The sequence below is a fragment of the Chanodichthys erythropterus genome, chromosome 12 (assembly GCF_024489055.1).
Source record: "Chanodichthys erythropterus isolate Z2021 chromosome 12, ASM2448905v1, whole genome shotgun sequence".
NCBI classification, from domain to species: domain Eukaryota; kingdom Metazoa; phylum Chordata; class Actinopteri; order Cypriniformes; family Xenocyprididae; genus Chanodichthys; species Chanodichthys erythropterus.
This window is the reverse complement of record NC_090232.1, coordinates 42,679,624-42,820,054: the sequence shown is the minus strand read 5'-3', so window position 1 is coordinate 42,820,054 and position 140,431 is coordinate 42,679,624. Positions and strand designations below refer to the sequence as shown.

Below are 140,431 nucleotides of genomic sequence, written 5' to 3'. Positions count from 1 at the left end.
AGATGTGCTGCTGGTCTGTTGAATAGTTGAGCTGCAAGACAACGGCCTATCCTGTAGAGCAGGGGTTCTCAACCACTTTGTGAATTTAGAAAATGTTTTTCCTAATCTAATTTTTCTCCCAAAAAAGCTGATGGTAAAGAATATATAAACATTATTGTCATAAAGGAGATATTGTTTTTAGTTTATTTTATTTTTCATGAATTATTAAAGGGTCGTAACACCAGTGAAGATAAAACCAGACACAAATGATCATAAAAAATTGTTTAAACATCATGTAAAAATTCTTACTGTTGACCAGATATAATCAATAAATTATAACATAAAAAATCTTTTTTTTAAAATGAAAGTCTTCCACTGTCAGGGTTCTGTGTTTATGTTCCGTGTCACATGTTCTATTCTGTCCCTGCTGCAAGTAGGTTGCACCTCGACAGATAGTTAAACAGGATGAGGGATGAAGAAAAAGTCGAAACCAAAAGAGTTCTCTTTCAGTGTTTTACTTGAAATCTTCAGTTGCCAACATCGTATTTTGTGAAACTAAAATACAAACATAAAGCATATATTAAGTATCAAGTAAGAATAAATCTAACTTTTTAAGAGAGAAACAGAATTTAGCGCTAATATATGAAAGTGAGATATTAACAATCTTCTTTGATGAATGTTCAACAAATTATTTTAAATGCCATGAAATACTTCTTTTTTAACATAAATAAAAATCAATGAACAATTAAACTTACAGACGATGGCCTCTTTGGCATGAAATGACAAGAATATAGCCTTTATCAGAGAGACATCTGCTGCTGCATCACTGCTATAGTGAAGTGAAATCTAAGATGGCTGCCGTGACCTCTAACCTAAGTCACATGATATATCTTAGCCAATGAAATAAATCCAAAATTAAATGACTACTTAAATGGTCAGAACACTCCCCGTCTGGTTTTTTTTCAAAAGCCACTATTACCAATACAACAGTTCTACAAAATTTTACTCCTTCTGTGCTTCTGGTGACAGAAGAAAGATCACTTGGGACACAGGTCTCAGATAAGTTCTACAGTTTCCATCCTTGGTGACCTTAATTTCAATTTTCCTGACCTTATCATCACTGCTTGGGAATACTTTAGTGACAAGAGCTATTGGCCAGTCATTCCTCTTTACTTGAGTTTCCTTCATTAGGACTACATCTCCTTCCTTGATGTTAGCTCGGTTTGTATGCCATTTGCGACGACTCTGAAGACTGACCAAGTACTCACGTCGCCATCTTTCCCAGAAGGTGTCAGCAAGTTGTTGAACTTGCTTCCATTTTTGGCGGCAAAGATCCTTTTCAAAGTCTCCTGGAGGAGGAGAGAGTACACCAACTTTCTGAGTCAAAAGAGTAGCTGGAGTCAACAGAGCAGGTGAGTCTGGGTCACTTGAGATAGGTGCAAGGGGTCTTGCATTCATAATTGCAGAAACTTCTGCCAAGAATGTCGCCAGCATGTCATGAGTGAGATGAGAGTGACTGTTTTGAAGCAGCATGGAGTCTAATATGCGACGTGCAACTCCGATAAGTCGCTCCCAAGCTCCTCCCATATGGGATGCATGAGGGGGATTGAAGATCCAGCGACATCCTTCCTCATCCAAGTAGTTTTTAAAGCTAAGATCCTCTGCAAGCATTCCCAGCTCCTTACACGCACCCTTGAAATTTGTGCCACAGTCCGATCGGATTTGTTTCACCGGACCCCTTATGGCAAAGAAGCGTCGAAGGGCGTTGATAAAGGTGGAGGCATCAAGAGAATCGATTAACTCAAAGTGCACTGCTCGAATGGTCAAACAGGTAAAAATGAGTACCCATCTTTTGCTGTTTGCCAGACCACCTCGTGTGCGGCGAGAAGCAACCATCCAGGGCCCAAAGACGTCAAGGCCAACATAAGTGAAGGGTGGATCAGTGGCAAGTCGATCTGGAGGAAGATCTGCCATCTTCTGTTCAACAGGTCTTCCTCTAAGTTTCTTACAGATGATGCATTTATGAATCACACTATGAATGCGTTTCTTTGCCCCAATGATCCAGAATCCTGCATTCCTTATAGCGCCTTCTGTAAACAGGCGGCCTTGGTGTCTTACCCGTTCATGAAAATGTCTCGTGATCAGAAGGGCTATGTGACTTTTCCCAGGAATGATAATGGGATGTTTTTCTTTCTGTTCAATTGGAGCATGTTTGAGTCTACCACCTACTCTCAGAAGCCCATCCTGGTCAATGAAAGGGTTCAGAATTTTGAGTCCGCTCTTTTTTGGGATATCCTTCCCTACAGAAAGACAAGCAAACTCAACAGGGTAGCTCTCCCGTTGAACACATTGTACTATCACAACTTCTGCCTGTGAAAGTTCCTCTGTGAGTGTTTTGTCACAAATATGCCATTTTTTACAGGCACTAGCTACCTCAATTTTGGATCTGAATGAATGTATGATGTGGATTAAGTTGGAAATAGCTCGTAAGAGACTTTTCCAAGTTGAAAAGCACTCAAAGCGATGCGATCCAAGTGTAACAGAAAAGTCATGAGGTGTCAGATCTGTACAGTTAGAGCGCACTTCCACATCTGAATCAGGATCAATTAGATTGAATGTCTGATTGTCTTCATTATACTCTGACTCAGGATGAGAAAGAAAGGCAGGTCCAGAAATCCATGTGGAGTCTTTCAAATCTGAGGCAGGCACTGACCGTGTTGCATGATCAGCAGGGTTTTGACTTGTGGAAATGTAATGCCACTGCTCTGGCCTTGTAGATTTCCTAATCCGCTGAACTCTATTACTCACATATACGTAAAACCGCCTGGTTTGGTTATTAATGTACCCCAACACTACTTTACTGTCAGAATAGAATTCTACAGCAGTAGGGGTGATATCCAATTCATTTTGAATGAGTTCTGCCACTTCTACTGCCAGGACTGCTGCTCCTAGCTCCAGACGTGGTATGGTGTGAGCAGACAGCGGAGCCAGCTTAGCCTTACCAAGGACAAACCCTACATCACATGACCCATTGTCATCCATCACCCTTAGGTAGGCAGCTGCAGCAATTGCCTTTGTGGAAGCATCTGAGAAAACATGAATTTCTGTCCTTTGTGCCAAAGACAAAGTAATCTTTGAGTACACTCTGGACATCTCAAACTGAGCCAAATCCTGCAAAGAGTGTTTCCAAGCCTCCCATTCAGCTTCCCTGTCTGTTGGTAGAGGAGCATCCCAATCTTTTGTGTCAACTGTCAAATCACGAAGAAGAAACTTCCCCTGGATTGTAACAGGTGCTGCCAGCCCAAGAGGGTCAAAAATACTGTTGACAGTTGCTAAGACACCTCTACGTGTGAAAGGCTTCTCTTCTGTGTCAACACAGAAAGTGAAAGTGTCGGACTTAAGATTCCAGCTCAGACCAAGGCTCCTCTGAATAGGTGGTGTATCCTTTTCTAAATCCAGGTCCTTAAGGTCTTTCACATGATCCTCCACAGGAAAAGCATTCATTAGAGCAGGACTGTTAGATGTTATTTTATGAAGCCTCAGGTTGGAACTTGCTAACATCTCCTGAGTTCTTTTCAACAGATCAACTGCTTCCTCAACCGTGGGCACTGATTTCAGGCCATCATCCACATAAAAGTCACGCTCTACGAAGGCTCTTGCATCCTTCCCAAACTCAAGTTCTCCATGTTGAGCTGCACGATGAAGTCCATAGATTGCTACCGCGGGAGAGGGACTATTCCCAAAAACATGGACCTTCATTCTAAATTCTGTGACATCTTTGGAGGGGTCATTGTCCTCAAACCATAAGAAGCGGAGAAAGTTGCGATGATCTGCTCTCACCACAAAGCTATGGAACATCTGCTCAATGTCAGCAGTAAATGCTACTGCCTCTTTTCGAAAACGCAGTAAAACGCCCAGCAAGGAGTTATTCAGATCAGGTCCAGAGAGAAGCACTTGATTCAGCGAAAGACCTTTGTACTGGGCACTAGAGTCAAAAACGACTCTGATCTGTCCTGGTTTGCGAGGATGATAGACGCCGAATATAGGCAGGTACCACACTTCCTCATATTCCTTCACAGGTGGAGCTGGTTCTGCATGACCTGCATCAAAAATTCTTTGCATGAACGTGACAAAATGTTCCTGCATTTGAGGCTTCCTCTTCAGTGTCTGATGGAGTGACAGGAGACGTTTCATACTCTGGTCCCTATTGTTGGGCAGCCGTTGGCGTGGAATACGAAAAGGAAGAGGTGCCACCCAGCTGTTAGAGCTATCAATGAACATTTCCTTGTCCATGAGTTTAATGAATGCTCGATCTTCAATGGAAGGGGCTACCTTTTCATCATCTTGTGTCCGTTTGAAGATATTGTTACCCAACAAATACTCAGGACAAGTGGTTGGGTACAAATGACAGCCTTGTAAAGAGATGGCATGATCTTTGCTGCTAAGCTTCTCTTTCACCTGGATCTGATTAGGACATGGCTCACAAAGGCTTGGGCGTCCATTATGTAGTACGTTTGTGCGAAACACATCAACTGTGCTAGGCTTGTGTGCTGACCCCAAGCAGACATTTCCAACAATCACCCAACCAAAGTCGAGTTTTTGTGCATATGGTGCCTTGTTTGGACCATTGAGTTGTTTCCTTACTTTATGGACTTGGATGATGTCTCTCCCTAAGAGTAGCAATATTTGAGCACATGGATCGATCTCAGGTATTTCATGAGCGATAGACTTCAGGTGGGGCAACCGGTGTGCAATGGTGGGAGATGGAATCTCAGAGTGGTCATCAGGCATGTAATTACACTCAATAAGTGTTGGGAGTGAGACATGTACCTTTCCATCCATAGATACGGCTTGAAACCCAGTGGCTCTCCTTCCTGAAGTTTCTGTCACCCCAGCACAAGTTCGAAGAGTGTAAGGATGCTCTGTTCCTTTTACTTTAAATATGTCAAAAAACTCAGATCTTGCTAGAGATCTGTTACTTTGCTCATCGAGCACTGCGTACATCTTCACCATAGCCTCTGGAGAGCCTTCAGGATATACTCTTATCAGACATATTTTAGAGCATGATTTGGGTATTGGATTGTCTCCACAAATCTCTGTGCATTGTGAAGTGACATTAGCAGCAGGGCTTCTATCCTTCTCCCCGCCATTATCTGATGAGGGGTCTTTATTGGCCCATGGAGGAGGACCAGGATGAAGTGCAGACACATGCTTATCACTCTCACATTCATTGCATTTGATTACTGCTTTGCAGTTCTTTGCCAAGTGAACCGTGGAAGCACAGCACCTATAGCACACGCCATTTTCTCTAAGCAGTGTTTGCCTTTCTTCTAGAGTCTTTGCTCTGAACCCACGGCAACGTCTCAGAGGATGAGGTTTGTTTTTATGTATAGGACACTGCTTTTCTACGTCAATAGGTTCATTATTGGAACTTCTTGAGGGAGAAAATCCAGCTGACGATGCCACACCTGTCTTATGGGTAGACACAGCGATCCTTCTTTGTATTTGCTTTGGCTCTGCTTTAATCTGGTTTATACTGGATGCGCCAATACTAAAGCTTGGATCAGTTCGAGCACGTGCGTCCTGACAGACGAAGTCAATAAAAAAGGAAAATGGAGGGAAAGTAACTTTGTACTTCCTTTTGTACTCAGAACCTTGATAAATCCATTTTTCTTGCAGGTGATAAGGCAACTTCTCCACAATTGGGTTGACTCCTCTGGAGGTGTCAAGGTAAGAAAGTCCTGACAAGTAACCTTCAGCTTTAGCTGACTGAATTTCACATAGTAGATCTCCAAGCTCTTGTAATTTCAGAGGATCTTGTTTACTGAATTTTGGGAAATTCTCAATTTTGTCAAAAAGTGCTTTCTCAACCACTTCAGGGGATCCATACATCTCCTCTAGACGATCCCAAGCCATTTTAAGCCCAACATCAGGATGCTTTATATTCACTGTTCTAATGCGTCTCACAAATTCTGATGACTTACTGCCCAGCCACTTAATCAATAGATCCAACTGTTCGCTGGAATTGAGTTTGAGCCCGCTGGTAGAGTTTAAGAAAGAAGACTTCCAAGCCCAGTAGTTTTCTGGGTGGTCATCGAATTTTGTGAGCCCGGAACTAATAAGCTCACGACGAGCAAGAAATCTTGCTAGATCACTCATTTCAACTTCTCCTTGAAGAGGTGACTGGACAGGAGTGCTGGCATTGTAAGTCTGTGCAAGGGGCCAGTAATAAGTTGGGCTGCATGTGGTAGACTGAGGTCTTTCGATCTTGACAGCGTTAGGTTTCGGGACTGAATCACTGACCATATTAATACAGTCAGGCGGAGCACACCTTGGATAACTTTCTGATAGCTGTCTGTTTTCACATTCGTAGCGGTTTACGAATTTAGCATGTGGTGTAGCGAAACTTGTTTCCTCAGGAGGATCTACAATAGAGTGACTTGAATGTTGCTCCACATAATCACTGGTGCGTTGCACAGGGTCTATTTGAGGAGCGATCTGGGTGTCTGAACGGCAACTGCCTCCTTCCAAGCTCTCTACAGCCTCCTCCAATACTCTCGCTTCAGCCATAGCAGCAGCAGCCTCCTTTTCATGTTCTAATGCTGTAAGACTGCCTTCCATACAAACTTTCTCAACTTTAATTTCAGTTTCTTTCTTGACGTAATATGCACGAGTACGCTCCGCCTCAGCTCTAGCTCGTGCTTTAGCCGCAGCCATGCTAGCTGATGTCCTACTAGACCTTTTAGATGATGTTGTTGAACGTGTAACAACAGATCTTGTTTCCAATATATTCTCAGTCTCCAATTTTCTCTCACTCTCCATGTTGTGTGATGAATAAACAGTACCTTTATGATGTGGACTGGAACAATGCGGAAGAATGAGATATGAGAAGAAACTTTTCGTGAGAGCAGACTCTGTAGCCTTACTGAAAGGATTCCTTCTTTCCACTGAATTGAAGAGGTTACGTCTTTTCACTATTCTGTCCCTGCTGCAAGTAGGTTGCACCTCGACAGATAGTTAAACAGGATGAGGGATGAAGAAAAAGTCGAAACCAAAAGAGTTCTCTTTCAGTGTTTTACTTGAAATCTTCAGATGCCAACATCGTATTTTGTGAAACTAAAATACAAACATAAAGCATATATTAAGTATCAAGTAAGAATAAATCTAACTTTTTAAGAGAGAAACAGAATTTAGCGCTAATATATGAAAGTGAGATATTAACAATCTTCTTTGATGAATGTTCAACAAATTATTTTAAATGCCATGAAATACTTCTTTTTTAACATAAATAAAAATCAATGAACAATTAAACTTACAGACGATGGCCTCTTTGGCATGAAATGACAAGAATATAGCCTTTATCAGAGAGACATCTGCTGCTGCATCACTGCTATAGTGAAGTGAAATCTAAGATGGCTGCCGTGACCTCTAACCTAAGTCACATGATATATCTTAGCCAATGAAATAAATCCAAAATTAAATGACTACTTAAATGGTCAGAACATGTTCTTTGTTCTCAGTTTTCCTGGATTGAAGTCTTCCTTCCTGCATTCCTCCTCCTCCTCCTCACTGTGAGTGTTTATCCACCATGGCACCTGACATTCACGCAAACATTAACACTAGGGATGGGGCCGACACCAAGCTTGTGTACTTGTACTCGTAAAAATACCCCCGATACCAAAGGCCGATACCTATATTTGTCATTAATGTTAATAAAACAACAAAATATGTAAAAAATGTATACATGGTAATTAAACCTACTGTATCTGAAAAACACATTTATTTAATTTGTTTCTCTATAGTACAGTGGTGCTCAGAATTATTGGCACCCTTGGTAAATATGATCAAAGATGACTGTAAAAATAAATCTGCATTGTTTATCCTTTTGATCTTTAATTCATAAAATGAGTAAAATTCTAACCTTTCATTGTAGGAAAAGAATGTAAAGTGGGGGGAAAATCAAATTAAGAAATAAATGTTTATATCCAAAACTGTTACGGGTGGCTGGTAGAGAGATGAGGCAGATACGGATTTCCACGATAATAGAGACTTTACTTCAAACAATGGCAATGAACAACAGACAGACACCTTAACAAAACAGAGAACGGACCAGGAGTGCAGGGAGTGAGTGCATTATATAGGGAGTGCTAACAATAGAGTCCAGGTGCAGGTGATGAGTGATGATGAGGAACTGACGAGGGAAGTGAGTGCAGGTGTGGAGAACAGGAGGATTCTGGGAAATGGAGTCCAGGGAAACAAGGGATCTGTAACAGTACCTCCCCCTCCCGGTAGGCGCGTCCTCGCGCCGTAGATGTAACAACCGGGAGGGGGGCGGGCGCCCTGGAGACCTCAAACCGGAGCAGGGGAAGGAGTAAACTGGAGTGGAGGTCTCCAGGGCAGGTCCAAAAACCATGGCGGGTCAGGAGCCGTGGGCAGCCATGGCGGGTCAGGGGTTGAAGGCAGCCTTGGCGGGTCAGGAGCCGTGGGCAGCCATGGCGGGTCAGGAGCCGAAGGCAGCCATGGCGGGTCAGGTGCAGCGGGCAGCCATGGCGGGTCAGGTGCAGCGGGCAGACATGCAGCGGGCATACATGGCGGGTCAGGTGCAGCGGGCAGCCATGGCGGGTCAGGTGCAGCGGGCAGCCATGGCGGGTCAGGAGCCGAAGCCTTCGAGGCGTTGAGCCCAGGCGTCGCTGAAGGACTGGCGGGTGATGGCGGAACCGAAGGCTCCGCCGACCGAAGCGCAGCCGGGGCTCCAGAAGGCCGCAGTGCAAGCAGAAGGACAGCCAACAAAACGAACACCGGGGGAGTGAGGAGGCCAACTGAATCCGAGGGACGGAGTGACGGAGCGGAGACGGAGGAGTGAAGTCCAGAGGGGAGGGCAGGCTGATGAATGACCAAGGTGTGAGTGGAGGCAGGATGGAGACTGGTGAAGCTGGAGGACTGATGGGCAACGGTGGAGCAGAGGGAGGTTGGAGCCGGGGTGAAGGTAATCGCCCAGAGGTCCGAGGTGGAGATCTGGGCGAGGGGGCTTGAGGTGGAGGTGCAGTATAGACATGACTTGGAGGAGGCGGGAGAGGGAGGCAGGGAGGGAAAACAGTCCTTGGGCTGGAGAGTTCAATCACAGAGACCATACTAGGAGCGGCAGGCTCGGCGGCGGCGGCTGGAGCGGCAGGCTCGGCGGCGGCGGCTGGAGCTGAGGGCTCGGCGGCGGCGGCTGGAGCTGAGGGCTCGTAGGCGGCGGCTGGAGCTGAGGGCTCGTAGGCGTCGGAGACTGGAGAACTTTGCTCGGCGGCGGAGACTGGAGAACTTTGCTCGGCGGCGGAGACTGGAGAACTTTGCTCGGCGGCGGAGACTGGAGAACTTTGCTCGGCGGCGGAGACTGGAGAACTTTGCTCGGCGGCGGAGACTGGAGAACTTTGCTCGGCGGCGGAGACTGGAGAACTTTGCTCGGCGGCGGAGACTGGAGAACTTTGCTCGGCGGCGGAGACTGGAGAACTTTGCTCGGCGGCGGAGACTGGAGAACTTTGCTCGGCGGCGGAGACTGGAGAACTTTGCTCGGCGGCGGAGACTGGAGAACTTTGCTCGGCGGCGGAGACTGGAGAACTTTGCTCGGCGGCGGAGACTGGAGAACTTGGCTCGGAGGCGGAGACTGGAGAACTTGGCTCGGAGGCGGAGACTGGAGAACTTTGCTCGGCGGCGGAGACTGGAGAACTTGGCTCGGAGGAGACTGGAGAACTTGGCTCGGAGGAGACTGGAGAACTTGGCTCGGAGGAGACTGGAGAACTTGGCTCGGAGGAGACTGGAGAACTTGGCTCGGAGGAGACTGGAGAACTTGGCTCGGAGGAGACTGGAGAACTTGGCTCGGAGGAGACTGGAGAACTTGGCTCGGCGGAGACTGGGGTTGAGGGCCATTTCATCCCCTCAAATACAATTAAAATCCCCACAGGCACTGGAGCTGGCTCTGTGGGGACTGGAGCTGGCTCTGGAGATACTGGAGCGGGCTCTGGAGATACTGGAGCGGGCTCTGGAGATACTGGAGCGGGCTCTGGAGATACTGGAGCGGGCTCTGGAGATACTGGAGCGGGCTCTGGAGATACTGGAGCGGGCTCTGGAGATACTGGAGCGGGCTCTGGAGATACTGGAGCGGGCTCTGGAGATACTGGAGCGGGCTCTGGAGATACTGGAGCGGGCTCTGGAGATACTGGAGCGGGCTCTGGAGACATTGGGGCCGCTTTCTTCCTCCTCCTCCGCTTACTGGGCCCAGTAGCGGAATATGGGTCCAGCCTGGGGCAGGCAGGGAGTTCGCTGGAGCGGTATGCGGAGGAAGCCGGAGGTTGACTGACTGGCCCGGCCAACCGTGTTTCTGGATGGACCGGACGACAACACTGATCCTGAACCTCTTCTACTAAGAAATTGGAGCCATTCAACCACAAAATTAAATTGATAGTGTCGCTTAAGGAGAAACAAAAAACAGGTTCATCAAAACGGATAGTGTCGTCATCCAATCCATCCAAAAACAGGGAGATCAACTGAGCGTCGGGCCAGTTAGACAAGTAAGCAAGCTCAACGAACTCCTCCACATACCTCTCCAGCGAACGTCCTACCTGCAGGAGCCCGATAATGCGTTCGCTGGCTGTTAGGGTGAGAGGCGATGGAGGAGCTGGATCCAGGGAGCTGGGGAAAGTCTCCATTCTTTTTTTTCGTGGAAAATCCGGTCGGTTTTGGTCCGTTCTTCTGTTACGGGTGGCTGGTAGAGAGATGAGGCAGATACGGATTTCCACGATAATAGAGACTTTACTTCAAACAATGGCAATGAACAACAGACAGACACCTTAACAAAACAGAGAACGGACCAGGAGTGCAGGGAGTGAGTGCATTATATAGGGAGTGCTAACAATAGAGTCCAGGTGCAGGTGATGAGTGATGATGAGGAACTGACGAGGGAAGTGAGTGCAGGTGTGGAGAACAGGAGGATTCTGGGAAATGGAGTCCAGGGAAACAAGGGATCTGTAACAAAAACACGTTGGCAATTATTGGCACCTTTTTATTCAATAGTTTTTGCAACCTCCTTTTGCCAAGACAACAGCTCTGAGTCTTCACCTATAATGCCTGATGAGTTTGGAGAACATCTGACAAGAGATCAGAGATCATTCCTTCATGCAGAATCTCTCCAGAACCTTCAGATTCCAGCTCCATGTTGGTGCTTCTTCTCTTCAGTTCACTCCACTCATTTTCTTTAGGGTTCAGGTCAGGGGACTGAGATGGCCATGGCAGAAGCTTCATTTTGTGCTCAGTGACACATTTTTGTGTTGGTTTTGATGTTTGTTTTGGATCATTGTCCTGATGGAAGGATCCAACCATGGCTCATTATAGGATTTCTAGCAGAAGCGGTCAGGTTTTGATTTTTTATCTGTTGATATTTGGTAGAATCCATGATACCATGAATCTGAACAAGATGTCCAGGACTTCCAGCAGAAAAATAGGCCCACAACATTAAAGATCCAGCAGTATATTTAACCGTGGGCATGGGGTACTTTTTATCCATGTGTGCACCAAACCCATCTGGTGGGTTTGCTGCCAAAAAGCTCTTTTTGTAGTTTCATCTGACCATAGAAGCCGGTCCTGTTTGAAGTTCCAGTCTTGTCTGACAGCTGAATATGCTGGAGATTGTTTCTGGATGAGAGCAGAGGATTTTTCTTGAAAACTTCCTGAACAACTTGTGGGGATGTAGGTGCTTTTGATATATATATATATTTTTTTTTTTTTATCGCTTTCTTAGACTCAAGACTCAACTAATCTCTGCAATTCTCCAACTGTGATCCTTGGAGAGTCTTTGTCCACTCAAACTTTTCTCCTCACCGTGCATTAGGACGATTTAGACACACGTCCTCTTCCAGGCAGATTTGTAACATCTTCAGTTAATTGGAACTTCTTAATTAATTCCCTGTTGGTGGAAACGGGAATTTCCAATGCTTTAGCTATTTTCTTACAGCTACTTTCTGTTTTGTGAAGCTCAACAATCTTTTTCTGCACATCAGAACTATATTCTTTGGTTTTACTCATTGTGATGAATGATTAAGGGAATTTGGCCTTTGTGTTTCCTCATGTTTATACTCCTGTGGAACAGGAAGTCATGGCTGGACAATTTCATGTTTATGATCACCCTGGTGTGCTAAAAAATGTAAATATGAATGGGAATATACTTCAGAGATATTTTACTCATAAAAAATTCTAGGGGTGCCAATAATTATGGCCAACATGTTTTGGAGAAAATCATTTATTTCATAATTTGATTTTCCCCCCACTTTCAATTCTTTTCCTTCAATGAAAGGTTAGAATTTTACTCATTTTATGAATTAAAGATCAAAAGGATAAACAATGCAGATTTATTTTTACAATCATCTTTGATCATATTTACCAAGGGTGCCAATAATTCTGAGCACCACTGTATTTGTTGTATTGTTTGTAAATTTCTTTTTATATAACAACAATTATATATATTGGTAATTATGCTCTTTGAAGGTTATTGGACACTGTGCAATTTTTGTTCTTTAAGTTTGTGACAAGCACATAAAAATTATTACTTTATTCATTAGAGTAATAATAAAGAAGCTGTCCTACGTTCATTAGTCTCACTGTGTTGTGCTTGGAAAACTGCAACATCACCAAAAAAAAAAAAAAAAGAGAGAGAGAGAGAGAGAGAGAGAGAGAAATTAATAAATGTATAGGTATCGGTATAAAAAAGGTATTGGTACTCGTACTCTGTCCTTAAAAAATGGTATTGGTGCATCCTTAATTAACACCAATAACATATTTACAGTCTTTCTCAATCAATTTGACACATTTCTCCAAAATAATGTAACTGCTCTCAAAACAGTGATCTAAGCACTCTTTCTTACCTTAACCAAACAGTTCAACTTTACTGCAAAATAAAGCACTGCATTTTTTCTAGTATTATAAATACTAACATCACAACTACAGTCTACTGTAGTGTACTGTAACTGTTGTCTACTTATTTTAGAACATTTTCAGCTGTGGACGTACAAAAAACACGTTTATTGAAATGTTTTTCCAACAGGTTTTGTTATATGGGTTATTGACCAATAATGCTTCAAAAACTTTATTTTATAAATCTTTTCAAAATGATGAAATGCATATTTTTGAGTCATGAACAATGTGTTTAAACAAGTTTCAGTTGTTATTAGGGATGCACCGATACCACTTTTTTGGAGTACGAGTACGAGTACGAGTACTTGCATTTCAGTACTCGCCGATACTGATACAGAGTACTTAATTAAAAAACATGATTTCAATTTACAGGTAACAGCTTTAGTCATATAAATTTAACACAAAAAAAAAAACAAGGGACTAGTTTGGAATTAAGAACATTTATTTAAAATGAAAAGCATGTTGTATGCAAAATATTACAGAATAAATAATTATAAAAAAAATGTTTTAAAGTGACAGTGCAACTCAAGTATTTTTTTCAGTTTGTTGTAAACTCTGCTGCTTTGGACAACACAAGGGGCATTAATAAACATCTTTGCTATTTAGTGCACAATATTTCAATAAACTAACAACATCCACCAACATAGAACTGCGGCAGATAGTGCAACTGAGGTAGGTATTAACATCAAGTCTAAGACGACTCACTTAATGGAGCCTATTTAGAAAAAGTGAGTGGCAGGTTTTTTTTTAAGAAAAGTAGCTTTTCTGCATTATCAGCAGTCAGCCTGTTTCTGTTTTCATCTATAATGTGTGACACTGAGCTAAAAAGCCTTTCACTTTCCACACTGCTACATGGGGCTGAGAGGTATTTCTGGGCCATTTTAGCCAAAGTGGGGAACCTAATTTTGTTGACACCCCAGTACTTCAGAGGACTGTCTTCACGAGGGCTTGGGGCCTCTCCGAGGTATGTGTCGAGCTCAATGGCAGCACCTGCTGCCAGCGGCTGTGCTGCCTGGGGCTGCTCCTTAGCGATTTCTTCAAATACAGTGTCCAGACTGCTGCTAGTGCTGGCCTGGGCCTTGAACAGTTTAGCAGGAGGTTCTGCAGCTTCTGCCCGACTCTCCTCTGCCTCAGCTCTGGACATCATCTGCAGCTCCTGCTTCAGGTGCAGCTTGGCCTCCGGAGCATTGTTGGAGAAGAAGCGATCTTTATACCTGAACAAAATTCATGAATGTATTAATATGTGGAAAAATAGGACAGATTTTAGTTTCCCCTAAACCACTGTCATAAATGCCAGCCATTTGGCTTTCTGGTAGTAATAAGGGAAATATATTTCATATTATATATATTGCATACATTTGTATTTGTGTATTTTAGTTGTATTTTTTTTTTTTTTTGTATTGTGTATTCAGTACAAAAATGTAATATTATATTTCAGATGGAAATTAATCTTAAATTTAGTACTGTAGTTTATCATAATAGCACACAGACTTTACCTTGGGTCAAGTATGGTGGAGATGAAGTACAGTGGATTGGTCTCGACGTCACTGAAGCGCTTCTTGACAGCTTCCAGTAAGGTTGCTTTCATTGTCTTGACGCCGTGGTCCTCGTCTGTTTCTCTGTTTAGAAGTCTCACTAGCACAGTCACAGCCGGGATGACATCAGAGGCTAGTGCGTCGTAGCTGCTCACTTTTTTAGTTAGTTCCTCAAAGGGGGCGAGGATGGCAACAGTCTTCTCCATAAGGGTCCATTGGTGAGTGGTGAGATAGCCAGGGAGTTCATGCTCGGACACATACACCCCCAGCACTCGCTTTTGCTCAATGAGGGACTGGAGCATGTAATACGTGCTGTTCCAGCGTGTCTGTACGTCCTGCTGCAGTCTCTTTATTGGCTGGTTGAGCTGTCCCTGAATGTCCTCGAGGCGGGAGTAGGCTAAGGCGGAATGTTTAAAATGCCCAACTATTTTCCGCCCCACTGCTATAGCATCAGCTATGCTCCTCTGTGCTAATAAGCCCTCATGAACAGCCAGTTGGAGCGTGTGCGCGACACACGGCAGACTTGGGAGCCCTGCGTCATTCATGGCTTTAATCATGTTTTTGGCATTGTCACGAAGCACAACATGTACTGATGTTTTAGGTATACCCCATGTCTGGAGCATTTCCTCAAACACATGCGCTATAGCCTGGCTGGTGTGCGAGCCGCGAAATTGTTTCGCATGTAATATGGCTCGTTGCGGCGTGAAACTCTCGTCTATCCACTGGGAGGTTAGGCTAATTAGCGACACGGGGCTAACACTGCTTGTCCAAATATCCGTGGTGAAACTAAACGCAGAGGAGGCTTGCAGTAGGCTGTGGATATGTTTTTTCACAGAGTCGTGTAGTTTAGGCAGCTCTGTGTCAGTCATGTAGCGGCGGCTTGGGACATCATATCTGGGCTCCAAAACATGGAGGAGACGCAGGAATCCCACATTTTCTACCTCCGAGAGTGGCTGGTCACTCAATGCAATGTACTCGATAATTGCCTGTGTTATTTTCACAGCACGTGGATTGTCTCTGGACATTTTCTCTCGTCTTGCAAGAGTTTGCTGCAGCGTGGGTTGTGTTGGTTTAGAAGCGTGGGTAAACTCTTTGTACTCATTGTCATGTTGGGATTTTAGGTGCTTGATTAAATTACTTGTGTTAAATGCGCTACCTTTTGAGCCTCCTCTGGACAATTTCGCTGAGCACAATTTGCAGTCCGCCTTTGTTTTGTCGTCTTCATTCACTTTGAAATAGTTCCACACGGCTGACATGTTGTCTCGCCTCGCCTTCCCCGCTCTCTGAGCTGCAGCCGGGGCGGGGCCTGGGGGCGGGCACTCGGCGCCTTTGATTAACCCCTTACACGCCGCTCAAACATAGACATTTCTCAGACCGTGGTATCGGTCCCCGGTATCGGGGGACTTTTAACGAGTACGAGTACTTTAGAAAATGTGGTATCGAGGCCGATACCAGATACCGGTATCGGTGCATCCCTAGTTGTTATATAACATTTCAAAGTGTTTTGATTCAGTTTTTGACTTTTTTTGTCAGGTGGTACAACCATATATATTATATCATTGCACCACCTGACATGGAAAGTGTACCAACCTACCTATGCTTAAAATGAGCAGTTTTTATCAGGATTTGAGAGAGATCTACATGTTCCTTTCCTTCTCATTACACTCCTTCCTCTACCCACACAACCACCTTTACACTTACACCTCTTTACTTTACCTTTCTCTTGCATATTCTTATTCTTTTCTTGCTCTATGTACCCTTTTCTACTCTCCCTTACATTATGCATTGGTGGTAAACAGATATGAAAACGTTATCATTTTGGAGCCAGAGTTTTGTTTGTTGTGTTTGGACAAACTACATAAATGTTTTTGAATTGTAGCCAAAAAGCTGTGTTTTGTTTTTGTTGTTTTTTACAAATGCTAGGACACATTTCTCAATACTTAGGTCACTTTTTCCAAAACTCAGTTCTCCTAACCAACTTTCATCTTGGCACAGCAGTTCATTTCACATTCAAAATGCATCAAATCCAATAAAACACTTCATTCATGTCTCAAATCAACTCATTCTTCCAGAACACTTGCAAAAGTTTGCAAACACTTTGTCAGTCATAAAACACAGACCTAAAAAGCATCAGGTAGCATTATACAGTTTTCTTTTGTAAAATTTCTTAACAAATCAAGAATGACATTGCACATTCCCAAAGTTCTATATATCCTAATTATTGTTATTATGTAACTGATTATTTCCAGGAGCTCATTGCTTCTACCTTCAATTAAACTGCTAACAGTGATTGTAAATTAAATTGCCTAAATTATTACATTATTACTGCATTCTCTAAATTGTAATGTTGACATGCATTCTCTGTAAAGCTGCTTTGAAATGATATGTAGTGTGAAAAGAGCTATACAAAATGTGAATTGAATATAATTCACAGCGGTTTGTTACATGAACCATGTTTACACAACAGTACAAAGTTATTCCAAAAATTTCCCCCTTCGAATGGATGATAATGAAATTGAAAGACTAATGCTTGTGTAGGTGTTCAGTTTCATCTCACATTTGACTTTTTAGATCCAGAATATAATTCATTACAGTATTACAAATGGTTCTTTTTTTGTATTATGTTATTGTTTTGAACTTAAGTTCAACAGTTTTGAAAACAGTATGTAAGCATGTGCAAATTGGCCTGTAGGTAAACTGAGTTTTGGCTTTGTAATTTCTTGGCGTTGTAATTTGATGTCATTTGAAAGATGTAGTCACTGAATGCATTTTGTGCCAAAGCAATGATAAATGATCTACAGATTTCTGTTGTGCTCACAGAAAAAGTGACCCAAGTTGAGAAATGGGTCCTAGCGATTTATCAAAACAAAACCTATAACTTTGAGCATAGTGTTTTGAGAAAATTATTCACATGCTTTGAAGTTTGTGTGAAATAAATGAAAACATACAATCTGTTTAGCACCATTACAAAGTGTTCAGAACTCATTTGAGAAAAACTGTAAATAAAACAATATGATACAATACCTTTTTCAACAAGGAGGATAAATAACCATGTACAGTATGCGCACATTTGAAGCCTTTGACCTAAATATGTTTTCACAACTTTGTTTTTAAAGTAACACTGATAACAGCAATGACAATAATAATAATAATGATAATTTTTAAATGATTTATTATTTTGTTTTGCTTTTTGCATGTTTGTTGGACTTTGCATTAATGCTTTATCCTGTAAAAAATTATTTAAAAAATGTACAAACAAACAAATCAATGTAAATGCCATTTTTAGACATTTCAAACAATTAAGAAAATGTTCCGAACAGTACAGAAAAACTATTTCATATTATTTAATACATTGTTACGTTATAAAATGATGCAGTTCTATGGAGTTGTTTGTTTATTTGAAACTTGTTTTTCATGTCATGGTATTTGGAGAATGAACCACCTCGTAGCGAAGATCACATGTACCTGTTACTGTTCCAGGTTTGAACTGGAAACTGTAAACTTCCTGTTGCTCTTCTTTGAAACCTGTTAACACATATCCAAGGTGTCACAGCTGCATCAATCAAACAAAAGCCATGTGACAGAGATAAAAAAAGAATGTTATGCAAAAGGAAACAAATCTCTTGTTGAGACTGTCAATTAATTATGGGTCAGAGAATGTGGCTTTTACGCTAGTGTGGACAGTTTGCGCAGTTTGACGTGATGAGAACAGACTTTGGGTGTGTCATGCATAGTTTCATTTCTCTGTTTTTGAAAGCATTCAGCTAATCAGGACATTGAAGTTGTAATAATTGTTACTTTTCAGTATCTCAAAAATCTGATCAGGAAAAGAGCATGACTTTACTTTTGCAATCAAAAGGAAATTAAAACTTAACAAGGAACTACTTGAAATTAAAAATGATAAAACAAAAAATATCAGAAACAAATAGTACATTTCAGAACACATTCAGAACACTTCAGAACACAAAAAAGTTCTATATGGAATTTTATATGGTTCTTGACTCAATTAAAAAAAAAACTTTATGTGAAAAAGGTTATAAAAGGAGAAATAATGCTGTCATTTTTTCTAGTAATAAAGTATGTTCACTAGCTGTTCAATTCATACAAATTAATAATAAATAAAAAAAAAAACAATGACAACAATTAATTAAAACTATACCCTGCAAAAAATGAATGTGATTTTAATTGTAAAATACTGTAAAAACGCTACGGAAAAAATTGTAGTTTAACAGTACATTCCTGTAAAAACTGTAAAAGCTCTTACCACACATTTTATGTAACTTTCACAGAAAAATGCTTTTACAATTTCTAGAAGTAAATAAAAAGAACAAATCAATGTATAATTTAGTCAAAAACTGTAAACTGATATTCCCACAATTCCCTGTGTGACACTCCACATTTGAAAGTATTTTGTTTAAAAAAAATCATGTTTCTTAATAGTTGTTATCAGTTATGTACATTAAGGGATTTATGTTACGTCTTCTGCTGTTTATTGCATTATTTAAGTGTTGTATAAGTGTTAAGTGTTACCATGATCGAGTTATATATTCTTTATATTAGTATATACTTCAGCATGTGGAAAAGCTATTTGTGATGAACTTATTCTTCATGTTGCTCTCTTTTACCGCCTGCATTATTATGGTGGTTGTCAGTATATGTTAAAGGTACAAAACAGATTTTAGTAGTAGTGTGCATTGTTGAGTTTACTGGTTTACATTCAAATTTTCATGTTTGTAAATTACAGTTTTATACTGTAAAATTTACAGTTTGTTCTGTAAATTTTTTACAACCACAGCTGCTAAAATTATTTTGTAAAAACTATGGAATATTTCTGTTCAAAAGTTTGGGGTCAGTAAGATTTTTTTAATGATTTAAAAGAAGTATCTTCTGCTCACCAAGCCTGCATTTATTTGATTAAAAATACAAACAAAAACAGTAATATTGTGAAATATTATTCCAATTTAAAACAGCTGTTTTTTATGTCAATACAATACAATAAAGTGTAATTTATTCCTGTGATCAAAGCTGAATTTTCAGCATCATTACTCCAGTCTTCAGTGTCACATGATCCTTCAGAAATCATTCTAATATGATGATTTGATGCTCAAGAAACATTTATGATTATTATCAATGTTGAAAACAGTTATTTACATTTTTATTTCATGATGCTATGATGAATAGAAAGTTCAAAAGAACAGTGTATGCATGAAATGATTTTATTTTTATTTTTAATTTTTTTTACAAATTGTAAGGCAATGGCAATTCCAGTCCTTAATCTCTTTTTTATTTTAAAAGTGTCTTTAAGCACATGCTGGAAACTAGTGTGCTAGATCCAGTGTGGTTAAAACCTTGTTTACCACACCATGAATGCAAAAAACAAAGCATTCCAGTTATGCCAATGCGGAAATCATGCCAACATCAGTGACCAGTTCTTTGGGGCTCTCCAGTATTCAGGAAGCATGAAGAAGCATATCTCTTATCATATGTTCACACCCTAGTTTGCCATCTGGAAATAAGCTTCAGGCCAAAATTACCAGACTAACAAGATCTTTTTCCTCAAGCTATGAGACTCAGTAAATCTTGACAGCCAAACTGACAGCCCAACTCCACCCAGAAAATTCTCACACAACTGACTGTAATTAACACCCAGCCTTTGCACAGTTTTGGCTGATCTATACACACTTAGTCTTTGACTATACAGCAATAAACAGGGTTCAAGTAGTCTAGAAAATAGACAAAATTAAAAAGTAAAGTAGTAAAGTTTGAAGTAAGTTCCTATGTACACTACGCGTGAACTATACACAAAAATTCAGATACATATCTGTTTTCTTACAAATCAATATTTCCAAACAATGTTAGTTCACAAGACAGTATGTAAGCACAACTACAAGCCAAGTATACTTAGAATACTTAATTATACTTTTAAGTAGCCTATATCTCGATCAAAAGATTGAGTACAAGTATAGGCCAAATATAAATACACTATTCTGTCAGTGTTAGTCAAGTATACTTAAGTGTAATTTTAAGTATATTTCTGAGAAGTACATAAAAAGTAAACTGAAAGTATACTTTATTTTTTAGTTAAAAAGAAGTATAGTAGTAGCACACTTGAATAAACTTATTTTTCATAAGGGCTTGTTTAGTCTACAATGCTCAGTTTTTGTCTGTCACCATTTACGAAGTAGGCAAGTATATGAGCAATAGTGATTTAAAATCTGTTCATATTTTAGAAGTCACATTGTCTATTCCAGCTGTTACATTTGGATTCATTTAATTCAATGCAATTGCATGGGACAAAATGCCTGCTGACCATTGGTAACCAAGTACCGTCAAAGTCTTTGGTACCGTCAGCATGACAACAACCAGACGCTGTTGTCACATTTGTTACCATGACAGCAGCAGAATGCTCCACAACGCCATAAGTTGATGAACTGGTAATTCCCATATCATACGTAATGCACATTGTGTCATGTCTGCTCTGCGTAAATTAATACATCAGTTTGCAATGGAAACATAGTGCACAAGAACAAAAACAGTGTCATTTTATTTGATAGGACAATGTAGATTTGACAGGAAAATGGAGGAATGGATTCTGAACGTGACCAAAAAAAAAAAAAAAAAGTTTTCAGCAAATCGGCAAAACTCACATAGTAAACACCATAATTAAATTAATGACTGTGTTAATTAAGTTTCTGCACACCTGTATGTATCTTCAACACACCTTTTATGACAAATGTTAGAATTGTGATTAAATTGTTTGGTATTATGATGTGGCCCATGATGACAGCAATTGACCTCTATCTTATGAATGCAAAACTTTTTTTTTTTTTTTTTTGTGATATAGGATGCTATAACTTATGTTGTATGATGTTATGTTACAACTTACGGACCCACTTTATATTAAGTGGCCTTAACTATATACTTAAATTTAAATTAATAATTTGATACAATGCACTTATTGTGTACATACATGTTTTTACATTGTACTTATATTTTAAAAACACCTGCATGTTATTACATCTGTAATTAATTTCTGTAATTACAGTTATAATTACACTGTTGACCCATCCCTTAACCCTTACCCCTACCCATAAACCTACCCTTACCACCAAAGCTTTCCCTAACCTTACCCGTATCCACCTCAATATCTGAAAATGTGTTTTGCAATTCAATATGAACCCAATAAGTACATTGTACTTATTTTTTGATGTAAGTACATAGTAGTTAAGGCCACTTAATATAAAGTGGGACCCAATTTACAAGTATTCTTGCAGTATAAAACTACTAAACTAGTAGTTTACCAAGAGTATACTTTCATAAACTAAAAAATGTGCTGCAAGTATTAAATTAGACTACTAGAATACTTATGTTCACTTGTATTACAGTTGCAGTACAAACTAGTTGTGCACTTAGTTTACTACTGTTACACTTATAGTACACTTAAACGTATACTTTATACACTAAAAAGTGGGCAAATTGACCCTTTGCAAAGACCCGCCCCTCTTAGTTACTGTTGCTTTGTCTGACAAGCCATGGCTTTGTCACACCACACGCAGTGAAATCCTCTTTGCTCCGCAATGAATTAACTGACAACACGTTGACAGACAAGACAGAGCAGGTTACTTATGATATTAAACAAAGTCCCAGCTTTCAAAGTGTGTAATTTTTTTTAAAGAAATTTGAACAATAAAAAACAATTTTTGGCTCTTTAATGTGTCATGACAGATTGCTGTAGTGCTTCAGCACAAGCGGCTAAGCATGAACTTTTTCAAGTTCAAGTCCACTGAGGTTAATCTTCTAACTCCTGACAGCTTTGTCGGACTAAATGGCGGATCCGGCGTTATGATTAGTTAGATCGCTTGTCAATCAAACTCCCGGCGAAGGGTCAATTTAGTCCCAAGCATTAAAAACAGTACACTTACAAGTATACAACTAGTACATTGATATTAGAAGTAAGAAGTAAAAAAAGAACAAATCAAAAATATACTTAAAAATATACTTGAACATTACTGCAAGTATACTACTAATGAACTTGAAGTATACTTCTTTTTCGTAAGGGAGGTTGAAACTACAGACTTTCAATTCGTTCCAAACACAAACTCATGCAGAAAGTTGTGCCTTTTTGCATCTGAGCAGAAATTGATTAGAGTATTCTTTAATGGAATAGTTTTGTCTGTATTTAAATAATTCAAATTTTGAAAAAATAAAAACAAGACAAGCAACTGTTTCCGAAAATATAGATTACCACTGTATAACCTTTATTTCAACACACCATTTCATTTTAATATGGAGATGGGAACTAAGACATGATAGGACTTTTACTCACATTGTGCCAGGTTCTTAGTAGAGTGCTTTAGTGCCCGCCTACTTTTTCAGTGGCACTGGTTCTGGTATTTTTTTTTTCCATTAATGTCTTCCATAAAAAAAAGTCTTTGCTAAACCATTATAGGTCTAAGGTTACAAGACTGTGTACTTTATGGGATTGTAGTTCTTTCCATCACTAAAGCCGTAAAGCATTGTTAACGGCATAATCAAATTTAAAAACGATGGAGTAATATAAAACTACTCATCAAACGATGATTATATATATAAAAACATTTTTTAAAGTTTTTTTGCAAAATATGCATATATATATTAAAATATTTTAGAATTTTGACAGTGCATGGACTTGATTACATAATTCGCGGTGCACGTAAACTGCACACTCTCACACCCCAAACGTTCTTATCTAGTTACTTATTAAAGGTAGGGTAATTTATTTTATAAAAAATTTTGTTATACTGGTTGAATCTCTCTTCACATCGTGACAGCAATCAATAATAGATGTGGTCTAAATATATATATATTAAAAAAAAAGTATTATACTGTATCTCAGGACCAATCATTGCATCGTCCAGTCATTGCATTCATCCAAATGACATGCCTGTCATAACATATATATTTGCAGACATCCACGGTCCCTGCTCACGCAGACATAACACGTCATAAGGCTATGCAGAGTTGTAGACAGTCACAGAGTGCCACAAACAAACAGCAGCCGCCTTTTATAGCTTCTCCTGAACCAAAACAATGAGCCTATGCTGTGTTCACGCCATGTTGTAATTGTAACTGCGGGACAGCAACCCGTGACTTTCTGTTCTGAGCTGTTCATGTCCTCAGACTCGGATTTTTGTGTTTCTATGCCAACACTATCAACGCCGAAATGAATCTGCAGCAGTCAGGTGGTACAACTAGAGCTCTGTAAGTTGTTTACATTCATTATTATTGTAACGTTATGCGCTTTAAGACATGAGGTAATTTAACGGCACACACTCTGAAAGGAGGGTGGGATCGGGATCTTATGATTTTAAAGCTTTATTTTAAAAGTAAATAAATGAAATAAAAATAATATTTGTGTTTACAAAATGGGTGAGTGTAATTTAATTTGTAGAGTAAAGTGTCCAAGTATGGTGAAGTTAAGTTTACTATAGACCTATCCAGGTGAGATCTAGGACCTGCGCCTAGACACGATGACAACGCAGTCCTGAAGTGTCTGCAGAGATTGTGTCAACTAGATCATCCACTGTGAAGGCCTCATCGACACGACAGCCAGTGGCACAGATACTCAACAAACCATCCCATACTGGCGATATGAATACGCTCCTCAACTAGATGGAACTGGAATAAATACTTTGACTGTTGCAATCCCAATCAGACTTATGAAAGCTATCTGAATCATAATCATGCACTGTTTGCTGTTGGCCAGAAGAGAACTGGCCCCCTGACAGAGCCTGGTTTCTTCCAAGGTTTCTTTCTCCATTTTTATCACCTGTTTTCCACCTAATGGAGTTTGGGTTCCTTGTCGCCGTCGCCTTTGGCTTGCTTAGTTGATGATACTTGACATTTGATATCCAACAATGTTTTGATCTGCCTGCATTGACACCCTTGTATGCAAACTGTTTATTCCAGTGCTGATATATAGATAAATTAACTAAATTAATAACTATTGATTCTTACAATGAAATTAATCAATACTGAATTTACTTAAGCTGGACACCATTTTCTTTAAGAGCTGCTGTGCAGCCAACATTATATACCAGTTATCACTGTAAAGCTGCTTTGACACAATCTGCATTGTAAAAAGTGCTATGTAAATAAAGGTGACTTGACTTGACTACTACACTGTAAAAAATAATTGTTGGTTTAACTTAAAAAAAAGTAAGTTACCTGGTTGTTACCTTAAAATGTTGTGTTCATTGATATTAAAAATTGAGTTAATACAATGAAGGTGATTGATTTAATCAACAGAAACTCAAGATATTATGTTGTCTGAACCACATTAATTATTTAAGTTGATTTGACAAAAGAAAAAAATGTTGTGATGATAACTAACCATAATTAAATCATATTTTGTACAGTGTACCAAGGTAGCCTGGCAAAACTGGTCTCCACGTGAATGAAAGTATGTATATTGTTTGTCTGAGCATACCAACAAGCAACAGTGACTCAACCAATGATGTAAATTTGGGATGGGACTATCTTGTTGTTTGGCCAGTGTCACACGGGTGGTTTATACCTTGTTTACTGCTGCCAAAAACAAAACAAGTTCTCCAGAATTCTTGCTTCTCTTCATCTAAACTGAAACATCTCTCTCACTGTATGTTAGACACACTGAAACTTAAAATCAAGGTACAGCAGTGTGCTTACTAATATTTATAAAGTCTCTAATAAAGTCTCTAAATATAATTGTCACGCAGCAAATAACACAATCCAGTAGCGAATGCAACAGCAGTTTATTAATTCCACAGCAGAACAGAAAAGCAAGGCAAGATGGTTACATATAGAAGTGCAACACATAGAACTGGCTTTGGTGGCAAGGAGACTGCAAAAGGCTGGAATCCACTGTCAGATGAAAGGATAATCCAGAGACAAACAGACGGGAGAGATAATCCACACTCAAGAAACAAGAAACAAACACACAGGAACTGGAGACAAGAGAATATTGCTGGGAACAATGGAGACAAAACGTGAACACAAGAACGATCTGACAATGAACACAGAAAACACGAGACTACATATAGGGACAGATAACAGGCCGCACCTGTGAACTAATCAGCCAGCTTATCAGCGCAGTTAGTCGCTATGGCAATGCTGATAGATAGACTGACACTGACAGCACAACAATAACAGACAGCATGAACAGGTGAACCTTGACATTACCCCACCCTTTAAGAGTGCCTCCTGGCGCTCCCAGAGGGACCTACCAGGAGATTGTAACCATCGATAAGGGAGTGATCCACTATGTCTTTCGCAGGAGCCCAATTCCTCTCCTCCGGACCATAACCCTCTCAGTCCACCAAATACTGGAATCCGCGTCCCCTCCGCCTAGAGTCCAGCATACGACTGACCAAATAGACGGGCTCCCCATCTACGGTTCACGGTGATGGAGCAGGCGGATTAATGACAGAATGAAAAACGGGTTTTAATTTTGACACATGGAAGACGGGGTGGATTCTCCTGTATGCTGGAGGGAGTTTAAGGTGGTGTGTCACTAAGGACTAAGGATCTTGGTGACAGTAAACGGGCCAATGAATTTAGGAGCAAGTTTCTTACAAACAGAGCGGAGAGGAATATCAGAAGATGAAAGCCACACTTTTTGACCAACGACGTAGACAGGAGGCTTAGACCGGTGGTGATCGGCCTGGGCCTTGGTGCACAAGCCCACCCAGAGGAGAGCCTGTCTGGCCTTCCTCCGGGTGCGTTGGCACCTCTGGACAGGCGCGGGCAGAGGGAACTGCGACTTCAGATTCCAGATTCAGAAAAAATGGTGGCTGGTAACCTAAACTACACTCAAATGGTGACAGGCCTGTGGATGACACTGTAATGAGTTTTGCACGTACTCAACCCATAAGGATGATGCAGAGGAAGAGAAGCAGCTCGAGACTTACTGAACACTTCCTTCTGGTCAAGGTACTCGCTGGGCATGTTAGACAGGTGCATGACACTTCTTGCTCCAAGCCATGACCTTGTTCTGACACCAGTTTATGTGAGGGTTGTGGAGTGTGATCCACGGATGACCCAGAACCAAAGGAACCAAGGCAGAGTCAATTAAATAAAATTCAATTTCCTCAGTGTGGTTGCCTGACGTGATGAGACTCACCGATCCAGTGGAATGAGTAATAGATGACAGAGGTTGTCCACCCAGAGCGTTGACGGATTTTGGATGAATGAGTAGATCCACAGGTATCTTGAGTCTATGAGCCAAGTTAATGTCCATAAAATTACCCTCTGCTCCTGAGTCTACTAGGGCTTCACACTGGTGATGTTTCGCAGCCCATTGCAGTCTGACAGGGAGGAGAGTAGCAGCATGTGAGGATTTCTCAAAAGCAAGGCCACCAGTCAGTAACTTCATCTCAACTGACAGGGGTTTGACTTTTACGGGACACTTAACTGCAAAATGTCCTGCAGCTCCACAATAAAGACATAGTCCCGGTGTTCTGCGTCATTCCTTTTCCTCCCGGGACAGACGACCTCTACGCACCAGCATGGGCTCAGGATCGAAGGAGGGGCCGACTGTATCAATGGCGATGCTGGAAAGAACATCTTGTGCTCCCAATTAGCCAATTTGGGCCTGATTGGTATAGAAAGACGGTCCACTCCTATGAGTTATGATTGGGAGAAACTGCAATTTGCAATATGGTGGAATATGCCCCGTCTTCTAAGTAAAAGAGCCAGTCACTGATTGGTAAAGTTTTTGTGTCACTGCAGCTGCCATAGAAACCTGAGACTCACACTTGGAACTCGCCTACATGCTTTTTTAATGCTATTTGAGCATAAGAATGTTATTTAATTGTGAGTTTGCCCAGCAGTTTTTGAGATTTCAGGATTCCCCCATTCAAATTGATAGGATTTGGTCTTGGATGCCAGAAATAGCTGCCCGGAGATGTTGCAAATATGGCCACAGAGTGAACAGACTTTCTTTGAAATGGACTTTGATGTGACTAATCACTGAAAAAACATCTTTAAAAAGACGAGCTGGAATAATATCCAACTTAGAACCAGAACACTTCATAGTAGATATTTTATCAGCTAACTGAAGTGAAGAAACAGGTTGAAATTTAGACAGACAAATAATAGGTGGAAGTAAGTTGAAAGTGAAACCGTTCCGAAAAAACGGTTGAGTTTCTGATATCATTCATTTTTTGAGTGAAATATTTTAAAAATAATCTTCTCACAACTCTTAAGAAGGCTAGGATACTATATTCATAGTTGGGTTTAGAAACGAGTCAATTGTGTCAAACAGTGTATCCTATCTTTTTTTCCACTTTCGCTCCTCTTTTCGACACTCTCATCTGAGAGTGTGGGGGACATCATTTAACCACTGCTTGACAGCACCCTCATCCATATTCCTCATCCTGAGTCCTGCTATGTTATTTAACCCTTCAATAACACCCCAGTTTCTATGACAGTGTCAATAAAATCATTGTCTATAGGCCTAATGTGAGAAACACATTAAGATACAGTTTGCTCTGAGAATGCATGTGAAGTACAAAACCAAATATTATTCATATCCAAAATTCATCCATATCCATTCATAGACAAAGTGATGTGAACCATTAAAATTATAAAATTTTTAACTTTTTACTAATTTAACTGAGCTATCAGATTTTTTCTAAAATATCTTAATTTGTGTTCCGAAGATGAACAAAGGTCTTACGGGTGTGGAACGACACGAGGGTGAGTAATAAATGACAGAATTTTCATTTTTGTGTGAACTAACCCTTTAATGTAATGAAACAGCAAGAAGTTCTAACTCAGGCAGACAATGTCCAATCTGCCCCAAACTACGCGTTTGAGAAAAGTCCTGCCCTGAACACATCTACATTATATTGATTTATAGTAATGGCGCCACCCACTGGCAACATACTAAAATATGCAATTGAGTTCTAAACATGCTACAAACATTCTAAAACATACTAGCAACACTTAGCTAAGTGCCAAAGCATGCTATTAACGTCATGAAATGGGAAGTTGTAACTCAAGCATACAATGTCGAATCTGCCTCAAACTTCACATGTTAGATAAGTGCCTGAAGACATCTACATGCCAAAATTTAGTTATAATCATAGCGCCACCAGCTGGTAGCAGGAAGTGTGGTAAATACAAATGACTCACATAGTTCTCCTATATTTATATACTTAAATGCATATTGCCCACCATGCTCTGTTTTCCTAAAGCCACCGGGTATTGGTGCCATGTGAGGGCCCTTTCATCGTTTAATTTAACTGCTATAATCTTCCAGGCCTCAAATGTATATTAGACACAAAATGTACTGCCTTTGGATTTGATATTCATTTAAATTCACATTTATTTGTATAGCGCTTTTCAAAATACATATAGTTTCAAACCAGCTTTACAGGGAGTGCATGTCAACATTACAATTTAGAGTAATCTGTTATCAGAGTTGACTGTGTTTAAATTATGTAATTTTAGAAATGTACATATATCACATAGTTAGCTAACAATGTAATAATTTAGGCTATTTAATTTATAGTCACTATTAGCAAATTAATTTAAGGTAGAAAGAATGAGCTCATGGAAGTAATGAATACATGTTAACAGTAATTAGGATAAATAGCAATATTTGGAATGTGCAGTTGATCCAGAGTTTGCGTCATCTGAAGTCCTCACAGAAGTTGGCGCCGTCTCTTCACAGGTGTTGGTCATCTGGGCATCCCGAGATAAAACAGAAAAGCAAATGGAGAATAATTAGCATAGCTACTGTTCATAACATTAAGCAAAGATAGTCATGGGCAATTGATCTGATATGAGATGCATTATGTGAACGCTTGGCTAAATCTAGATTTAATCTAGATTTAAACTGAGAGATTTAGTCTGAGCCCCGAATATTATCAGGAAGACTATTCCAGAGTTTAGGAGCCAAATGTGAAAACACTCTCCCTCCTTTAGTGGACTTAGATATCCTAGGTATAACCAGAGTTTTTGTGATCTAAAAGAGTGTGATGGATTGTAAGATCGCTTAAACACACAGGAGCTAAATCATTTTAGGGCCTTATAGGTCAGTAGCAGTACTTTATAATCGATACGGAACATAATAGGTAACCAGTGTAGAAATTATAAAATTGGTGTTATATGATCATATTTTCTTGACCTGGTAAGAACTGTAGCAGCCGCATTTTGGACTTTGTAGCTTGTTCATTGAGGACGCAGGACAACCTGCTAGTAATGCATTACAGTAATCTAGTCTAGACGTCATGAATGCATGAACTAACTTTTCTGCATCAGAAGCAGATAACATGTTCTGTAGCTATTGTTACGTGTCGGTGTTGAAGAGATGAAGCGTTCACGGACTTCCACAATCTGACTGAGATGGCCATGGCAGAAGCTTCATTTTGTACTCAGTGACCCATTTTTGTGTTGGTTTTGATGTCTGTTTTGGATCATTGTCCTGATGGAAGGATCCAACCATGGCTCATTATAGGATTTCTAGCAGAAGCGGTCAGGTTTTGATTTTTTTATCTGTTGGTATTTGATAGAATCCATGATACCATATATCTGAACAAGATGTCCAGGACTTCCAGCAGAAAAATAGGTCCACAACATTAAAGATCCAGCAGTATATTTAACCGTGGGCATGGGGTACTTTTTATCCATGTGTGCACCAAACCCATCTGGTGGCTTTGCTGCCAAAAAGCTCTTTTTGTAGTTTCATCTGACCATAGAAGCTGGTCCCGTTTGAAGTTCCAGTCTTGTCTGACACCTGAATATGCTGGAGATTGTTTCTGGATGAGAGCAGAGGATTTTTCCTGAAAACCTCCTGAACAACTTGTGGGGATGTAGGTGCTGTTTGATATATTTTTTTTTTAGGCTTTCTTAGACTCAAGACTCAACTAATCTCTGCAATTCTCCAGCTGTGATCCTTAGAGAGTCTTTGTCCACTCAAACTTTTCTCCTCACCGTGCATTAGGACGATTTAGACACACATCCTCTTCCAGGCAGATTTGTAACATCTTTAGTTGATTGGAACTTCTTAATTATTTCCTTGATAGTGGAAATGGGTATTTTTTCAATGCTTTAGCTATTTTCTTACAGCTACTTTCTGTTTTGTGAAGCTCAACAATCTTTTGCTGCACATCAGAACTATATTCTTTGGTTTTACTCATTGTGATGAATGATTAAGGGAATTTGGCCTTTGTGTTTCCTCATGTTTATACTCCTGTGGAACAGGAAGTCATGGCTGGACAATTTAATGTTTATGATCACCCTGGTGTGCTAAAAAAAAAAAAAGTAAATATGAGGGAATATACTTCAGAGATATTTTTACTTTCAACTGTTTTCCTTCAATGAAAGGTTAGAATTTTGTGGATTTTTTGAATGAAAGATCAAAAGGATAAACAATGCAGATTTATTTTTACAGCCACCTTTGCTCATATTTACTAAGTGTACCAATATTTGTGGAGGGCACTGTATCTAAGAGTATTTTATGATCTATAGTGTCAAACGCAGCACTAACATCAAGTAACACTAGTTTTGAGATACAGTCTTAGTCAGAAGGTAGAAGTAAGTCATTTGTAATTTTAATGAGCAGTTTCTGTGCTATGATGGGGCCTGAATCCTGACTGAAATTTTTCATAGATAACATTTTTTTGCAAGAAGGAGCACAGTTGAGCTTGTTCACAGTTTAACTTTTTCTAGAATTTTAAAAACATAAATACAAGATTTGAAATGGGTCTGTAATTTGCTAATACATTTGGATCGATGGAGAGAGTTCGTGTTTTAAAGCAAAACAGACACTGGAATGTATAATTCTCTCTGCCATCTCTGATATAATCAGCATGGACTAAGATCATTTAACTGCGTGACGTAAATTATGTTATGACGCAATTTCACATGCTTCTGTAATTTTTTCGCATTAAATGCGTCAAATTATTTTAACGCATTAAGGATTTTGAATTACTTGCATACATTTTTGAATTACGTTGACAGCCCTAATATATAAATAAATAAATAAATAAATAAATATATATATATATATATATATATATATATATATATATATATATATATATATATATATATATATATATATATGTTAAGAGAATTTGGCTTACTTTGCTACCTGACTTACTATTATGACAGAAAATAGATTACAATTTTTTGACCATTCAAAATTAAGATTTAAAATAGTTTGTATACTAGAAGTTCAAGACATTTTGTACCAAACGGATACTACTGGTATCTTTTAGCTGCCATATTGAATATGGCTGTGAAATATTGACCCTAACCCCAATTGAGAATACTGCTTTAGTTAAATACAGATTTTAAAAGCAGCAAAGGTAAGCGAGAGATGTTGCTTTGGCTTATTGAGAAACAACCTATACTAAGTACAATGGATGAACAATATGGATGGCTGGCTTCTGAATATTTCTCTTTTGTGAGATATTGGGCTTATTTTGAAGAAATATGGGTGTGATATTGGTTTGCTAGAGTCTGTTATACTTTGTCACTGAGAGTCTTGGGAATGATGGTCGACAGGTCTCCTAAAACTGTTGGATTTGTTGGAGTTGGTAAGACCTTATTCGATTACTGTTTCGAAGAATATTTTAGAGCTTGCCTTTAAATATATTTAGATTGAAAGCTGATGAATGTGTAGGAAAATGTTGAAAACCCTGACAACTTAGCAGTTATGGTGAGGGTTAAAGTTGTACAGTAACTAGAGTAGTTCAGTTAGATTGCTGAAGGAGGAGCTATATTGTTAGTGCATCAAGGCAGCTGAACCGGTATGGATTTTAACTCAGACAGTGAAGCATGTGATAAATTTAGTGCACACTAATTAAAATAATCATATTTTGCATTGTGTGAGAGGAATTACGTACAAGCCGAGTATACCTTACAAGCCCCTCCCAACCCAGCTAACAGGGAACGTTCTCATAACATTTACTAACATTCTGTCAAGCTTCTCTGAAAGTTGAGAACAAACTTTCTTCCATTAATAGCACATTTGTTCTCAAAAGGTTAGCACAAAAATGTTGTTTATACATTATTTTCTCAGAACATCAATCTTGGAACATAGTTAAAACATTTAGAATGAAAACTAACTTCAAATTAATAATGTTGTGTTTTATGGCTAAAAAATGCTTAAGGTTGGATGCTAATTTGCAAAATCCCTTATTTCATGAACACCACTCAGTGGTCATTTGTGTCCATGGTACAGTGTTAAACTGAAGAAGTGTTGGAGTTTAACAGATAATTAAATGATGATTGAGCATTAGTGATGACTCTTAGGGAAAGAAAAACAAAAAGTCACCATTGGAGTAATCAGTGTTTCTTGTAGTTGGGCTCTTTACTCTTGTTTGTTTTGTTAGATTTTCTCTGGCTGCTTTGATATTGTGTTCATGAATGTTTACTGCATCAGAGGAAGACAGAATAACGTTAGATGATGTTGACTGTTAATTAATGTAATTAAAGTGAAGTGGTCTCTTTCACTGTTCATATCTGAAATCTAATCACTGATCAGAAGTATGTTTTTTTATTAATTTGTTCAAACATTGTGCTCCTGACCATGTGACTTTCTGAAAATCAGACTTTCTGAAAAATTAAAACATGTTAAAAGCAAAAAGTTAATAACTCTGGTGTTATAAGAACTTCTGTAGACAGATGACAGAAATCAGGTAAATCTGGTTAGTAATCCTGGTTAGTATCCTCTGCTGAGATCTTGAGAGATTTAATGTATTTTATCTTCAGTTGGTTTCATCTAAGGCTGTGGCTGAAAGTCAGTTGTAGTTTCTTGTTTTTGTTGTTTCTCTTTCCTTCAGTGATTCTGCTTATTAAAAGCAGGTGGGTGTTCAAATGTTTCAGGAACATCACACTATTAAATAATCTTCTATTAATATTAAGGAAGCTGGACATTTTTATGTTCTTGGAATGTTACAAACCAACGTTCCTATAATGTTGGGTTGTTGGTAAAAATTAGGTTGAAAGAATGTTTCAGGAATGTCCTACTAACCTTAAAAAATATAAAAACATAAGAAGGCGGGGCATGTTTAAGATAATTTTTAAACATCAGGGTGTCACCCCAACACAATTATCAGGTTAACTGACTCGTAACGTGTGGAATGTCTCATGACCTTACGGGAGTATGCCTGCCTTAATCTCCTAACTGAAACTCACATCAGTCCTATTCACTGTAATTTTACCGTTTGCTGTAACTTATCAGAAAATTTGTATTTGTACAGCTGACACTTTGAGATAAAAAAATCCAATTCAACTCACGTCACAAATGAAGATGTAAATAATGACAGAATTTTGATTTTTTGGGGGTGAACTATCCCTTTAACATAGACACAGACCCCCTGTTATATTAGCTGTAAGGCTGTTAGCTGTCAGTCACATATGATCTAACTAGTCTTAGATTCACAGGAGTGGTATTTAGAGTAATACTATGAAGATTATTCACTTGTAATTTTAACATTTGGGTGCAGCTGAGGTGGGGTGTTTATTTGTGTATGCCTCATCCTTACACCCATACAACTTGTTTGGCAATTCCCTCTGTGGCCTGATTAGCTGAAAATATTTGAGCATGTGTTTGCATGAAAGTGACACACCTGTGCCATCCAAGACATTATTGTTAATGGCAGCTCTTATCAACAATATGAAAAAAAAAACAAGTTTCCAGCTCTCCAAACTGATTGCTTATGTATGTCTACTTACAGCACAGTAACGTTAACCTAAAATAGAGTAATTGAGGATTTGGATTTGAACATTGAACAGTGTACAGTGCCATCTTTTCATGAAAGCAAAAAAGTTTGGACCATATAAACTTAATACATTTTTATTTGATTTGAATAAAATATGACATATTGCAATGTATATGCATAGAATATATAGACAAAAATAATTATAACCAAAGAGCTACAGAAAAAAACTTTGCATTAGGAAATACATGAGTAAAAAGACCCACTTATCCCTCTCAGAGACAGCATCAAAATACAGGAAATTCAAGCAATCATTAAATGCAATGTAATGAACAACAAATGCATTATCAAGCTTATCTATATATTTTCCTATAATATTATCTGAGAGTGTGCTACAATAGAACTAAATGTAATCAAATTCCATGTAATTAAAATTAAATTTGCTCTTTAATTTGTTACAGCATGTCTAGTTGTACTCTCATGATTGGTTGATGTACGGTTAAAGGATCTATAGGAAAAGCCTTAATATTTTTGACATAATAATGAGGCATGTTGCTTGAAGCAGACTGGATTCAATCTTTAATCCACTTGAAGAAACTGTAATAAAAGATATGCAAATTAGTTGAATCTCCGTATAGATGATTTATTAGATCTCAATCTTTTTTTGCAGTCATAGATAAAAGTAGAACAATTATAGATAAATACTAAAATGTTAGAACAATGAAAAAATGTTTTGTGTGTCATATTTCCATGATAGTAAAGTTATTGCAGACTATACATTTATGGAATAATAGAGTTTACCTGAACCATTGACTAAAACTGAATTAGGAATTATGTTCAGATCTTTGACATCTCCTGATGCTATTGCTGTCGAGAGGGTTTGTGCAACCACTTGACCGGATGGGACAGATTGACTGGAGTTGAAGAACATTTCTGTTTTTGTGATAACTGACCCTTGGCTGGAATATATAAATGTTGAAATGATTATGTAAGGTTTAAAAATTCAGTCTCTCACACAGTACACATAAAATGAGCAGCATTCCAATATGCTGTATTTACCTGAATCCTATGACATTCATTCTAAGGAAGTTTGTAAATTTCTTTTTGTAAACTCCTTCAAGCTGGAACAGAAACGATTACAGACATCAATTACAATAGAGTATGGTAATATATGATTGTTGGTTACATAATTGTCTCTTCTGTTAACTACGGGTTTAAAAATCAAGAAAAGTATCATTAGTATCATAGTGTGTTCTAATAAAGTAAATAGATTTGAACTCACCTGATCCTTGACAGACTTTGCCCTATTCTTGAACTCCACTGTGTTTGGATCACTGAGTGCACTTACAAATGTATCAGAAGAGCGAAACTCCAGAGTGGTTTTCGCTTCAGTAGTAGATGCTGTTGTAGGTGCAGATGTTGTAGTAGCTGTAGATGTTGTGGGTGCAGATGTTGTAGTAGCTGTAGATGTTGTAGGTGCAGATGTTGTAGTAGATGTAGATGTTGTGGGTGCAGATGTTGTAGTAGCTGTAGATGTTGTAGGTGCAGATGTTGTAGTAGCTGTAGATGTTGTAGGTGCAGATGTTGTAGTAGCTGTTGATGTTGTAGGTGCAGATGTTGTAGTAGCTGTAGATGTTGTAGGTGCAGATGTTGTAGTAGCTGTAGATGTTGTAGGTGCAGATGTTGTAGTAGCTGTAGATGTTGTAGGTTCAGATGTTGTAGTAGCTGTAGATGTTGTAGGTGCAGATGTTGTAGTAGATGTAGATGTTGTAGGTGCAGATGTTGTAGTAGATGTAGATGTTGTAGGTGCAGATGTTGTAGTAGCTGTAGATGTTGTAGGTGCAGATGTTGTAGTAGCTGTAGATGTTGTAGGTGCAGATGTTGTAGTAGCTGTAGATGTTGTAGGTGCAGATGTTGTAGTAGCTGTAGATGTTGTAGGTGCAGATGTTGTAGTAGATGTAGATGTTGTAGGTGCAGATGTTGTAGTAGCTGTAGATGTTGTAGGTGCAGATGTTGTAGTAGCTGTAGATGTTGTAGGTACAGATGTTGTAGTAGCTGTAGATGTTGTAGGTGCAGATGTTGTAGTAGCTGTAGATGTTGTAGGTGCAGATGTAGTAGCTGTAGATGTTGTAGGTGCAGATGTTGTAGTAGCTGTAGATGTTGTAGGTGCAGATGTTGTAGTAGCTGTAGATGTTGTAGGTGCAGATGTTGTAGTAGCTGTAGATGTTGTAGGTTCAGATGTTGTAGTAGCTGTAGATGTTGTAGGTGCAGATGTTGTAGTAGCTGTAGATGTTGTAGGTTCAGCTGGTATAGCTACTGTTGTGTTGTTTATTTCAGCTGCTGTAATTCCTGTGGTTGCTAAAAAGTTACATATTTTACATATAGGCTTATCACAGAATTATTTCATTTTTATAGATGTTAACACTGCATGATTAATCATTAGAAGATTGCAATCTCAATTCAAACACCCACACAATCTCAGCTATGTGAATCTTTGACAAGTACAATCACAACAAACATTCAAATCTGCGTTGGCGCTGCCGCCGACCCAAAGAGAACAGTTGTTCTGTATGTCTGAAACAGCTTCTCAAACAACCACATTCTTTTCAACCACACAGAATCATTATTTCTGTAACAATACAAGGAGTACTGAGATAAATGTTTTAGTTTGGATATAACAACTATGGAAGCCCTAAACTGCAACTTGAAAAAAATGAATTTAAGGTGGAGAAAAAATTGTCTTAAAAGTCTTAGAAGTCCTTAAAACATTTTTTTTTATTTTTTTTTTATCTCACCCTCACTTTTTATCTCTTAAAAAAAAATTATTTCTCTTTAATAACTTTCTCTCTCTTCTAAAGCATTTTTACTCTCTTTAACACACTACACCCCCCATCCCCCCCTCCTCCACAAATTTTTTTTTCATGATGTAGTAAAAACTGATGTGTTACAAAAAACATTAAATCACGTTTGAATATAATCTGCCACTTTGAATTGAAAGATTGAATTGATTACATTGCTACCTCAGTAAGTGAAGACAAGTGACTGTTAAAAAATGTATTTGCCATTGAATCATTATTCCAGAGATTCGTTCAAAAACACTGATTTAACCAGTAATGAAACAAGTGAAGTCTTTATGAGTCATTGAATCATGATTCATTCCAACCCATTTAAAAAAAAAATAAGCAGAAATTAACATTCTTTCACAACATCTATTAGATGATGTTTTTTGTTTTTTTTTGTTTAGTTGTCTTTTTTAAACTAAAAAAAATGTTGTAAATTACCTACCGAACAAAATGAATAAGATCAAAGCTTTTCTGTCCATCTTGGAAAGAGTCCTGTGGTGGAGATTAAAGTCTGTAAAGAAAGCAATATTTCACTGAAAAGTTAAGGTTTATAGTCTAAGTTTATATCTTAGATATCACAAAATTGAAATCAAATTCCAGATCATTATCATTTCCAAGCTGCATTATTTTTCTATCATGACTAGTTAATATATTAACATCAGTGTTTTAGAAAACAAACGAATGCCCCTGACTGGCATTTGGAAATCCTAAAGATAATGGCTTTTCTAATCAATATCAAGATTAAATAATTAAGTAGAAGTTTATTTATATAACTGCAGTTTTCTGAAGATACATTTCATACAAGATTTAGTAATTCATTTAGTTAATTTACTTTTTGGAATGTAATTTAATTTAATTTTGTAACACATTTTACCATATTATAAAATGGTTGGCATGCCATTAAATATAGTAATACTTTGATAATTAAATGTTGAGATATTTCTCGCAATTAAACTATAATACCAAATAATTATCACAAATATATTTAGAGATATAAAATGTCCTTACGAATCCTTGAGCAGATATTATAATATTCAGCACGTTGGTTGGTAATCCGCTGTAGTCTCAGTGGCTTTAAGTGGATCTACGAGATATTCTGCGCTCCAGTTTCCACTTCTCCTGAATCACCTGCAGCACTCCTGCCTCTTATATACCAAACAATAACGGCCTGATTGTTTCCTTCTTTGAAATGAACAAATAAGCTCAATGGAATGTCCCTTGGCAGAGGCTGTGATGACATGCTATGATTTTTTTTATTTTTTTTTTGAGCTGTCACATTTTTAATTTTATAACTGACTTTATGTTGTTCACATATGGGTATCTCATGGCTTTCATTCATTACATCATTTCAATAAAACATATTAACATTGTTTAAAATCTGTTTCAATTCTGAGGGATAGGAATAGTTTCATATAGTACTTGCATGGAGTTTGGTTTATGAATATCTCTGAATTTGTCAATTATTTTTAAGCATCAGTTTCCCATTGCTCAACAGTTAAACTCACAGTGCTGAGACAGTCTTATACAGCAGTACTGTATAATCTTGCTATATTTCATATGTAGCCATATTCATCTGCCTGTTGATAAATATAAATATAATCAGGGCTTGACATTAATGTTTTTGCTTACCAGCCATTGCCATACTTTCCAAAGTTACTAGCTACTCATCATTTTCACTGGCAATTTTGACATTGATACCATGGGGAAAAACTGCCATATAGATATTTTTAATATTTGGCAGCAGGTATATTAGGCTGCTGTCACTTTAAGACCTGACGCATGGATCCATTATACTATTATACACATGCGTTTTCTTTCGCAAATGTTTACATTCACTTAAAACATAACTGTTTAAGTGAATTCTCGACTGGCATTTTGACATTATTTTGTGTGTATTTGACTGTTTGAGCTCAATAAACAGTGAAAAATAACTCCATTTAGTACTGAGAGGTGGCTTTATGTGCATACACTTTTGGTGTGAGCACAAAATCTGTGGGAATGAGTAAAATGATGTGCAATACATGCAATCCCATGCCGAAATTCAGACCCAGTAACACCAACAATATTCATCTGGTGCAAATGAAATGAATGAGTGTGGGAAGGCAGGTTTGTGTGTCAGTTTGCTGTTTGAGAGATCTATTATGCGGAAAATGAGTATTGGAAGCATTTCCGATATATAATATCGTTATGTATCGAAAAATTATATATATATATATTTACTACACTACATTGCACTTAGTTTATTATTTCAGATGCCTTTTTAAAAGACTGCAAATTAAAAAATTATAAAATTCAACCCGCCAAAGTGGCTAGTAGCATTTGACGGGTTGGCGGGTGTTAATGTCAAGCCCTGTATATAATGCATGTGGATCTCAACAGAAATAAAATAAATTCAGAGCAACAATTGCACAGGCATTAAAAATGTTGTGATAAAGAAATCCACCCCTTATAAAATAGCTCTTTTTATTTGTAACAATGGATGTAGCTATTTCTTAAAAAGTACAACCCCATTTCCAAAAAAGTTGGGGCTTTTTGTAAAATGCAGTAAAACCTAGAATCTGTGATTTGCCATTTCTCAGGAACCTGTATTTAATTGACAAAAGCAGGCCTGGTTCCAGAATCAAATCAATGACGGTGCTTCTGAAATTACTGCACAGCACGCCATGATTTTCCTGCAGAATTGGGTTACTTTTTCACAGTTGCAGGTCTGTGGGTTGAAGCGACCACACTATTTATCACACAATTTTTAACCCTCGGAACGCAATTTTTACAGGGATACACCAAGGAACGTAATTGGGTTTTGGACTAGTTTTGAGAAGTGGATTTTCTGGATTTTCTGCCAATTGATGGTCAACCCTTTCTCAGAGACAAGAATCCTCCAAGTGACATATTTATTTCACACCTCATAATAATGGTCTTGGTCTTTTACAGCCATTTGTTGTTTATTGGAAAACCCCTGACTTGGCAAAAAACTACCTAGCCACAAGACTTTTTCAGATGCATTTGACCTATTATTTCTCACAGCTTCGTAATACTTTTGCTGCAGTTGTTTTCAGTTTCATCAATGTACAGTTAATGAAATAAATAAACTATTTCATCACATTGAGACATTTAAGATCATTTACTAATCATCACTTTTACCAATAATTGGAATAGAATTTCAAAAATATTTTGCAACTAATATTTTTCTATTAATCGAATAGTCTGCCTTTACATTGCTTTAATTCGTTTTACTAATTTAACATTATATTTCTGTCCTGTGCAGAGTGAATCCAGCATTTACATGTCACTTCTGAAACGTTCAGCATGCAATTGGCCATCGGTCCTCTTAGTAGCATCAAAAACAAGATTTTATTCAATGGATTATATAAAATACCTCAAAAGTGAGCAAAGACTGCTCCCTTTACAATCACTAAAATGCTGTTGCTTTGTCTATTCGTCATGATCTCACAAAGTTCTTACAATCATTGAAGCTGCCAACAATGCACAATAAATCTTACTTACCTTTTACTTACCTCTGATTGGCCATTGCATCCAAAAGAACAACAACTATGTCCGTGATTGGCCATGTTGCTCACCGCTGCAAAACACGTTGTAAATAGACGTTCTCCAGAGAGCAAACACAAATACGCACTGGAGCATTTACCAAATCTGTTTGAGGGTGTTTAGCACCCCCTATCACCCCCATAGAATTGGGCCTGGACAAAAGTAAAAAGAAAAGATTTCCAATGACCAAATTAATTGTATTTTGTAAAAATAAATAAGTTTTGATTTTTATAGCTGAAACACACTCCAAAAAAAAAAAAAAAAAATTTGGGACAGAGGCTAAATGAAAGTGTAAAGATTACAGAATATTTAATATTATATAAGTTATTTTGATATTGGTTTTGATATCGGATTCGATCATCGGATTGATAGGTGAGGGTACCATGTATAAAAGGAGCATTCACCAAAGGCTCAGTCTTTGCAAACAAAGATGGGTCTTGGCTCATCACTTTGTGCCAAATTTCATGAGAGAATTGACAAAAAATTAAAAAATCACATTTCTCAATGCAGGATTGCAGAGAATTTAGGTCTTTCACCATCTATATATTTTGTGCAAAGATTCAGGGAATGCAGAGAAATCTCAGTCTGTATAACCCAACAATGTTGAAGTTTGTTATTTGTTGATGTTTGTTGAGCCAGTGCATGGGAACAAGCTGTACCTCCCACTAATATCATCACTTTCAGAGCATTATTCCCCTTCTGGCTTTCTTCCCCTTGGATCCAAAACCTTTAACATTAGTTGCTGGTATTTGGACATTCAGATTGGTGCACTGGTATTATTACAATTACTGTCTTTTTTAAAACCACAAAAAGAATATCAAACTTGATGATCAGCATTTTTAATGTCTCAAAATCTTTTGATCAAATTCAACTTTCATGTTTCGTTCCACCACCAAACACATGTACAGGCTCAACCAACCAACCAGCAATATGACTGCAGATAGAGAAGATTAAATGACAAACCCCGGAGATATTCAGCAGACAATGGCGCTGTCTGCTGGCAAACTTGCACAATGCAGTTAGACTTGGAATCCAGAAAAACTGAAAGAGCAAATGTAGAAAAGGAAACAACCATTATTGTTGAACAATGAAACAATATTCACAATGAAACAAAACTTTTATACTGGTACAAAGTCAGAAGAGCTGACCCTCTAAGTCCCTATGATATTCTGGTTTATAGATATGGAAGGTATTTTGAAAGTCATTTGAGTTTCATTGGTTCTACTCTTTGGAACAACATGAGGGTGAGTAAATAGCTCCATTTAATATTTCCATTTTGGAGTGAACCGGTGGATACAGGCCCTCTGTGATTTTAGCTGAAAGGGTGATAGCTTTCAGTCACATAAACTCAAACCAGCCTTTATTTATACACTGTAAAAAAAGTCAGTAAAATATACAGCAAAACACCATCAAATTCCAACGGTAATGGAGCGTAAAACCAAAAACTTCCTTTTACTGTATTAAATAGATTGAATAACCGTTAATTGTGAGACTGGATAAAACTTTGTTTTTTACTGTAATAAAATGTTGAAATTATAAATATTTTCTGTGAAAACAAATAAATATGCATACATTTTACAATTAAATATTGTAATGTTGAAAATGTCTAAAAACCTTAGATTTTATGGTATTATTTGAGTAAAACTACATCTTATGGGGTTGTGCACATTGGAATTCACGGTAAAGACATTGTCAAATTTACGGTAAAATACCGGCAGCTGTGGTTGCCAGGAATATACCGTGAAAAAAATGTGGAATCTGTAAAAGACAATACGGTATACTGGTTTTGTAACCCTAAATTTTACAGTAGACAACGTATTTTTTTACCAAAATCATGGTAGAAAAAAACAAATATATATTTGTCAATTATACAGGTCCACTATTTGGACGTCCAACCATGACCCAACTTGGACGTCATCTTGACGTTCAACATTTGACCTTTGAACGGGGTAATTTTTTTGGACGTCAATAACAGATGCAGGAAATTGACATGATTAATATGTAATATTTGTTTTATAGGGCCTATCAACATGATTAATACACGAAGAGCTCAGATGCAAAAGCCTCTAAGTGCCATCTGAAATGTTCTTCTAGAATTATAATTTTTATCAAGCTTGTATATTTAAGTTCAATAATTTCACTTAAATGGCAATGCAAATTACCTATTAATTGTCATTTAAGTGAAAGTACTTAACCACAGCAAAATCCCCACTGTTAAATTAACACCAAAAGTGAACGTACAAGTCCATCTTACTGGGTGTTAAAAAAGGCTTGTTTGAGATGCGCCTAGCCTCGCCTGAAGTTCAGCCGAGAGTAGGCGGCTGCAGTGAGGGGAGGAGTGAAAAAAGTGCAGGCAAGACAGACAATTCTCCATTCTCGTAGTGCATCAGACACCTGCGAGATTAAGGCGGATATCGCGGGATTCACACTTGTTGATTCACGCGCTGTGTTGCTGATAAACTGGATGTAATTTACATTCTGTTGCTTTTATATGAAAATAAACATAATGAACAAGACACCCAAAGTACTTGTTATTTATTTCCATTCGAAGGATGTGTGTATCAATCATTTTTATTTTAATTACAGACATGTTTTTATATATTTTTATAAATATGATAACAATCACATAACCCATAGAGAGATTGCACTGTCAGAGACTTTTGGAATATTCACACATAATTTATATAGCCTGACTTCGTCATACTCATATTCTAGGCAGAATGTGAGTCTGATACTGCTCCATTGCACTTGAATTATGGGGCGTGTCTTAACCGAACCAGTAAAAAAACAACAACTCTGCACTCAATTGGATAGACCTACAACCAATCAGAGCAACGCAGTAAGTGATGTATGTTGAACTTGTACTTAAACTTTTGCCGAATCCTGTTGGAAGGACGGCAAACACATCTTTCCCATCAACAAATGCCTTGATTGCGGTTCTTTGTTCATCTTTTAAAAGTAATGCGCTGTCGATTTCTTTTATTACAAACGTGGTAGCGGAATCTAAACATCTTACTTCTCCAGCTGCAGTCATCGTTGGTGAAAACCAATTCAACCCAAGCGCTCTTTGATGACGTGGTGGTTACGTAACCGCAGATAGCCTGTCCATCATCGATTAAAGCCCGCCCTGGCAATTTGATTGGCTCGGCCTTCTGGGAGCAGAGCATAATTAAGCTGCATTCACGTCACCTCGTATTTACCGGAATCTTGAAATGACAACACGTGACGTTGTATTCGGAGCTGTTCACGTCCTTTTGGTCCTTGGACTGGGAATTATGCGTTTCCATAGCACCACTATCAACGCCTAATAAATCAATCTACAGCAGTCAGGTGGTACAGCGGCCACGTGGTACATCTGGGAGCTTTCAGAAAACTCCCAGCTTACAAGCTGTAATTACGAGCTCTACGAGGAGGACGTGAACGCTTTTTACAAGCTAGAATCTTCTAACTACAGGAATTACGAGGCCACGTGAATGCACCTTTACTCCACAATGGATCGAGTCCAGACCGAACTTCCCGTCCCAAAAATGTTGTGGGCGGGGTTCGGGCTGGCACCCAGGCTATAATTTATACGCATAAAATCATGGCATTAGAGTTTTAAAATCAAACATTTTAAATCAGATCAATACATCACGGTTGTTTAAACCAATAAGCTTTAAGCTGTGTCGTCAGCAAGTCGTTTCCCATCGTGCTTTTGGTCAGCGCAGTCGGTGGAGAGCAACTGCGCTCGACTGCAGAATCCGATGAGGCCCTCCTCGCCCTCGCGAGAGGTTTTTGACACACGTCAGCATGACATCAGAGCAAGGCAGCCCACCCTCGGACACATTTCTAACCGGCATGCATTTCGCGGTGATCACCGGTGATCGGTTCTGCGCAGAATTTGCTCATCTCAAACAAGCCTATAGATACACTGAAGCAGTGTTAAAGTTAATGAGATATTTGATTGATGATTGACAATTAGTGGAGACACCTGATGATAATAAGCAGAATCACTGAAGAAACAACAAGAGAAAAAGAGAGAGACACAACAACTACAACTGACTTCCAGCCATTAAACATTATTACACTTATTATTAACCAGTTTGATTTGATTTCTGTCATACATCAACAAAAGTTCTTATTGAGAATTAACAGATGTTTAGATGTTAATGTTTGAATGAAAGTTTAGTTTGAAGTCACCATGATGGTGAAAAGCATTTCCTTTAGCTGGGCTCTTGACTCTATTAACATTAATTTGTCTTTGGCTGTTCCAACTTTGTGTTTGTAAAGCATATTTGTTATGGCCAGAGAAACTATGATCTGGACTGTGTTTCCCAATAGTGCTGTGAGCTAAAGTTGATCAATTTAGGTTTACAATGCTTTGGGAATCACAGTCATGGTGGTTTTGTTTTGATGATGACATTCTCTTTGAAATTGTCAGATTCATTGGTGACATCCAGTAATGATGGTCAAATAGATGTTATATTATTTCTTTTCAGTTAATGTGTTACCACTTGAAATTCAGAAGAGCTTTTATAATCCGACTACTCAAGAAAAAAAAAACACACAGACATCAAGAATCAGCATATGATTCTCAAGAACGGTGACGATAAATAAATACAAAATACTGACAAACAGATCAACTCTGAACATCACAAAACAAGCTACTGTCACAACAAAACAACAGAAAAATAAAGCAAACATGAACAATCTATGAAAATTACAGGACAATTCAGCTGCATAATTTATTCATGCAGCAATGCATGATGGGAGCCATGGATGAGTTTTGATTGGTGGCTCCCATCATGCACTGCAACATGAAGCACTTTGTTTGATTGTCACCATTGTTGAGGGTCATATGCTAATTCTTGATGTCTGTGTTTTTTTTTTTTATTCCTCTGTTCTTCAGATTATAAAAGCTCTTCTAGATTTCAAGTGGTAACAGATTTACTAGAAAGAAATATAACATCTATATGACTGACAATACTGGACGTCACCAATGAATCTGACCATTTCACAAAAATAATGTCATAAACAAAACAAAACCATCATTGCTGTGATTCCCAAAGCATTGTTAACCTAAACTGGTAACCTTTGGTTCACATCACTATTGGGAAACACAGCCCAGATCATAGTTTCTCTGACCATAACAAATGTGTTTTACAAACACAAAGTTGGAGCAGCCAGAGATAAATTAATGTTAAAGGTACAATTTGTGATATTTTTTTCCGCTAGAGGTCGCTAGAAGCCTATTCAAAACAAAGGCGTAGTTTGATGACGCCAAGTTTTAGAGCGGAAACTTGGGACATGTGGCCTCTAACTCAACGGACGGTGCAAAAGAATAGGGATTGGAGTCTGGAAGAACTCATGTTCGTGGATGCGATTATTAACGTTACTGTAGTATGAAGCAGAGCAGGGCGGTAACAAAGGGAACTGACGTCATTGACAGGCGACTGCACTGCCCCGTGTCACTGTTTAGAATGGGGATTTTCTCATGATTTACAAGTAGTTGAAAACATTAGAGATATTGTTTGTAATCAGCTGGACAAAATATATAACACTAGCCTAGTGGTTTTTGGACATTTTACTGCAAAAATTTTACATATTGTACCTTTAATAGAGTCAAGAGCCCAGCTAAAGGAAATGCTTTTCACCATCATGGTGACTTCAAACTAAACTTTCATTCAAACATTAACATCTAAACATCTGTTCATTCTCAGTAAGAACTTTTGTTGATGTATGACAGAAATCAAATCAAACTGGTTAATAATAAGTGTAATAATGTTTAATGGCTGGAAGTCAGTTGTAGTTGTTGTATCTCTCTCTTTTGTTGTTTCTTCAGTGATTCTGCTTATTATCATCAGGTGTCTCCACTAATTGTCAATCATCACTCAATCATCAATCAATTATCTCATTAACTTAAACACTGCTTCAGTGTTACTTTTTAACACCTGGTAAAATGGACTCATATGTTCACTTTTGGTGTTAATTTAACAGTGGGGATTTTGCTGTGGTATAGTTAAGTACTTTCACTTAAATGACAATTAATAGGTAATTTGCATTGCCATTTAAGTGAAATTATTGAACTTAAATATACAAGCTTGATAAAAATGATAATTCTAGAAGAAAATTTCAGATGGCATCTGAGCTCTTCGTGTATTAATCATGTTGATAGGCCCTATAAAACAAATATTACATATTAATCATGTCAATTTCCTGCATCTGTTATTGACGTCCAAATGCAGAGGTGGAGATTCCAGGGGTCAGAAAGTAAAAGTCCTGCCATATTTTCATTCCACCCACTGAAGCATTAATGAGATAATTATGTGATTAATTGAGTGATGATTGCCCATTATTGAAGACACCTGATGATAAAAAGCAGAATCACCAAAGGAGAAAATCACAATATTTAAGTTACCATCATCGAGGTCAGGGTTTGTTTTAGTTGAGCTCTTGATCCTTGACTTTTTAATATTAGATTTTGTTTGGGCAGTTTTAACTGCATTAAAACCAAACAGACAAGCAAAGTTAAAAGATGATCAGGTGTTGTTGGTTATGTTTTTACATAAACATTATTTGATCTGAATCACTGAACTCATTTAGAGCCCAATCGCTGAGTTAGATTTACATTATTGATTACAGCAGCACTGTGATTCTGCAGAAGATCAGCTTATACGATACAGAATTTTTTTTTTAAAAAGTTGTCCTTATCACAAAAAAAAAAAAATAATATTTTAGGCACACACAGACATCAAGTATCAGCCTGTGAATCTCAACAACGGTGACAAGCAACATATTCTGATCAACAGATCAACTCTGAACATTAGAAAACAAGCTACTAAAAAGTCACAGAAAAACAGCAACATTTTAATAGTGAGAATAAATGAAATTACTAAGACAATTAAGCTCATAATTTATTCATGCAGCAATGCATGATGGGAGCCATGGATGAATTTTGATTGGTGGCTCCCAGAATGCACTGCAACATGCTTTATGATGGCCACCACTGTTGAGATTCACAGGATGATTCTTGATGTCTGTGTGTTTAAATGAGCTTTACTTTTTTTTTTTTTAAATCAGAACTCTTAAAAAAAATGTATTGTAAAAGCTGATCTTGTGCTGTAGAATCACAGTTCTACGGTGGCCGAGAGAGCTCAACGCGCTGCAAATGAGAAAACATCTTCATCAGTTTGACAACACATGCGCTGCAAACTCCACAACACTTACAAATAGTGAAACGCGCTGCAAATAAAGAAAACATCTTCATCAGTTTGACAACACACGCGCTGCAAACTCCACAACACTTACAAAAAGAAAAACGCGCTGCAAATAAAGAAAACATCTTCATCAGTTTGACAACACATATGCGCTGCAAACGCCACAACACTTACAAAAAGAAAAACGCGCTGCAAATAAAGAAAACATCTTCATCAGTTTGACAACACATGCGCTGCAAACTCCACAACACTTACAAATAGTGAAACGCGCTGCAAATAAAGAAAACATGTGGAGTTTGCAGCGCGTGTGTTGTCAAACTGATGAAGATGTTTTCTTTATTTGCAGCGCGTTTCACCATTTGTAAGTGTTGTGGAGTTTGCAGCGCATGTGTTGTCAAACTGATGAAGATGTTTTCTTTATTTGCAGCGCGTTTCACTATTTGTAAGTGTTGTGGAGTTTGCAGCGCATGTGTTGTCAAACTGATGAAGATGTTTTCTTTATTTGCAGCGCGTTTCACTATTTGTAAGTGTTGTGGAGTTTGCAGCGCGTGTGTTGTCAAACTGATGAAGATGTTTTCTTTATTTGCAGCGCGTTTCACCATTTGTAAGTGTTGTGGAGTTTGCAGCGCATGTGTTGTCAAACTGATGAAGATGTTTTCTCATTTGCAGCGCGTTGAGCTCTCTCGGCCACCGTAGAACTGTGATTCTACAGCACAAGATCAGCTTTTACAATACATTTTTTTTAAGAGTTCTGATTTAAAAAAAAAAAGTAAAGCTCATTTAAACACACAGACATCAAGAATCATCCTGTGAATCTCAACAGTGGTGGCCATCATAAAGCATGTTGCAGTGCATTCTGGGAGCCACCAATCAAAATTCATCCATGGCTCCCATCATGCATTGCTGCATGAATAAATTATGAGCTTAATTGTCTTAGTAATTTCATTTATTCTCACTATTAAAATGTTGCTGTTTTTCTGTGACTTTTTAGTAGCTTGTTTTCTAATGTTCAGAGTTGATCTGTTGATCAGAATATGTTGCTTGTCACCGTTGTTGAGATTCACAGGCTGATACTTGATGTCTGTGTGTGCCTAAAATATTACTTTTTTTTTTTTTGTGATAAGGACAACTTTTTAAAAAAAAAATTCTGTATCGTATAAGCTGATCTTCTGCAGAATCACAGTGCTGCTGTAATCAATAATGTAAATCTAACTCAGCGATTGGGCTCTAAATGAGTTCAGTGATTCAGATCAAATAATGTTTATGTAAAAACATAACCAACAACACCTGATCATCTTTTAATTTTGCTTGTCTGTTTGGTTTTAATGGAGTTAAAACTGCCCAAACAAAATCTAATATTAAAAAGTCAAGGATCAAGAGCTCAACTAAAACAAACCCTGACCTCGATGATGGTAACTTAAATATTGTGATTTTCTCCTTTGGTGATTCTGCTTGTTATCATCAGGTGTCTTCAATAATGCTCAATCATCTCTCAATTTATCACCTAATTATCTCATTAATGCTTCAGTGGGTGGAATAAAAATATGGCAGGACTTTTACTTTCTGACCCCTGGAATCTCCACCTCTGTCCAAATGACATCCAAAACAATTACCCCGTTCAAAGGTCAAATGTTGAACGTCAAGATGACGTCCAAGTTGGGTCATGGTTGGACGTCCAAATAGTGGACCTGTATAATTGACAAATATATTTGTTTTTTTCTACCATGATTTTGGTAAAAAAAATATGTCGTCTACTGTAAAATTTAGGGTTACAAAACCAGTATACCGTATTGTCTTTTACAGATTCCAGCTGCTGGTATTTTACCATAAATTTGACAGTTTTTTTGATTAACACAACCCCAAAAGATGTAGTTTTACTCAAATAATACCATAAAATCTAAGGTTTTTAGACATTTTCAACATTACAACATTTAATTGTAAAATGTATGCATATTTATTTGTTTTCACAGAAAATATTTATAATTTCAACATTTTATTACAGTAAAAAACAAAGTTTTATCCAGTCTCACAATTAACGGTTATTCAATCTATTTAATACAGTAAAAGGAAGTTTTTGGTTTTACGCTCCATTACCGTTGGAATTTGATGGTGTTTTGCTGTATATTTTACAGTGCAGGAATTTACCGTAAAATGTATCTGGTCAAAATAAAATGCTGTAATTTGTTATACAATTTCACTGTGTTTTTTACTGTCAAAGGTTTTAATAAGGTTTAACATATTTCTGTTATTTTTACAGTTATTTACCATAATAGGGTCTATTAAAAAATGACCGTGTTTTTGACAGTAAAAGACTGTAAAAATGCTGCGGTGAAAAACTATTAATTGGTTTACAGAAAGTTTCCGTACTATATACGGTGAATAACTGTGATAAATCTAATGGTCCATTTAATGTAATTTTATGGTAAAATACCATTAAATTCACAGTTTTTGGAAGTGAAAAATAACAATTCATTGTAAATATTACAGTGAAAAACCATAAATTAACATTCCCACAATTCCCTGCGTGACACTTCACATTTGATATATTTTCGTTTCTTCTTAGTTTTTCTCATTTTTTTCTAATCAGTTATGTACATTAGGGTTTTATGTTACATCTAATGTTGTTAAATTAATGTTTATTGCATTTTTTAAATTTCTTGCATGTTACCATGATGGTGTTTAGTGTGTGTGTGAATGACACTGTGCGCCTTCTATATGGTGGAAAAGCTGCTTGTGGTGAACTTTGATTCATCATGTGACTCATCACCACTGTGTTTGGTGACTGTCAGTGTATTATAAAGGTACAAAACAGATATTAGTACTTCATTAGGTTGGTAAATGAACTTTATATCAGTTAGTAAAATACCTTATTTTACCATAAATTTAACAGTTTTTTTTTTTTTTATGTTGCAACTGTATTTTTTACGGTAAAGTTCTGGCAACCACAGCTGCTGTTTTTTTACCGTAAATTTTACTGGGATTTTTTTACAGTGTATTACTGTTAAATTAACAACAAATTACTGTATATATTATTATATTATAACTTTTTTTTTACTGCAAATATTCGTAAAAAGCTATGGAAAGTTGCATTTTTTACATAAAATTACTGTATAATTGACAAATCTATTTGTTTTTTTCTACCATGATTTTGGTAAAACAAATACGTTGTCTACTGTAAAATTTAGGGTTACAAAACCAGTATACCGTCTTTTACAGATTCCACATTTTTTTCACGGTATATTCCTGGCAACCACAGCTGCCGGTATTTTACTGTAAATTTGACAGTTTTTTTTTTTAACAGTGTAAACACTGGTTATTTTAAAATGGGTATAACATGGGTGTAGCAGAGTGTCTATTTATCTATGTGTCACCCATACAACTTGTTTGGCAATTCCTTCTGTTGCTTAATAGCTGCCAGAAATGACCAAAGAATGATTGGAACATGTGTTTATGTGGCCATGAGACTGAGAGTGGAACACTTGTATCACCCCAGGCATTAAATTGCTCATTTTTAATGGCAACTTTTGGTAAGCAGGGTCGGCCCAAGAGCCATGGGAGTGGAGCGAGGTCAGTGGTACGAGTCCTACTGAGTGTCACCTGTGTGCCACATCAGTCTCGAGTCCCATGGAGGTGCTCTGAAAGTGGAGGAAGAGAGGACCAGGCCTGGACTTGTTGTTTTGTTTTAGTTTATGCAGTAGTCTGTGAGAGGCTGCCGCTTTACTTTCATTTTGTTCTTTATGTTAACATCTGCCAGTTCCAGTCTCCTTCTTCCCTGAACCTTTAAATTTGTTAAATTGGTGATTAAGCATTTTGTTACGTGGATCAATTTAGCAACAAGTGGGACAAAGGGCTCGCTGCCGTGCTTGGTTGAGGAGGGGTGGCTGCCATCCATGAGGGGACAGGGGGGTTGCCGCCATTCACCGGAGGCCAGACCTGCTGTCATCCGTCATGATGGGGAGGAGCAGGCAGAGTGAGAACGGAGAGAGATGTGGGTATGTGGCAAGCAGGGTGGGGCCGAGAGCCGTGGGAGCGGAGTGAGGCCAGTGGCATGAGTGCTAATGAGCATGACCTGTGCGTCACACTGGTCTCAGGTCCCACGGAGAAGCTTCAGAATCATATAAAGAAGAGTAACGACAGTGAAGGACGAGAGAGGACCAGGCTTTATATGCTTTACTTTCATTTTGTTGTGTTTATTTTGTGATTAAATGTTTACTGTTTGCCCGTTCCTGTCTCCTTCTTTCGAGAGCGTTTAATTTCGTTTACACAACACTTACACTACACTAAAAAGCCAGTTTCCAACAGCTTTCCCAATGGAATGCTTTATGAAAGCTTACTTACAGTACAGAAACTCTGACATAAAATTTGAATTAACTGAGTCTAGTTGCATTTGAACACTGAACAGTAGAAGCTGTAGATACAGTAAGAATACATATAGTATTCTCTTTTCATGAAAGCAAAATATTTTGGACCATATAAACTTAATAAATATTTTTATTTGATTAAGATAAATATGACATGTTGCAATTACAACTTAGACAACAAAGTATAACAAGTATTTATCCTTAAAATAAATATACAAATAGCTTTTGTATACATTTGAAAACATACATTAGGAAATACATGAGGAAAAAAAAGATCGACTTCTTTCTCCTAGAAAACAGCCTGCTGTTAAACGAATATCTGCAAATATATTCTTGAGAAAAAAATTCATTATCAAGCTTATCTTTATATTGCTTTATACCATTATTTGAGAGTGTGTTACAATGGAAATACTATATATCACATAATAAATAAATTTTCTCTTTGTTTAATTTGTTACAGCATGTCTAGTTGTACCCTTATGTTTGGTTGATATATTATTAAGGGATCTATATAAAATGTCTTAATATCTTAGACATAATAATAAGGCATGTTGCTTGAAGTAGACTTGATTCAATCTTTAATCCACTTGAAGTTGTAGTTACTGTAGTAGCGATAGTTGTAGTTGAAGCTGTAATAAAATATATGCAAATTAGTTCAATCTCAATATAGATGAAATATCAGAGTTCATTTTTTTTTTTTTTTTTTTTTTTTTTTGCTTCATTCTAGTGAAAACGAGAAAAAACAAGAACAAATATAGATAAATCCTAAATTGTTAGAAAAAAAAAGGTTTTGTGTTCCAAATTTCCATCTATGGAGTAATCAAGCTTACCTGAACCATTGATTGAAACTGACTGAGGAATTATGTTCAGTGGATTGACACCTCCTGTTCCCACTGCTGTCAAGAGGGTGTCTGAAATCTCTTGAACAGATGGGGCGGATTGGTTAAGGCTGAAGAATATTTCTGTTGTTGTGATGATTGACCCAGCTCTGAAATATATAAATGCTGAAATTATTATGGAAGCTTAAGTTTATTGGATTCTTTATTTTTTTTTGCTCTTTCTTTCAATCACAGAGAGATAGAGAGAGAGAGAGAGAGAGAGAGAGAGAGAGAGAGAGAGAGAGAGAGAGAGAGAGAGAGAGAGAGAGAGAATACATAAAATAAGCAACATTTCAATATGCTGTATTTACCTGAATCCTATGACAATCACTCTGAGGAAGTTCATATATTTGGGTCTGTAGACTCTTTCAAGCTGGAACAGAAACGATTACAGACATCAATTAAAATAGAGTATGGCAATATATGATTGTTGGTTACATAATTGTTGTCTCTTCTGTTAACTATGAGTTTAAAAGTCAAGAAAAGTATCATTAGTGTGTTCCAGTAAATTCAGTTTGAACTCACCTGATCTACAACAAGCTTAGACCTATTCTTGAACTCCTCTGAGGTTTGATTGCTGAGTGCATCTATAAATGTGTCAAAAGAGCGAAACACCAAATCGGATTTCACTTCAGGTATTTTTGCAGTAGTTGTTGTGAAAGTTGTAGAAGTTGTAGACGCAGTAGATGCTGTTGAAGCTGTAGAAGTTGTAGATGCTGTAGACACTGTCAAAGCTGTAGATGCTGTAGAAGCTGTTGATGCTGTAGATGCTGTAGAAACTGTAGACACTGTAGATGCTGTTGAAGCAGTGGATGCTGTAGATGTTGTAGATGCTGTAGACACTGTCAAAGCTGTAGATGCCGTAGAATCTGTAGATGCTGTTGAAGCTGTAGAAGGAATTGCTGTTGTAGCCAAAGATGGGGGAAAAAAGATATTAGTTGGGAGTCCATATAGGCAAATATAGGGTATTAACCTTTATTTTGGCTTCATTCTAGTCAAAACAATAAACGCACATAAACAATGGTTTTGGGTATCCTATACTTATTTTATTAAAGTTGTAGAAGAATATACTTTTTAAAGATCTATTGAGTAATGCAGCTTACCTGAAGTATTGATTGAAACTATATTTGCAGTAGTTGTGGGCACTTCAGTTGTCATAGATGTTGAGGGTCCTGTTGTGGTTGCTGTTGATATTGTGGGTGCACTAACAGCTGTGCTTTCAAATGCATTTGAAAAGATTACAGTTGAAGTAAGAGAAGCAGCTGTTGATTGTGGTGCTGTAGATGTAACTCCAGCACTAGTGGTGGATGCTCCAGGAAGAGTTGATGAGACTGTGGAAGAATCTGTTGATGTTGAAGTTGCTGTAGGTGTTGTGGAGGATTCAGCTGTTGTAACACTAGTTTGTGGTGTTGTTGTGGTTTCTCCTGCTGTAGTGGTAGATGTTCCAGCAGGAACTGTAGTAGTCGCTGAAGACACTGTTGTTGTTGTGGGTGTTGTGGAGGATTCAGCTGTTGTAACACTAGTTTGTGGTGCTGTTGTGGTTTCTCCTGCTGTAGTTGTGGATGTTTCAGCAGGAACTGTAGTAGTCGCTGAGGACACTGCTGTTGTTGTGGGTGTTGTGGAGGATTCAGCTGTTGTAACACTAGTTTGTGGTGTTGTTGTGGTTTCTCCTGCTGTAGTTGTGGATGTTTCAGCAGGAACTGTAGTAGTCGCTGAGGACAATGCTGTTGTTGTGGGTGTTGTGGAGGATTCAGCTGTTGTAACACTAGTTTGTGGTGTTGTTGTGGTTTCTCCTGCTGTAGTGGTGGATGTTTCAGCAGGAACTGTAGTAGTCGCTGAGGACACTGCTGTTGTTGTGGGTGTTGTGGAGGATTCAGCTGCTGTAACACTAGTTTGTGGTGTTGTTGTGGTTTCTCCTGCTGTAGTGGTAGATGTTTCAGCAGGAACTGTAGTAGTCGCTGAGGACACTGTTGTTGTTGTAGGTGTTGTGGAGGATTCAGCTGTTGTAACACTAGTTTGTGGTGTTGTTGTGGTTTCTCCTGCTGTAGTGGTAGATGTTTCAGCAGGAACTGTAGTAGTAGCTGAGGACAATGCTGTTGTTGTTAGTGTTTTGGAGGATTCAGCTGCTGTAACACTAGTTTGTGGTGTTGTTGTGGTTTCTCCTGCTGTAGTGGTGGATGTTTCAGCAGGAACTGTAGTGGTCGCTGAAGACACTGTTGTTGTTGTTGTTGTGGAGGATTCAGCTGTTGTAACACTAGTTTGTGGTGCTGTTGTGGTTTCTCCTGCTGTAGTTGTGGATGTTTCAGCAGGAACTGTAGTAGTCGCTGAGGACACTGTTGTTGTTGTAGGTGTTGTGGAGGATTCAGCTGTTGTAACACTAGTTTGTGGTGCTGTTGTGGTTTCTCCTGCTGCAGTGGTGGATGTTCCAGCAGGAACTGTAGTGGTCGCTGAGGACACTGATGTTGTTGTTAGTGTTGTGGAGGATTCAGCTGTTGTAACGCTAGTTTGTGGTGTTGTTGTGGTTTCTCCTGCTGTAGTGGTAGATGTTCCAGCAGGAACTGTAGTAGTCGCTAAGGACACTGTTGTTGTTGTGGGTGTTGTGGAGGATTCAGCTGTTGTAACACTAGTTTGTGGTGCTGTTGTGGTTTCTCCTGCTGTAGTTGTGGATGTTTCAGCAGGAATTGTAGTAGTCGCTGAGGACAATGCTGTTGTTGTGGGTGTTGTGGAGGATTCAGCTGTTGCAACACTAGTTTGTGGTGTTGTTGTGGTTTCTCCTGCTGTAGTGGTGGATGTTCCAGCAGGAACTGTAGTGGTCGCTGAGGACACTGCTGTTGTTGTGGGTGTTGTGGAGGATTCAGCTGTTGTAACACTAGTTTGTGGTGTTGTTGTGGTTTCTCCTGCTGTAGTGGTAGATGTTCCAGCAGGAACTGTAGTAGTCGCTGAAGACACTGTTGTTGTTGTGGGTGTTGTGGAGGATTCAGCTGTTGTAACACTAGTTTGTGGTGCTGTTGTGGTTTCTCCTGCTGTAGTTGTGGATGTTTCAGCAGGAACTGTAGTAGTCGCTGAGGACACTGCTGTTGTTGTGGGTGTTGTGGAGGATTCAGCTGTTGTAACACTAGTTTGTGGTGTTGTTGTGGTTTCTCCTGCTGTAGTTGTGGATGTTTCAGCAGGAACTGTAGTAGTCGCTGAAGACACTGTTGTTGTTGTGGGTGTTGTGGAGGATTCAGCTGTTGTAACACTAGTTTGTGGTGCTGTTGTGGTTTCTCCTGCTGTAGTTGTGGATGTTTCAGCAGGAACTGTAGTAGTCGCTGAGGACACTGCTGTTGTTGTGGGTGTTGTGGAGGATTCAGCTGTTGTAACACTAGTTTGTGGTGTTGTTGTGGTTTCTCCTGCTGTAGTGGTAGATGTTCCAGCAGGAACTGTAGTAGTCGCTGAAGACACTGTTGTTGTTGTTGTGGGTGTTGTGGAGGATTCAGCTGTTGTAACACTAGTTTGTGGTGCTGTTGTGGTTTCTCCTGCTGTAGTTGTGGATGTTTCAGCAGGAACTGTAGTAGTCGCTGAGGACACTGCTGTTGTTGTGGGTGTTGTGGAGGATTCAGCTGTTGTAACACTAGTTTGTGGTGTTGTTGTGGTTTCTCCTGCTGTAGTTGTGGATGTTTCAGCAGGAACTGTAGTAGTCGCTGAGGACAATGCTGTTGTTGTGGGTGTTGTGGAGGATTCAGCTGTTGTAACACTAGTTTGTGGTGTTGTTGTGGTTTCTCCTGCTGTAGTGGTGGATGTTTCAGCAGGAACTGTAGTAGTCGCTGAGGACACTGCTGTTGTTGTGGGTGTTGTGGAGGATTCAGCTGTTGTAACACTAGTTTGTGGTGTTGTTGTGGTTTCTCCTGCTGTAGTTGTGGATGTTTCAGCAGGAACTGTAGTAGTCGCTGAGGACAATGCTGTTGTTGTGGGTGTTGTGGAGGATTCAGCTGTTGTAACACTAGTTTGTGGTGTTGTTGTGGTTTCTCCTGCTGTAGTGGTAGATGTTTCAGCAGGAACTGTAGTAGTCGCTGAGGACACTGTTGTTGTTGTAGGTGTTGTGGAGGATTCAGCTGTTGTAACACTAGTTTGTGGTGTTGTTGTGGTTTCTCCTGCTGTAGTGGTAGATGTTTCAGCAGGAACTGTAGTAGTAGCTGAGGACAATGCTGTTGTTGTTAGTGTTGTGGAGGATTCAGCTGCTGTAACACTAGTTTGTGGTGTTGTTGTGGTTTCTCCTGCTGTAGTGGTGGATGTTTCAGCAGGAACTGTAGTGGTCGCTGAAGACACTGTTGTTGTTGTTGTTGTGGAGGATTCAGCTGTTGTAACACTAGTTTGTGGTGCTGTTGTGGTTTCTCCTGCTGTAGTTGTGGATGTTTCAGCAGGAACTGTAGTAGTCGCTGAGGACACTGTTGTTGTTGTAGGTGTTGTGGAGGATTCAGCTGTTGTAACACTAGTTTGTGGTGCTGTTGTGGTTTCTCCTGCTGCAGTGGTGGATGTTCCAGCAGGAACTGTAGTGGTCGCTGAGGACACTGATGTTGTTGTTAGTGTTGTGGAGGATTCAGCTGTTGTAACGCTAGTTTGTGGTGTTGTTGTGGTTTCTCCTGCTGTAGTGGTAGATGTTCCAGCAGGAACTGTAGTAGTCGCTAAGGACACTGTTGTTGTTGTGGGTGTTGTGGAGGATTCAGCTGTTGTAACACTAGTTTGTGGTGCTGTTGTGGTTTCTCCTGCTGTAGTTGTGGATGTTTCAGCAGGAATTGTAGTAGTCGCTGAGGACAATGCTGTTGTTGTGGGTGTTGTGGAGGATTCAGCTGTTGCAACACTAGTTTGTGGTGTTGTTGTGGTTTCTCCTGCTGTAGTGGTGGATGTTCCAGCAGGAACTGTAGTGGTCGCTGAGGACACTGCTGTTGTTGTGGGTGTTGTGGAGGATTCAGCTGTTGTAACACTAGTTTGTGGTGTTGTTGTGGTTTCTCCTGCTGTAGTGGTGGATGTTCCAGCAGGAACTGTAGTAGTCGCTGAGGACACTGATGTTGTTGTGGGTGTTGTGGAGGATTCAGCTGTTGTAACACTAGTTTGTGGTGTTGTTGTGGTTTCTCCTGCTGTAGTGGTGGATGTTCCAGCAGGAACTGTAGTAGTCGCTGAGGAAACTGATGTTGTTGTGGGTGTTGTGGAGGATTCAGCTGTTGTAACACTAGTTTGTGGTGTTGTTGTGGTTTCTCCTGCTGTAGTGGTGGATGTTCCAGCAGGAACTGTAGTAGTCGCTGAGGACACTGCTGTTGTTGTGGGTGTTGTGGAGGATTCAGCTGTTGTAACACTAGTTTGTGGTGTTGTTGTGGTTTCTCCTGCTGTAGTGGTAGATGTTCCAGCAGGAACTGTAGTAGTCGCTGAGGACACTGCTGTTGTTGTGGGTGTTGTGGAGGATTCAGCTGTTGTAATACTAGTTTGTGGTGCTGTTGTGGTTTCTCCTGCTGTAGTTGTGGATGTTTCAGCAGGAATTGTAGTAGTCGCTGAGGACAATGCTGTTGTTGTGGGTGTTGTGGAGGATTCAGCTGTTGCAACACTAGTTTGTGGTGTTGTTGTGGTTTCTCCTGCTGTAGTGGTGGATGTTCCAGCAGGAACTGTAGTAGTCGCTGAGGACACTGCTGTTGTTGTGGGTGTTGTGGAGGATTCAGCTGTTGTAACAATAGTTTGTGGTGTTGTTGTGGTTTCTCCTGTTGTAGTGGTGGATGTTTCAGCAGGAACTGTAGTAGTCGCTGAGGACACTGCTGTTGTTGTAGGTGTTGTGGAGGATTCAGCTGTTGTAACACTAGTTTGTGGTGTTGTTGTGGTTTCTCCTGCTGTAGTGGTAGATGTTTCAGCAGGAACTGTAGTAGTCGCTGAGGACACTGTTGTTGTTGTTGTTGTGGAAGATTCAGCTGTTGTAACACTAGTTTGTGGTGCTGTTGTGGTTTCTCCTGCTGTAGTTGTGGATGTTTCAGCAGGAACTGTAGTAGTCGCTGTGGACACTGCTGTTGTTGTAGGTGTTGTGGAGGATTCAGCTGTTGTAACACTAGTTTGTGGTGTTGTTGTGGTTTCTCCTGCTGTAGTGGTGGATGTTCCAGCAGGAACTGTAGTGGTCGCTGAGGACACTGTTGTTGTTGTAGGTGTTGTGGAAGATTCAGCTGTTGTTACGCTAGTTTGTGGTGCTGTTGTGGTTTCTCCTGCTGTAGTGGTGGATGTTTCAGCAGGAACTGTAGTAGTCGCTGAGAACACTGTTGTTGTTGTTGGTGTGGATGATTCAGCTGTTGTAACACTAGTTTGTGGTGTTATTGTGGTTTCTCCTGCTGTAGTGGTAGATGTTTCAGCAGGAACTGTAGTGGTCGCTGAGGACACTGTTGTTGTTGTAGGTGTTGTGGAAGATTCAGCTGTTGTTACGCTAGTTTGTGGTGCTGTTGTGGTTTCTCCTGCTGTAGTGGTGGATGTTTCAGCAGGAACTGTAGTAGTCGCTGAGAACACTGTTGTTGTTGTTGGTGTGGATGATTCAGCTGTTGTAACACTAGTTTGTGGTGCTATTGTGGTTTCTCCTGCTGTAGTTGTGGATGTTCCTGCAGGAACTGTAGTGGTCGCTGAAGACACTGATGTTGTTGTAGGTGTTGTGGACGATTCAGCTATTGCAATAGTAGTTTGTGGTGTTGTTGTGGTTTCTCCTGCTGTAGTGGTGAATGTTCCTGCAGGAACTGTAGTGGTCGCTGAGGACACTGCTGCTGTTGTTGTAGGTGTTGTGGAGGATTCAGCTGTTGCAATAGTAGTTTGTGGTGTTGTTGTGGTTTCTCCTGCTGTAGTGGTGGATGTTCCAGCAGGAACTGTAGTGGTCGCTGAAGACACTGCTGTTGTTGTTGTTGTTGTGGAAGATTCAGCTGTTGTAACACTAGTTTGTGGTGTTGTTGTGGTTTCTCCTGCTGTAGTGGTGGATGTTTCAGCAGGAACTGTAGTGGTCGCTGAAGACACTGATGTTGTTGGTGTTGTGGAGGATTCAGCTGTTGTAACGCTAGTTTGTGGTGCTGTTGTGGTTTCTCCTGCTGTAGTGGTGAATGTTCCTGCAGGAACTGTAGTGGTCGCTGAGGACACTGCTGCTGTTGTTGTAGGTGTTGTGGAGGATTCAGCTGTTGCAATAGTAGTTTGTGGTGTTGTTGTGGTTTCTCCTGCTGTAGTGGTGGATGTTCCAGCAGGAACTGTAGTGGTCGCTGAAGACACTGTTGTTGTTGTAGGTGTTGTGGAGGATTCAGCTGTTGTAACGCTAGTTTGTGGTGCTGTTGTGGTCTCTCCTGCTGTAGTGGTGGATGTTTCAGCAGGAACTGTAGTGGTCTCTGAGGACACTGCTGTTGTTGTTGTTGTTGTTGTGGAGGATTCAGCTGTTGTTACGCTAGTTTGTGGTGGTGTTGTGGTTTCTCCTGCTGTAGTGGTAGATGTTTCAGCAGGAACTGTAGTGGTCGCTGAGGACACTGTTGTTGTTGTAGGTGTTGTGGAGGATTCAGCTGTTGTAACACTAGTTTGTGGTGTTGTTGTGGTTTCTCCTGCTGTAGTGGTGGATGTTTCAGCAGGAACTGTAGTAGTCGCTGAAAACACTGTTGTTGTAGGTGTTGTGGAGGATTCAGCTGTTGTAACACTAGTTTGTGGTGTTGTTGTGGTTTCTCCTGCTGTAGTGGTGGATGTTTCAGCAGGAACTGTAGTGGTCGCTGAGGACACTGTTGTTGTTGTAGGTGTTGTGGAGGATTCAGCTGTTGTAACGCTAGTTTGTGGTGTTGTTGTGGTTTCTCCTGCTGTAGTTGTGGATGTTTCAGCAGGAACTGTAGTAGTCGCTGAGGACACTGTTGTTGTAGGTGTTGTGGAGGATTCAGCTGTTGTAACACTAGTTTGGGGTGTTGTTGTGGTTTCTCCTGCTGTAGTGGTAGATGTTTCAGCAGGAACTGTAGTGGTCGCTGAGGACACTGTTGTTGTTGTTAGTGTTGTGGAGGATTCAGCTGTTGTAACGCTAGTTTGTGGTGTTGTTGTGGTTTCTCCTGCTGTAGTGGTAGATGTTTCAGCAGGAACTGTAGTGGTCGCTGATGACACTGTTGTTGTTGTTAGTGTTGTGGAGGATTCAGCTGTTGTAACACTAGTTTGGGGTGTTGTTGTGGTTTCTCCTGCTGTAGTGGTAGATGTTTCAGCAGGAACTGTAGTGGTCGCTGAGGACACTGTTGTTGTTGTTAGTGTTGTGGAGGATTCAGCTGTTGTAACGCTAGTTTGTGGTGTTGTTGTGGTTTCTCCTGCTGTAGTGGTAGATGTTTCAGCAGGAACTGTAGTGGTCGCTGAGGACACTGTTGTTGTTGTAGGTGTTGTGGAGGATTCAGCTGTTGTAACACTAGTTTGGGGTGTTGTTGTGGTTTCTCCTGCTGTAGTGGTAGATGTTTCAGCAGGAACTGTAGTGGTCGCTGAGGACACTGTTGTTGTTGTTAGTGTTGTGGAGGATTCAGCTGTTGTAACGCTAGTTTGTGGTGTTGTTGTGGTTTCTCCTGCTGTAGTGGTAGATGTTTCAGCAGGAACTGTAGTGGTCGCTGAAGACACTGATGTTGTTGGTGTTGTGGAGGATTCAGCTGTTGTAACGCTAGTTTGTGGTGCTGTTGTGGTTTCTCCTGCTGTAGTGGTGGATGTTTCAGCAGGAACTGTAGTAGTTGCTGAAAACACTGATGTTGTTGGTGTTGTGGAGGATTCAGCTGTTGTAACGCTAGTTTGTGGTGTTGTTGTGGTTTCTCCTGCTGTAGTGGTGGATGTTCCAGCAGGAACTTTAGTAGTCGCTGAGGACACTGCTGTTGATGTTGTAGGTGTTGTGGAGGATTCAGCTGTTGTAACGCTAGTTTGTGGTGTTGTTGTGGTTTCTCCTGCTGTAGTTGTGGATGTTTCAGCAGGAACTGTAGTAGTCGCTGAGGACACTGTTGTTGTAGGTGTTGTGGAGGATTCAGCTGTTGTAACACTAGTTTGGGGTGTTGTTGTGGTTTCTCCTGCTGTAGTGGTAGATGTTTCAGCAGGAACTGTAGTGGTCGCTGAGGACACTGTTGTTGTTGTTAGTGTTGTGGAGGATTCAGCTGTTGTAACACTAGTTTGTGGTGTTGTTGTGGTTTCTCCTGCTGTAGTGGTAGATGTTTCAGCAGGAACTGTAGTGGTCGCTGAGGACACTGTTGTTGTTGTAGGTGTTGTGGAGGATTCAGCTGTTGTAACACTAGTTTGTGGTGTTGTTGTGGTTTCTCCTGCTGTAGTGGTGGATGTTTCAGCAGGAACTGTAGTGGTCGCTGAGGACACTGTTGTTGTTGTAGGTGTTGTGGAGGATTCAGCTGTTGTAACACTAGTTTGTGGTGTTGTTGTGGTTTCTCCTGCTGTAGTGGTGGATGTTTCAGCAGGAACTGTAGTGGTCGCTGAAGACACTGTTGTTGTTGTTGTTATTGTTGTGGAGGATTCAGCTGTTGTAACACTAGTTTGTGGTGTTGTTGTGGTTTCTCCTGCTGTAGTGGTGGATGTTTCAGCAGGAACTGTAGTGGTCGCTGAAGACACTGATGTTGTTGGTGTTGTGGAGGATTCAGCTGTTGTAACACTAGTTTGTGGTGTTGTTGTGGTTTCTCCTGCTGTAGTGGTGGATGTTTCAGCAGGAACTGTAGTGGTCGCTGAAGACACTGTTGTTGTTGTTGTTGTGGAGGATTCAGCTGTTGTAACACTAGTTTGTGGTGTTGTTGTGGTTTCTCCTGCTGTAGTTGTGGATGTTTCAGCAGGAACTGTAGTAGTCGCTGAGGACACTGCTGTTGTTGTGGGTGTTGTGGAGGATTCAGCTGTTGTAACACTAGTTTGTGGTGTTGTTGTGGTTTCTCCTGCTGTAGTTGTGGATGTTTCAGCAGGAACTGTAGTAGTCGCTGAAGACACTGTTGTTGTTGTGGGTGTTGTGGAGGATTCAGCTGTTGTAACACTAGTTTGTGGTGCTGTTGTGGTTTCTCCTGCTGTAGTTGTGGATGTTTCAGCAGGAACTGTAGTAGTCGCTGAGGACACTGCTGTTGTTGTGGGTGTTGTGGAGGATTCAGCTGTTGTAACACTAGTTTGTGGTGTTGTTGTGGTTTCTCCTGCTGTAGTGGTAGATGTTCCAGCAGGAACTGTAGTAGTCGCTGAAGACACTGTTGTTGTTGTGGGTGTTGTGGAGGATTCAGCTGTTGTAACACTAGTTTGTGGTGCTGTTGTGGTTTCTCCTGCTGTAGTTGTGGATGTTTCAGCAGGAACTGTAGTAGTCGCTGAGGACACTGCTGTTGTTGTGGGTGTTGTGGAGGATTCAGCTGTTGTAACACTAGTTTGTGGTGTTGTTGTGGTTTCTCCTGCTGTAGTTGTGGATGTTTCAGCAGGAACTGTAGTAGTCGCTGAGGACAATGCTGTTGTTGTGGGTGTTGTGGAGGATTCAGCTGTTGTAACACTAGTTTGTGGTGTTGTTGTGGTTTCTCCTGCTGTAGTGGTGGATGTTTCAGCAGGAACTGTAGTAGTCGCTGAGGACACTGCTGTTGTTGTGGGTGTTGTGGAGGATTCAGCTGTTGTAACACTAGTTTGTGGTGTTGTTGTGGTTTCTCCTGCTGTAGTTGTGGATGTTTCAGCAGGAACTGTAGTAGTCGCTGAGGACAATGCTGTTGTTGTGGGTGTTGTGGAGGATTCAGCTGCTGTAACACTAGTTTGTGGTGTTGTTGTGGTTTCTCCTGCTGTAGTGGTAGATGTTTCAGCAGGAACTGTAGTAGTCGCTGAGGACACTGTTGTTGTTGTAGGTGTTGTGGAGGATTCAGCTGTTGTAACACTAGTTTGTGGTGTTGTTGTGGTTTCTCCTGCTGTAGTGGTAGATGTTTCAGCAGGAACTGTAGTAGTAGCTGAGGACAATGCTGTTGTTGTTAGTGTTGTGGAGGATTCAGCTGCTGTAACACTAGTTTGTGGTGTTGTTGTGGTTTCTCCTGCTGTAGTGGTGGATGTTTCAGCAGGAACTGTAGTGGTCGCTGAAGACACTGTTGTTGTTGTTGTTGTGGAGGATTCAGCTGTTGTAACACTAGTTTGTGGTGCTGTTGTGGTTTCTCCTGCTGTAGTTGTGGATGTTTCAGCAGGAACTGTAGTAGTCGCTGAGGACACTGTTGTTGTTGTAGGTGTTGTGGAGGATTCAGCTGTTGTAACACTAGTTTGTGGTGCTGTTGTGGTTTCTCCTGCTGCAGTGGTGGATGTTCCAGCAGGAACTGTAGTGGTCGCTGAGGACACTGATGTTGTTGTTAGTGTTGTGGAGGATTCAGCTGTTGTAACGCTAGTTTGTGGTGTTGTTGTGGTTTCTCCTGCTGTAGTGGTAGATGTTCCAGCAGGAACTGTAGTAGTCGCTAAGGACACTGTTGTTGTTGTGGGTGTTGTGGAGGATTCAGCTGTTGTAACACTAGTTTGTGGTGCTGTTGTGGTTTCTCCTGCTGTAGTTGTGGATGTTTCAGCAGGAATTGTAGTAGTCGCTGAGGACAATGCTGTTGTTGTGGGTGTTGTGGAGGATTCAGCTGTTGCAACACTAGTTTGTGGTGTTGTTGTGGTTTCTCCTGCTGTAGTGGTGGATGTTCCAGCAGGAACTGTAGTGGTCGCTGAGGACACTGCTGTTGTTGTGGGTGTTGTGGAGGATTCAGCTGTTGTAACACTAGTTTGTGGTGTTGTTGTGGTTTCTCCTGCTGTAGTGGTGGATGTTCCAGCAGGAACTGTAGTGGTCGCTGAGGACACTGTTGTTGTTGTTGTAGGTGTTGTGGACGATTCAGCTATTGCAATAGTAGTTTGTGGTGTTGTTGTGGTTTCTCCTGCTGTAGTGGTGGATGTTTCAGCAGGAACTGTAGTGGTCGCTGGGGACACTGATGTTGTTGTTGTTATTGTTGTGGAGGATTCAGCTGTTGTAACACTAGTTTGTGGTGTTGTTGTGGTTTCTCCTGCTGTAGTGGTGGATGTTTCAGCAGGAACTGTAGTGGTCGCTGAAGACACTGTTGTTGTTGTTGTTGTGGAGGATTCAGCTGTTGTAACACTAGTTTGTGGTGTTGTTGTGGTTTCTCCTGCTGTAGTGGTGGATGTTTCAGCAGGAACTGTAGTGGTCGCTGAGGACACTGTTGTTGTTGGTGTTGTGGACGATTCAGCTGTTGTAACACTAGTTTGTGGTGTTGTTGTGGTTTCTCCTGCTGTAGTTGTGGATGTTTCAGCAGGAACTGTAGTAGTCGCTGAAAACACTGATGTTGTTGGTGTTGTGGAGGATTCAGCTGTTGTAACACTAGTTTGTGGTGTTGTTGTGGTTTCTCCTGCTGTAGTGGTAAATGTTTCAGCAGGAACTGTAGTGGTCGCTGAAGACACTGATGTTGTTGTTGGTGTTGTGGAGGATTCAGCTGTTGTAATACTAGTTTGTGGTGTTGTTGTGGTTTCTCCTGCTGTAGTGGTAAATGTTTCAGCAGGAACTTTAGTGGTCGCTGAAGACACTGATGTTGTTGGTGTTGTGGAGGATTCAGCTGTTGTAACACTAGTTTGTGGTGTTGTTGTGGTTTCTCCTGCTGTAGTGGTGGATGTTCCAGCAGGAACTGTAGTAGTCGCTGAAAACACTGATGTTGTTGGTGTTGTGGAGGATTCAGCTGTTGTAACACTAGTTTGGGGTGTTGTTGTGGTTTCCCCTGCTGTAGTGGTGGATGTTTCAGCAGGAACTGTAGTAGTCGCTGAGGACACTGTTGTTGTAGGTGTTGTGGAGGATTCAGCTGTTGTAACGCTAGTTTGTGGTGTTGTTATGGTTTCTCCTGCTGTAGTGGTAGATGTTTCAGCAGGAACTGTAGTGGTCGCTGAAGACACTGATGTTGTTGTAGGTGTTGTGGAGGACTCAGCTGTTGTAACACTCGTTTGTGGTGCTGTTGTGGTTTCTCCTGCTGTACTGGTGGATGTTTCAGCAGGAACTGTTGTTGTCGCTGTAGGTGTTGTAGACGATTCAGCTGTTGTTTGTGGTGCTGTTGTGGTAACTACTGTACTGGTGGATGTTTCAGCAAGAGTTGTGTCTGCTGATGATATTGTTGTAGCTGTGGGTGTTGTAGATGTGTCGGCAGTACTAACAGATGATGGTGATGATGTTGAATCTGTTGTTGTGGTCTGAGTTGTTGCATTTTGTATTGTTGCTAGAGTAAGCAAAAAGTTAGTGTTTCATTAACGTTTTTTATATATATATTTTCCACACATACAGTATATTTTATGTTCAAGCAAATTGAAGAAATATTATTGTTTTTTTTTTACAGGTATGATTTATTTTACCTACCAATAAAAATGCAGATGATAATCAAACCTTTTCTCTCCATTCTGTGAAGAGTACAGCGGTGATAATAAAAGACTGCAAAGCAAGCAATATGCACAAAGTTTATACACACACACACACACACACATAAATATGTACATACAATACTGGGTAGCAACTGATTATATATGATCTGGATTACCTAATCAGATTCCAAAAATAAATAGTATACTCATTATAAGACTGCAATTTCATTTTTATTGATTGCATTATTATGTGAATTTATTTTTACTTAAATTAGTACTTATTACTTACTTACTATTACTTTTAAAGTTTCCTTTTTAAAACAGCATATTGCTTAGGGGGAGACTGGGAAGTGTTGTAACACTGGGTCAGTTGTAACACTGCCAGTTTGACAAGTCAGAAAAGAGCTGTGGTGATGTCATCAATATCATACATATGTCCCCATTTTTCAAAAGGGAATGAGTTTTTTTGAGAAAGTAAAAATGTGCACAGTTTTCTGTGATGGGTAGATTTATGTGTAGGGCAATAGAAAATACAGTTTGTACAGTATAAAAACCATTACGCCTATGGAATGTCCTCACAATTCACAAAAACAAACCTGTGTGTGTGTGCATGCGTGCACATTTTTAGTATTTATGTGCAACTTGGCATTTTCATCCAGCTTTTTTTTTTTTTTTTTTTTTTTATGTGATACCAAAATGTCCCAAAAAATGTCCCAAAATTCACATAAAAATAAATGGATGGCAACATAGCTAGTTACTATAGCTAGTGACTTGAACCCTTATGTGACAGGAATACAGTATGACACACAAACACACACACACTGCAATTGTTTGTGTTAAATTTAAAGTAATAAAAGTAATTTTTGTATTATTCTTTTTTTTCTTCAATAATGTTCTTGAATAAATTTATCTATCCCCAGTAGTGGAGTAGGTTGTCTCAATGAAAAACTTTGTGTTTGAAATTAACTCACATAATCTGTGATTGTGTAGTATATGTCCAAGTAAGTTATATTTGTAGTAGACAAATTTGGCTACCATTTATCAAATTTTGAGAGATCTATCATAAACAACCACATAATTCACAGACCACACAGCATGACAACTGTAACATTTTATCATATTACATTTAATTTTCCATTAACATAGTAATGCTTTAATTGTTATGTATATTTTGCGATGTTTCCAGCAATACAAACTATACTTTATAATATGAATATAATTAACACAAATATATTTTTGTGAAATAAAATATCCTTACCAATCCTTGGGCCGATAGTTTTATGATGAACACCTAGATTGGTAATCCGCCGCTGCCAAAGTGTCTTTAAGTGGGTACTCCAGTTTTTAACTTCTTCTTAAATAGCACTCAGTGACGTCCTGATTGTGCTTTATTGCTTCACTGATATGCACGGATAAGCTATCTGGAATGTCCCTTGCAGATATCGTGACGTTTTTCTAATATCTTATAGTGGCTGTCTAAAATGTCTGGATTGCGCAACAATGAATTATAGTCATGCTTATTTATAGAAACTGTTAAATAACATGACAAAACCATATTTTTTTGGTTTAGGACTATAAATATATGTAATTCACATATCATGGTTATATCACTGTTTTCAATATATTTATATCAATAATTATTTTAAATCTATCCGAAATTCGCGGGACAGACCAATTTCTTAACACTTGCATACACAATTTGGTTAAAAAAAAGAAAAAGAAAAAAAAATCTGAATTTGTCGATATTACTGCATGAATATTTGGAAAAACAGAAAATGAAGTTGCACAAGTTTACACTATTAAAAACAACAACAATAACATCAAAAACAGTTTCATAAATAGGCAGATTGCGACAATAAAGATGATTGTGCAGAACGTTCTTTTTAAGGATCATACGTCAACTAATCACGATTACTACACATGTGAGGTCAAACCAGCCCAGAACAAAAGACAGCAGGTTTACCTAAGCATTCCTCACATTCTGACACATAGGTTCACTGGCTTCCTTGTTTCTCAGAATGTTTTCTTAAACTCGTATTGTGATATCGTATACTTCCTATGGTTTATAGCCTACTATAAAAATATACACTGATTTTTTCCTTACATAGGGCCTAGTTGTATTCCATTTGATAAATATCGCATGTAGGCTATGTTCACTATAAAAATTCAGCGGGTATCAGGGAGAAAAATGGACATTCTAAATTTCTTGGAGGATTTTTTTCTTTGTTTTTCAAAATTGCTCTTTTTTATTTGTAAAAATCAATGTAGCCATATTAAAAAATCTAAAAATCTATTCTAGACTTATAATAACTGTAATTATTCAAACGGACAACTATAATTAACTGTTTTAAAAGAATATTTGACATAAAATGTTAAATATTCAAAATGACTTTTATATGGTTTAGAGAAAAAAACAAAAACAAAAAACAAATCGGTTGATCTTCTGACATTGGAACTCACTATGGTTTAATTTGTCCTTTTTCTTATTCAGTAGTCCTAATGTTCACCTAATTTGTTTGCAATTGTGACTACAAGCCTGTGTTTTTATTACATTAAAATCATTATAGGGCTATTAAAGGTTTCTGAAAAATTCGGTGAGTTTACAGGTTCGCAAGATTAGACATAATTTTTTATACATAACCAAAGCTTCCTTTTGAAAGAATCTGAAATGTGTCGTTTGGTGGTAATAGGAAAACCAACAAATTAGGAAAGAAAGAAAAAAGTAAGAAAAAAAGAATTTGTTCGCTACTCCGGAGTGCAAGTCCACCTTCGGTGTTGTGTGGTAGGCAGTTTTTTTGTGTTCAATTTTATTGTAGGCTATATGCCAGTGAAAACAGCTCAGTAACCCTTTTATTTAAAGGCATAATTTATGTCATCTAGCCCGGCATGTCGCATTACGATTGCAAGCAGAAGGCTATCAATAATGTCAAAAATGTGATGTGTAGTCAAATGTCCCGGTGTTTATGCTGTTTAAACGAGTGTTCTCAGGCGTGTTGCGCTTCGCGGAGTTGACGTGTTTTATAGACTCGATATTGTTTCTTATCTTTCCGCACCCCTGATAAAAAGTAACCTACAGTAATTTTATTTTAAGTGCCATCTTTTCTTATCAAGTCAAGAGAAGTAGTTGTCATTCTTCTCATTACAGTCAAGCCTAACACATGAATCCTTGGGTGTGGTGCATGTACAGGTGAACACCCAAATCTTTCTGTGATGCTTGTTGGAATGGAACACCTGCTGGAACTTAAAAGTGATGTTGTATAATGTTTTCATAAACCTACGCAAGTGAGAATGTAAATAATAATAATAATAAGATTGGTATTTAAAATGGCAAAATTGTAGGAATAAAATCCACATTCAAATAATCAATGGATTTTGAATGACAGCGGATGAATTGATCGTTCACCAGCAAAATGTAATTTTATTTCATCTACAGCAGCCAGTGTGCAGTAATTCATGAATATTTATTACAGTAGCATGCAGAACTTTATTGAAATCCCACAATAAAGAATATCAGATTAAAATTCTACTTTTTTTCCATTCCTGGATTCAAACATTTCAACACAATTGATTTTCCTTGCAAACCGGTAGGCTATTCCCTTCAGGAAAGTCAAATTAGTACAATAAGAAGAATATCAAACCCAGTAATCAAGATATTTGTATTGTTAGGCTCTCAAAAATATTTCAATCAATTTCAACTTCTATATCTCAGAACAACTTTTGAGAAATCCTTTAGATTATGTTGGAATAGCTGATTTTCTGCTGTAATCAATAATGTGAATCTAACTCAGAGATTGAGCTCTACATGAGTTCAGTGATTCAGATCAAACAATGATTATGTGAAAACATAACCAACACCACCTGATCATCTTTTTTCTTTGCTTGTCTGGCTGTTATAGCTCAGCCCAGTTACACCAGCCCAAACACAGTATAACAAGGGTCAAGAGCTCTACAAGAGAACTAAAACAAACCCTGACCTCGATGATGGTAACTTAAAAATTGTGATTTTCTCCTTTGGTGATTCTGCTTGTTATCATCAGGTATCTTCAATAAATTAATCACTTAATTATCTCATTAACTTTAACACTGTTTCAGTGGGTGGAATAAAAAATATAGCTGTAAGGCTGTTAGCTGTCAGTCACATAAAATCTAACTAGTCTTAGATTCACAGGAGTGGTATTTAGAGTAATACTATGAAGATTATTCACTTGTAATTGTAACATTTGGGTGCAGCTGAGGTGGGGTGTTTATTTGTGTATGCCTCATCCTTACACCCATACAACTTGTTTGGCAATTCCCTCTGTGGCCTGATTAGCTGAAAATATTTGAGCATGTGTTTGCATGAAAGTGACACACCTGTGCCATCCAAGACATTATTGTTAATGGCAGCTCTTATCAACAATATGAAAAAATACCAGTTTCCAGCTCTCCAAACTGATTGCTTATGTATGTCTACTTACAGCACAGTAACGTTAACCTAAAATAGAGTAATTGAGGATTTGGATTTGAACATTGAACAGTGTACAGTGCCATCTTTTCATGAAAGCAAAAAAGTTTGGACCATATAAACTTAATACATTTTTATTTGATTTGAATAAAATATGACATATTGCAATGTATATGCATAGAATGTATAGATAAAATAAATATAACCAAAGAGCTAAAGAAAAAAACTTTTACAACATTTCAATTTGAAAATATGCATTAGGAAATACATGAGTAAAAAGACCCACTTATCCCTCTCAGAGACAGCATCAAAATACATGAAATTCAAGCAATGATTAAATGCAATTTAATAAAAAACAAATGCATTATCAAGCTTATCTATATATTTTCCTATAATATTATCTGAGAGTGTGCTACAATAGAACTAAATGTAATCAAATTCCATGTAATTAAAAGTAAATTTGCTCTTTAATTTGTTACAGCATGTCTAGTTGTACTCTCATGATTGGTTGATGTACGGTTAAAGGATCTATAGGAAAAGCCTTAATATTTTTGACATAATAATGAGGCATGTTGCTTGAAGCAGACTGGATTCAATCTTTAATCCACTTGAAGGTGCGGTAGTTGTAGTTGGAACTGTAATAAAAAGATATGCAAATGAGTTGAATCTCCGTATAGATTATTTATTAGATCTCGACATTTTTTTTTGCAATCATAGATAAAAGTAGAACAATTATAGATAAATACTAAAATGTTAGAACAATGAAAAAATGTTTTGTGTGTCATATTTCCATGATAGTAAAGTTATTGCAGACTATACATTTATGGAGTAATAGAGTTTACCTGAACCATTGACTAAAACTGAATCAGGAATTATGTTCAGATCTTTGACATCTCCTGATGCTATTGCTGTCGAGAGGGTTTGTGCAACCTCTTGACCGGATGGGACAGATTGACTGGAGTTGAAGAACATTTCTGTTTTTGTGATAACTGACCCTTGGCTGGAATATATAAATGTTATAAATATATAAAAATGTATTATGTATGGTTTAAAAATTCAGCCTCTCTCTCTCTCTCTCTCTCTCTCTCTCTCTCGCTCACACACAGACACACACACACACACACACACACACACACACACACACACACACACACACACACACACACACACACACACACACACACACACACACACACACACCACACCACATAAAATAAAATAAGCAGCATTCCAATATGCTGTATTTACCTGAATCCTATGACATTCATTCTAAGGAAGTTCGAATATTTCTTTTTGTAAACTCCTTCAAGCTGGAACAGAAACGATTACAGACATCAATTACAATAGAGTATGGTAATATATTGTTGGTAGTTACATAATTGTCTCTTCTGTTAACTACGGGTTTCTTTAAAATCAAGAAAAGTATCATCAGTACCGCTAAACCTTGCTGTAAAAAAATTGCCAAATTCTGACAGTTACAATTTTTTTTCCATTAAAACAGTAATATACTGTAGAAAACAATGCATTCTGGGTAATATTTTTCAAGAAAGTAGCCTACATGAACATATTGTGAGTTAACAGTGCTCAAAGTTGACACTCAGAGGCTGTGTTCTAAATCACGCCTGGCTTTTGTGATGATTTTGGAATTATATTGGACTTGTCTAATTCTCTAAGATATTTTATATTTATTAATTGTATTATGTCTGTGATTCAACGTGTAAGAGCCAACAATGTTTCAGTAATCAGTTATTTAGAAGTCATATAGTACATAAAATAATTTGAGCTTCTGCATAACTTGGACAGCGGAGACATCAACAATCAGAATATGAATCTCAACAATGGTGACATTCAAAAGTTTAATGTCACAATGCATGCTGGGTGCCAGCATAGTAAAAAACTCCCAGTATGGACTGCAGCTTGAATAAATTATGCAGCTGAATGGTACTTTTTTTCCACCATTGTTGAGATTGATGTGCTGATTTTTGATATCTCTGCCTAAATAATGCTGCAGCTGTTTTTTGTGCATGTGTTTTTTAAAAAAAAATCTTTTTTAACCGATTGCTGTTGGAGTTCTTGCTGTAGCTTCATAGCGGTGATAATGTAACATAAGGGATTATACAGCATGAGTTCAAAGAAGCAAAAGACTATGTGAGGGTTATATCTTCATTAACACATAACTATCAGCACTCAATGATTTTTTTCTTCACATTTGTTTTTGCCCTAACAAATATGGCTGGCAACATAGTTTAAGCAACCAAAGAAAAAAAAAAAAAACAAACAAAAAAAAAAAAAAAACTGATGTAAAAAAGTCAAGGGTCAAGAGCTCAACTAAAGCAAACACTAATCTTTTCTATGGTGAGATCAAACCAAACATTTTTTATATAACTTCAACATTTAAACTAAAGTTAAACTGGTCAGTAATAAGTGTAATAATGTGTAATGGCTGGAAGACATTTGTTGTTCTTGTGTTTTTTTTGTTGTTGTTGTTGTTCTTCTTCTTTTCAGTGATTCTGCTTGTTAACAGCAGGTGTTCATCATTAATGCTCAATCATCTTTTACATATTAACTTATTTATCTCACTGCAACACAGCATCAACATTACTTTTACTCTTTGTAGTGTGGACACTAGAGGATGTTCCTGTGGGGTTTAAAGTGTTAAAGGTGTAAGATAAAAAGACACACCCACAAAATGTATTTTAACAGTAATAAACTGTAAGTTAAAAAAAAAAACTGTTATATACTGGTAACACTGATGCCAGTAGTTTACTGTAAATTTGAGTTTTGTGAGTCACCATAACTGTAAATTATATATATATATATATATATATATATATATATATATATATATATATATATATATATATATATATATATATATATATATTAGTGTAAAATAGCCTGGCAAGGTCTAACAGTGTATCATAGCATGCTCTAATAAAGTAAATAGATTTGAACTCACCTGATCCTTGACAGACTTTGCCCTATTCTTGAACTCCACTGTGTTTGGATCGCTGAGTGCATTTACAAATGTGTCAGAAGAGTGAAACTCCAGATCGGTTTTCACTTCAGGTATTTTTGCAGTAGTTGCTGTAGAAGGTGTAGATGCTGTTGATGCTGTAGAAGTTGTGGAAACTGTTGAAGCTGTAGATGTTGTAGAAGGTGTAGATGCTGTTGAAGCTGTAGAAGGTGTAGAAGCTGTAGATGCTGTTGAAGGTGCAGATGCTGTAGGTGTAGAAGCTGTAGATGCTGTAGAAAGCGTAGAAGCTGTGGAAACTGTAGATGCTGTAGAAAGCGTAGAAGCTGTGGAAACTGTAGAAGCTGTAGATACTGTTGAAGCTGTAGATGCTGTAGAAGCTGTAGATGCAGTTGATGCTGTAGATGCAGTAGAAGGTGTAGATGCTGTTGAAGCTGTAGAAACTGTAGAAGCTGTAGATGCTGTTGAAGCTGTAGATGCTGTAGAAGGTGTAGATGCTGTTGAAGCTGTAGAAGCTGTAGATGCCGTTGAAGCTGTAGAAGGTGTAGAAGCTGTAGATGTTGTAGAAGGTGTTGATGCTGTAGAAGCTGTGGATAAAATCATAGATAAAAGTAGAACAATTATAGATAAATACTAAAATGTTAGAACAATGAAAAAATGTTTTGTGTGTCATATTTCCATGATAGTAAAGTTATTGCAGACTATACATTTATGGAGTAATAGAGTTTACCTGAACCATTGACTAAAACTGAATCAGGAATTATGTTCAGATCTTTGACATCTCCTGATGCTATTGCTGTCGAGAGGGTTTGTGCAACCTCTTGACCGGATGGGACAGATTGACTGGAGTTGAAGAACATTTCTGTTTTTGTGATAACTGACCCTTGGCTGGAATATATAAATGTTATAAATATATAAAAAATTGTTATGTATGGCTTAAAAATTCAGCCTCTCTCTCTCTTTCTCTCGCTCACACACAGACACACACACACACACACACACACACACACACACACACACACACACACACACACACACACACACACACACACACACACACACACACACACACCACACCACACCACACCACACCACATAAAATAAGCAGCATTCCAATATGCTGTATTTACCTGAATCCTATGACATTCATTCTAAGGAAGTTCGAATATTTCTTTTTGTAAACTCCTTCAAGCTGGAACAGAAACGATTACAGACATCAATTACAATAGAGTATGGTAATATATTATTGGTAGTTACATAATTGTCTCTTCTGTTAACTACGGGTTTAAAATCAAGAAAAGTATCATCAGTACCGCTAAACCTTGCTGTAAAAAAATTGCCAAATTCTGACAGTTACAAATTTTTTTTCCATTAAAACAGTAATATACTGTAGAAAACAATGCATTCTGGGTAATATTTTTCAAGAAAGTAGCCTACAGGAACATATTGTGAGTTAACAGTGCTCAAAGTCGACACTCAGAGGCTGTGTTCTAAATCACGCCTGGCTTTTGTGATGATTTTGTAATTATATTGGACTTGTCTAATTCTCTAAGATATTTTATATTTATTAATTGTATTATGTCTGTGATTCAACGTGTAAGAGCCAACAATGTTTCAGTAATCAGTTATTTAGAAGTCATATAGTACATAAAATAATTTGAGCTTCTGCATAACTTGGACAGCGGAGACATCAACAATCAGAATATGAATCTCAACAATGGTGACATTCAAAAGTTTAATGTCACAATGCATGCTGGGTGCCAGCATAGTAAAAAACTCCCAGTATGGACTGCAGCTTGAATAAATTATGCAGCTGAATGGTACTTTTTTTCCACGATTGTTGAGATTGATGTGCTGATTTTTGATATCTTTGCCTAAATAATGCTGCAGCTGTTTTTGTGCATGTGTTTTTTTTTTTTTTTTTTTTAATCTTTTTTACCGATTGCTGTTAACGTAACACAAGGGATTGTACAGTATGAGTTCAAAGAATCAAGAGACTATGTGATGGTTATATCTTCATCAACACATAACTTTAGCACTCAATTATTTTTTTCTTCACATTTGTTTTTGCCATAACAAATGTGGCTGGCAAAATAGTTTAAGCAACCAAAGAAAAAAAACAAAAACTGATGTATAAAAAGTCAAGGGTCAAGAGCTCAACTAAAGCAAACACTAATCTTTTCTATGGTGAGATCAAACCAAACATTTTTTATATAACTTCAACATTTAAACTAAATTTAAACTGGTCAGTAATAAGTGTAATAATGTGTAATGGCTGGAAGACATTTTTTGTTCTTGTGTTTTTTTTTTTTGTTTTTTTTTTGTTTTTTTTTGTTCTTGTTCCTCTTTTCAGTGATTCTGCTTGTTAACAGCAGGTGTTCATCATTAATGCTCAATCATCTTTTACATATTAACTTATTTATCTCACTGCAACACAGCATCAACATTACTTTTACTCTTTGTAGTGTGGACACTAGAGGATGTTCCTGTGGGGTTTAAAGTGTTAAAGGTGTAAGATAAAAAGACACACCCACAAAATGTATTTTAACACTAATTAACTGTAAGTTAAAAAAAAAAAAACTGTTATATACTGGTAACACTGATGCCAGTTATATACTGGCAACACTGTTGCCAGTAGTTTACTGTAAAATTGAGTTTTGTGAGTCACCATTGTGTAATTGAATAATATGCTGACATTATTAGCATATAATAAATTAGTTTGTAAATTTAAATGGCATTGGGAAAATTTAAGGCAGCCAGTTTTTGCTAATTTAGTGCAATTTTAATTTAGTGCATGGTATCTTTACAGTAACATGCTGTAGATTACAGGAAATAACTGTAAATTATATATATATATATATATATATTAGTGTAAAATAGCCTGGCAAGGTCTAACAGTGTATCATAGTATGCTCTAATAAAGTAAATAGATTTGAACTCACCTGATCCTTGACAGACTTTGCCCTATTCTTGAACTCCACTGTGTTTGGATCGCTGAGTGCATTTACAAATGTGTCAGAAGAGCGAAACTCCAGATCGGTTTTCACTTCAGGTATTTTTGCAGTAGTTGCTGTAGAAGGTGTAGATGCTGTTGAAGGTGTAGATGCAGTAGATGGTGTAGATGCTGTAGACACTGTAGAAGGTGTAGATGCAGTAGACACTGTCAAAGCTGTAGATGCTGTAGAAGCTGTGGAAACTGTTGAAACTGTAGATGTTGTAGAAGGTGTAGATGCTGTTGAAGCTGTAGAAGGTGTAGAAGCTGTAGATGCTGTAGAAGCTGTAGATGCTGTAGAAAGTGTAGAAGCTGTGGAAACTGTAGAAGCTGTAGATGCTGTAGGTGTTGAAGCTGTAGAAACTGTAGAAGCTGTAGATGCTGTTGAAGCTGTAGATGCAGTAGAAGCTGTGGAAACTGTTGAAGCTGTAGATGCTGTAGAAGGTGTAGATGCTGTAGAAGGTGTAGATGCAGTAGAAGGTGTAGATGCTGTTGAAGCTGTAGAAGCTGTAGATGCTGTAGAAGGTGTAGATGCTGTAGAAGCTGTAGATGCAGTAGAAGGTGTAGATGCTGTTGAAGCTGTAGAAGCTGTAGATGCTGTAGAAGGTGTAGATGCTGTAGAAGGTGTAGATGCTGTAGATGTAGATGCTGTTGAAGCTGTAGATGCTGTAGAAGGTGTAGATGCTGTTGAAGCAGTAGAAACTGTAGAAGCTGTAGATGCTGTAGAAGGTGTAGATGCTGTTGAAGCTGTAGAAGGTGTAGAAGTTGTAGATGCCGTTGAAGCTGTAGAAAGTGTAGAAGCTGTAGATGTTGTAGAAGGTGTTGATGCTGTAGAAGCTGTGGAAACTGTTGAAGCTGTAGATACTGTAGAAACTGTAGATGCAGTCGATGCTGTAGATGCAGTAGAAGGTGTAGATGCTGTTGAAGCTGTAGAAGGTGTAGATGCTGTAGATGCTGTTGAAGCTGTAGATGCTGTAGAAGCTGTAGATGCCGTTGAAGCTGTAGAAGGTGTTGATGCTGTAGAAGCTGTGGAAACTGTTGAAGCTGTAGATACTGTAGAAACTGTAGATGCAGTCGATGCTGTAGATGCAGTAGAAGGTGTAGATGCTGTTGAAGCTGTAGAAGGTGTAGAAGCTGTAGAGGCTGTAGAAGCTGTAGATGCTGTAGAAAGTGTAGAAGCTGTAGATGCTGTAGAAGGTGTAGAAGCTGTAGATGTTGTAGGTGTAGATGCTGTAGAAACCGTAGTATCTGTAGATGTTGTAGAAGCTGTAGATGCAGTTGAAGCTGTAGATGCTGTAGAAGGTGTAGATGTTGTTGAAGCTGTAGATGCTGTAGAAGGTGTAGATGCTGTTGAAGCTGTAGAAACTGTAGAAGCTGTAGATGCTGTTGAAGCTGTAGAAGGTGTAGATGCTGTAGAAGGTGTAGATACTGTAGAAGGTGTAGATGCTGTTGAAGCTGTAGAAGGTGTAGAAGCTGTAGAGGCTGTAGAAGCTGTAGATGCTGTAGAAACTGTAGAAGCTGAAGATGCTGTTGAAGCTGTAGAAGGTGTAAAAGCTGTAGATGTTGTAGGTGTAGATGCTGTAGAAACCGTAGTATCTGCAGATGCTGTAGAAGGTGTAGATGCTGTTGAAGCTGTAGAAGGTGTAGAAGCTGTAGAGGCTGTAGAAGCTGTAGATACTGTAGAAACTGTAGATGCAGTTGATGCTGTAGATGCAGTAGAAGGTGTAGATGCTGTTGAAGCTGTTGAAGCTGTAGAAGGTGTAGATGCTGTAGATGCTGTTGAAGCTGTAGATGCTGTAGAAGGTGTAGATGCTGTTGAAGCTGTAGAAGCTGTAGAAACTGCAGAAGCTGTAGAAGGTGTAGATACTGTTGAAGCTGTAGATGCTGTAGAAGTTATTGAAGTTGTAGAAGGTGTAGAAGCTGTAGATGCAGTAGAAGGTGTAGATGCCGTTGAAGCTGTAGATGCTGTAGAAGGTGTAGATGCTGTTGAAGCTGTAGAAACTGTAGAAGCTGTAGATGCTGTTGAAGCTGTAGAAGGTGTAGATGCTGTAGAAAGTGTAGATGCTGTTGAAGCTGTAGAAGGTGTAGAAGCTGTAGAGGCTGTAGAAGCTGTAGATGCTGTAGAAAGTGTAGAAGCTGTAGATGCTGTAGGTGTAGATGCTGTAGAAACCGTCGTATCTGTAGATGCTGTAGAAGGTGTAGATGCTGTTGAAGCTGTAGAAGGTGTAGAAGCTGTAGATGTTGTAGGTGTAGATGCTGTAGAAACCGTAGTATCTGTAGATGCTGTAGAAGCTGTAGATGCAGTTGATGCTGTAGATGCAGTAGAAGGTGTAGATGCTGTCGAAGCTGTAGATGCTGTAGAAGGTGTAGATGCTGTTGAAGCTGTAGAAGTTGTAGAAGGTGTAGATGCTGTTGAAGCTGTAGAAACTGTAGAAGCTGTAGAAGGTGTAGATGCTGTTGAAGCTGTAGATGGTGTAGAAGCTGTAGAGGCTGTAGAAGCTGTAGATGCTGTAGAAACTGTAGAAGCTGTAGATGCTGTTGAAGCTGTAGAAGGTGTAGAAGCTGTAGATGTTGTAGGTGTAGATGCTATAGAAACCGTAGTATCTGTAGATGCTGTAGAAGGTGTAGATGCTGTTGTAGCTGTAGAAGGTGTAGAAGGTGTAGATACTGTTGAAGCTGTAGATGCTGTAGAAGTTATTGAAGTTGTAGAAGGTGTAGAAGCTGTAGATGCAGTAGAAGGTGTAGATACCGTTGAAGCTGTAGATGCTGTAGAAGGTGTAGATGCTGTTGAAGCTGTAGAAACTGTAGAAGCTGTAGATGCTGTTGAAGCTGTAGAAGGTGTAGATGCTGTAGAAAGTGTAGATGCTGTTGAAGCTGTAGAAGGTGTAGAAGCTGTAGAGGCTGTAGAAGCTGTAGATGCTGTAGAAAGTGTAGAAGCTGTAGATGCTGTAGGTGTAGATGCTGTAGAAACCGTAGTATCTGTAGATGCTGTAGAAGGTGTAGATGCTGTTGTAGCTGTAGAAGGTGTAGAAGCTGTAGATGTTGTAGGTGTAGATGCTGTAGAAACCGTAGTATCTGTAGATGCTGTAGAAGCTGTAGATGCAGTTGATGCTGTAGATGCAGTAGAAGGTGTTGAAGCTGTAGAAACTGTAGAAGCTGTAGAAGGTGTAGATGCTGTTGAAGCTGTAGAAGTTGTAGAAGGTGTAGATGCTGTTGAAGCTGTAGAAACTGTAGAAGCTGTAGATGCTGTTGAAACTGTAGAAGGTGTAGATGCTGTTGAAGCTGTAGATGGTGTAGAAGCTGTAGATGTTGTAGGTGTAGATGCTGTAGAAATCGTAGTATCTGTAGATGCTGTAGAAGGTGTAGATGCTGTAGAAGGTGTAGATGCTGTTGAAGCTATAGAAGGTGTAGAAGCTGTAGAGGCTGTAGAAGCTGTAGATGCTGTAGAAACAGTAGAAGCTGTAGATGCTGTTGAAGCTGTAGAAGCTGTAGATGCTGTTGAAGCTGTAGAAGGTGTAGATGCTGTTGAAGCTGTAGATGGTGTAGAAGCTGTAGATGCTGTAGAAACTGTAGAAGCTGTAGATGCTGTTGAAGCTGTAGAAGGTGTAGAAGCTGTAGATGTTGTAGGTGTAGATGCTATAGAAACCGTAGTATCTGTAGATGCTGTTGAAGCTGTAGAAGGTGTAGATGCTGTAGAGGCTGTAGAAGCTGTAGAAACTGTAGAAGCTGTAGAAGGTGTAGAAGCTGTAGATGTTGTAGGTGTAGATGCTGTAGAAACCGTAGTATCTGTAGATGCAGTAAAAGGTGTAGATGCGGTTGATGCTGTAGATGCAGTAGAAGGTGTAGATGCTGTAGAAGGTGTAGAAGCTGTAGATGTTGTAGGTGTAGATGCTGTAGAAACTGTAGTATCTGTAGATGCTGTAGAAGGTGTAGATGCTGTTGAAGCTGTAGAAGGTGTAGAAGCTGTAGAGGCTGTAGAAGCTGTAGATGCTGTAGAAACTGTAGAAGCTGTAGATGCTGTTGAAGCTGTAGAAGGTGTAGAAGCTGTAGATGTTGTAGGTGTAGATGCTGTAGAAACAGTAGTATCTGTAGATGCTGTAGAAGCTGTAGATGCAGTTGATGCTGTAGATGCAGTAGAAGGTGTAGATGTTGTTGAAGCTGTAGAAACTGTAGAAGCTGTAGATGCTGTTGAAGCTGTAGAAGGTGTAGATGCTGTTGAAGCTGTAGATACTGTAGAAGGTGTAGATTCTGTTGAAGCTGTAGAAACTGTAGAAGCTGTAGATGCTGTTGAAGCTGTAGAAGGTGTAGATGCTGTTGAAGCTGTAGATACTGTAGAAGGTGTAGATTCTGTTGAAGCTGTAGATGCTGTTGAAGCTGTAGATGCTGTAGAAGGTGTAGATGCTGTTGAAGCTGTAGAAGGTGTAGAAGCTGTTGAAGCTGTAGATACTGTAGAAGGTGTAGATTCTGTTGAAGCTGTAGATGCTGTTGAAGCTGTAGAAACTGTAGAAGCTGTAAATGCTGTTGAAGCTGTAGAAGGTGTAGAAGCTGTAGATGTTGTAGGTGTAGATGCTATAGAAACCGTAGTATCTGTAGATGCTGTTGAAGCTGTAGAAGGTGTAGATGCTGTAGAGGCTGTAGAAGCTGTAGATGTTGTAGGTGTAGATGCTGTAGAAACAGTAGTATCTGTAGATGCTGTAGAAGCTGTAGATGCAGTTGATGCTGTAGATGCAGTAGAAGGTGTAGATGTTGTTGAAGCTGTAGAAACTGTAGAAGCTGTAGATGCTGTTGAAGCTGTAGAAGGTGTAGATGCTGTTGAAGCTGTAGATACTGTAGAAGGTGTAGATTCTGTTGAAGCTGTAGAAACTGTAGAAGCTGTAGATGCTGTTGAAGCTGTAGAAGGTGTAGATGCTGTTGAAGCTGTAGATACTGTAGAAGGTGTAGATTCTGTTGAAGCTGTAGATGCTGTTGAAGCTGTAGATGCTGTAGAAGGTGTAGATGCTGTTGAAGCTGTAGAAGGTGTAGAAGCTGTTGAAGCTGTAGATACTGTAGAAGGTGTAGATTCTGTTGAAGCTGTAGATGCTGTTGAAGCTGTAGAAACTGTAGAAGCTGTAGATGCTGTTGAAGCTGTAGAAGGTGTAGAAGCTGTAGATGTTGTAGGTGTAGATGCTATAGAAACCGTAGTATCTGTAGATGCTGTTGAAGCTGTAGAAGGTGTAGATGCTGTAGAGGCTGTAGAAGCTGTAGATGCAGTAGAAACTGTAGAAGCTGTAGAAGGTGTAGAAGCTGTAGATGTTGTAGGTGTAGATGCTGTAGAAACCGTAGTATCTGTAGATGCTGTAGATGCAGTTGATGCTGTAGATGCAGTAGAAGGTGTAGATGCTGTTGAAGCTGTAGATGCTGTAGAAGGTGTAGATGCTGTAGACGCTGTAGATTCTGTAAGTGTAGAGGCTGTAGATGCCATAGAAGCTGTAGTTGAAGGTAATGATGTTGCGCTCATTGTTTGAGTTGCTGCAATTCCTGTGGTTGCTAAAACAGTTATATATTTTACTTATAGGCTTATCACAGAATTATTTTGTTGGTCTAACTTAATTCAATTATTACACCTATTTCCACACAGTTGAACTGAATTATTTGAACTTAAGCTAGGTTAATTATACTGATGAGTAGGATTCATCCTAATCAGAGGTGGAGATTCCAGGGGTCAGAAAGTAAAAGTCCTGCCATATTTTTATTCCACCCACTGAAGCATTAATGAGATAATTAGGTGATAAATTGAGAGATGATTGAGCATTATTGAAGACACCTGATGATAACAAGCAGAATCGTGAAACTGTGATTCTGCAGAAGATCAGCTTATACGATACAGAATTTTTTTTTTAAAAAGTTGTCCTTACAAAAAAAAAAAAAAAATTATTTTAGGCACACACAGACATCAAGTATCAGCCTGTGAATCTCAACAACGGTGACAAGCAACATATTCTGATCAACAGATCAACTCTGAACATTAGAAAACAAGCTACTAAAAAGTCACAGAAAAACAGCAACATTTTAATAGTGAGAATAAATGAAATTACTAAGACAATTAAGCTCATAATTTATTCATGCAGCAATGCATGATGGGAGCCATGGATGAATTTTGATTGGTGGCTCCCAGAATGCACTGCAACATGCTTTATGATGGCCACCACTGCTGAGATTCACAGGATGATTCTTGATGTCTGTGTGTTTAAATGAGCTCTACTTTTTTTTTTTTTTTTAATCAGAACTCTTAAAAAAAATGTATTGTAAAAGCTGATCTTGTGCTGTAGAATCACAGTTCTGCTGTAATCAATAATGTAAATCTAACTCAGAGATTGGGCTCTAAATGAGTTCAGTGATTCAGATCAAATAATGCTTATGTAAAAACATAACCAACAACACCTGATTATCTTTTAACTTTGCTTGTCTGTTTGGTTTTAATGCAGTTAAAACTGTCCAAACAAAATGTAATATTAAAAAATCAAGGATCAAGAGCTCAACTAAAACAAACCCTGACCTCGATGATGGTAACTTAAATATTGTGATTTTCTCCTTTGGTGATTCTGCTTTTTATCATCAGGTGTCTTCAATAATGGGCAATCATCACTCAATTAATCACTTAATTATCTCATTAATGCTTCAGTGGGTGGAATGAAAATATGGCAGGACTTTTACTTTCTGACCCCTGGAATCTCCACCTCTGATCCTAATTGAATGAGATCACACCAGTTTCATTTGACATATTCTGTGAATGTTTCCTGAACATAATTCATTCTTGTTGATCCAACCAGTGCTATTGCAATTCAGACTGGTGCCCTTGTGCAGTGTTGCTCAAGTTTTCTGCGCTTTTAAGGAAATGGAAAGACCTGTTAGTGTTTAAGTGTGTAATGTTTAGTTATTTTGAACATTTAAAAGAGTTTGTAGTGTATAAAATGTTTTTTTGTTTTGTTTTGTTTTTTTTTGTTACCATTGTGGTGAAGATGTGCGCTTGTGCTTAGGTTGTGAGTATCTGTTGTACACACATATATATGTTTCATGACCGTTGAGAGGGGTAAAGCTGATGATCATATGTAGACTGTATAAATTATGTGCTGGCCCTCAAACTAATTTATTTATATTTCTATAAAAACTAAAACAACACTTTTTCATGTGTTAATGTGTAACATTTGTAGCATGCAAGTAATGATCAGATAAAGAACTTCTCATCACTGGTTTTAGCAGAGTTAAAGCTTGTTGAGAACAACATAGATTAATTTTATCCAAATCCTAACCACAAGGTCTACACTTCAGCATAATGTTAACCTCAAAAAATCGACATAACATAAACTCTTTTAAATGTCAATTATAACTGAACATCAAACATTAAAAGGTATTTCCCTTTACTAAAAAACACATTAAACAGCACTTAATTTCAACATTTACTGTCCCGAGCTATCCTTACGCAAAGCATGCTGGGAACTACAAAATCCACTGCCCAGTTTCAATCAATGCAACATAAATGATTCATGTAGTCCCAACACAAATGGTTTAGGTTAACCTAACATTTTGCAAATTTAATTTCATTTAACGTAATACAATTGAGTGCAAATGCCAGTTAAGTACAAAAATTAAAGATTTGTGTTGGTTCAGCTTATTTTATTTACATAAACTGAGTAAGCAGCTAACGCTGCATGATTAATCATTGGAAGATTGCAATCTCAATTCAAACACCCACACAATCTTATTCCTAAATGACAACAATTCAACTATGTGAATCTTTGACAAGTACAATCACAACAAACATTAAATCTGCGTTGGCGCTGCCGCTGACCCAAAGAGAACAGTTGTTCTGTATGTCTGAAACAGCTTCTCAAACAACCACATTCTTTTCAACCACACAGAATCATTATTTCTGTAACAATACAAGGAGTACTGAGATAAAAGTTTTAGTTTGGATATAACAACTACGGAAGCCCTAAACTCCAATGTGAAAATTTTATATTTAAGGTGGGGAAAAATTTGTGTCTTAAAAGTTTTATTTTTATCTCACCCTGATTTTTTGTCTCTTCAAAAATATTTCTCTTTCTTTAATAACTTTCTCTCTCTTCTAAAGCTTTTTTACTCTTTTTTTCTCACATTTTTTTCTCTCTCCAATAAAAAATGAGAGAGAGAGAATTTTGCTCACAAAACCTTTGTTCTTTGTGAGCAAATGCAAAATTTATCCGGGGAACTCAAAACATTTGCAAGAGAATGCAAAAGCATCACCAAATAATTTTGGATTTTTTTTTCTTCACCATGTCCCTTTAGGGGCTCCATAGTGACAAAATAATTTGAAGAGAGAGAAAATTGTTAGAAGAAAGAAAAAAATGTTTTAGAAGTGAGAAATTTATTTTTGAAGAAAGAGGAATAGAAAAAATAAGCGACAAAGCGATATTGCTGGGGCACATTCCCATTGAGAATTGGCAACAAATTTTGATCTAAAGTACCAGATAGAAATTTGTTGCCCATTCTCAATGGGAAAGTGCCCAAGCAACACTGCCCTGCAAGATCGCTCAAAAAACATCGCCCCGTGTATCATCACTTTAAGACACTACACCCCCCCCCCCCCCTAAAATTTTTCATGATGTAGTAAAAACTGATGTGTTTGGTACCAATCAAAAAACATTAAATCACGTTTGAATATAATCTGCCACTTTGAATTGAAAGATTGAATTGATTACATTGCTACCTCAGTAAGTGAAGACAAGTGACTGTTAAAAAATGTATTTGCCATTGAATCATTATTCCAGAGATTCGTTCAAAAACACTGATTTAACCAGTAATGAAACAAGTGAAGTCTTTATGAGTGAGTCATTGAATCATGATTCATTCCAACCCATTTTTTTAAAAAATAAGCAGCAATTAACATTCTTTCACAACATCTATTAGATGACGTTATTTTTGTTTAGCTGTCTATTTTTAAGCTAAAAAAAAAAACAACAAAAAAATAAAAGTGGTTCTCAATTTATTCAGAATTGTTGTAAATTACCTACCGAACAAAATGAATAAGATCAAAGCTTTTCTGTCCATCTTGAAAAGAGTCCTGTGGTGGAGATTAAAGTCTGTAAAGAAAGCAATATTTCACTAAAAAGTTAATAGATGTGTGTGTGGAAAAAAACAAGAAGTTAATGTTTTTGCTTTAATTTAAAATGGTTAGACAGACCTTGCACAGTCTTTATTTGTTCTGTTTATATCTTAGATATCACAAAATTGAAATCAAATTCCAAATCATTATCATTTCCAAGCTGCATTATTTTTCTATGACCATTTTCATGACTATTTAATATTAACATCAGTGTTTTAGAAAACAAATGAATGCCCCTGACTGGCATTTGGATATCCTAAAGATAATGGCTTTTCTAATCAATATCAAGATATATGAAATAATTAAGTAGAAGTTTATTTATATAACTGCAGTTTTCACACCACTGCTTCACAATATATAAAAACAAAGCAGTATGAACACAAACTATAAAGATTACTTTGTGAACAGAATAACATAGGAACTGCAGTTTTCTGAAGATACATTTCATACAAAATTTTTTAATTAATTTAGTTAATTTACTTATTGTAACGTAATTGAATTTTATTTAGTAACACTAGTGCCATTTCTGGCAAAGACAAAACTGATACATTTTACCACATTTTTGAGATATTTCTCGCAATTAAACTATAATTTCTAATATAAAATTAATTATTACAAATATCTTTAGAGATATAAAATGTCCTTACCAATCCTTGAGCAGATATTATAATATTCAGCACGTTGGTTGGTAATCCGCTGTAGTCTCAGTGGCTTTAAGTGGATCTACGAGATATTCTGCGCTCCAGTTTCCACTTCTCCTGAATCACCTGCAGCACTCCTGCCTCTTATATACCATAAAATAATAGCCCGAATTTTTCCTTCTTTGAAATGAACAAATAAGCTCTATGGAATGTCCCTTGGCAGAGGGTGTGATGACATGCAATGAAAACAATTTTTTTTTTCAACTGGAGCCGTCACATTTTTTTTATTTATTTTTGACTTTAGGAAGAGTTTCTTATAGTACTTTACCAAGTACTAAGAATCACCCCTCCTGTTTCCCATAATTAAGTTTTACTTCTCTTGCCTTACTTCTCTTTCTAATTGTGGAAACCTGACAATTGATGGTCAACCCTTTCTTAGAGGCAAGAATCCTCCAAGTGACATATTTATTTCACACCTGTTAAAAATGGTCTTACTAGTCATCACTTTTACCAATAATTGCAATTTTGCAACTAATATTTATCTATTAATCTGCCTTTACATTGCTTTAATGCATTTTACTAATTTAACATAATTTCCCTTTTGTGGGAACTGTCGACGCTGCGTGGCAACCGTGGGTACCTTCTGCGTGATGTCGTCACTGAAGCACTCATGTATCTAACCAATCGCGTAGCGAGACGTCAGAGACGGGTGACATCACGGACCAGGAAACTATAAAGCATACCCAGACTAAATTAATAAAAAAAAAATCTATGGGGTATTTTGAGCTGAAACTTCACAGACACATTCAGGGGACACCTTAGACTTATATTACATCTTTTAAAAACATAATCTAGGGCACCTTTAACATTTAGTTTTTATAAAAAAGGCTGGCTATAATAAATTGCGCAAACTAGCATAGACAGTAAAAGAAATGGACACAGCGACCCCATTGGAACTCAATTGAGTCAAGTGAAGCCCATTTTTAGCGATTTTTAGCACTTCCGCTTCTGACGCGCAAACTCACACTAAGCTTGATGACGTCCGCAACCTGTCTGGCAGATGTAAATCTTCTAGTAGCTGTGCGTGCAAACTGCCATTGTTAATCTTGCAGAGACGGCGAGCTTGAGCAGGGAGTTCTTTGGCGTGAGTGAGCAGGAGTAAGTATTCTGAATAATTATTTTGTATAGTATTTTAAAATGTAACGCCAGTACGCCATATTAAGATAATCTCCCCGATTGCCTGCAAGCTTCTCCTCCTGTCTGTACGGTAATTTTGCTACTGTGCGACAGAGAGTCGAGTGGTTATGACGCAATCGTTAGCTTATTTTTACAAAAACTGTTTCTACGGGGCCATAATGTAACATAGAAGGTAATGGAGCCCTTTATACATTGTTGTGTGTCTTCGGAAATAAATAATGGACAAATTGAGTCTTTAAACGCCTCAGATGTAAAGTTATTCACTGTCAAAGTGACGCCAAAATGAATGGGAGTCAATGGGGATGCTAACGCAAGTGAAGTTCTGCTACAAGATGGCGGCACCCGGCCGACTTCAACTTCCGGTCGACTTCCTTGGGCACTGCAAACTAGACACAGTGCTTCCCAAACTGTGGGCCGCGGCCCCCCGGTGGGCTGTAGCGGTATTGCAGGGGGGCCGTGGATAGGCTAAATCAATATATTAAAATAATTTAAAAAATTAAAATATTCTAATTGTTCTGAAATGTGATTTCTTCCCTCCTTATTACACAAACATAAAACATATAAAAACATTATTTTTTCACATTATAGCGAGGTGAGATACATTACTTATTTTCAAACTGACGTCAGTTGCTTAGCAGGAATTCACAGTTGGTCAATTCAGTAATGCCACGGTGGAGCAGAGGATGACAAAAACCCAATAACAGACCTAACTGCACTTCAAGTAAATGTAAAACTAGTAAGTAGCTACAGCGAGGAGTACATGTATCCTGTATGAACCTGAAAAGTTCATTTGCAAAAACCGATAAACGCCATTTTTAAATAAATAAATAAATAAATAAATAAATAACTGACTGCTGTGCGTGTGCATTATTCTCCACATAGACTATAGCACGTTCTGAACTCAAAATCCGTTTTGTCAAAAAAACGGTATTTTAGTCAAAGCTGACTAAAAGTGATCGAGGATTAATAATTTCGACTCCTGCAAGTCCTTGTACACCTTACACGACTTTTACATGCTGAACCCTTGTTTGTCCTTTTGCGTTTGTGTATGTGTGCGCGCGCGTGTATGCAGAAGTGCGTGTATGCGTTTGTGTATGTGTGCCGATGTTAGCGTGTTTGTGTGCACGTGTGTTTGAGTGTGTTTTAAATTACTTGGTTTTGTTTAACTCTGAAACATGAAATGTGGAGTTGCTTTTGCCAAAAAACGACTGTTGGAGTTATCTGCTTTTGCTAAAAAAATTTTTATTTTTTTATTTTATTTTTTACATACTTTTAATTTTGTATGTTACCTGTATGGAGCTTGGAGCTTTTGCTATGTTTTTGGGGGCGCCTTACCAATCTGAAGTTTGGGAAGCTCTGCTTTAGACAGCTTCAATAATAAGAATAAAAAAGGGACATGCCAAGGGACATTCTGTTTAACTTGTTTGTTCATTTCAAAGAAGGAAGCAATCAGGACATTGTTGCAAGGTATATAAGAGGCAGGAATGCTGCAGGTTTCAGTAGAAGTGAGAACTGGAATATAGAATAACCAGTAGCCCTACTTAGTTTTTTTTTTCAACTGCTTACACACAAAATCCTTACTTGTCACACAATTTCTGAAACCTGACACTCAAACAGCAGAAACACACACCAAATCTGCAAAACTGTACACTAATTCTCAGCCTTCGACTCAGTTTTCAATTTCATAAAACAAAACACACAATTCTCTAAGTAACACACAAAAATCTAACAGGAAGTATCTTGATTTCCTTTTTCAAAACAACCATTGTTTCTGTGCAACCACACAAGGTTGATGTATTTCTTTTCTTCCGTACTGTGTAATACTGTATTCACATCCACAAATGCTTAAAGATAAATAGTTTGGTTTCAATCTTGTTTTCATGTTTACTGTGAATTTTTCAACATCTTATCTGGTACAGAAATGTACATAGGAGCTCATGAAAGAAGAGCTTTAGGTTTTGAATAACTGTGTGTATATGATATATCCAAAAATAGAATATTATGGCAAATGTGTTTGCATCGTAAGACAAATGTTTGCTTTTGAGATGTGTATGTGATATTTTGAATGCAGTGCTTCATTTTGCAAGAGATGTGAGACATTTTGCATTTTTTGTGTGCAATTCTTAGATTTGTGTGGCAAAAAACTGCAATTACATTCACTTATAAAATGTATCATACCATATTATATGTGTTTATTGTAACTGTTTGTTATTTGTTATAGAAAAATGCCATCTACAGATCCTACTTTCATAGGAGGCTAACGTGACAAGATTGTCATATAAAAAAAATAGCATTAAATAGCATTACTGTTTCTGAAAATTATTTTCCAGAGCTGGGTCGGTCATTACCGATACAGAAATCGCCTTCAACAATACGCTGTATATGTGCCATCACCTACTGAAATTGCCAGCTCAATACTGAGTGACACAGCAACTATCGTTGCCCTGAACATAACTTCTAATTTGATCAAAATTAATGGTACAGGTAGTTTTGAAATCACCTGAGAGAAAAAAATTCTTGTTTTACATGTGTAATGGAAGTAGTCTTACAGAAATAAGGATGGTACAAAATAAACCTACGTACTATCAGCTGAACTGGATGTTAACTGAACACGATACAGTGACATTTCTTTTGTCAGTGTTCTAATCTAAGCTTATCACCATTTTTCTAATATCAGAAATTACTTTTGCTGAACCAACAACAACAACAACAACAGTGACCTCAACAGCCACAACAACTCTTACTGAAACAACCATGACTGCATCAGTTACCACACTGTCTACTTCAGCCACTCCCTCTTCAACTGCTTTTCATAGTACTTTAACACCAACAGGCTCTTCCACAGTCCCAACAAATTTTACTGGAATATCCACCTCTCGTACAATAGTCACTACGATAGCATCTCAAACCACATTGTCTACTTTATCTAGTCTCTTTTCAACTGTTAGTACAATGGAAACATCCACAACATCAACAGGTTCTTCCACAGTCTCATCAACTCTTACTGAAATATCCACCACTAGTACAGCAATCACTATCACAGTGCCCCCATCAACAGCTTCTACTTTGACTTCAGTCAGTTCATCTTTGAAACTACAACTGTTAGTACAACCTCAGTATCAACAACACCAACACAAACAGGATCCTCTGTAGGAACAACAGCTATTTCGGGAACATCCACCAGTAGCACACCAATTACCACTACGACACCACAATCAACAGTCAGTTCCTCTTCACCAGCCTCTGAAAGTACAACTGTTAGTACAGTCGAAACATCCACAACACCAGCAACTACAATAACACCAGGACCCTCAACAGCCATAGCAGATCTGGTTGGCACATCCACCACTACAGTTGCCATAACAGTACCACAAACATGCCTCATTATTATGTCTAAAATATTAATATGCCTTAATAATATATCAACCAAGCATGAGAGTACAACTAGACACACTGTAACAAATTAAAAAAGGACCAATGTATTTTTTATGACGTGGTATATAATATTTTCCATTGCTGAAGCTTGATAATGCATTGTTTCTCAAAAATATAATTCTTAAGGTACAAATTGCACAAGCCTATAATAATTTCTTGTATTTTCTGTCCTGTGGGAGGGAGATTTCATCATGTATTTCCTAATGTATGTCTTCAAATTGAAATGTTATAAAAGTGTATTTAGCTGTTTTAAGGACAACTACTGGCAATAGTACATTCTAATGTTGCAATATGTCATTTTATTATAATCAAATAAACATGGATTTTTATGGTCCACATTTTTTTGCTTTCATGAAAAGACTACACAAATGTTAAATATGGCTTCTTACTGTACACTGTTCAATGTTCAAATGCAATAGACTCGGTTTATTAAAATTTTAATATTAGGCTTTCATAAAGCAATACATTTGGAGAGCTGTGAGCTGAAAAACTGGCATTTCTTGTGTATTGTTGATAAAAGTTGTAAATAATAATATGTCTGGGATGATTTCACAAGTATTTCGCTCTCATGGCCACACAAACAAGTTTCAATATTTGTTTTGAGGATTTTTGGCAGCTATTCAAAGGGAATTGCAAGAATGACAAGTTGTATGGGTGTGACACACTATGTCAGGTTCCTGCCCTGACAGTCTTGTCTGTCTTGTCTCTGTTCAATGTTTGTTTGTGTCTTGTGCCTGAGCACAAGGCTTTGTCTTTGTTGGTGTTGGCCATGTGCTCCTTTTGTCCCTCCTCCTTGTTTCCCCTTGTTTAGTCCTTGTCTTGTCCCCATTTCACTAATTGTGCATACCCGATCCTCATGTGCTCTGGTTTCTTTATATTGTGCTCATTCTCTCATGTCTCTGCTGGTTTGTTGCATAATGTCTTTGTGTGTGAGCATTTCTTGTCTTCAGGTCTTGTTAGATATATTGCTATATTTTGCTCTTCCTGTTAGTTCTAGCTTTGTATTTAATTCCTTTTGGAATTAAATTAGTTTTTGGGTTTGGAATAGAAATAGTTTTCAGGTTTTCTTTGTTTTTATCAAGTTTTGCTCTAGTCTAGTTTCAGTCTTTATTACCTTCAATTCTGACACTCATGTAAATCGGAGGCTAGTTGTGATTGACAGCTAACAGCCTTATAGCTAAGGCTCTATAATATCAACTGTTGTAGCCGTTTGTCTATAAGTTTGAAATGGAGTTTATTTATTATAAGTTATGTATTTTATTATTATTATTATTGTTATTATATGTGCATATTTGTGTTTTTATTTTGTGAGCTTATTGAGTTAATTATCATTTACCTGTTGGGTTGTACGGATGTACAGTATATGTCACCGCGTATAAGGGCGGAGGGGGAAGTGACATGGAGAAAACAAATGTAGAAAACAATAGATTTGAGAATGGTGGTTACTAACAGATTTTTGACCACTTCTTTAATTTTGCTTGGATTTTCATTTGTATTATGAACTTAATTTAGAAATGCTTTTGAAATTAAACGAAATGCTTTTAATAAACAAAATTAATTTTGAAATGAAAGACTGCGTTTGGAGTGGAATGCGTGCAAAATAGGCTAATCACTTTACCTGAATCCACGGCTTACAAGGAAAGGCAGACACATCTCTGTTAAATGGATTGTTTACCCCAAAAAAGGTCTACCGGAGAGTAGAACCCATGAAACTCAACTGACTTTCAAAATATCTTCCATATCTAGATCTCAGAATATCATAGGGACTTGGAGGGTTGGCTCTTCTGACTTGTACCAGTATAAAAGTCTTATCTATTGTTTCAGTGTGAATGTTGTTTCATTGCTCAACAATAATCATTGTATCTGAAGTCATCTTGCTTGGTTGATTGAGCATGTACATGTGTTTGGGGGTGGAACAAAACATGAAAGTTGAATTTGATCAAAAGATTTTGAGACATTAAAAATGCTGATCATCGAGTTTGATATTCTTCTTGTGGTTTTAAAAAAGACAGTACTTATAATAATACCAGTGTACCAATTTGAATGTCCAAATACCAGCAAAACTAATGTTAAAGGTTTTGGATCCAAGGGGAAGAAAGCCAGAAGGGGAATAATGCTCTGAAAGTGATGCTATTAGTTGGAGGTACAGCTTTTTCACATGCACTGGCTCAACAAACATCAACAAATATCAAACTTCTATATTGTTGGGTTACACAGACTGATATTTCTCTGCATTCCCTGAATCTTTGCACTAAATTCTTTGCAATCCTGCATTGAGAAATGTGATTTTTTAATTTTTTTGTCAATTCTCTAATGAAATTTTAAACAAAGTGATGAGCCAAGACCCATCTTTGTTTGCAAAGACTGGGCCTTTGGTGGATGCTTCATTTATACATGGTACCCTCACCTATCAATTCACCTGCTAATTTTAGACTGTTTCAAAACCGATATCAAAATAATATTAAATATTCTGTAATCTTTACACTTTCATTTAGCCTTTGTCCCCAATTTTTTTTTTTTTTTTTTTTTTTTTTTTTTGGAGTGTGTTGCAGCTATCAAAATCAAAATTTGTTTATTTTTACAAAATACAATGAATTTGGTCATTGGAAATCTTTTCTTTTTACTTTTGTCCAGGCCCAATTCTACAGGGGTGCTAGGGGGTGCTAAGCACCCTCAAATGCAAGCAAGAGCACCCTCAGTTGATACTATATTGGCAAAACAGATGTGGTAAATGCTCCAGTGCATATTTGTGTTTGCTCTATAGAGAATGTCAAATATATCTATTTACAACGTGTTTTGCAGTGGTAAGTAACATAGCCAATCTTGGACATAGTTGTTGTCTTTTGAATGCAATGGCCAATCAGAGGCAATGGCCACCGCTCAATATACCAAAGAGTTTTTATTCAGAAGTTATGCAAGAGTTATGCAGGCTCACGAGACCTTAAGTAAGAAATTTATTGTGCATTATTGGCAGTGTCAATGATTGTTACAGAACTTCGTGAGATTGTGATAAACAGACAAAGCAACAGCATTTTAATGATTGTAAAGGGAGCTGCTTTGCTCACTTTCGAGGTAGTTTATATAATCCATTGAATAATATCTTGTTTTTGATGCTACTAAGAGGACCGATGGCCAATTGCATGCTGCAAAGTTTTGTAGTGACATATATAAATGCTGGATTCACTCTGCACAGGACATAAATCGTCTCAGGTTGCAGATGTAACCCTGGTTCCCTGAGTAGGGAACGAGACGATGTGTGGCAACGCATTGGGAACCTTTTGCGTGATGTCGTCACTGAAGCACTCCTGTATCTAACCAATCGCGTAGCGAGACGTCAGAGACGGGTGACGTCACGGACCAGGAAACTATAAAGCATACCCGGATGCAGAGAACGCTAGCTTCTGGGATAAGTCTGAAGCAAGCACTCGCAAGTATGCAGGGGGTACGGCAAGAGACGCAGCGTCTCGTTCCCTACTCAGGGAACCAGGGTTACATCTGTAACCCTGGTTCCCTACTCAGGGAACCAGGGTTACATCTGTAACCTGAGACGTTCCCTTTCATGGGAACTGTCGACGCTGCGTGGCAACGCATTGGGAACGCTATCCCAACTGTGCCATAGCTTCAAATACTTGCCAATGTTAGTGACAAAATAGAAGACTCCGGAGTGGAGCCAACATCAAGGGTATAAACCCTGATAAATGTGCGCTGGCATGACCATCCAGCTGCATCACAGATACCATTAATGGATATTCCAGACATCAGAGCCTTTGATGCCACCATACCCCTAGTGAAATGGGCGCGAACAGCCAATAGAGAGGGCTGTCCGGCCGATTCATATGCAAGTGAGATGGCCTCAACCACCCACTTGCTCATCTTCTGCTTAGATGCTGGGCCCCCTTTCTTAGGGGACTCATAACAGACAAACAATTGGTCTGATTTTCGCCACAGGGCAGCTCTGTGGGCATAAGCATCCAACGCGACAACGAGGAGTTCCCAACACAGGTCCCTGGGACAGGAACCAAGGCCTTTTCCACATGACCCGAGCACGAAGGCATCGCCGTGTGACTTCGATCATGCGAAAAGGATTTCCCCTCAGGGAAAACCCTTTGGTCCTGAGCTACCACTGTAAGCGTCTCATGTGCAGAAGGCCAATAGTAATCACGTTGGACGCAGCTGCCATCAGACCCAACAGTCTCTGAAACTGTTTTACAGTGAGAGTGGTTCGAAGGGAGCCTCAGCTAACCCTTATAATACCACAGCCAGGTCCCAGGCCGGCCTCAACCTCAGTGTGCCACAGAGGAAGCGAGTAACGAGGGGGTCTCAACCCACCGAGAAGCCACCCTCAAGAGAAGCATGAAAGGCTGAGATAGCCGTGACATAAACCTTCAAGGTTGAAGGCGATAGGCCCTCCGAGAATTTTTCTTGGAGAAATCTTAGCACAAAGCTTATAGGAGAGTGGACAGGGTCAATATTATTCTGTCTGCACCAAGCAGAAAATAAATTCCATTTATAGGAATAAAGCTTCCTCGTGGCGGGAGCTATGGAGTTAAGGATGGTCTCCACAACCTCAGTTGGAAGACCAGCATCTATTAGCCTGGCCCCATCAGAGGCCAGGCCCGTAGCTTCCACAGTTCTGGGCGGGGATGTATTATTCAGCCCAAGCCTTTTCATGTGGGACAGAACAGCATCTTGATGCTGAACTGCTAGTTGCTCTGATTGAGCTAGAATCACTTTCTATGTTATTCAGTACGCGGATGCCCTGGAGTCTCAGTGGAGCCAGCACTGCATCCACGCACTTCGTGAATGTGCGGGGTGATAATAACAGGCCGAAAGGAAGAACCCTGTATTGGTAAGCTTTGCCCCTGAAAGCAAACCTGAGGAACTTCCTGTGAGAAGGATGGATGGACACCTGAAAGTACGCCTCTCTCAGGTCTATCGCCACAAACCAGTCCTCGGACCTGATCTGTGGGATAATCTGTTTAAGTGTACACATCTTGAATTTGAGCTTTCATATTGAGCGATTTAACACATGTAAATCTATGATAGGACACATCCTTCTTTGGAACAATGAAGTAGCGGCTGTAGAAGCCGGACAGCTCGCTAGGAGGAGGAACCCTTTCTATAGCTCCTTTTCGCAAGAGTGTCATAACCTCTTGTTCCATAACCAGAGACTGCTCGGGGGTCACCACTATGGGAAAGACCCCACTGAATCTGGGCAGGCGAGACCCTGTAACCATTTTCTATGATGAGCAGCACCCATTTTGATATATTCGGTAGAAGTTTCCATTCTGCCATAAAATCTACTAAGGGAACCAGTCTCTCGAGACTGGCCTCTGGTGTTTTTAAGCACTTGATCAGACGAATCAAGTCATGACCGGCTCTCCTCGGAGGGTCGGTGGAGAACGCTGCGCCCTGACGCACACTGGGTGGCAGGGTTAGCATAACGGCCCCCTGAGGGCGCCAAAGGGGAACGGGTGTCAGATATTCTAACACAGGACCCCCTCCGGAGGGGGCTGCCCTCATGGATACTGGCCACAGATGTCAGGACCTCTTTGAAGCCTTCTTGGTGATAATAACAGTCCGCAGATCTGTCTTACTTCACAAAGACTTCAGCTGTGTTACCTGTCCCGGTCCCCAAGCTTTCTGCGGGGGAGCAAGGGTGGTGACACCCTTTTCCTTTAAATTCCTCAGAATTTAATGTATTCAATATTTCATTTAATCCTTAAATTAAGTGCAGCCCAAAACAGTCAAAAATGACAGGCCGAATATATTAGAATACAAAGAGAATTATAGCTCGTAATAGTTTGCAAGGTATTATAGGGAAAGAGAGAAAGGGAAACTCCCGTCTGCTCAGTTCCCTCCAGATATATATAAACACATTATATACAATATATACTACGTGCACGCAATCTATGCACAGTCTCGGCAAACGCAAGAACCGAGCGAGCCGTATATTTTTTGTTTGCACACTTAATCTACGCGCTGCCTCGGCAAACGCGAGATCTAAGCCTCGTGTTAGACTTTTATTCCCTCGAGAATAAAGCCAACAGGAGTGGAGATAAAAACTCCCGCTAGTGCATTTCTTTCTTAACACTCCGGGACATTTTTATGAATGAACCGTCAGCTGCTTTGTTTTTGAACTGACGTGCACGCTCCACTCCCTAACACGATGTGTGTGAGGTGGCGAGTCCTCAGATCGATATCACAATATCCACCTCCTCAGAGCTGGGCATTTGAAATACCGTGCCTCAACCCGGGGAAAGAAACCACAGAGCGAGCTTCCACCTGAGAGACGGCAGAGAAAGGTCAGCGCCCGTCTCTAACCCCTCTGTCAGATCCATTTGTGAACTCCACAAATGGCTTCTTTTTCGCGATCCGTGGGGAATACTGGAACACAGTATTCTGAGAGCGAGTTTCTTTTTCTTTTTTTATAGTGCACACAGACGGCTCCTTCGAGAGCTGCCTGGGCTTACTCAACTCCCATTCAACTGCTGGGTCATTCTACAGAAACGTCCACTTTTCTGTCCCTAGACTTTACAGAAATATTACACTTGAAAAACACTTTAGGATTACAATTTTTTTATATTTTAATATGAAACAATACGTTATTTGAACAATTAAACCTTCTTGAGCCATCAATGTGCCAATATTTGTTTTTTAATTAATTCTAAAAATTCCAAGCACCACAGAAGTGCTTGTCCCCACAGTCATGTACAGAGGGAAAGTACTTTATTTTGAGCTCAGAAACAGGTTTTTCTACCATTTTAATTTCAATAATGTATGCATAACTATCAAATATATAATGTAAATAACATAAAAAAACCAAATGCCAAATAAATATTATAAAATATATCATGAATGTAGTGGTCCCCTGGTGTTGTGTCACTGGTGTTACCTTTAACAAAAATCTCTTATTTTGAAATAAATAATCACACTGATGACATCACTTGACTTCCTTCTTCCTGTTTCCTGAAGATCAATGAAGAAAGGCAAATGGAAAGTCCTCTATCTCTTTTCAATTATCAGAAATTTTAATTAGAAAATCATAATTTCATACGTAGCTTTTAGTTGAAGTCACTGGTGTGACCTACTTTATTGCTAGGGAATTATAAAAAACTAGAATACAAATGGATTAAACTACTTGATTTAGTAAATATATCATGATTGACAACATGTGGGTTGACATCTTGCAGCAGCCATTTTGTAAAATGCATTTTTCATAAAAATTGTCACTGGTGTTACTGTCACTGGTGTTACCTTTTTATGAAATTGTCACTGGTGTTACCGTCACTGGTGTTACCCATTTATAAATAAACTTTATTTAAAGCTATTCATTTAGTTCTTTTGCATAAAATAGCACTAAGATTACATGATTATAACTTTTCTTTCTCATTGTTAATCCTCCTCTGGTCAGATATGGCTAAATTAAGGGTATTTGGCTAAATTCAGTGCAGCGACTTTACAGACAGCGTATTTTACAGACAGTTTTAAAATGTTGTTTATGATCTTTTACTGACTGCTTTCACTAAGTGTCAAAGATAAGTCTTTTATTGTACACCAAATGTAAAAATTTAGTCCAATCTACTTAATTCTAGTTGAAGAATAAGGATCTTTGGTCTTATGTATACGTCACTGGAGATTCATTTTGTCACTGGTGTTACTGTTTTTTGTCTGTCACATTAAATAAAATGTGTCATATGTGACATGATTATAATTTTACATCCATTTAATTCTGCTACACTCAAGAATTAAGATTTAAAGGATTGCATCATTACTTTTCATAACTGTTTTTCCAAAATTTTCATTGTTATAGCAAATACATGGTTGCGAAATTGAATTATTATCATTCAATCACACTTTTAACTAACCTGATTAAAATAAAAAACACATAATCTCCTTATTTTTTGCATTATCATTATTATTCTGTAACTCTGACTGCATGTGCTGAAAAAAAATGAGAAATAATATTTCATAAAATTGTTTAAAAATGCCAGAGAAGTAAGGTAACACCAGTGACAAAAAAGGGGACATGCAGTCTTTAAATAAATGTACAAAAAAATTAAAAAATCATTAAGCTGTCATTTATGTGTATTCATTAAGTCAAAGTCTAATATAATAATGTGGTCTAAGTTTAAATGTTAGAAAAAGAAATACATTTTAAGACATTTTGTCATACCAAAAGTGGACGTTTCTGTAGAATGACCCTGCTGTTTCTCACCATAATACGTGTCTTTATATATATATATATATATATATATATATATATATATATATATATATATATATATATATATATATATGGATTGGTGTGAGATACTCTTGTCCTCAGACAAAGATATCGTGACTTGTTTATATGAAATAAGACAAACAACACCAAATTAGACACACGATAACATAGTGCTTGTGCCTATTTTGGGGCATCATTATAAACGCGCCAATTTATGCTGTGGCCCCTTTAAATCCCGTGGTCCACGCCCACAGAGATCGCGCTTGCCTTAAACAGTGCCTTAACAAAGTTTACACAGCTAATATAACCCTCAAAATGGATCTTTACAAAGTGTTCGTCATGCATGCGGCATGCATGTGTCGGATTATGTGAGTATTGTATACTGTTATATTGTTTACACTGATTCTGAATGAGTTTGAGGCTATGCTGCGTGGCTAAAGCTAACATTACACACTGCTGGAGAGATTTATAAAGAATGAAGTTGTGTTTATGAATTATACAGACTGCAAGTGTTTAAAAATGAAAATAGCGACGGCTCTTGTCTCCGTGAATACAGTAATAAACGATGGTAACTTTAACCACATTTAACAGTACATTAGTAACATGCTAACGAAACATTTAGAAAGACAATTTACAAATATCACTAAAAATATCACGTTATCATGGATCATGTCAGTTATTATCGCTCCATCTGCCATTTTTTACTGTTGTTCTTGCTTGGTTATCTAGTCGGTTGATTCAGCTATGCACATCCAGACGTTTTGCCCTTGTTTAATGCCTTTCATAATGATAATGTTGGGAACATGGGCTGGCATATGCAAATATTGGGGGCGTACACCCCAACTGTTACGTAACAGTCTGTGTTATGTTGAGATTCGCCTGTTCTTCGGAGGTCTTTTAAACAAATGAGATTTATACAAGAAGGTGGAAACAATGGAGTTTGAGACTCACTGTATGTCTTTTCCATGTACTGAATTCTTGTTATTTAACTATGGCAAGATAAATTCAATTTTTCATTCGAGGGCACCTTTAAATTAGACACGGGACATAAATACGTGGCATTACTGCTCGGTAAGTATGCTCAAACTGCTCGCAACCCTCCCTCCCTCCCCATTATAAGCATGAGCATGTCACTGTTCACCTTCTGGTTGTCGTCTTCTTTTGTTTCAAGTTCACTAAGGCTTCAAGTCCCGGCTGGCATGGACCTCACTGCTGAGAGACATTCATCCTCATAACCAAGCTACAGTATAGACGTCCCACTGCCATATCTACACAATTGCCATGTTCGCTTTTAAAGGATTAGTTCACTTTCAAATTAAAATGTCCTTATAATTTACTCACCCCCATGTCATCTCAAATGTTCATGTCTTTCTTTCTTCAGTCGAAAAGAAATTACGTTTTTTGATGAAAACATTCCAGGATTTTTCTCCTTATAGTGGACTTCAATGGAGTCCAAACGGTTGAAGGTCAAAATTACAGTTTCAGTACAGCTTCAAAGCGTTCTACACGATCCCAGACGAGGAATACGTTTCTTATCTAGCGAAGCGATCGGTCATTTTCTACACAAAAAAACAAAAACAAAACAAAACTAACAATAAATGCTCATCTTGAACTAGCTCTCTTCTTCTTTATTAGAATTCTGTATTACTGCCTTCCACAGGTTAAAGTTTGAACTAATTGTTATATACTTGCACTAGCATATTGTATATGACAATTTAGTTCAAACTTTGACCTGTGGAGGGCAGTAATACACTTAGCAGTGTCTACACTGCAGGAATTCTAATAGAGAAGAAGAAGAAGAGAGCTAGTTCAAGATGAGAATTTATGGTTAAAATGTATAAAATTTAAAACAAAAAATTTGAAAATGAGCAATGGTTTCTCTAGATAAAGACCCTTATCTTCATCTGGGATCGCAGTAAACTGTAATTTTGACCTTCAACCGTTTGGGCTCCAAGTTCACTATATGGATAAAAATCCTGGAATGTTTTCATCAAAAACCTTAATTTCTTTTCGACTGAAGAAGGAAAGACATGAACATCTTGGATGACATGGGGGTGAGTAAATTATCAGGAAATTTTCATTTGAAAGTGAACTAATCCTTTAAAGACATTACTAAGTGTCTTAATTGTCTATGTATTCCCAAGCTGATGGTTCTGGGGGGTTAATGTTAAAGCTCTTGTATGTTCAATTAATTTTGGAGCAAGAACCCCCATAAGGAACCATACTTCCAAAGATAAATTGTGTTCAATAAACTCAAGTAACTTGCCAAAGTGGTCCTGTCTGAAATATGGTTATCTCATGGTTTTCATTCATTTTAATCATTTCAATCAAATGTTATTAACATTATTTAAAATCTGGCAAAATTTTGAGGGACTGCAATTTCATACAATACTTGCAAAATAAGTTTGGTATATGAATCTCTGAATTTGTCAAAATTTTAATTTAAAATTTTATTTAAAAACATTGAAATTACATACATACTGTTAAATATATATATATATATATATATAATATATATATATATATATACTTAAAATATTAGTTAATTTGCAACTTGAGACCAGACTAGAAGACAGAAACATTTGGATTCATAGCTGGTGTGCACTTACACTGTAATTATGATCAACTGATCATATCTACACATGCCAACACACGTCAAAGAGGCCAAAATAAAGGTATAAGGACATACCTCACATTCTGACACCTGTCTCACTGGCTTCCTTGAATGTCTTTCTCTGCTTTTAAAAATGTTTCCCTTCTGTAACTACAGCTGATTAATGTATTGAGCATCAGTTTCTCAATGCTCAACTGTTACATTCGCAGTGTTGCAGACACATGTTTAGTGTAGTATAAACTTTCTAAATATTAGGCATATTTGTCTTCCTGTTGATAATTAGACTATAGCATATGATGCAGATGGAAGTCAAGTCACAATACAGCTCTGTGTTAATTCAGTTCAATTTAATAACTGTGTAAAATTAATCAATTATGTTAAAGTCAGCTATAAATCATCTCTGGAGAAAACAGATGGAAACAGTTGTACACATACATCACCCTCCTACAGGTGGGGCTGATCTAGTCTCAGCCTCAGATGCCACTGAGATGACCATTAGCTGAACGTCTGATGCATATGGCACACTTAACTGGAAACACTTCAGGATTTTCGAAGTCGTCATCTGATTGGTTTAATTCTACAAGATGTCCAGGAGATGTGTGTGTTGTGTTCTGAAACAGTCCGCATAGAAACAAAGATGCCGTGACGCTAAAGCCGTCATGGAAGATGCAAGCAGTTGACAACTGTGACAATGAGCGCTTATCAGTCAACTATCGCTGGATTTTCAAAAGTATGTGAAGTATATAACGTTCACAGCATAGACTCTTTAAAATACACTATATTTAAAAGTTTTGGGACGTGCACATGAACTTTAATGACATGTTGGAACAGGAAGGGGCCATCCCCAAACTGTTCCCGCAAAGTTGGGAGCGTGAAATTGTCCAAAATATCTTGGTATGCTGAAGCATTAAAGGAAGTCACACACCGGACCAGAATCTCAGTGCCGTGTCGCGGAGAGAAGAAGTCAGTGGCTGCGTCCGAAACCGCCTACTTCTCTAGTAGGCGAAAAGCAGTAGGCGAGCGAATAAGTATGTCAGAAGCAAAAAGAGTAGGCGAAAATTACCTGGGTGACGTAATAATTCTCGCGAGATTCGGTCGTACGCCTACTTAAAGTGCGTCCGAAACCGCCTACTTACGTACTATATAATAGGGGAAAAGCAGTAGGCGAGCAAATAAGTAGGCCTATGCCAGAAACCAAAGTAATCATAAATATAGCTGCGAGCAGCGATGACGGGCCAAAGCCCGGTGGCACCGCCATCCCGGTTGCTTCAGGTCAGCTGTGCACGGCGGGCAATGTGCATTTAAAACGATTAAACATAAAAGGACTATGTCAATTTCAAACCACATTTACTGCAGCGGCTGATGCTCCTATGATGACAAACCACAAAAGCCACATGCATGAGATCGTTTAAATTGAGATGACTTTCATGTCACAGAATGTTATAAGTCTATTTCAAATGAGTGCAGAATATCATCATAATCTGAAATGTCTGGGTTTTTTCTCATTGCGAGTTCAGGCTGCATGATTTTAGCCCCGATTTTAGCTTGCAGACAGGTTTTGTGAAATCGCAGACAAATGCCCGAAATCACAGGCAAATCAGTGCTCTGTCATGCGAGTGCTCTGTCACAGTCTCTCCAACCATTTCCTCCTCCATATTCTTCTTTTATTTTTCTTGTTTTCGCTGCAAATCAGAACACAGGCCATTCGTATTGCAAGCTTCTTGCGGGTTACCGTTTTTAATAATAAACCCAGTCTCACTTGAGAACTCCGGTCTTGCATACGTGATATTGTGTTGTTTACTTGTCACATCTCCCGTGTGTTTGAGTGCCAGACAGATGTGTCGGCGATTCTTCCTATTCTAAATTCATGCAGTGTAAAACCTTCTGTCGCCGATCCATCATGCATTTTGAACACAACAGCAACTGAATCGAAAGCGAAAGTAATGCATTGTGAAAAGGACAGTGACCAGACTAGTTTGAAAATCATGCAGTCTGAAGTCGGCTTCAGACAACCCCTATAAAACTTCTAGACCAAATTATATACTTTTATTTGTGCAAACTCCACAATGCTCTGAAATAACTAATCCAGCCATAATGTGAATGTCTGTGATTGCTGATGTTGTATAATCCTCACACTTCTCTTCCTTTGTTTTTTGACCTCCATGAGCTGTTGTTTGTGCACCAATCTTATGCACCAAAAGCATGCATTCATTTAATTTAATATGTGTGGTATAAGATAAAAAATAAAATGGAAAAATAATAAATAGAGCCAAATCACAGAACCTGCAAAGACAATTTTAATGTCAATTTCAGGTATTAAGGTTCATGTCTTGAATTTTCTGCTCACTTATGCATGTTTATTTTAAACAGCCACTTTCATAATCATGTGAAATTTTACTGAAACAGGGTTTTTTAATCAATTTGAATTATATCAGTAAATAAATAATTAAAAAATTCTCATTGTAATTGTTAAAAATAAATAACTCAATATTTAGAAAAAAATAAGAATGTAAAGCACACATATGCATACACAGAGAGAGAAAAAGATATATATAGACAGTGTGACACCAAACCCCAACCACCCACCGACCCACACACACACACACACACACACACACACACACAACACACCCGAATGAGCCTGAGGTAATATGGGGGAGGACAGAGAGGGAGAGAGACTGAGACAGACTGAGAAGATCATTTTAAACAAACAAACAAAACAAAAAAAATCTTAATTATGACAAAGTAGTCTTTGATATTTTTTTTAAATATACCTGCACAGACAGTATAATTAAAACAAATTATTTGTTCTATATATATCAAAATGATTATATATGTTTGACTTATCCAACCCTGTTTTAAAAATAGGTATATGCTGCCCTCTAGTTGTTACTCTATGTATGGCAATAATTATATTTGATTGAAAAATTGATTAATCTGTCTATTTTTAATTACACATGCTTTTTGAATTGGAAGAAAATGAATAAAATGTGTTTATTTCAAACATCTATATTATTCTATATATAAATTAATTGTGTATAGTGTTTTTCTTAATAGAGAATATGAGTCATTCCGTTTACCTTTTTTACATTACTTCAATCTATTACCATGGCAAGACGGTTCGAGATATCCATTATCCGTTTTCAATTTAACATCTTCAATGTCTTAGCAACATGTAAAAAATGTTTGGTCTGAATGGAATAAACTCCCTAGAAGTAGTAGTTTAAAATTCAGAGCCTGTTTAGTCAAAAAATCCACATTCAAACCAAAATAGCAGACTTCCTGTTGGTCGGAGCTAATGACTGTAAATTAGAAAATTATCCGGCTTAATGAGAACAATAAGTGTACCGAGTTTGGTGACTGTAAGTTAAACTAACCCCCCCACTTTTGTCAAAAGGTGGTGCTATAGAGGCCCTGCTCCCCGCCCGTTTCTACAGTTTTGCCCATGTCTGCTGGTTGATATCTCTGATGTGTGCATTGAGTTTCATGCAATTTGAAGCATGTTAAGAGTCTCAAAAGCTTCCAAAACTAATATTAAAGTTTGATGCGTTGCCATGGCAACAGTGTTTGTGATATCACTATTCTTTTCAAAGGTTTACATTCACCATGTCTTGACATTATTCTGGTGAAGTTTGAAGCAAATCGGATAAAAATAAGATGGTGATCTCAAAGCATTTTGAAAGTGACACACTTCTTGCTACCAGTTGGTGGCGCTATAACTTTGACTCACAATAGTCACATCTATGTGATCGGACTACTACAACCAACACACTCGTGACGTTTCATAAAGATCAATCAATGTATGCAGAAGTTATAACACACTTCCTGTTTCCCTTTTCTCGCCATAAATTTGTTGCCTCGCCACGGCCAAGCCGTTCGAGATATCAAAATCCGCTGGCAATTTTTCATCGATGTCTTGACTTCATGGTGACCGAGTTTGGTGGTGATCGGAATAATCTCCTAGGAGGAGTATATCAAATTCCAGAGCACGCGTTTTTCAAACAACCCTTAATAGCTGACTTCCTGTTGAGGTGACGTATAACTTAGAGCACGAAAGTTGTTCGGCCCGATGAGGTCTATATGTGTACCGAGTTTTAGACTTATATGTGCAAGCGTGTTTCATATATGGACCAAGTTTTCGGGTGCAATTCAAGGGGGCGCTGTCGAGCCCTCCTGCCAAGCCCGGGTACCAGCCTCTGTCCGGCTGTCATGGCCGCGGGTTCTGACCCGTGTGCAAAATTTCAAGAGTTTTTGAGCATGGTAAGGGCCCCAAAAATGCCCGAATAGTCGGAAAAAATAAAAAATAAAAATAATAATAATAATAATAATAATAATAATCCTAAAGAAAACAAAAGGGCCTTCAGCCCCTTACAGGGCTTTGGCCCTAAATAAGTAGTCGAGAGTTCCCGGATGGTCTACTGCTTCCGCCCAGATTCTGAAGTGTTCCTCGATGGATACTTTTCTATCCCAGGAGGCCACGGGAGAGGATACGTCATATCAAACACGGAGGAGAAAAGCGACGCGGATGCTGTCAAATGTGAGTATTGAAAACCAAAAACACGGTTCTAATGTTGAAGTCACATTTGTTGAACTACTGTAGAGTAAACTGCTGAATGTGTAAAGATGCTAGACAGTATAGTTGTGATTTTAGTGTAAAAACGTGATTTATTTTGTATAGATAACAGGGAGCTCTAAACACACATAACTTAATTATCCAAAGATGATACATCTTAAAGATGCTTACTAAATGTTTATTTAACATCTGACAGGAAAATATTAAGAATATATAAAGTATTATGACTTATGCATGATGGATTATGTTCCATGAGTGATGTGTGTATGTGCTATCATGTAGAATTCACTGTTGTCTACACTGTTTACATTACATGAATGCAAATAATGTAAATAAACAGATAACTTATGTCTGTCTAGTTAAGTGTACATTTATTTTATTTGTCCGTTAGTACTTTTAATAAAACAAGGAACATTTGTGTTGGATAAAAAGTGAGTTAAAACAAATCTTCAACTACCTAGATTTGTAGATTTGAGCACATAAATCTCAGAGGAAACTTGAGTCTTGTCTGATGTTACAGGGACAAAAATTAATACAGAGTCTCTTTAAATCTTAAGTTGTAGTTTATTTTAATTATTGTAATTTCAAACAGAGTTATTACAGCACTTTTCTGATTCTTGATGTCAGTTCATTTGTTGAGGAGCTTTGTGGTGGAGCAGGACCTGCAAGACAAGCTGACGGCGGCATTTGTGAGAAAAAAAAAGAAAAAAAAAAAGGAAAACCTGAAACAAAAATTTAAAGTAAGATAATTTTGTTACTTCTAAAGCAGAAATCAGATGACATTGTGCTGTTAAAATGACTGCTTTTGTATGATGATTGTGTATTTTTGTAGGATGTGAATGTCCTCAGACAGGTGTGAGCACTGAGGATGGAGAGCCACAGCAGATCCTGGGAATGGTTCAGTGTCATGGATGAGACTCTCCATCACTCCTCCTGCCCTTTCTGCCTCATCTGACCTGATGTTGATGTGATTTCTTCATCCTCAGTGAGTCCAGAGCCAGCAAGAGCATCTAGACAAAGACCAAACAGTGAGGATGTGATTTTGGTCCAGTTTGTTCTGCTGGTTTCTGTTCATACAATGAGCTTCAAAAACATCATCAAATAATGTCATGAAGCTTCTGGAAGTCAGGCTCCATTGACTGATATTGTAGAAACTAGCTGGACAAACTTGTTCAAAATCACCTTTTGTGTTCAGAAAGAAAAAATGAACACAGGGATTGAACAGCGTGAAGGTGAGTGAATAATGTCTGAATTTATGTTTGGGTGAATTAACCCTTTAAGCCCCCAAATAGGAATATGTATGAAATGTATGTATTTATATTATAGTAGGACCTTGAAAAAGTAAACTTTAAGAAATAAACAGCTTGAATTAGCGTTTGTGCTCGAAACACTAACAAAAAAGGATTTAAAAAAAATTGAATTTACATTTGGCAGATGCTGTTATCTAAAGTGACATACAGTGCTCTTATTACAGGGGTGATCCCGTTGGAGCAACCTGGAGTAAAGTGTCTGGATCAAGGACACACTGGTGGAGACGCTGCAGAGATCGAACCAGCAACCTTCTGCTGACCAGCTCAGCGGTTTAGACCACTACACCACAAAAGTAATGAAGCTACAAAAGAAATCATGTAATTGTAAAATTATGAAATGAAGTATGGCAAGAAACTGAATGCTGACATGAATGAAGTGTAAAAAGTTTTAATCTGTTTATTGAGTCATGCTGATGGAGAGCACATGAATGTTTGCAGCAGCCAGATTGTCCCGCACATCTTCTCCCACTCTTGCTTCAAGGTTGTGGTGTTCAGGGGTCCATCATCATGGTCTTCCTCATCCTCTAGATCAACGATGTCCCCATTGAGAAGAGCAACGGTGAGGGACATGATGATAAAAGTGTTCATCAGCTGCTTCATCAGAATAAAGCTGCAGAATCGGCACAGCTGTGTGAGATGGCAGCAGGACTGTAAATACCTGATTGTTAGATCAATACATTTGAATAAAGCTTTGTTTCGTGTGTTGTTGACTTGTACATGCATTTATTTAATTATTGTCATTATTACTTTTATTAATTCTTTACTTACTTTAATTATGCTATTATCAGTAAATGTATATATTTTATTACTTCAAGCTTACATTGACTGTAAATGGAGATGTATTCACGTCAGCTGTATTTGTCTAGTGTGCACAGCTGTCATAAAACAAAACATTTCATTTTGCTTGTTTTACTATAGAAGTAATATGGAAACTAATATAATTAAGTTTTGGTTTATGGTTAATGTTGGGGTGTGTTAGCAAAGCAATTCATTCTGAGGTAATCTTAATTTCAAGTAGATTTTACTTACATTTTTTGAGTATAAAATCAACAGTCTTCTTCAAAGGTGTACACTCATAGAAAATAATGAATTCGAAGATGTGGCGTGGTGCTGAGCTTTGCGTCCAGTGTGCGACCCCCTTTAGAGTTCCTTTCACTGAAACTAAGGGTCAAGCCCAAACCTTGAAAAACAACCCCACACCATAATCCCCCCTCCACCAAACTTTACACTTGGCACAACGCAGTCAGGCAAGTACCGTTCTCCTGGCAACCACCAAACCCAGACTCGTCCATCGGATTGCCAAATAGAGAAGCGTCATTCGTCAATCCAGAGAACATGTCTTCACTGCTCTAGAGTCCAGTGGCGGTGTGCTTTACACGACTGCATCTGACGCTTTGCATTGCACTTGGTGATGTAAGTCTTGGATGCAGCTGCTCGGCCATGGAAACCCATTCCATGAAGCTCTCGACACACTGTTCTTGAGCTAATATGAAGGCCACATAAAGTCTGTAGCTATTGACTTTGCAGAAAGTTCTTCGACTTCTGCGCACTGTGTGCCTCAGGATGCACTGACCCCGCTTTGCGATTTTACGTGGACTATCACTTCGTGGCTGAGTTGCTGTTGTTCCCAATTGCTTCCACTTTGTTATAATACCACTAACAGTTGACTGTGGAATATTTAGTGAGGAAATTTCACGAATGGACTTATTGCACAGGTGGCAACCTATCACGGTACCACGCTTGAATTCACTGAGCTCCTGAGAGAGACCCATTATTTCACAAATGTTTGTAGAAGCAGTCTGCATGCCTAGGTGCTTAATTTTATACACATTTGACCATAGAAGTGATTGGAACGCCTGAATTCAATGATTTGGAGGGATGTCCTAACACTATTGTGTACATAATATAGTGCAATATAGTGTACATCCAAGAGTTTTACACACTGGTCTGTTATTGTAGGGGACATCGACATCACATTTTCAAGCCCCTAAACATGATGCAGAATTAAACAAACTGTGATTGGTTGCTTTACATGTCAGTCAGACGTCCTCTTGGGCAGTCCTTGGCCAATGAAAGCTACAATGAGGTCCAGACCTTCTGCAGTCAGTCTGAAGGTCTGGCTACACGAGACTAGGGCTGATCAGACCTACTTAACACTCCACTGTAGAGGCCTGCATTCCCGCGGCTCTCCTATGGGAACTGTGGGACCTGATCAGATTTCTTGCAGCGCGGGATTAAATATAAAGTTAAAGACGGTGCGGTCAGTAACCCTGGTCTACTTTGGACAGGAGCAGGCAGTCTGACAATAGCCCGGCCACTCCCGATGTCCTTTGACAACAGTGTATCCATGCTTGAACTTGAAGTGAACAAACCTTTCTGCAGTGCCCAGATAGCATGGTGACATTGATACACTGTTGAGTTTTGATCCAAACCATCATTTTGGTTGAGATTGACATTTCAGTGCTTAATGTATGTTGGATCAACATTGAAATTTTAATGAAAGCCGACAGCACAACTAACAGTGATTTGTAGTTAATGACCACAAGATTCTGCAGGTCTGTATCTCTGCAGAACACAAGTTGGTGTTTACCAATAGGGGCAGACTGGCCATTGGGAGTTCCAGGAGTTTTTCCGGTGAGCCGCTGGACAATGTGGGCCGGCCTGTTGAATCGTAAATATATCAAGAATGATTTATAGTAAATTTACATAGTCTATAGGCCTATAAATATACTCTGAATATTTCAGGGGGGAAAGCAGACATTCTAAATGCCCTGGAGGAAAAAAAAAAAAAATCTAAATTGCTCTTTTATTTGTAAAAAAAAATAAAGTTTTTTTTGTGTTCATTTTTATTGTATATGCCAGTGTAAACAGCTCAGTAACCCTTTTATTTAAAGTCTGTTTATGCTGTTTAAATGAGTGTTCTCAGGCTTGTTGTGCTTTGCGGAGTTGACGTGACTAGATACTGTTTCTTATTCATCTTTCCGCACCCCTGATAATAAGTACAGTAATTTTATTTTAAGTGCCACCTTTTCTTATCAAGTCAAGAGAAGTAGTTGTCATTCTTCTCATTACAGTCAAGCCTAACACATGAATCCTTGGGTGTGGTGCATGTACAGGTGAACACCCAAAACTTTCTGTGATGCTTGTTGGAATGGAACACCTGCTGGAACTTAAAAGTGATGTTGTATAATGTTTTCATAAATCTACGCAAGTGAGAATGTAAATAATAATAATAATAATAATAATAATAAGATTGGTATTTAAAATGCCAAAATTGTAGGAATAAAATCCACATTCAAATAGTCAGTGGATTTTGGATGACAGCGGATAAATTGATCGTTCACCAGCAAAATGTAATTCTTTCATCTATAGCAGCCAGTGTCCAAAATACTGAGTTTTTCTCTTACTCAATCTTGAAGTAATTCATGAATATTTATTACAGTGGCAATGCAGAATTTTATTGAAATCCCACAATAAAGAATATCAGATTAAATTTCTACTTTCTGACTTTTTTTTTCCCCCATTCCTGGATTCAAACATTTCAACACAATTGGTTTTCCTTGCAAAACCGGTAGGCTGTTCACTTCAGGAAAATCTAATTAGTACAATAAGAAGAATATCAAATGATATTTGTATTTTCAGGCTCTCAAAAATCTTTCAGTCAACTTCAACTTTCCTGTTTTGTTCCATACTTTGACTTGACCAACCAAACAGGATAACTGCAGATAAGATTTTAAATTAAATGACAAACCCGGAGGTATTCAGAGAACAAAATTGTGACTGCTGGCGAACTTGCACAATGCAGTTGGACTTAGAATCATGAAAAACTGAAAGGGCAAAGGTAGAATAGGCCATAAGGGGAACTAGGAAAAAGTGGAAGTGATTTTCATTCCCACGACTGGGCACTACTTTTTAAATGCATTTTTGCATAGACAACACCCTTATGGACTTTATGTTAAAAGTTCCCCACAAAATATCCTGCAGGTTTTTGTCACGATCCATAAATGTGTATAATTGTGAAAAAAAAAAAAAAAAAAAAGTCTTATGCTGCTGGTTTTGCGACATACGGCATAAGGCAATTCGAAAATTCATCATGTCATGTTGTCATTATTGGCATTCTGCCAAGTGTCAGCCCTTTACATTTGTTTGCTTCTCTGCTGCTACCCTTTTGCTCACATAATATATTTTAATACAGCCAAATTCCCAGTAAAATTGTTTCATCTATAAATTTCTGTTTTTGTTGTCAGACAATATGAAATGACCGAAATGCATCCTATTAAGATTACATACAGGGGTCAACATTAAGCCTTCTCATATGAACACGCGTAAATCGGTCATTCACTTGTACAAGTAAAACATCTGCTTGTCCGGAAATTTTTATTTTTTTTTTGCGGTGGAAATATAAATTTGTTCTGAAGCAATATCCTTTCAAAATATTGCAGCTTATGTAAATCTGAATATTTTTGATTGATTATAACTGCATTAAATAATGTTATGGGATTGTGTGGTAGCCAATTTAAGAAAAGCAGCATTCTTGATACTGGTAAGCAAATCTACTCGACCAAGTTATAAAAACTCCACGTTTTGAATTTTTACCGCAGTATGTTTAACCAAGTTTCTTTTTGTGTGTGTTTCACTCATATTTCCATTTCTCCTCAACAGCTCAACCTTGTTATCGCCAGTAGCCTACATTATACAGCCTATTATTATCGACTATCGATAGCCACTAACACTAAATGTAATATAATCAGTCACTCGCATTTTGGCGATTCCCAAGTTGCTGTGTTTTTTTTTTTTGTTGTTGACGTTCAGGTCCTTGTCTGGTCGGGAAAGTAAAATTCGAGCTCTGATCATGTTAAACCAGCACTAAAATCCTGTTTTATAATCGAGACGTTGTCTCACAAAATCACCATACACATAAGATAGACATTTTGCAGTGATTTTGGCAATATGCGGCAGGAAAGCAAGATCTTGTGTGGCAGTACCGGTGGGTCTCGGACGCTATCAGGTTAACAAGTCACTATTTTCATCACCGGTGTGCTCCCAGGTCCGCATGACAGCTTTCACATTACCAATTTTTCATGCGAACTGTGCTCCGTTTCGAACTAAACTACCAGTTGTGAAAGCATGTGTGTTTATCAAACACGACTTGGTGGTGCTCAAGCACAAAACGGTCTTGCCTAGCATATATTGATACCAAGACGATGAAGAGAAAGTAAGTAAACGAGGAAGTCCCCTACAAACTATCCCTGCGTCTCAAACAGCTCCCTAGCTTTCTAGGTGGCCGACTCTGATCAGTGCCCTGATTACTGAACTAGGGAGCGGATTGAGATGCACGCAATGCTCTGCCAGTTCTTGGCCACACCAATAGATGTGTATTATTTCTGGTATGTGTATTACATGGGATGCTGGTGCTGGTTTGCTGGGGACCACCAGCATGGGATGCTGGTGCTGGTTTGCTGGTGATCAGCATATGTTGTGTTTTGGTGCTGGTATGCTGGTCACCACTAGCATGGGATGCTGGTGCTGGTTTGCTGGTGACCACCAGCAAGGGATGCTTGTGCTGGTATGCTGGTCATCAGCATACCAGCACCAAAACACAACATATGCTGGTCTTGCTGGAATGGGATGCTGGTGCTGTTATACAGTTTTATTTTATTCTATTTACAACTACACATAAGTTACTTTAATAATAATATATGTGACCTGATCCAGCAAAATGAGTCACAGTGACCCAAATTTCAAAATTGAGATTTTGGTATCAATGGAAAGATGAGACAATAAGCTTTAAAATGATATCATAGTCAAAGTCATACCTTGAATGGTTTTAAAGATATACCCATTTTAATTATGGTCGTCTGCCCTCTTTTTCCAATTGAAAACCTGAGAAAATCGCTTTTAAAGTTTTTTGCACGTTTTTTTGTTGATATCTTTCAAAATCCATTGCATTTAAAGGGATAAACTATTTATTTTACAGCTTAATTTGACCAAAGACATTTATATATATATATAAATGCTATTAAACCATGCTGAAGCTCAAATTATTTTAAAGTATTTATATGAATAAACCCTTTAAGACCTGAAGGCTTTTTTAGAGTTCTTTTTTTTTTCTTTTTCTGAGCGACACACACAAAAGTAAAGACTCATAACTCCAAAACTTTAGCAAGGAGAGTCTAAAGGTAGGTATCATTTGATAGAAAACATTTTAAAAATTAAGAAAATATAAATTACATTACATTTGGACATTATCTTGCTGAGAAACAGCTAATAAAAGACAAAAAATATATATAATTTTTTTAAAAATTATTTTTCTTTTTTTATTTGGCATGGAATAACTCAGGAACACAATAAGATCGCTAAAAAAAATATTTTTTGGTGATGCTCTCCTGTATGTGAGCTGCATCTGGTTCAAATTTCGTGGTGATATTATAAAGAATAGTTTGAAAAATTGTTGTTCATTTTTTCCGCAGCCAGGTGGCGCCAACGGGCGGTAAACTCCTGTTTAGAGGCACTTCTCAGCACTCGTTAGGAGTTTTTCAAAATGGTTAGATGAATAAAAAAGATGAGATTCTAAGCTTTAAAATTATATCTATTATGTGTTATTCCACGTTGGAAAACGAACATGGATGGGTCCGGGAACATTGGATACACACTGCATCCTGGAGAGATGAGAGACATGTTTTTAGCCAAGTATGTTAAATCATTTCGTGAGTAATATCTTGTGATCATCGCAATATATTATATTGATTTTGGATTCATTTTAATCTTGAGAATCTGCTTTAAATATTGATGTGCTATTGTTATGATCTGTGCATTTTTCATGATGTTATGAGCACGTGAAATATACATACTTGTATTCAGTTAGCTGCTGTGCTATTTTTGTTGTAAACGCATATTACTCAGACTCATTAGAGGGTGAAAACAACGCAACAGAAGCATGTTGGAGGCTTGATATGAAAGCTTAAAGTCTCTGGTTTTGTATGCAAAAAGAATTTTTGTGCTACCTATATGGATTCAATTTTAAAGAGAGACACGCAAATGGGAGTTTTATTTTATAAGGCGCGCTAGTCTGACAGGAGGATGGCTGGACCGATCGCGTGCCTGTCAGTCAGTCGAGGGCTTCCCATTGTTAAAAATCAGCGTTTAGGTCAGTGTGTTTACATTTCTAAGCTTTTTGATTGGTTATATACAACGTGTAATACCATATTTGTAGAGCAGAGATAGTGATGTTTCAGGGGATACAGGGAAATGCTCATAAGTGACGAGAGGAGTTGAGAAGTTCATTTCCAGCGAATTTAGTAAAACCATGTCAAATTTAATAGCCATTTTAAATACCTTTACTCAATTATCTGGACTACGAAACTTTGGGAGATTATTTTTGAAAGTCTGTTCTTTGAAATTACCTTAAAAAAAAAAAAATCAAATTTTTCATTGTTTTTCCACATTATCGGCCCATATCTTAAAATAGAACGTTGCGACTTCCGACTCATTTCGCCAAATCGGGTCACATATCGTTCAGTAAACATTAACACAATAATAATTTTTTTAACAAAAACAACAGTCATCTGGCTCAGCAAGCAAATTACAATGAAACATTAATTCAACAATTCATTGTAAGTGCTCAAATTTTTAAGGATTTTATGTTTTTTTTGGTCTGTTGAGTTGCGAGTTATAGTCAGAATTGTGAGATATATAGTCAGAATTGCGAGATATAAAGTCAGAATTGCGAGATATAAAGTCAGGATTGCGAGATAAAGTCAGAATTGTGTGATAGAAAGTCGCAATTACCTAGGGCTGCACGATTTATCATGATTAAATCGCACGCGATCCAGCAAAGGCTGCGTTTATTTAATACGCAGCTTGTCAGAGCTGTACGGTTCTGATCAGTAGTAAATGCCTCTGCATAAAAGCGCCCTGTGGCTTTCAGATGGAGAGACTCTAAATATGCCCTGCAGCAGAAGAGTATAATATAACACTCATCATATCGCTGTAGCTGAATAAACAGAAGACTGAAACGTTTCGATTGATTAAACATGACTGATAAACACACGACTGCCTTATTCTGTGTAAGAAGCCACATCATCTACAAAGGATGCTAAACTCGTTATGAAGTGAGTTTGGAGTAAGACATGTTATTAAATGTCTTTTGTTGGACAAGATGTTAATAAATGCTTCTCATGTATGGAAAGATGTTTGACGCTTGTTGCTTTTTCAAAGTACATTATAAGCAACTTAAACTCGCAGTGCTTTTAGATGGATTAGCATTTGGAGCCATAGTTCATTGACAAGCCGCGCATAAAAAAAAAAAAAAAAATGAATCGCAGCCTTTGCGATTTCATAATCGAACTAAGAATCGTGTTTAAGTGATAATTGCAATCAAGTTCAATTATATTTTCCATATTGTGCAATAAATCGTGCAGCCCTACAATTACATTTTGTAATTTAGTGATGGCATCAAGCTTCCATAGAGATATCCATGTCTATTTGTCAGCAAAACTGTCATGCAAACCATCCCTTTGAGGAACTCTCCCAGTTTCACAGAAAAGGCTTAAAGGATTAGTTCACCCAAAAATAAAATTTCTGTCATTAATTACTCACCCTCTTATCGTTCCACACCTGTAAGACCTTTGTTCATCTTCGGAACACAAATTAAGATATTTCTGATGAAATCCGAGGGTATCTGATCCACACATAGACAGCAACGTCATTGCACCTTTTGACATCCAGAAAGGTAATTGAAAACTTAGTGAAGTTCTTACAGGTTTGGAACGACAAGAGAGTGAATAATTAATGACAGAAATGTAATTTTGGAGTGAACTAACACTTAAACTGAAAGCATATCTTAAAATATGTCAGTGTCAAGACGCACAACAGTAATGTTATTTTTTTTCTAAAGCATGTTTAAAAAAGCTACTTAAATGTCCTAATTTAACTAAAACCTAATCCTGACTTAATCTAAGCCCTGTCTGTGAAACGGGACCAATGATTACAATATAAGGATAATATCTGTTAGTTTTGTAAGTCCATCTATAGTTTCCATCATCTGAAGTCTTCACAAGTGAGGCTGGATCCAAAGTGGAGCTGCTGTAACCTCTAGTAACCTTGCTGGGCATCCTGAGATAGAAAGAGAAAGAGCAACAGCAACAAGAGAAAGATTAGAACTTCCTCTTTTAATGGACTTTGATATGATGATTTGCTGCTCAAGAAACATTTCGGATTATTATCAATGCTGAAAACAGTTGTGCTGATTAATATTGTTGTGAAAATTGTTTTAACAGTTTAAACCTATTTTTATTATTATTTTTTTTTATTATTATTTGTTGATCCCAAACCTATAAACTGTAGTGTACTCTAATGGGGTCAATATATATATATATAAATTCACATTTTTATTCAGCAAGGATGCATTAAATTGACCAAAAGTGAGAGGAAATATTTCTGTTTCAAAAAAATGTTGTTCTTTTTTAACTTCTATTAAACAAAGAATCCTGAAAAAAAAAAAAAAAAAAAAAAACGAAGCAGCACAACTGTTTTCAATATTGATAATAATCAGAAATGTTTCTTGAGCATCAAATCAGCATAATAGAATTATTTCTGAAGGATCATGTGACACTGAAGACTGGAGTAATGATGCTGAAAATTCAGCTTTGATCACAGGAATAAATTACATTTTACTATATATTCACATACAGTGGCGGCTGGTGCAAAAAATATTTTGGGGGGCGCAAATTTTTTTTTTAGAAATGCAGGTATGAATAGGCTAATTGTTAAATATCCATTTAACAAGTGAGCGGCGGCGGCGCTCGTTGACGGAAGTTCTCGTCCACGCCTAACTGTAAAATGGAAATATTTCCTCGACTTTTACAGATGGAAATGTATGGAAAAATGTCTGTGAAATGTAAATTATGCACTGAGGAAATTATTAAACGTCACCTCAGCTTAAAAAAAATATATTAATAGAGGTATGTTTGTTTCCACCAATCGCTGCACAAGTTAAGGTTACGTATGATGACGAAAGCACGTTAGTGCGAGCCCTCCCGGAACCCATAGAGAATGCATTGCAGTGCCTGCAGTTCGAAAAAAAAGTTCTTTGAATGGAAGTCCATGGGAGCACTCGGGGCAAATCTCCACCAGACTGAAATGCCCCAAAAGAGGCGGTACTCCACAGAGCGTGACTCGACGCTGATTGGACTACATCCAGAGGCAGAACAAACAGCCCAGCAGTGACCGCTAGCGTAACTCTGTGGTTGAATGTGATTGAAAAATCCGTCCTTTTCTCACTTTGGTGGTGCGTTGCCCTATTGCCCTAATGAAGAAACCGCCCCTGTTCACATAATAAAAAGTATTTTAAATTGTAATATTTCAAAATGTTACTATTTTTACTGTATGTTGATCCAATGAATGCAGCCTTTGTGAACAGAAGATACTTTAAAAACATTGAACATCTTATCGACCCCACACTTTTGAACATTAGTGTATGTTTAAGAGGCTTTACTTACTAGTCATGTGGTCCGACAGGAACTTTTTTATCCGCTCCAACTCTGCTATGGTGCAGGGCATCAACAGGGAAGGATCTAGGAACATAAAAAATTTGTCACAGAGCCAACAATATTATTATTCAATGCCAGGTTCATTAAAAGAAAAGAAGCTACAGCAGGAAAAGAAGAATACACAGAAAACTGAATTTATGTTTTTTTGTTTACTTATTCATTAAATATTGCTCATACAGTGTCACTTACATTTGGATGTCAAAGCCTTCTTAAAACAAATTAAATAAATAAAAACTGTAAATTTGAGAAAATAAAAGAAGAAAATAACAGATGCATGGTATAGGTAAAAAATATTGTGGAAAAATGAATATGGAGTTAATTGGTGAGTTTCACATGTGTTTCCTTCCTGTCAGCAGGTTCCTTCACGGAGCTTTCCCTCTGTTGTAGAGGGGTTATTTTGTCGCTGCTGAAATCACAGAACAATGTTTATCAATATTTGTTTACCATGAGAGATCAAAACGCTTTTGAAAACTTGAACCGATTAACAGTAGGCTACATTTACGTTTATAAATTAGCCAGCTTCTAATCACCCATTGACACAAAACCTTTACAAAACTATCAAAACCTCTACACATCATCTACACATAAAGATGTGATTAAAAGCCTAAACTATTATAAACAAATCGATCGTTAGAGTTAGCCTAACGTTACCTCTTCTGAAAACGGGATGCTAACGGAGATGATAACGGAGTTTTTCGAAGACACTAAATATTCAACATAAGTGTGTCAATTACATGTTAGAGAAGTGTCAAGAACAGTTGTGTGTGTTATTCGTGTGATTTTAGCGATTAAACTCACCTGGAAGAAGTGAAAACAACAGCGAGAGGCTTCTGTTTTTGCTGCTTGTCAGTTGTTGTTCCAGCGTTTGAAAGTGGTTCGGCGCGCACGCGCATTAAAACACGTCACAGTCATGCAGCATTTACATAAATAATCATCTAGAATTAAAACATTACATAAAAAAATCTCATTAATATTAAATCATTAATTTAAAACTCATTTTGTAGTTTTAGGACCCTATAGGAGCAAAATGCCACCCCAGCATAGTGGGACAATTGTGGGACTTTTATAACTTAATAATTGTGTAACTTTTATAACTTATTTATTTATTTTTACAAACATTCAACCACGTTATTAAATTTGAAAGCGTGCCCATAGGCAGTTTTTTTTTGTCATTCTTAATATTTTTTATTCAGACTTTCAGATGTGATAACGTTTGCGCAGTTTTTTGAAACTACAAACACAAATACTGTGATAACGTTTGCAAAGTAAAAAACGAAATTATATTTATGCGAGGGAACGGTTGCGTCATGTTGACATTTCTTGTGCTTATGTGGCAAATGTGAGAAGATGGCTACAGAACCAGAAAATATGCTGCAGGGAGATAGAACAGGTATTAATTTATTTACATTTGTAATTGTTGCAAAAAAATAATACGTGACATAAAACTGTCTGACGCTATTTGTTGTATCAAAGGTTACAAGACGGATGAAAGTCACTCCATCATGTATGGTGGACCATCCCGGAATGGATCCAGTTTGTTTAAATGTGTTTTCGTTACAAAACGCTTTTAACATTTACAGGGCTGACTATAAATGATTATTTAAATGATTAGCACATTTTAGAAAAAATGTCAATTTCTTCTAAATATTACAAATGTTTGAATTTTTAGTCTAATATTTCCCGGGTTATATTCAAAGGAAATAATAGTGAAAACAAAACATATTAGAGCTTTAAATAATTTCACAATAACTTGCATATACTTTTTTTTTTTTTTTTTTTTTTAATTTACATTATGTATAAAAACACTGAACTGTACAAATAAGTATAGAAATAAAATCATTTTAATAAAAGGACATTCCTCCAAAAATAAATTGAACCATGATCAATTAAATATCAAATATTTCAACTCCAGACAACAAATGATAGATATTTGAAAGAAAAAAACACAGAAAAATCCTTGAACCCTGTTTTGAGAACGTGCCTGTGTGTGTGCGTTAGTCGTTACAGATTTTTAGCTTATTGCAGTTTTGTGAGCTGGTGCTGGGGTTTCCTTGGAAGAAAAGTTCGAATTGTGATTCCAGCCTGTGTGGTCCTGAGGATTCGAAGAGAGTTTCCTGATGCCCAGGGAAGTTATGTTTCCACTGCTATGCCGATGATACTCAGTTATATATTTCAACACAACCAGATGAAATCTCTAAATTATCCAATCTGACAGAATGTATTAAAGAAGTAAAACATTGGATGACTAGTTATTTTCTTATATTAAATTCAGATAAGACTGAAGTAATACTTATTTGGCCAAAAACCTGTACACAGAATCTCTCAGACTACAATCTGCATTTACAAGGATGTACTGTTACTCCATCCTCAACAGTTAAAGACCTGGGTGTTATATTAGACAGCAACTTGTCCTTTGAAAATCATATTTCATATGTTACAAAAACAGCCTTCTTCCACCTCAGAAACATTGCTAAGATTCGGAATATGTTATCTATTTCTGACGCAGAAAAGTTAGTTCATGCTTTCATGATGTCTCGACTAGATTACTGTAATGCATTATTAGCTGGTTGTCCTGCTTCCTCAATAAATAAGCTACAATTAGTATAAAATGCAGCTGCTAGAGTTCTTACCAGGTCAAGAAAATATGACCATATAACACCAATCTTATCATCTCTACACTGGTTACCCATTAAGTTCCGTATCGATTATAAATTATTGCTAATGACCTATAAGGCTCTCAATGGTTTAGCTCCTGTGTACTTAACCGATCTTCTATCACCCTACAATCCATCACACTCTTTAAGATCACAAAACTCTGGACTTCTGGTTGTACCTAGGATAGCTAAGTACAATAAAGGAGGGAGAGCGTTTCCACATTTGGCTCCGAAACTCTGGAATAGCCTTCCTGATAATGTTCGGGGCTCAGACTCGCTCACCCAGTTTAAATCTAGATTAAAGACACATCTCTTTAGCCAAGCATTCACATAATGCATCTCATATCAGATCAATTGCACGTGACTATCTTTGCTTAATGTTATGAACAGCAGCTACGCTAATTAGTCTCCATTTGCTTTTCTGTTTCGAGAGGACTTCAGCTTCAGTTTGGATCCAGCCTCTTAAGAAGACCTCAGATGACCAACACCTGTGAAGAGACTGCGCCAACTCCTGCGAGGACTTCAGAAGACGCAATCATCTGGATCAACATGCACATTGCACAATTTCTATATCCTAATCATTGTTAATGTAATTCATTTTTCAGGAGCTCATTGCCTCTACGTTCAGTTAAACTGCTAACAGTGATTGTAAATTAATTGCCTAAAATATTACATTATTTGCTAACTGCATTCTTTAAATTGTAATGTTGACATCTGTAAAGCTGCATTGAAATGATATGTATCGTGAAAAGCGCTATACAAATAAATGTGAATTGAATTGAATTATGTAGGTTTTCGACCACCTATTGATTAAACCGAGAAACCCTACTAGAGATGGCCTCCTCCTTCTCTGGCCAGTCATACTCTGCACACAATGCTGGTGGTATTGGTATCCTCAAAACATCATCCACATATAGTGCAGGATCCACAAAGACTTTATCAAATATGAGGTCCAGCAGGTCATCCACATACCCTGTGCAATATAACATTTTATTTTATTTTAAATTAGTAAAATATTGAGTTTTCAAATAGCTTGTAAGAAACGATGCAAAAAAGATATGTACATTTGTAGTAAATTTGTTAAGTAAACTCATTGTATACTGAATGTTGTAACTTCTCTGACCTGGTATTCTCCCTTCTTGGCCTTTTGAAATGTCACTTTGAACACCGGTCTAGTCTGTAAGCAATAAATACATTTTCAACATACAATGTCTACAGTGTATGTAAACGTAATTTTTTTTTTACAACAATAACATTACCTGCGCAACATTCCCAGAAATGGTAAAACCACATTTTTTGGTGTAAACCGTAGTATTACACTGTGGAAAACCTTGATAGAAGAAGTCTGGAAGTGCAGACTTAGCTTGGCAACATCTTTCACAATTCTCTTGTTGGAGAGAACTATCTCCAACTTTAAATATGGCAGTGTTCCTAAATTATTGGAAGTGTTCCTATAGTATGATATGTAATTTTAAATAAAAAAAGGTAAGCTATATGATCTGCATACATTTTTTAAAAGTAACTATTGCTTCTTTAGCCTACATACCAGCAGATAGCCACTTTTTTGTGTCTCGACTTCTCCTTGTTCCATGTAGACATGCTGGAAAATTGCTGTCTTCATGTGTGTGCTTATTTTGGATATGGTTTATCATAGACATCCATTTAGCCACTCTTTCAGGTCCACTGCTTGATGATGCAGCAGTCCAATAGATGTGGTTTTTTATACTACGCAACCATTTACGTATTTTCTCACAACCCTTCAACTTGCACACTTTTTCCAGCTGCTTTGAAATTCCTGGAGATTGCAATTAAATACAAACATGACAACACACAATAAGTAGAGCAATGTGTCATTACATATAATGTAATGGTGGTGTTTATATATATATATGTTTATATATATATATATATATATATATATATATATATATATATATATATATATATATATATATATATATAAATGATCCGCTAACACATAATCATCCGCTAATACAGTTTCATCGCAATTATTAGTCTGTAAAAATCTAGAAAATGATACGATGGTAGTAAGGTTATTTACCTTTCTCTACGTGCCAGACATCATAGAATTGGTTGACATTGCGTTCCCTGAGGAATTTTTGTATTTGCGGATGTCGGTCAGTCACAATGCAGTCCAGAGTCACTCCACGAGCATCCAAAAAGTCAAGACCTCTCTTAAAACCTTCCTTTTCCATATGGTAACTTCCTCCAACTTCATTACTCTGACAAGTGATTAAAATATAATTATTTTTTTGCGTTTAAAATGAAATATTCAAGTTTTCCAGGACGTTGCATCAAAGGTTTCTGCTCATTTACCTGGACGAGTTGTACATCAACAACGGTGTTTGTCTCCAGGTCCATCATTGTGTAACTGCCATATTTGGCAGAGTGCCCTTCAAAAACAAAAATACATAATCTCTTATTACACAATGTGCCTTGTCTATAAGATAAAATTCTATATATTTTTTTCTTTATAAAAAAACAATGTAAATTTGTCCCACAATGTACCTGGTGAGTCAGCCCTCATAATGACCTTTTCCCTTTGAGCCAACAGCTGTAGCATCTCATCCTGCCAGTTTCTCCATTTTTAAACAATAGCAGGCTCAATGCACATTCGTGCATGACGACGAAAGGTGTCGTACTTGAAAAGATGTAACTTCATAGCTGCAAATACCTGACAACACATAGAGAAGAGTTGGTAAGCAGTAAATTAATAAATGAATAAACATACATTTTTTTACATTATAAATGTTTAGTCTCATGTAACTGCAAAGCTATTAATTATTTCATTTACAAATACCTTTTCAATTGTGAAAAATGAAGCACCACTGAGATACACAGCAGCAGAAAGGTGAAGGTTTCCAGCAGGAGTACTGCCCAAAATAGGCTGACTGTTCCATTTCCGTGAGAACTGACAATGGTGGCAGAGTTGTTCAACACTTAGAAATGTTCCAATCCTTTGTGATCTTATATGACAGCTTCTATGGCATACCGGGCACACCTCAAACAGTTCCATGATGCAGGTCTCATAGACAATATATTTACACATTTTTTTCAATAGGGCTGGATTCTTGAGCTCTGAAAAACAAAAAAAAACAAAAAAAAAAACATTAATTTACATAAGCTCTACATAAAAATTACATATGCTATAATTAAAACAAACATTATTCTAAAATATAATATAAACTTACGACAAGTCTTTTGGCTTTGTTATTGATGTGTCTGCCTCTGCAGGATTAAATGTGACATCAGTCTCTTGTGCTGTTAGTATTGAAGAGCATTCCTGTAGGACAGGGATGGACAACTCTGGTCCTGGAGGGCCAGTGTCCTGCAGAGTTTATCTCCATCCCTGATAAAAACTCTCTTGCCTATAACTTTCTACTAATCCTAAAGAACTCGATTAGCTGGTTCAGGTGTGTTTGATTAGGGTTGGAGCTAAACTCTTCCTCAAGGTCCAGACAAGGTCTCTTTTTGATGAAGTCTTGAGGGGGGTGGAAGACGCAACAGCTGTATGAGAAACTAATTTTGTGCTAACATCAAAACTTGACAATGTTGTCTCTGTCTGGACACCTGGAATATATAATTCAGCTAAGTTTCAGCAAAGATTCACTTTCTCTATCTTGGCTATTAAATTCAATTCAAATTTATTTGTATAGTACTTTTCACAATACATTGTTTTAAAGCAACTTTACAGAAAATGAATTTCGAAATGTGCATATAAAAATACAATTAGTTAATACAATTATATAATATTATATTGTATACTATATAATATAAATATAGTTAAAAACATAAACATACTGATACTCCTGTGGTGTGTTTGAAGCGTCCTCATTGACAGTTGTGTACCAACACTGCATAGCTGTGATGTTTCTGTCTGCACGCCAATATCCCTCGTTCTACAGCTTTGTATCAATGTGCTGGCCTTTGTATAAACATAGCAATTTTGATGTCATGTCTTTACAGAAAACATACACAGTTTTTAATACAATTTCTTTAAATATATATATATATATATATATATATATATATATATATATATATATATATATATATATATATATATTATATATACGTGTGGATACACACTATACAAACAAGGTTTAAATTATACACACAGACATTCTACGACGACAACAACAACTTTAGACGCATTTGTTATTGAATTGGCTGACATCAACTGAAATGACTATTTGTTTAAAAAAAAATTAAATACACTTACTTCTTCTGGAAGTGACGTTGGATCGCGAACAGTAGGCAACGATCCACACTTGAGGATTAACTTTGAAGCAAGACCTACTTTGAATTGACCCTCGTTCTCAAAACAGTCAGTCAAAAAATGATTTGCGCAAACATAAATGTATTTTGGGATTTTGAGTGGCGCCTTTCCTTCGTAAATAAAATCCATCCACTGCGTTTTCAGTGGCTATGATGTCGGAAGTAAGTGAAAACTACTATGTTCTTTATTACATCCCACAACAGTACACTTATGTTTCTTAGGAGACGTTACCGGCTGTCGTTGAAACAATGGAGGATGGTTGACAGATCACCGACGGCGGGGTCTATGCCAAAACCAGATTGTCAATCAAACCACGTCGGTGGGGCTTAGCGCAATTCTACGTCACAGTGAGAGCAATCTTAGAACAGGGCGTTCTGAGACAGTGCTTATGAATTATTGAGATTGTAAAAAAACCACTGGGTGGATTTTTCTCATTCTGTTGTGAATGCCTATATATAATTTGATAAATGTATAATTAAAAATACATAATATGTTTTTATAGAGTTGCGACAGCAGCTGTTTCTATGCAGCGTGCGTCACCATCCACGAGTCGCGCTTATAATAGACTATGTGTGCCGGTTTGTTTCATTTTTACGGTTAGCCTATTTATTCTACAGTAACAATTTATTCTATGGTAACATAGTCACCTGTAAACAATTTGAAAATGACGTGATGACAATGAAATTAAATCGAGTTTTGGTTCAGTATTGTGTCCTTCCCCCAGACCATTATGACGGTAACTCTCTAAACAAGCAAATGCAAGCAATTTGGAGCGGTTAAGGCCCAGGTATAGTTCATTTCCCACGTTCCCCTCCATCTCGCGCACAGTTGAGCACGCAAGTCTTTCTACTCATTTAACCATGAGCACGCGGTCCTTTCAAAAATACTCCCTTGCCCATGAGTGCGGAAAGACGCGTTCGGCGCATGCACACGCGCAAGGTCCAAAAAAATGCGGCTCTCCCTGTCCTGTTCAGGTTCTGCCTGAATCGTTTCACTCAGGTGGGTCTCATTCTGTTCAGATCTGTTTTGGAAGTGAGGAGTAACATGCGACACAGGTGAGTAACTTCCAGCTCTTGGTTTCTCCATCGGTATTCGCAACCAGTAATGAGGCACGCCTTCCTCTTCCTCAGAGTCACTTATATCTGGGTCCTGTGTCTCGTGCGTGGGTTTTGGAATCTCTGCAGCTCTCTTCTTTCTCTTTTGCGACTCAGCTGTGTTGGTAGTCAGGTTCTGAAGAGGCTCTACAGGTAGGTCGTTGACTTGCAACAGGAGGTTCCTGTGTAAAGTGCGAACTGGTCGGCCTCCCGCCTCTGGGCTTACTTTATAGACAGGATTATCCCCAATCTGTTCTCTCACAATGTAAATAAGCTGCTCCCAGTACGGTCTAAGTTTTCCAGGGCCCCCTCGTTCACTGAGATTGCGTACAAGGACTCTGTCCCCAGGCTGAAGAACCACACCTCTGCTTCGTTTATCGTAGTATGTCTTCCCTTTGGAACTGGACTGTCGGCTGTTTGCGCCTGCTATTCTGTATGCCTCCACCATTTTTCCTGCCCATTTCTCAGCATATCCTTTTTGCCCATTCGTTTCAGCTCCCTCATTTGTTAGAAGGCCGAAGAGGATGTCAACTGGTAGGCGAGGATGATGGCTGTACAACAAATAATATGGTGAGAAACCTGTGGCCTCGTGTCTTGTACAATTATATGCCTGGAGTACATGGTGTAGGTGGTCTTTCCAACTCTCCTTCTCTTTCTCTCCCAAGGTGCGGAGCATTTGCAATAGCGTGCGGTTGAATATTTCCGCAGGATTGCCCTGAGGGTGATACGGGGAGGTTCTCGAGTGGGCAACACCAGCTAATTGCCTGAGAGTTTTGAAGAGTTCATTCTCAAACTCTCGACCCTGGTCATGGTGTAGTTTGGCCGGGTATCCAAATCTGGGAATGAAATCATTGAAAAGCCTATCAGCAGCCATCTTACCAGCCTTGTTCCTGGTGGGATAGGCTTGCACGAATCTGGTAAAGTGATCAACTACTACCAATATATACTCGTATCCACCCCTGCAGACTTCCAGGTGAAGGAAATCGATGCACACCAACTCAAGGGGCGAATTTGATGTAATACTTCCCATTGGTGCTCTTTCATGTGTGGATGGCTTATTTTGTTTAATCCAAGAGCACTTTCTGGCCACATACTCTCTCTTTTCATGAAAGGCCAGTAAAATCGCTCCCTTGCTAGGCTCAGAACTTTTTCAACGCCAACATGGCACATGTTGTTATGCAGCTGGGTGAGTACTGTTTGTTTGTAGGTGACGGGCAGGACCAGTTGTTGTCGTCCTGCACTCTTCCTGTAGAGAAGGTCATTCTCTATGTGTAATCTGTTTCACTCTCTTAACAGCCTCCTTGCGCATGTGTCCATTCTCTCTTTATCATCCTCTGTTAGTGGTGTGTCGCTTTCCTTCACTGCCATCACTTTCCCAATAGCGGGGTCTTTTCTTTGTTCCCTCACAAGCTCATCATGACTGACTTTCGGCAGAGGCTCAACTTGAGGTTGGCAATGTGATGTTAAGTTGAGGGCTGCCACCCAGGCCGCATCTCCTTGTTGTGCTCTCCGGCTTCCTTCCCATACGGCACATACTGCCTCCTCCGATATCTCTTCCGAACACCCAGCCATGAAGGTGTCAATGTCCAGGGGGCAGCGTGATAAGGTGTCGACATCAATGTTGGCTTTGCCTGGCCGGTATTTGATGTCAAAGTTGAAATCGTCCAGTTGCCCCACCCACCGGTGACCCACTGCATTGAGTTTGGCAGTACTCAGAATATATGTGAGGGGATTATTGTCCATGAAGACTGTGAAATGTGGGGCGTAAAATAAGTAGTCACGGAACTTCTCACATATCGCCCACTTCAATGCGAGAAATTCCAGCTTTCCGCTGTGTAGGTGATAATTTTGTTCTGCTGGCGTTAGTGTGCGTGACCCATACCCAATCACTCTCATCTTCCCATCCTCTTTCTGATAAAGAACTGCACCGAGACCTTTGGGAGGCATCTGTGTGGAGTGTGAAGGGGCGGTTGAAATCGGTATACGCCAGCACTGGGGGTTTGGTCAGCCGGTCCACAAGCTGTTCAAGGATCTGGTGGTGTTGTATGTTCCATTCTACCGGAGTACGGGAGGATTGCTGATTGCATTTTGTTTTTCCTTGTGGCGGTTTGGCCGGAGAGGTGCTGGGCTTCGAATGGAGCAGGTCGTACAGGGGCTTGGCTATACGTGAGAAATCCTGCACGTATGTTCGATAATAGCTCAGAAACCCGAGCAACTGCCTGACATCCCCAACTGTCTGTGGCGTCTTGTCTTTCAGTGCCCGCACTGCTTCAAGGTCTTTGGGGTCCATTTTTACTCCTTCCGCTGACACCAACCGGCCGACATATCGGACCTCCTTGCGGAAGAGCTCGCATTTCTCCGGCTTCAGCTTTACCCCATGGTGTTTCAAAGCTTGGAGGACTCTGCGTAGCACCTGCACATGCTCATCAAAGGATTTGGAGAAGCACAACACGTCAATGAGGTAAGGGATGCAGCATTCGTCTCTCAGCGTGTCAAGCATACTTTCCATGCTTCTTTGAAAGGCCGCTGGGGCGTTAGATAGCCCAAATGGTATCCTGACCCACTCGTAGAGCCCCCATGGGGTTATGAATGCGGTAAGGTACCTTGATCCTTCAGCAATGAAACCTTGATGGTAGGCTTTCCCTTGATCGAGGATCGAAAACCAGGCATATCCTCCCAGGGAGTCAGTGAGGTCCTGAATTCTGGGGAGGGGATGGTGGTCCGGCACGGTTTTGTTGTTGAGGAGCCGGTAATCGACACACAGGCGCAAGGACCCATCTTTCTTTCTTACACAGATAACAGGGGCTGAATAGGGTGACTGGGACTTCACAATCCACCCTTTAACTAACAGTTCCTGGATGTACTCCTTAACTTCCCTGTAGAGTGGTTTCGGGATGGATGCGTAGGCCCTCTGAACTGGGATGTCATCCTTAGTCCTGATTTCCATCTGTAGGGAGGGGATGCATCCTATGTCGTCGCTGTCACGGGCGAATGCCCCACATTCCTCGTAAAGTACTTCCCTTACTGCCTGTTGTTGTTCAGGGTTGAGGTGACTGATATCAACAGGGGGAAGCCAGGACTCTGGTGGGGAGGTGCTGGGAGAAGCGACGGCTTTAACCTTGACTGATGTCATCTTTCTTGGTGTGGGATCAGCCTGATGTGACTCTGCATTGGTCTCAAAGACCTTGATAACAAGTTGGATGGTTCCTAGAGAGGTTCTCCTCGGCAGGGTGACCTCATGCTTTGAGTGATTGGAGATGGGCACCTTTACATAAGGCCGTCGGGTGTTATTGATTTCCAAGAGGCCTTCACCTATGCTCAACTGCCCTAAGACAACACTTTCCTCCGTCGGTACATATAAAACAATGGGGTCAGAGACATCAAAGTTTGGGGGTACCCTACACCATACATGGGCTGTCCTGCCAGGGGGAATGATAGTATGGTCTTGGCCCACTCTTATAGTGACTGGATCACAGTATTTTCTAGGAGGCACCTGGATGAAGTTCACAATGGCCTCCACCTGTTCCTCCTCTATTCCAAAGGCACTGCGAAGAAGGCTGACAATTGTGGCAACCGCATCACCCGAGGACTCTTACCTTTTGATAATTTCCTGGAGTACATTGGCTCCTAGAAGGGGCTGGGGCAGTGGCAGCAGGCTGACAAGGAAAGGAGCCTGTATGGTGAGATTCGGGTCTTCATTCCCGGCAAGATTAACAGTGAGCTCAACCCATCCACTGTAGGGGACAGCATGGCCAGTGACTCCATAGACACCAAGTTCTTCCTCTAAAAGCTCAGAAAGAGGTCTCAGGATATGATTAGGTATGTGAGTGTCAGTCCATTGTTGGTCAATTATGCTCACCTGCGAGCCTGAATCAAACAGGACTGTAGCTGGGTACCTGCCAATCAAACATTTCAGCAGACTTTAATTCCCAATTAGGGGAGCCTTGCAAGCGATGTTACTCTGGCTGCTCAATCCATGTGGATTTTGCTGGTTGTTTTGCTTGGGGTGCTTTGTTATTTGTTTGTTATTTGTTACTTTTTGGGACTGAAGTTGTTCACCGGTCTCTGGGCGTCCCTCCACAAAGACCGAGCCCCGTTTCCCTGCACCCTGACTCGTTGCAAACATCCGACTGCTCTGTGTCCCGCCTCTCCACACACGAAGCAATGGTTACACTCCGGTGCATTCTGTTCAGTACATTTCGGGCAACGAGCTGTCCTTCCTCTCGCCTGGACTGCAGGTTGCCCCGGGTGTGGTTGGACAGGTCTACTAGAGGTTGGCTGAGAAGGAGAGTAAGACACCCAAGTATTTTCTGTCCACTGCTCAATCAAAGAAGCCACCATGCGTGTCAGGGTCTCTACCTGAGAAGTGAGCTGTTGTATTGTCTGGAGATTTTCATTATCTGATGGTGTATCTCGTGACTTGTTATTGTTGTTACGATCTCCCGTCTCAACCTTGGCGCTGTGTGCTTGTGTGACCTTTTGTCGGGGGAGTTGGCCCAGTCTGCGCTGGTGCTCATTCTCATCACTTATTATGTTCATGACCTGCCGAAGGATTTCCTCATCTGTGACTTGACTGTTTGAGATTAGAGGCCTCAGTCTCTGTCGGAGGTCAGCATGTTTTGTCCCAAAACCCTGATAGATAGTATGGAGGAACACCTCCTGGATGGTCTGGGGATCATATGAAATGTCTGCACTGGCCTGTCGGGACTGAAAAAGGATTTTCTGCTTGAGCCCAATCATGCGGTAGATAAACTGCTGTGGTGATTCTTGGTCTGATTGCCTGGCGCACATCAATTCCTGGAACATTTCAGTCGTTGCTTTCTCTCTGAGATGAGACCTGAGAAAGCCTTTGAGTTCAGATACTGTAATTGAATCTTTGTTTACAAGCATATCTTTAAAAGCCCCTGGTTTGATGATCCTCAACACCCCTCTGACCACCTCTGCTTCTGCAAAGCCCTCTTTCACTCCCTCGTCGATTTGTTTGCTGATATTGTTGTAATTTAAATCAGAGTTCTGATCCCCAACCTGACCACCATGCACTTTGAAGTCTCTGCGCTGCAGGTAGGAGAGGTCCTTGAGTATTACTGGTCTCTCCGAGAGCATCTGTGGCATGCAGTGTAACTCTGACCCACCCTGGTCGGGATAAGTTGTGGGTGATGGGGTCTCTGTAGATGCGCATCGTCGCAGTTTCTCACTCAGCTCTTCATACACTTGTCTCAGTTCTTCTAATGACTGTGTTGCTGTATTGGTTGGTGTTTTAGAGTGAGGTTGTGTTTGCATAACTGCACTGTAAGGGTGAGAATTAGATTGTGATGCAGAGTTTGGGGGTGTAGTGGATGGATTGTGACTAGGTGTAACGTGTGTGCTGCCATCACTCAATGCACCCACAGGAAAATTAACAGGAGCATTATTCTACCTATCAGATCATTTAAAACCAACAACTGTCCCATACCCTCATCCTCAAGTCCTAGTAAGGTGTCAGATTGCATGTATGAGACTACATAATCCATGCAGCCTTCTTCATCATTCGCATTCAGCTCTTCTTCATGTAGACTGTTAACTGCAATGTCTTTTGCAACCTGATAGATGTCGTTGCTTGAGAGTCTGAATAGTTGTTTCTTGATGCCCCATACTAATTCTTTACGAGCTGCTGACATGGTGTGTAGTCCTGATGTCCTCTTGTGGTTTGTGAGTTCAGTAAATCAGCAGTGTAGCGACTTAATAAGTGTTGTGTGTGTGTGTCGACCTCCCGATCCCAGATGAGATCCCCCTGATGCTGGTGTGCGATGACCACAGGATCAGCGTGTAGCCCTCCCTTTTCTCTTTGGTCTCCCTCCTCGAACACCCACGGGTTGACTCCTGGCCTGCAGCAGCGTTTTGTCATCTTGGTCACGTGGTCCTAGTATCTCTGGATCTGCTCCCCCTGGTTGTAATGAGGAGAGATCCCGGACGAGCCCCCACAGTTTGTTACAAGTTTCAAAATAGTGTACTGGCGTAACAAATGAATTTGACTGGGGTTCACTACTCTCAGCTCATCTAGTGGTCCGCCTGGAAAACAGAAATTATTTTAATGAGTGAGTGAAAGAGCGAATCGCCATCTTCATATACAAATCTCTGTATGAGAGAAGAGGAAGACGTCTGTCACCTAGGTATGCGGGTACAACGATACCCGCACTTTGGTTCCACTTTCTTTGGTCCCCCCCCCCCCTACATTAATATTGTCCTGCACAATAAAGATTGCAATTCTAATAAATGTTGCATTTCACATATAAACACTAAATGGTGTATCACACTAACCAATTCACTACAAATGTAAAATACCTTTAAAAATTAGAATTTAACAGTTTTTATTTCCATTTAGTATTTTATTTTATTATTTTGTTTAGTTAAAAGTAGTCCATTTGTAAAACATTGTGCAGTAATGGCAAACAGTGATACAATATTTAATTTTAGGCCATAAATTTAATATTAACAGTTGAAAAGTTGAGTAACAGTAAAAAACATTGAACAATTGCAAACAGCAATAATAAAACAGATGAAATCTATTAATTTTAATAGATGAATAGATCTTAATAGAACTTACATCGTGCAACTAAACTGCATGGGCCGCAATAGGATTCTATGGTGTGGGTATGTGTCTCAACTGTACCCCGCTGACCACCTCGAACATTTCTCTAGATTTTACGATGACCTTGTATGACACAAAGTCATGCAATATGTCAGTGCTTAGAGCACAAAATAAGGTTTACGAAAATGTAAGTTAACTTTAACAGTCATGTAAGGATGAGACGCTATTCAATGTGGAAGAGACGTGGTGAAGTGAAAAAAATACCTTAGAAAAAAACTTTTGCCGATATCTTTGGACTGGAGAAATGCATGTACTTCAAATTTCACACGATTGAAGAGGGCGCTAATATGCATGTGCTAAAGCCGAGTTCAGACTGCACAATTTTAGCCCCGATTTTGTCTCGCCGACAGGTTGAGAAATCTCCGACAAATGCCCAAAATCACAGGCAAATCGGTGCTCGTTCACGCGAGTGACAATCACGCAGTGTGAATGAGCAAAGACGCGAAAGAATCGCCGACGAGTCGCCGACACCCGTGAGATATTTGGCATGCTAAATATCTGGACCTGTCGGCGATTCAAAATCCTGCAGTGTGAAAAGTGTTCTGACTGAAAACTACATCAGCAATGACCGACAGCCAATGAGAGAGCAAGATACAGAGCAGCGGGGAGTTCGGGGAGGAGTTATAGACCACAATATCAGCAAGCATGGCTTCGTGATAAACATTACAATTCTATCAAACAGAAACAAAGCAAAAACATTTGCTTGACCATCCGCAACAGCAGCACATTGAAAAGTTATTTATTTACCTCCAACTCTCGTTGCAGAACACACAATATAAAATAGATAATAAACAGTCTCCCCAAACATTTCCTCCTCCATATTCTTCTTTTCTTTTTCTTGTTTTCGCTGCAAATCTGCGCACCGGCAATTCATATTGCAAGCTTCTTGCGGGCTACCGTTTTTAATAATAATAATAATAATAAAAAATCCTTGCACGCGTGATATCGCGTTTTTTCCTTGTCACATCTCGCGTGTGTTTGGTTGTGAAACGTAGTTTGCGTGCCAGACAGAGTTGTCGGCGATTCTTCCTATTGTAAAGTAATGCAGCGTGAAACCTTCTGTCGCCGATCCATCGTGCAGTGTGAACACAGCAGCGACTGAATGCTGGCCAAGATAGTCATGCAGTGTGAAAAGATCAGTGACCCGACTACTTTGAAAATCATGCAGTCTGAACTTGGCTTAAGAAAATTTCACAGATCAGACTTGTTGTGTGACAAAACAGCTGATTATTTACGAATGGAAGCACACAGAAAGGTGAAAATGGTCTCATTTGAAAGAAAATATCCTAAGCTAAAAAATGATATAGTGTGACTAATTGAAACAGCCCTTATCAAAAGTGCGGGGGTCAACTTCTATATTTTCAAAACTGCGGGGGTCCTCCTGAGTCTGACCCCCCTGTCCCTTGTGCCAACGGCGCCCCTGAAAGAAATCAAAATTTTCTCGGGGGACCATGCCCCCAAACCGCCTAACAAACTATGTTTTATGACCTCGGTAATTATGAAACCCTGCATACGGCCCTGCTTCTTTTCTATCTAACCAAATCAAAGGTAAACTTGTATTACTCCATCACTTTGGCTAGTTATCTCAGTTGACTCTGTTGTTTCTGTATCTGATGGATGAGGGAGCCTGTCGATCAGCTTATCTGCAGTCAGTGTCTCAACAAAAAACAGCTCACTGATGTTGTGCACTGATGAAACACCAGCTCACGAATCAACCTCCTCTTCAATTTATCCTGCCTGAAACAAAGATACAGCGAAAGATGATCACAACAGTATAAATCCTCCTGGGACCCAGGAATAGACTTCTGTCCTCTGTAGTGGACATTATATTTTAGTGATTTTCTCTGACATCATACATGTCACAGTTTTAAGTCTGGATGTCCTGTAAAGAGCACATTCAGGGCTTTGCAGAGATACCAGATTTTAGAGGTTTCGCCATTACAACAACAACTTCTTGGTCTTTAATTATGACTGAAAATGAAAATAAGAGTGCTAATGGAAATATGATAATATTTTGAGATTAAATTTAAAATTTATTTAAATTGGATTAATTTTCAAATTGTTTATTATAAATCAACATCTCAGGAAAATGTTATGGGGTTTCAAATCAAAATATGACTTTCTGTTATGAAACAGAACATTGATTTCATACATGTCCACTGTAGAGGACACCAGGACTTAAATCATGTTTATCAGGCATTTTAGGAGACACAATAAGTGAATAGGGAAAGAAATTATATATCAATATTCCTATTAATTATTAGATATTATTATGAAAATGTTGCCAATTATTGCTCCCATTATTACACTTCTTTTTTCATTGCATGTTGCTCCAAGAACAGATTAATATGCAAATTAGATACAGTGTATAGATACATTGTATTGAATGGGAAAACCGATGTATTGCCATTTTACCCTCATATTGCATAAAGTAAAATGGTATATCAATTACTTCCATTATATGTTTCATAACATAGTTGAGAATCATCTTTATACATAGTTTGGTTAAGAACAATATTGAAGTCTAAAAATTGATTGGTGATTAAAAAAAAAATCCCATTGTTTTTGCCTATAAATGTCATTTCATGTCATTTTATTTTTTAAACAACTTAGTCCTGGTGTCCACTACAGAGGACATATCATAACATATGAATAAAATATAATTTTTAAAAAATGTTAATTTTTCATTTGTTTCTTATGCTCTAAACAATATAATGACGTGAAAAAAATGCTAAATTAAAACAAAAAAAAATGTTGGGTCTCAGGAGGATAAATAAAGATATATTCCCACTTAAAATACACTGTGTACCAGCTTCTACATGTTATAAAATATAATAATGATTATTATAAATTCCATTTTTGTAGGTAAATATAAAAATGTTGCATAAACATTATTTCCAAAGCTCCATATTTAAAAGAAACTTGTGGTGTTTAAATTACCGGTATTTTGGAGCATCAAGATCATGTTTTTTTTTTCTTTCACAAAATATAAAAAAGATCCTTCTTAGCTGCATCATTGTCAGCACCTCTTGGTTTACAATTATTCTATGGCGAATCATTTCTGAAAAGAAAACAAAAAAAGATATATTATTGTATGTGCCATAACTATTTCACAATGGCTTCTATTTTAAATATAAAATAAAATAATTGGTAATAGAACATTACTATTGTAATCTACCTTAAACCACTACACATTTGATCATATTGAATTACTGTGCCAAGAGTTGTGCAGTCAAAACTGTTTACAAACAAATATACAGACTATGTAGATTGCAAATGCTTTACTTTTTAAATCTACCACAATTTTATATTATCATTTGATAATGCAATATAATAACTTGTTGTTCTTCTGAGGTCCCAGTAACTGTTGCAGTAGACATTGTCAAGAGCCTGGTGTACTGTTTGTCTGGTATTGCACCTCCAGAGAGACACAGTCTTGAATATGCACATGAATGCTAGTGTCATCTCAGCAGCTTTCAGCAATTGGCCTGTAATTATATATATATATATATATATATATAGAGAGAGAGAGAGATAGAGAGAGAGAGAGAGAGAGAGAGAGAGAGAGAGAGAGAGACAAATAAATAAGAACCGTTATGTAAAAACTGTGTTAATATTGAGTGTTCTGGCTGTACCTGTAACAATGCAAATCTGTAAATTTTAAACATAATTTACATTTACCCATGCTCAAGTCATCCTGGAGATTGTTGTTTGACCTATGTCTATAAATATGACCCGTCTTCCTGAATAAATCTGAGAATGCTTTGTACCACACTTGATCTGTGTCTGCTTGGTCATTCTCCCGAGATCTCGCGCTGCTGCTGCCACACATCACAGGGGTTGAGGCGCCTGTTTGTAAAAAAACTGATGACTGAGACTACAAATATTCTACCTATTATTGAGATTTTGATCTAACATTGTGCTTCCCGCAAGTTACGCAAAGCCTAATCACTCATGATCAAAATGTCATTATGCGAGGAAGGAACTATTGCTGACTTTAAACACTAATAAAAAATAAACTACAGGATTATACATGGAGAACTTTTATTTTCTCGCTCAAAACCAATAGATCTTTATATTGGAGTGAAAAGAATTTAGTGCCCCATATGGGAATGGGATGAAATGAAAAACGGCTTCACCTCACAGCCTAAAAAGAAAACTACTTTTATTGTTAAAGGAGTGGTATAATGCCATTTGTACAAGAAGTAAGATAAGTCTCTGATGTCCCCAGAGTGTGTATGTGAAGTTTTAGTTCAAAATACCCTATAGACAGGGGTGCACATAAGAGGTACGCAGGTACGCATGCGCGGTAAAAATAAACTATGCGTACCAGAAAACATGGAGGGAAGCGCTTTTGAGTACCGGTTCACATGGATACGTTTACTTATTGGAGTAGGATTTTTCTCCATCTCTGGTAAGATAGCAATCATCATAATATGTGTGTTCTTTAATTATTAGGTGTGCAACGGATCGCAGTTAATCCGTGATCCATACGATAAGGTCCAACGGTTCGGCACGCATGTGATTCGCGGATTAACTGCTATATTTAACCATCATAGAGTGAAAGTTTGTAATTTGGACGTGTTTTGTCTCGCCAATTAACACATTCAAACGACTTTAAAAGTGGAAGAAGAGGTGAAAATCAGGACTCGCGAACTGTAATCTGTGCGCACAGCCCCCCGAAACGCATGCATGATGAGAGTCAGACAGCGCTCGAACACCGAATTAATTCCGCTTTCGCGTTTACTTGCGCTTGAAAGGAAACATACACACAAAATTGTCAAAATACCTGTCTCGGCAAGTATTCTCTCGGTTATGTCATAAGTGAAGTGTTGAGAAAGAAACCGGATGTGTGTCAGTTATTTGGTCCATGCTTTCCTTCTTAAAGTGGCAGCAGCCTTTGCTGTCATTGATGTTAGTAAAAAAAAAAAAAAAAAAAAAAAGTCATTATCATCATCTACCATGTACGAGAGAAGATAGTGAGGAGAGCAGTCAGGAGGAAAGTGATTAGGACAGCTTTTAGGATGTGTCGTGTAAAGTGTGAGTACCAAGCAAAATCTCCAGGTACTCCCTTGAGAACCAGACCAAAAAAGTTATGTGCACCCCTGCCTATAGATCATTTTTTATAGCATTTAAATTGATCACTTTTTGTCAAGCTCCGTTTTTTGTGTGTCCCTTTAAATGCAAATGAGCTGCTGCTCTCAAAAGGGGGCGGAGTTTCAGGAGCTCGTGCAGCGCCTCACATTACCTGAGGCACACTCGCTGAAAATGTGAGAAATTGTTCAGCCTTTTATGTCAAACCAGAGTCTGACAATGATGGAGAGACTCAAGAAGAAGTGACAGCATGTAGAATGCAACAGGACGCTTCTGAATGGTTAGTTGATGAATTTATGTAGCTGATGTGGAGTTAACTATATAAATCGCTCGTGAACTGTTGTAAGATCCTACAGAGCCAGAGAATATATTCTGCATGAAGATAGAACAGGTAGGCTATAGTTTAATTTCGGTTATAACTTGTCATTTTTTGCCATATTGCTTTTATGACATGCAGTTGCATTTGTGTTACATACTGTAATGCAGTAACATGGCCTCATCCCTTTGTTGCGTGTTCTCGGGGGCGGGGTTTATGATGTTTATGATAGGGTTAGTGATGTCACCAACCAGGGAAGAAGCTTGTCATAGTCCCTAGTCCTTAAACAGAATTCTGTAAAAGAAAATATCTCCCTTTGCATTGAATTTTGAGCATGTAACTTTGCAAATGAAAAAGTGAAATCGCAATGAACCACCCTTTACTGGTCCAAGTCAAAAGCGCCAACCCTCCAAGTCTCTATGATATGAGAGCAATAAGCCCCAAGAAGCTGTGGTTTTATAACAGCTAAGGGGCATTGTTAAGCATGATGTGGAGCAGAGTGCCTAAAACCGCCTTAGCTGTTATAAATAGCTGAACCACAGCTTCACAGGGCTTGTTGCTTTTATAAAACAGATATTCCATATATACAAACATTAAAGCAAATATATGTATATAACAGCAATAGAATGCATTATCTCATGGAGATCAACTAAAAACAGTTAGACAGTCAGTATCTGGACTGGAACAGACTGTGTGCGCTGCGGTTTGCATGACACTAACGTGAAAACAGACGCCTCAGTGGAAAGCATATGTACAGTGGCTTAATTGTTCCTCAACGTCCATCACTGCTTTCAAATGGAGTGGCACTTAATATACAGAGCCGTAGTTCGCGGACAAGCTACGCAATATCGCGTTCATAATCGCAGATGAATCGCCTTCGATTATGAACACGATATTGCGAAGCTTGTCCGCGAACTACGGCTCTGTATATTAAGTGCCGCTCCATTTGAAAGCAGGTGATGGACATTTACCGCTAATCACAGAACCGGCTTTACTGATGAGACACGCATGACAATCTCTAATGCGATTAATCGTGCAGCCCTAGAAGTGAGTGACTTTTAAGTTTTGAATGATTATATCTCCTAAATGCAAATTTTGTCATTGTTTTAGAACACACCAGCTTACATAAGTTCTAAAATCAGAACCAAGGACTGGAATTAACCATTTTATAATCTAGTTTCTAGATATGGACGATAGTTCAAAATCAGTTAAAAATACTGGTTTTACTCTCTGGACTGAAACAATATAAAAGCAGAATCTCCATTTTTGGCATGAACCATTTAACATGGATGCAGTCCCTCTGTGATTTTAGCTCTAATTGTTAGCTGTCAGTCACATATAGATTTACAGGAGCGTCAGAATTTAAGGTAATAGTATAAAGATTATTCACTGGTGATTTTAACATTTGGGTGTAGCAGAGTGTGTATAATCTTTATAAAACAGTTCATTCTGGTTCTCAAATCTGACTGGCTGAGAGGTCTTTCCAGCCATGTGATATTCTACCAGTATCGCCACAGGAACCGTTTGACCATTTGAAACACTCCTCTTTCAGCATTCTCCCAGCGAGTGTCAGGGCAGACGAGCACATATTTTTACAGATACTACTGTTTTTTTGTCACAGAATGTAGTTTTAGGAGTTCTTCAGGTGAGAATGCAGTTGTTTAAACCTCAGATATTCTATGTATATGTAAACATAGCGCCTATTTGAAAATTTGTTTAGACGCTTTCAGAGATGTGAGCTCCAGGCCGCCAGCAGCCATTCAGCGCTCATGTACCCGCAGAGAACAGTTTCATCTCGGCCAGTTCTTCGGGAATTCTGTACTAACTAGAGTGCTTCTTTTGTATGTTTGATCGAACAGTTTGCTTGTGCTTATTTCCTATTGTACAAACTTCTTACACTGTTATAATGGCTATTGTTGTTCATTTAAATATTATTGTTCAGTAAATAATAT

The 140,431-nt window shown here is 38.5% G+C and overlaps 3 protein-coding genes and 4 long non-coding RNA genes across 8 annotated transcripts; all 7 read right to left on the bottom strand.

Annotated features, from left to right (window-relative positions):
- Positions 1-34,409: 34,409 nt before the first annotated feature.
- si:ch211-217k17.9 (uncharacterized) lies at positions 34,410-35,658 on the bottom strand. The gene is made up of 4 exons (XM_067402473.1): positions 35,439-35,658; positions 35,216-35,277; positions 34,958-35,115; positions 34,410-34,753 (listed from the first exon to the last, which is right to left on the bottom strand). The coding sequence occupies exons 2-4, from the start codon at positions 35,233-35,235 to the stop codon at positions 34,665-34,667; spliced, it is 267 nt and encodes an 88-aa protein (XP_067258574.1). The 5' UTR covers positions 35,236-35,277; positions 35,439-35,658; the 3' UTR covers positions 34,410-34,664.
- Positions 35,659-36,268: 610 nt separating this feature from the next.
- On the bottom strand, positions 36,269-38,111 carry LOC137031983 (uncharacterized). Its single transcript, XR_010896634.1, has 3 exons — positions 38,008-38,111; positions 37,442-37,510; positions 36,269-36,514 (listed from the first exon to the last, which is right to left on the bottom strand). It is a non-coding gene; the product is annotated as an uncharacterized lncRNA (long non-coding RNA).
- Positions 38,112-52,349: 14,238 nt separating this feature from the next.
- On the bottom strand, positions 52,350-54,495 carry LOC137032374 (uncharacterized; the record flags this gene model as incomplete). The annotated part of the gene is made up of 5 exons (XM_067404131.1): positions 52,350-52,731; positions 52,933-53,090; positions 53,292-53,353; positions 53,506-53,882; positions 54,084-54,495. Coding segments are annotated over 5 exons (1,131 nt in total), but the record flags the coding sequence as incomplete, so codon positions are not given.
- Positions 54,496-60,763: 6,268 nt separating this feature from the next.
- LOC137032373 (pneumococcal serine-rich repeat protein-like) lies at positions 60,764-80,791 on the bottom strand (the record flags this gene model as incomplete). The annotated part of the gene is made up of 8 exons (XM_067404130.1): positions 60,764-60,791; positions 60,842-66,176; positions 71,602-71,759; positions 72,008-72,069; positions 73,719-74,366; positions 76,868-79,572; positions 79,619-80,166; positions 80,208-80,791. Coding segments are annotated over 8 exons (10,068 nt in total), but the record flags the coding sequence as incomplete, so codon positions are not given.
- LOC137032027 (uncharacterized) lies at positions 74,526-76,848 on the bottom strand. Its single transcript, XR_010896645.1, has 3 exons — positions 76,676-76,848; positions 74,864-74,925; positions 74,526-74,621 (listed from the first exon to the last, which is right to left on the bottom strand). It is a non-coding gene; the product is annotated as an uncharacterized lncRNA (long non-coding RNA).
- Positions 80,792-82,067: 1,276 nt separating the features above from the next.
- LOC137032028 (uncharacterized) lies at positions 82,068-86,595 on the bottom strand. The gene is made up of 3 exons (XR_010896646.1): positions 86,494-86,595; positions 85,755-85,823; positions 82,068-82,251 (listed from the first exon to the last, which is right to left on the bottom strand). It is a non-coding gene; the product is annotated as an uncharacterized lncRNA (long non-coding RNA).
- A 24,047-nt stretch (positions 86,596-110,642) lies between these two features.
- Positions 110,643-119,283, bottom strand: LOC137032026 (uncharacterized). Of its 2 annotated transcripts, XR_010896644.1 has the most exons (5): positions 119,192-119,283; positions 119,045-119,097; positions 118,583-118,799; positions 118,343-118,417; positions 110,643-116,957 (listed from the first exon to the last, which is right to left on the bottom strand). It is a non-coding gene; the product is annotated as an uncharacterized lncRNA (long non-coding RNA). The 2 variants fall into 2 exon arrangements; XR_010896643.1 differs by lacking the exon at positions 119,045-119,097 and having other exon boundaries at positions 110,644-116,957; positions 119,192-119,275.
- Between the last annotated feature and the right edge of the window lie 21,148 nt (positions 119,284-140,431).

Coding starts and splice junctions, on each gene's coding strand:
- si:ch211-217k17.9 (XM_067402473.1), bottom strand. CDS start 35,235: ATGAATGTCATAGGATTCAG. Junction 35,116..35,215: donor ATGAATGTCATAGGATTCAG/GTAAATACAGCA, acceptor TATATATTCCAG/CCAAGGGTCAGTTATCACAA. Junction 34,754..34,957: donor AGTTTTAGTCAATGGTTCAG/GTAAACTCTATT, acceptor CTTTTATTACAG/TTTCTTCAAGTGGATTAAAG.